The sequence below is a fragment of the Orbicella franksi genome, chromosome 2, assembly GCF_964199315.1.
Source record: "Orbicella franksi chromosome 2, jaOrbFran1.1, whole genome shotgun sequence".
Taxonomy (NCBI): domain Eukaryota; kingdom Metazoa; phylum Cnidaria; class Anthozoa; order Scleractinia; family Merulinidae; genus Orbicella; species Orbicella franksi.
The window spans coordinates 17,049,852-17,170,560 of record NC_138146.1 but is presented as its reverse complement, the minus strand read 5'-3'; the positions used below and the strand labels follow the sequence as shown (position 1 = coordinate 17,170,560).

At 38.8% G+C, this 120,709-nt stretch overlaps 12 protein-coding genes across 17 annotated transcripts in view; 6 read left to right on the top strand and 6 right to left on the bottom strand.

The window, feature by feature from the left end:
- The first annotated feature begins 6,268 nt into the window (after nucleotides 1–6,268).
- On the top strand, nucleotides 6,269–27,061 carry LOC145478329 (G protein-coupled receptor kinase 5-like). Of its 2 annotated transcripts, none has more exons than XM_081456307.1 (16): nucleotides 6,269–6,415; nucleotides 6,580–6,678; nucleotides 6,808–6,923; nucleotides 7,060–7,143; nucleotides 10,765–10,892; nucleotides 14,289–14,381; nucleotides 18,691–18,754; nucleotides 18,852–18,992; nucleotides 19,823–20,013; nucleotides 20,614–20,741; nucleotides 20,886–20,974; nucleotides 21,453–21,572; nucleotides 22,165–22,302; nucleotides 23,359–23,496; nucleotides 24,339–24,470; nucleotides 25,313–27,061. In XM_081456307.1, the coding sequence occupies exons 1-16, from the start codon at nucleotides 6,364–6,366 to the stop codon at nucleotides 25,325–25,327; spliced, it is 1,728 nt and encodes a 575-aa protein (XP_081312433.1). In that variant the 5' UTR covers nucleotides 6,269–6,363; the 3' UTR covers nucleotides 25,328–27,061. The 2 variants fall into 2 exon arrangements, with proteins under 2 accessions (XP_081312433.1, XP_081312434.1); XM_081456308.1 differs by having other exon boundaries at nucleotides 6,271–6,415; nucleotides 6,580–6,663.
- A 91-nt stretch (nucleotides 27,062–27,152) lies between these two features.
- LOC145478331 (protein MAK16 homolog) lies at nucleotides 27,153–35,455 on the bottom strand. The gene is made up of 10 exons (XM_081456310.1): nucleotides 35,339–35,455; nucleotides 35,159–35,205; nucleotides 34,820–34,929; nucleotides 32,524–32,702; nucleotides 32,157–32,194; nucleotides 31,946–32,000; nucleotides 31,756–31,830; nucleotides 30,996–31,103; nucleotides 30,653–30,715; nucleotides 27,153–29,980 (listed from the first exon to the last, which is right to left on the bottom strand). The coding sequence occupies exons 1-10, from the start codon at nucleotides 35,351–35,353 to the stop codon at nucleotides 29,822–29,824; spliced, it is 849 nt and encodes a 282-aa protein (XP_081312436.1). The 5' UTR covers nucleotides 35,354–35,455; the 3' UTR covers nucleotides 27,153–29,821.
- A 100-nt stretch (nucleotides 35,456–35,555) lies between these two features.
- Nucleotides 35,556–39,920, top strand: LOC145478332 (adipose-secreted signaling protein-like). 2 transcript variants are annotated; one of them, XM_081456313.1, is made up of 3 exons: nucleotides 35,556–35,948; nucleotides 38,657–38,869; nucleotides 39,685–39,920. In XM_081456313.1, the coding sequence occupies exons 1-3, from the start codon at nucleotides 35,894–35,896 to the stop codon at nucleotides 39,909–39,911; spliced, it is 495 nt and encodes a 164-aa protein (XP_081312439.1). In that variant the 5' UTR covers nucleotides 35,556–35,893; the 3' UTR covers nucleotides 39,912–39,920. The 2 variants fall into 2 exon arrangements, with proteins under 2 accessions (XP_081312439.1, XP_081312438.1); XM_081456312.1 differs by having other exon boundaries at nucleotides 39,682–39,920.
- Nucleotides 39,921–41,419: 1,499 nt separating this feature from the next.
- On the bottom strand, nucleotides 41,420–46,540 carry LOC145478330 (short-chain dehydrogenase/reductase family 9C member 7-like). Its single transcript, XM_081456309.1, has 4 exons — nucleotides 44,741–46,540; nucleotides 43,954–44,139; nucleotides 43,118–43,357; nucleotides 41,420–42,522 (listed from the first exon to the last, which is right to left on the bottom strand). The coding sequence occupies exons 1-4, from the start codon at nucleotides 45,081–45,083 to the stop codon at nucleotides 42,296–42,298; spliced, it is 996 nt and encodes a 331-aa protein (XP_081312435.1). The 5' UTR covers nucleotides 45,084–46,540; the 3' UTR covers nucleotides 41,420–42,295.
- A 198-nt stretch (nucleotides 46,541–46,738) lies between these two features.
- LOC145478355 (dehydrogenase/reductase SDR family member 9-like) lies at nucleotides 46,739–53,024 on the bottom strand. The gene is made up of 4 exons (XM_081456359.1): nucleotides 52,688–53,024; nucleotides 49,554–49,736; nucleotides 48,926–49,168; nucleotides 46,739–48,346 (listed from the first exon to the last, which is right to left on the bottom strand). Exons 1-4 carry the CDS (start codon nucleotides 53,022–53,024, stop codon nucleotides 48,114–48,116), a joined length of 996 nt encoding a protein of 331 aa, XP_081312485.1. The 3' UTR covers nucleotides 46,739–48,113.
- Nucleotides 53,025–54,082: 1,058 nt separating this feature from the next.
- On the bottom strand, nucleotides 54,083–62,274 carry LOC145478352 (short-chain dehydrogenase/reductase family 9C member 7-like). 2 transcript variants are annotated; one of them, XM_081456355.1, is made up of 4 exons: nucleotides 60,685–62,274; nucleotides 56,799–56,981; nucleotides 55,353–55,592; nucleotides 54,083–54,339 (listed from the first exon to the last, which is right to left on the bottom strand). In XM_081456355.1, exons 1-4 carry the CDS (start codon nucleotides 61,016–61,018, stop codon nucleotides 54,083–54,085), a joined length of 1,014 nt encoding a protein of 337 aa, XP_081312481.1. In that variant the 5' UTR covers nucleotides 61,019–62,274. The 2 variants fall into 2 exon arrangements, with proteins under 2 accessions (XP_081312481.1, XP_081312483.1); XM_081456357.1 differs by lacking the exon at nucleotides 60,685–62,274 and adding an exon at nucleotides 58,265–60,676.
- A 4,251-nt stretch (nucleotides 62,275–66,525) lies between these two features.
- LOC145478356 (retinol dehydrogenase 7-like) lies at nucleotides 66,526–73,096 on the bottom strand. 2 transcript variants are annotated; one of them, XM_081456361.1, is made up of 5 exons: nucleotides 72,609–73,096; nucleotides 71,577–71,842; nucleotides 70,580–70,762; nucleotides 69,494–69,733; nucleotides 66,526–68,286 (listed from the first exon to the last, which is right to left on the bottom strand). In XM_081456361.1, the coding sequence occupies exons 1-5, from the start codon at nucleotides 72,665–72,667 to the stop codon at nucleotides 68,081–68,083; spliced, it is 954 nt and encodes a 317-aa protein (XP_081312487.1). In that variant the 5' UTR covers nucleotides 72,668–73,096; the 3' UTR covers nucleotides 66,526–68,080. The 2 variants fall into 2 exon arrangements, with proteins under 2 accessions (XP_081312487.1, XP_081312486.1); XM_081456360.1 differs by having other exon boundaries at nucleotides 71,577–72,638.
- Nucleotides 73,097–73,099: 3 nt separating this feature from the next.
- LOC145478339 (tRNA (34-2'-O)-methyltransferase regulator WDR6-like) lies at nucleotides 73,100–90,031 on the top strand. Its single transcript, XM_081456327.1, has 20 exons — nucleotides 73,100–73,336; nucleotides 73,510–73,605; nucleotides 76,119–76,212; nucleotides 76,716–76,895; nucleotides 77,261–77,679; nucleotides 79,106–79,361; nucleotides 80,086–80,303; nucleotides 80,786–81,156; nucleotides 82,464–82,619; nucleotides 82,701–82,778; nucleotides 82,878–82,976; nucleotides 83,755–83,856; nucleotides 83,998–84,061; nucleotides 84,140–84,199; nucleotides 84,658–85,105; nucleotides 85,767–86,533; nucleotides 87,215–87,364; nucleotides 88,238–88,323; nucleotides 89,530–89,609; nucleotides 89,697–90,031. The coding sequence occupies exons 1-20, from the start codon at nucleotides 73,243–73,245 to the stop codon at nucleotides 89,764–89,766; spliced, it is 3,888 nt and encodes a 1,295-aa protein (XP_081312453.1). The 5' UTR covers nucleotides 73,100–73,242; the 3' UTR covers nucleotides 89,767–90,031.
- A 1,014-nt stretch (nucleotides 90,032–91,045) lies between these two features.
- On the top strand, nucleotides 91,046–104,401 carry LOC145478340 (ubiquitin thioesterase zranb1-B-like). Its single transcript, XM_081456328.1, has 6 exons — nucleotides 91,046–92,802; nucleotides 95,010–95,081; nucleotides 98,714–98,912; nucleotides 99,207–99,451; nucleotides 99,903–100,132; nucleotides 102,273–104,401. Exons 1-6 carry the CDS (start codon nucleotides 91,617–91,619, stop codon nucleotides 102,432–102,434), a joined length of 2,094 nt encoding a protein of 697 aa, XP_081312454.1. The 5' UTR covers nucleotides 91,046–91,616; the 3' UTR covers nucleotides 102,435–104,401.
- Nucleotides 104,402–106,858: 2,457 nt separating this feature from the next.
- Nucleotides 106,859–109,736, top strand: LOC145478345 (tubulin delta chain-like). The gene is made up of 2 exons (XM_081456335.1): nucleotides 106,859–107,831; nucleotides 109,075–109,736. Exons 1-2 carry the CDS (start codon nucleotides 106,859–106,861, stop codon nucleotides 109,518–109,520), a joined length of 1,419 nt encoding a protein of 472 aa, XP_081312461.1. The 3' UTR covers nucleotides 109,521–109,736.
- Nucleotides 109,737–111,410: 1,674 nt separating this feature from the next.
- LOC145478341 (uncharacterized) lies at nucleotides 111,411–115,797 on the bottom strand. Its single transcript, XM_081456330.1, has 2 exons — nucleotides 115,607–115,797; nucleotides 111,411–115,437 (listed from the first exon to the last, which is right to left on the bottom strand). The coding sequence occupies exons 1-2, from the start codon at nucleotides 115,744–115,746 to the stop codon at nucleotides 113,676–113,678; spliced, it is 1,902 nt and encodes a 633-aa protein (XP_081312456.1). The 5' UTR covers nucleotides 115,747–115,797; the 3' UTR covers nucleotides 111,411–113,675.
- A 267-nt stretch (nucleotides 115,798–116,064) lies between these two features.
- LOC145478328 (O-phosphoseryl-tRNA(Sec) selenium transferase-like) overlaps nucleotides 116,065–120,709 on the top strand; it is an 11,856-nt gene continuing 7,211 nt past the window's right edge. For both annotated transcript variants that reach the window (XR_014048239.1, XM_081456306.1), the window contains exons 1-6: nucleotides 116,065–116,189; nucleotides 117,650–117,737; nucleotides 118,273–118,339; nucleotides 118,900–119,018; nucleotides 119,375–119,533; nucleotides 120,379–120,532. Coding sequence is in view for 1 of the 2 variants with exons in the window: in XM_081456306.1 (XP_081312432.1) it covers nucleotides 116,076–116,189; nucleotides 117,650–117,737; nucleotides 118,273–118,339; nucleotides 118,900–119,018; nucleotides 119,375–119,533; nucleotides 120,379–120,532 (701 nt within the window). In the remaining variant the exon portion in view is untranslated. The remainder of the gene's footprint in view (nucleotides 116,190–117,649; nucleotides 117,738–118,272; nucleotides 118,340–118,899; nucleotides 119,019–119,374; nucleotides 119,534–120,378; nucleotides 120,533–120,709) is intronic.

Here is a 120,709-nt window from a genome sequence, read left to right as displayed (position 1 = left end):
TTAAGATTGTTAGTAAACATTTACCACAGGTGCATTGTTTCGCTGATGCTGATGCCGATGCTGATGCTGATACTGTTTTCATAGTCTATCGGCTGATGATACTCCGCTCTTCCTAGCGTTCAAGCCGAGCTATGACGCTTCCCAGCTGTCTGCTTGAAGTTACTGCGCATCACGCAAGGTATGGTTTATACGCCACGCGCTGAGATCGAAATTACTACGCTACCAAGTGCGCGACTGAAATGAAAGCAAAAGTTTCTCACTTCAAGTTTAATAAACCTGTAAATCTGTACTAAACCAAGGAATACCAGAATAGCATCATATCACTAGCCACCAACGGTTAACGGCTTCCAGCTGAAAAACTAGTTGTTATCCATAGCTGTTATCCACAACAAATTAAACTGAAATCCAGCTTTAAACAAATACGTGCCGATGGCATAGTTGCTGTGCGCACGCAAAACAAGTACGAGAGACGCAAAATGTTTGACTTACTGGGACGGTGACAGAAAAAAATGTGACGGGCACTAAAAAAGGTTCCAAAAAAGATGGCAACAACTCATTAAATTTTAAAAACGCGTGATAACCCCTAATTAAGGCTATTCAAGACGTTATACGTTTTTGGTTGTGAGGAAAAGATACGTAATTTAGACTTTGGGTCGTAGGTCTTTTTAGATCCGATATGTGGTTCATTTTTAACAAGGTTTGGCCATGTATTTTGCGAGGGACGGTTTTTGTCTGTCCGCAATCTCCTTTTCGCGACAACAATATGATATTCTGGATTTTGCCTATTTTTCATGGTCACGCGTTTTGCATGTGATATTGACCAATCCGCAAACATTTGGATCTGAGTTTTCGCCTGAGGTCATTGTCATGTGCATTTAGTAGACAATTGATCCTCAAGCTGGTTGCTCTACTTTTTGCTAACGAGACCCAACCAGGTCGAAACTGCTGTCCACGGTAGTAATTCTTAGCTTTCAGTTTGGACTCTATTATGTCGTTGTCGTGTTAAGTAGCCCTTTTCACGGTTACCTCTGCTCATTTGCATTGCAATAAAATCTAGCATGTATGTGAGGCAATTTCGGGCTATTTTGTAGTTTTAGCCCGAAATTGCCTCGCATCCACGTTGGATTACATTGTAATATAAATGAGAAAAATTAACCGTGAAAAGGGCTATTGTCTACGTAGTAATCAGCCTTGCCTCATTTTTATACTTTAGACTGTGTTTTGGCTAAACTAGAGGAGAGCCGTCAGGGATGCTAAAAGTGCTAAAAGCGCTGTTGCGACGATATTTTTATATCAAAAACATTGCTAAAGTGTTTTTTATGTTAACATTTATCTTGTAGCTTGAATGTGTTATAAGTGTGTTTGCTTTTCTGTTTGTTAAGGCGAATTCTAAGGAAATCTGTAAAGAAATACTTTTTCTTCTTTTTCAAAAGAAAAGCTGACATCAGCATTTTTGTTTGAGATTCAAGGCTAATTATCATGGAAGGTTACCCCTAGTTTCCTCGGTGGATTCCAAAAGCCCTTGCTTAGATCTAGATCTAGTTTTTCCATAGGGGTCTAATCTGGCGAAAAGTGCTTTGTATTTAGTAGGCAGGACTACGGCCCTATTTACAAGCAGGTAGGAAAACCTTTGTGCTAGGGTTACCCTACCAAGAGGGTCAAAGAAAGCCCGCGTTTACAAGCAAAATGTTTCAGGCACGGTTACCGTACTACCCACGGAACAACTCCGGCCGGTCACGCTTAAGTTAACCTGGTGAATAATACACGCAATCGTTAATAATTTTATTGCCAAAATCTGTTTTCATCTGAATTACGTTATTTATCAGTTCCACTGAAATCAAGCTCAATTAAAGCTCAATTAAAATCCCAGAAATTAAGCTATTTTTCTTTAGTTTGGGATAAATTTATTGACGGCAAAAATATAACTAATTCTACAATCCAATATTTTAGCGGAAGTAGCGACGAAAATTACTGCAAAAAATTTCGTTCCAAAAAGCCATTTTTCGATTTTATTCTATCCAGAGCAAAAGAAAATGTGAATTAATACGATGTCTTTTATGTCACAATTCGTTTGTTTTGCCGATATTTTTATCATATTTTGTTCCTTGGAGCCCAAATAATGTTGTCCCGGGTAGGCGAGTTGTCCCCAGCAGAGCTTGACAAGGCATGTAGGGATGCCCTGGCGCCAAGGTAACCCTAGTGCTCAGCTACGCTAACCCTACCCGCCTTGTAAACGCGTCTGTGCCAAAAAAAAAAAGAAATGTGGTAGTGCTAGGGTAACCTTCGGCCATATCAACTATCACCTCATAGAAATCGAGAGCGAATAATCTAATTGTTCCAGTAGAATCCTAACTGAAATTAACGCAAACAGCGGTTTACAATTATTGTAAAATTCGGACCGCTAAGGGAACCAATCAACACCGCAACCCCTAACCCGTTGCCCCCTCGGCCACTTCACTATCAGCCAGTTCCTTTTTGGCCCTTCCAGCCGGTACCTGTACACAGGCTAATCAGAATTCTCCTTTTTCATCGCGGACTTCAGTCATATAACAAATCTATTTACAAAGGCCCGTTTAAATTAATTTGTTCAGTTTTCACTCTAGGGAGTATGAAGTCATACGCCATGTCTCTGAGAGCCCTGTTACGTTCAGGTGGAAGCAATCATCACGTGATTTTGGATACTTTTGTGGTTCAGTTACCAAATTTGGATACGCTGTTGCCCGGTTCCTGTACGGCCTTCTCCCAGGCCTTTACGGTCAATTGATTTCGGTGACGTATCCGAAACGAACGAAACGATTGACCGCGGAAAATATTGAGGTCTAGAAACTAGGCGAGATACGCTGTAACTCAAGTCTTCCTCTTGTGATCTATATGAAAATAACTTTCCATGTGTGGAATTTAATAAAGCTTAAGACAGTCACAAAACTATTTTCGTCACTTTGCTTGTTTTAATTTTTTTGTTGTAAGACGTCGATCCAGAACAGTTTTGTCCAGCGTACACATTCAATAATTTGAACGGAAATGTTCTGGACGTACTGTTTAAAAATGGAAGTTTTTATATTGCTTTCCAGTCGAGATTCTCGTTTATTGGGAATTCTTTTCTTTCTTCGAACTATAGGCCTTCAATTTGCGCGCATACCTAGCTATTAACATGATTTTTATTGCTACGAAAAGTATTAATTTAAACAACAAAATAAACTGCCCGCCAGTAAACTTCATTGGTTTGAAGAAGAAATGATATAAATCTGTAATTAAGTGCAATTCAAGACATTTTCACAGTTCCCCTCGAGCCTCAAATCAAATATCGAGAAAACGTTTGTGGACTGTTTCATCTACAATCAAAGATCAGTAAATTTGCCTTTAATGATTTTAATTTAACTTTCCAACATGCTCAATTTGTTTCTTGTTTAGTTTCCCTCTCTGCGCAATGTAGAAGTCGCGACAACAAGGCAAATCAATGAGGAAAAAAAGTAAAATTTGAATACTCGTAATTGAGCCAAAGAAACCCGTATCCGTCTGTATTAAATGATAACTAGCGGCTTCATTACTGTCTTTTGCTTTGCTTCGTTTTTTTATTTTATTTGTGGGCGTACAAATGACACATTCATTCATGTCAATGTGCTGGAAAAAAAAGATTGAAAATTTCAGGGGCAGAACTGCTTGGTAAACGTATCCAGAAGTAATTTCGTATAGTCTCATGAGGAAGGCTTTGGGGATTCATCAGTCCACCATTGTGAAAAGCAAGATTTTCGATTCCACCACGTTGAGTGCTAAAAATGGGTTTTTAGCCGAGATTTCCGAAATGTGGTAAGTATACATTATTTTTTCTTAACTACCTTACAAACACCATTCGTCAATTTTAGTTTTTCTATGGGTTTAGAATTCGATATAAGCTTGCAAAATTTACCGGCTAGAAATTTTTTCTGAAAAGGTTTCAGGTGCTACGATAAAAAGTAAAGTAATATTTGGATTCTTTTTGTAAGAATGGAATTTCGCCAATATTTGATGACTAGTGAAGTTAGCGAAAAGATAATCAAAGTTAAAATATAAAACGCATATATGAGGAGAGAAATGTATAAAAAGCAGATTCAAATTTGTGTTCTTTCGTAAAAGAAGTTACCCAATATATTTCTGTGACTGAGTTTTTGATTTTCGTTGATCGACCTCATCAAACGTGCAAGAGATGACATGGATAAATATTTCATTTATTAAAACAGAGGAAGAGGGAAACAAGGTAAAACAGTTTGCTTTATTATATCCTGCGAGATAGATGAGTGGGAGACTGGAGCTCGGACTTCGAGCTGCTATACGGGGACTGGGAGTTATTGTACAAAATATCCGGGAAACTCGCGAATGTGCAGCTTGATATATCGGTCTGGCCCATAACCCTCGGTGCTTTGGGGAAGGGGAGGGTCTTATAAAGAGGAATTTGCGGTATACTTGCTTGGGCAACAACAAAATTCTGGGACAAGGCTTGGCAAGGTAACGAGCAAACAATTTGCAAGGTGATCATAGCCACGTTAATGTAATGACTGGCGTATCGAAAAAAAATACAGCTCTTTGTTGTAGCAGCACAAAACCTTTACTCGAGAATGCAAATTATGACCTCGAAAACAACGATTCGAGAACAGTTTTCAATCAGTGTCGTTCATAATTGTGTCATCATTTTTCCATAAATTATATATTGCATTGTTCCAAGAGCCCGAGTTCCAAGTGTTGCCGGTGGTAACCTTTGCTTCCAACTACCGCAAAATGTAACGTGAACTTATGAAATAACGCGCGCGGTTAGGCATAAATGGTGTAAGAATGGCCCATCAAATCTCTTATCTTAAACGACAATGGTGACCCATCCTTCAGTATTGTATTTGTCGAAACAGTGCTTGGAAGTAAACATTCAAGGAAATTTTCAAAAACAAATCGTTCGGCAACATTTATTTCTGAGGATCATATTAACAGGCGTAAAATTACGATAATTTCAGTGTGATGATCTCGATGACGTAATGTTTGATGATATCATGTATTATCGAAACACCTTCGAATCCTTCTCGGAAGTCTTCGGCAATCTTAATTTCTCTTCGAGCGTTCAACTCGATATGTGCGAACCAGTGAAATATCGAGTCTAACACTCGAAGAGAAATTCTGGCTAAATTCTATTTCTACAAGAAACCTCATTTTATTCTCCATATTTTTTTGTGTCGTTACCGCCGGCGAGTTGTAATCCGAGAGAGCTTGGGCTCTAGCAACGTTCTTGCGTGACTAGTCGCGTGACTAGTATTGCGTGAGAACCCTGGGAAATTAGCATGTTTTAACTTTTTATGGCATTCATTTATAAATCTTGAAGAATACTTTGTAATTAAAAGCAATGAATAATTACGTTTTCCAAATTCTCAAAAGCCTTCCGACCTTATCCTAGAAAACGCAAAAAAGGATTTAATCGACTTTAATATTAGTCCTCTTTCCTCAATTTGGGGCAAATGCGTAAAAGAATTGAATTGAATTAATACTCGTCGTGCATATGACGAAGTACTTAAATACCGAAAACAATAATAAAGAAATAAGTCGGTATTAAAGCTGAAGTATTCTAACAAAGTCTACAAAATGCAATGTCAATAAATGTTGCTTTTTAGAGGATGAGATTAATATTTGATCTTTTACTTAAGATTTTAACAAAAAAGTTGGTAATAATATGTCGGGATGATTTAATTACCAGGTTAAGAGAAGTCTTAAGTATTTAACGTAATAAAGTAACTTATGGGCTTTTAAAAACTCCGTTTGCGGCAAAATGACGCCGGCTTGAAGTAATTAGCCGTCTGATATTCCTCTTTTTCTTTTACAAATTGGTATTTTACGAAGCAAAAATTGTATTTCCTGCTTTTTCTCTCTGTAGTGAACGAACAAAATTGATCTTTATCAGTTGTTCTCTCTTGCCATTTGTCTCATTTATGTCGCATTATTTCAGTGGAAAAAAGTCGATCATTTTCCTCCAACCACTGATTTGTTATCCTCTTATTTCAATGACGTCAATATTAACCTTTGTTGTCAAGGGGGGTCCGCTGGAGCGTGCCGTCTCTTTAGTACTGCAAAGCTTTCCACAGTTAAACTCCGTTCTTGTTGTCAAAATACTCTGCACGATACTTCAGACGAGAATGCCAAAACTGGTACAATTGAATTTTACAAATCCAGCGATGTTTTCCTTCCGAGGTGCTCCAACCGCGAGAGAACTGCGGTGAAGGAAGGCTAGACCCTGATTAAAAACGCAAATCAACCAATCACATGCCTCGGTTGTGTGTGGGGCCATGACAGCCATATTACTGTGGGTGGTTTCCTACAATCCATTTTATTTCCTATGATTTGACTCAAGTTATGGAACTAGAGAATATTGTGGCAAACACTGTTTATTTAAAAGCTAGAGAAAGTGAGTATCGTGTCAGGTTTTCTGAGAAAATGGCGCTCTCTGCTGCGACCGAAAGCTTGTGCGTTGTGGTCGTTCCTTCCTCGACAAGCTCGCGAACTCGAACAGTAGCGTCACCAAGGGACTCTGTCTATGGGTTTGTTTGAACTTATTCCTCTCTCTTGCAGGTAAAACTAAAGGCAGGAGTAAGAAATGGAAAGAGCTGCTGAAATTTCCGCATCATACGATATCTGCGCATCTCAAGAACGACAGTAAGCTTGCTCAACGTATGACCTTGTGATGGTAGAATGCAGATTTTCTTTCGTAGCTGTTCGCTTGCCGATAACTTGAACATTCGAACTTAAACCGCGTTCAAATTCACCCCGGTGACTTTTAGTGTGTTTTTTTTCCTGCAGTTCTCCTGACGTATGACAGAATTTGCGAAAAAGAACCCATTGGTAGGGAGCTGTTTCGACTGTTTTGCGTGAGCAATGCTCAACTACAGCAAGCAATCGACTTCCTCGATGAAGTGGTAAGTGTAAAATCTCACCTCTTGATTATATACCTCGCTTGTATAGACAGCCTTGCGTAATTCGCGGACACTCTCAATTATCCTACGGAAGCTTCGATAAACGAATCATTGTTGTACTCTCTTATTCCTAAATTAGGACGCATTCGACAAAGCAGAGGCAGCGAAAAAACCTGAGCTGGCACGCGAGGTGGTTCGCAAGCATCTTCCTCAGCATTCCCCGGTAAGCCAACGTGGGTTACTAAGGACAATTTCTCCTCTCTTATTTATTCGGGCAAATTTGTTCCCCATCCCAGCCTATTCCAATCATTAACGGTGCCAAAAGCGGTCACGAAAGTACATGTAAAATTGTTAACGTTCAGGTCGGATGTCTGGTACACTTACAAGCCTGCATTTTCGAAGGCACTCGATAAAAAATTATTGCATCTTTGATCGCCGAATTGAATTACCCATTGAAGGGCAAAAGCAGATGAGTAGAATTCCAAGATGACTTACAGTACCTCTCGTGTTATAATATAGAAAATTATTTATAATTAAGGTCACACTATAGTCGTTGAAACGTTGTTTTTGATAGCATTTGGAATGGGGTCTTCGTCTGGATTCTTTGGTCTTCTAAATGTACACACAACTTCATGATGATTTCATTTATAAATATTGAAATCTCTGTGGCATGACAGTTCCCTTTCTACTCCTGTCCGTTCTCATTTGATTACATTTCTCTACACCCAACTGCTTCTTTAAAAGTCGTAAAATCTCAGTCGATTTAATGATAATCGTAATGAGCCGAGAGCGATTTGTATCCCGTTAATATGCAGCGCGCTTACCTGCGTGGCATTTCACTTCGCTTTTATGTTTGTTTTTTTGAATAGAAGATTTCCTTTTCTTTATATGTACCTGATTTCGGTCAACACGATATGCAGGTCTTGCAAATGCCTTTGAAACCATACGGTGGTGATCTCGGAGCGGCCCAATACATCTTTGTTATGAAATAAGGTTCGCCTTCATGTGTAAGAGATCAAGTGGTCAACTAAGTTACGAGTGTTTCCTCTATGGCTAGGCGTATCTTGTGATCGTTGGCTTTGCGTCCTTTCTAGATCCAACGTATACTTATTTACAAGAAGATTTAACAAGTAGTTTTTTTCTTGAGAGGATCCAGCTAATTACAAGGTCTTGGGAGAACTAATCTTTTGAATATTTATAATTCGGTCAGCATGCGAAGAATAAAAGTGACGAATTTAACATTGCAGCTGCAGCTACTTTGTTAAAAGATTGCATGTTTATGGGTCAGTCCAGATAAACAGACAAATTGTTACAGGGACAATTAATCGCGAGAACTACAACAGGTTGACCCTTATCAATATAAAAATGTTTTGAATGGGAATTCTGCAACAATCTGTAACATATCTACAGTTGATCTGAGAACATCTTTTCTTCTTTGTCACAAAATGAAAATGCAATGTGAATTGGACTGACACTTGCATAATTATATTTCATAAGATGTAATTACACTCGGAGGGTGAAATTAAGTGGCAAATTGATGGAAGTCATTTTGGGGCAATATTATCAAGTTTTAAATACATTGTACCATTCGTTGTAGAATCCAGTTGTAAGCAATATAAGTTAAAGCAGTTTGTACTAAAAAGTTATCCCTTATTATATGCAAGCAACATTTTCTTAAAATGGTGTTTATATAAGCTGTGAAACTGTGGTTGTCATAAAACAAAGAGATCTTGTTTAAAAAACTGCTGACAATGATTCAGACTGTAAGAAGATGAAGTTAAAAATATACAGGATTTTGATCCATAGAGGATGGCTATCAAACTTATATATTGTTTATGTTAATTATTCTCACTATAAAGGTAAACTTTGTCACATTGCCAGCTGGTTGGCTTATTATTGAGACTCCAGCTTTAGGAACCAGCTGGTTTGTGCTGGCAATGGGATGAGTATACCTGGTTACCATAATGGTTGTTTAATCTTTTGGTTCTCATATTGAAAAGGTTAAAAAATAATGATGTGTAGGTTCTTAAGATTCTTGTTCAGATGAAAAGAGTGACCTGTGAATGCAACATTCCTAGGACTCCTGAAGGCCCTTGTGAATAGTGCATCATTACCCTTGTGAATAGTACACGCTTCTATGAGCAAAAATTGATGTTTAGTTGGAGTGGGTGTACCAGCTGCTTTTGAGATTTTTGAAGAAAAAAAATTAACATTATTTTCAAGAGGTGGTAGCATAAGACCGTGAACAATAATCCTGTCAGTATATGTTGGACTAGATATATTTGATCAATTCAGCTGAAGATATATACAAGAAGTTAAGCATAGCCAACACAGCTTTGAATTTGACTTGACAATGTATTCACTTTCCTCCACCAGTCAACTTCTTCTTCTTTCCTCTATACCTGAAGAAGGCTGGTAGCAGCTTGCAGAAATATTGCATTAAATCGAGTTAAATTCTGCATTGTGTCAACGTTAATTTAACATTTCATTTCATTACCTCTCCAAGTGAGGTAGTCAACCATACTAGCACTCCAAGTTTCCTCATGCTACGAAACTAGGATAAGCTACAAGAGGGGGACGTAAGGGGGGTCCGAAAACTGTAAAACTGCATAAATAAACGTAAAAAACGGCAATACCGCATGGAAATTTTCCAAAATATTGAAACAGCAATTCGACTGAATCAACCTTAAATTTCACTTAAAATCTTTCCAAGAAGAATTTTGAATAGCCTGAAGACAACGTAGTCAGCCTCATGAAGTGTTCAGTAAAGCAAACAATTGTTGACGTGTATAACTCTCCAGATGCGAGTTCTTGCTCCCAGAAGAAACGTCGCTGAGCTCCCAATCTCTCCTTTAAGTAACTTCGTCTCTTCCCGACCATCCTCATAACCACTTCCTCTTGCTCGGCCAACATTGTCCCCCATGAGGCCATGGCAAATACTGTAGGAAATCTGAGCGAAAGATTCCCAGCCCGGAAAGTCAACAAGTTAATATATCATTGGATTAAATGGTTAATCATACCAATTATTAACTGGAAAAAGCGGAAATTACAAACAGCAAAGCTTGCTTGCACAACAATGGTCCCTTGCAATACATAAACAAGGGATCAAAAGTCATCAGAAGTGTCAGGATCCGAGTAATAACTGTTATTATTATACATTGAACTCACTATCTCTTTTCTGATTGGCCGAAAGTGTACAGTGAATTTTCGAAATCAGCGCCTGTGACATCATTTCTGCAGATTATACAATAATCATGTCAAGGACACTCAAGGTCATGGGTAATCATGTCAAGTTTGTGCACTTTGTGTTGCTTGCTGTCAGTAAAGAAGCAAAAACATGACTTCCGTTTCTTTCATTCAATGTATAATAAAACAATAATACCGACACCTTGATTATTCTAGATATCACAAAAACCGAATCTAATAATTATTATTAGATTCAGTTTTTGTGATATCCAGAATAATCAAGGTCTCGGTAAGGGTTACCAGCCTCAGCCTTCGGCTGATAACCCCTACCTCGACCTTGATTATTCTGGATATCACAAAAACCTCATCCAATAATTGTTTATAACTGGAAAGCGCAGACGGCTGCAGTCTCTTTTTTACCGATTACTGCGATCCAAAATTTATGAAAACCGCACACCGCTAAGTCTTATAAAACCGCAATACCGCAGGTTAAAATAAGGATTTCCGTAAAACCGCATTAAAAATAACACAAAACTGCATCACCGCAAACCCTTACACCCCCCTCCTACAACATATGTAGACCACTTGGTCAAAGTAAGACTCTCAATTTAAGATGAAAGATGTAAGTGTATGCTTCTTTTTTTTTTCCTATTTCTAGCACTCTGAGCCCACAACACAGCTTAGAGTGGCTGGTGTTATGGATGACACAGCAGAAAAGACAATAAATGCAGTGTCCAAATCAGCTGATGAAGAGTTTTCTATGGAAATTTTTAAGGATGCTGTCAGGTATTTGGAATAAATTGAAATAAATGTTAGGGCCTTGACTGGGGCTGTGATAAAGTTTTGAGTCACCTTTGCCTTCATTTTCACACCCGTAACAAACTTGTTAAGAGCCACATTGTCTTAAAGTGCCTATGAAGTAAAAAATAATTGCTACTTATTTGAAAGGCTTTGCAAAGTAAAGAAGAATGGCGTTTACCTTTATGGAATATCTTTTTTCGTTCTAGAGATATTTACATGTTTGTACTATGCAAATGAGGAAAGTGATGATGCCATAAATCATTTCACTTGAACAGTAGAACACCGAATCAAGAATATCTCTAGAAATATTAGAGCAGTGTTCTTCAAAGTTGGCACCAGAAACATTCATCACAAAAGAAACAGAATGACACCTTCTGTGTTGTTGCCATAGCAACACTTCTGGCACCAGTCTCTTTCTGTGAAAAACCAAATATACCCATTTGCAACCCTTTGAGAAGGGACAGAGGGTCTTGCTTGGAACACACATGGTTCCGATATTGTCTTAACTCTCCCCCATCAGATTGTTGGGAGTGGATGATCCTTGTTAAGATAAAATCTGGGAATTTTAGTTTTAATTAAAACAGGACCAGCGGTATAACTGTTGTCATGGCGACGGCACGATGGGTGTCATTTTGTTTCTTTTGTGATGTACATTTCTGGTGCCAAGTTTAAAGAACACTGCTCTAATATCTTTAGAGATATTATGGACGTGTTGGTGCTAAGTTATGCTCTTTCAGACCATCTACCAACTTTTGTGGTGCGGAAATATTTTAAACAATCAAAACAAGACAAGCAAGAGCACAAAGCAATTAAGTACCGAAACATAAAAGGCATTGATGACGAAGCATTCATATCTACTCTTGCCAACTCCCCTTGGGACACCGCCTTTGTGTTTGATGATGTAAATGACTCTCTGGCCGCTTGGGAAGATATATTTTCACAGGCAGTTGATCTACATGCACCTATCGTGCACAAATGGGTTCGCAAAGTTAGGCAGCCGCAATGGTTAACGAGGGACATTTTAGATCAGCTGTCAAAAAGAGACACCCTTCTGAGAAAAGCTAGGGCATGTAACACTGCTGACGCATGGGCAAGGTATTGCGGCACGCGAAATCAGGCCACCAATATGATTACAAGAGCAAAGCGTAACTACTTCCGGTGCTGTCTAAAATCATCAAACGTCATGTGCATGACCATTTGTCTGAATATCTAAATGTTCACGACCTCATCTATAAGAACCAGTCTCGAATCAGAAAGCAGTACAGCATGGAGACGGCGCTTGCTTATATAGTTGATACTCTGCTCTTCAATCTAGACAAAAACCATATTAATGGTATGGTTCTAGTAGACTATAAGAAGGCTTTTGACATGGTGGATCATGGGACTTTGCTTTGCAAGCTTGAAGCCTACAAACTAGATAGGAACGCTTTACTTTGGTTCGAGTCATACCTGACCGATCGAACTCAGTTGGTATCATTCAAAGTAGAAATGTCTACCGTGAGGAGTATCACAGCGGGTGTGCCACAGGGTTCCATATTGGGTCCCTTACTTTTTTTGCTGTTTATCAATGACTTACCTTTACATGTCCACACACAGTTGGACATGTTTGCCGATGACACCACCCTCCTCACTTCTTCCGATTGTGCTAATGTTGAAGAACTTAAGAACACACTCTCCAGTGAGGTCTCCAATGTCAATGAGTGGGCAACTAACAACAAACTGCCACTTAATTGTTCCAAGACAAAGACAATGCTAATTGATGGACTGCACTTACGGAAACGTTTGAGTAATGAAGGTCAAAAGCTTGAGATAGAGCTCGAAAGAAGCACATTAGAGCAGGCTGAGAATGTTAAACTGCTAGGCCTTGAACTTGATGAAGAACTCAGTTTCGATATTCATATTGACTCTTTATGTAAGAAGATATTGAAGCGTATCAGTATACTCAACAGAATCAAGGCTTATCTTCCAAGAGCAGACCGTATACTTTATTACAGTTCATTAATTAAGCCATTGATATTATATTGCAGCGTAACATGGACAAGCTGCTGCAAAAACGTGCTCGTATTATCCTTGATGCCCAACAATGCCATAGCACTGTAGATCTATTTAATACCTTAGGATAGGTACCATATTACATCAAGACTGATATAAAAAGATGTACAATAGCTCATAAAAGGATTATGGCTGCTTGCCCGTTATACATAAACAATTTATTAAGACTAAATAACCAGCACAATAGGAATACACGGGGGACTAATTTTACCATTTTACCGATAAGATTTGATAGAGCGAAAGAGGGAGGTCACACGTTTTCTGCAACGACTATTAAATGTTGGAATCACCTCCCCCTTAAGCTGCGCACCTCTTCATCTGTAAATATCCTTAAGAATGCTTTGTACAAACATTTTAAATTAAGTCAGCGCAAGAATAAGATTTTTACTCCTTTTTTAAATAATTTTTAGATTGCGATATTTTAATGATAATCTTTGATTATTGTTTATAGTAGATTTTTAACTTTTAGTACATTTAAGAGGGCCACAAATTTATTAGTTGATAAACTATTACGTGTCACCCTCAATAAATAAAGTTTTGATTTGGTTTGATTTGATTTGATATTCTTGATTGAGTGTTGAACTGTTTTTGTGGAACCACCTATGACGTCATCACTCAAAATACAAAAACATGAATATCTCTAAACCGCAAAAAGATATTCCAAAAAGGAAAACGCCATTTTTCTTTACTCTGAAAAACCTTTCAAATCAGCAGTGATTATTTTTTACTTCATAGGCACTTTAAAATGGAAAATCTGACCAAGTGATGGAAAATTGGCATTTTCTTTTATTATGTCAAAAAGACACTTTTGGTAAACTATTTTCAGAAATATACGGTAAAAGTTCCAGCAAGTTCACTTATTTGTGAAAATCTAGGAAAGTTTGAAATACCGCTTGAAATCAACTAAGGTGGCTGATGGAATTTATGCAAAATTGTGCATTTTCAACAGGCCAGTACAGGAAGAAGGAAATTTCCCTTGATTTCCTTGGTTGTCTCTTGTTATTAGTTCTCTCTATATATATTTAGAGGTAGTGGCTCTTAAGTAGAACTTTGTGGGTAAATTGTATAGGGCAATAACACCCATAACATCAAGGTTCCATGGAGCACCCTCAGCCATAACAGGCGTTACATCTTATAGTTCTTAATGACAGCCCTGCTTGACTAAAAGTGGGTAGCTCTTAGATACATGGAGCCATTAAGAAAAAATAGCTTTAAGTCCATTGGATCGTAATGAAGCAAGAATCTGAGAACACTGGTTTACATGTAATCCATTCCATAAAATTAAACAAAGCAACTATGTCTAATCCAACCTCTCAATTTTTCTTCCAGGGAAGTCAAAGATTTCTTGGGTGAAAAGCCTTTTGAAGATTACCAACAAAGTATGTACTTCTCCAGGTATCTTCAGTGGAAGTGGCTTGAAAGGTACTTACAGTAATTTCCTTTTTTTGCAACATTTTATAGTAATGTGCTAATATAATACATGTATATTATTTTAATTTAGTTGGTGTTCCATGTTAATATATGAAAGACCATATAGTTGACATTGTTATAGTTTAATTATAAATTTTATATTTACCTTGAACTGTATAATTCTATTTTTCTATTTCTTAGGAACTGTGATTAATGTGATAATTTTAATTGTCATTTATTATTATAAAAATTACTAGTACTATGGTAACTTACAAAAAGAATGTGGCGCTCAAAACTTTTTCCACTTGATTGATTGTGCATGCGGAACTGACCCATTAAGTCACATTGCAGCTTAGGTCTACTCTTCATGCAAATAAATTAGTATGAACCCATATTCCTTCATCTATAATTGTTCAAAGTTAATAGAGGGGATTGGTTGTGAAATCCAACAAAGTTCTTTGTCGTATGTTTTTGTTCACTTTTTTGGCCTTGACCATGCACAAAACACAATAGTTGTTTACTTTTGACTGAAGAACTAACCAATAGAAACGTTTTGGTTACATAATTCATGCATAGTAAATGAGTGCAAAACAAAAGATTGTGCACGGTCATGAACCTTCCAACATGAATCTTGGCATCTTTGTTTGCTCCTTTGACATTTGCCAGGATTCATAACCATTCCCCCTATTAATTATGAACTGATATTCATGAGATTTTCATATTTTTGAAACTTTTATGTCCTTCCTTGCACTATTGGTGTCATATCACCCTATTGATAAGGATGATGATTCAGGGCTCAAAAAAACGGCTGTTCAACGGGCAATGTCCAGGCAGAATGGTGACTTGACCGGCCAAAACCTTCACTTGCCGGCCATGTTGACCGGTCACGTCATGTTGAGACGGTCAGATTGTTCATTCTTGAATAAACAATTAAATCCTAATCTGTAAATCTTAGATCTTTAATCTCTTTTTTATTATGACCTCTCACACAAAAACATACACCAATGGGTATCTGTTCGTCTAAAAATCGTTTGCCTGCTGTTTGTCATGCATTCAAGATCGATAGGAATGCCATTCAAACAGCTGGGGTTATCCCTTGAGAAAAATGTTTATCCGTTCGAACAACTGCTGTTATCCATTCAGAAAAAAATTTTCATCTGTTAGGATGGCAGAGGTTTTCAATTCAGAATTCAAAACTATTCAGCCTTTCGAACAGAAGAGGTTTTCCATACTGCAAAGGGAAAGTAGATTCAGCTTTTCGTGATGCTTTAGATTTGCGCAACTGTCACACTCTTGTCACCGAACACTTCTCTTTGTTGGCATATAATCCAAAGGTATTGCTCTACAGATGTCAAGATATTTGACGTTTCTTTCACTTTCACTGAGCAAAAATCATAGAGCAAGATGCCAGAACAAAACTTTTCCCTTGATTGTCAAGTTGTTTCCAACTCAGACACTTTGGGACTCTGGGACATCAAAACATGTATTTTGCAGTCTGCTTCGTTTCTATCAAGCCATAAATGTAACATTGAGCACGAACCCAGTATCTAATTTAGAACCAACCGATAAAAGTTGCTTTTACAAGACGGATGAAAATAACTACCGGTATGTACCAACAAAAAAGACGAAGGCCTTATCAGCTGTATCTGTAAAGTTTATATTTTGTCTGTGAATGAAATACAAGACACTCTCAACTCTTTGCTTAGCATGTGACCAAAATCTACCCACTATTAGTTGTAAAATCTACCAAATTATGGTCATGCTAAAGATTCCGGAAATTTCGGTCGGAATTCAAATGGAAAGGTCCATTCTGGTTTCTTCTGACTGGAATATTCGGGATCACCTCTGGAGGTGGTCCACTTATTTCGGTTGGAATATTCTGACCGATTCGCTGTTCCATTTTTGACAAACCAGTTCTTTGCCCTTATTAGGGAATTCGGAAAAGGAATGAAAAATGATAAGAGCCATTCCCATTGGCTGGTCTGGTTTAATCGGAAAACGTTGTTCCATTTTTGTCGGGTATTCCCATTGATCTCTGACCAGTTGGTTTGGCATAATGGCAAGCACCCTCTCTCTAATATGACTACAATAGAGTTTAGATCTTTTATGGCTTACACTTTAGAACTTAATTTTAGTCACATCATTAAGAAACTTCCCAACACTTGTCATGTAACTGTAGCTGTATTCGTAGTAACACGATGATTTGTTGTGCGTCTGCATGGGTGAGAATCAAGGAAACCGAAACTCCTTCTTTGGCTATATTTGTTTACCCAGTTATTTCTGAAGCCCAAAAATAAGATCTACTGATGCAAGTTTGGTTTCATTTATGTTTTGATGGACATAAATACTTTGTAGAACATCAAGACAACAGCTCATGGAATTCAATTTGCAATATACCGATTAAAAAAATTCAAAGTTTCATCAAATATGCATCCGTTTAATACTTTTTCTTTGGCAGATACCAAGAATTCCACTGGCACCATGCCACTTCATTGAGCTGCCAAGCCCCGCCAAGGCTATCTTCAGTTTGAGTTTTAAGCTTTTCTTTGTATTAAATTTTTAAACAGTCTAGCAATGACTGGAACAAACAAGTTATATTCGTGGGTTTAATTAGGCCAACATTACTCTTTTTTTAAATATCTTAACCGGTCAGAAATGAGACGTGACCGAGCTAAAATTACTTTGGCTGGTCAACATGACCGGCCACGGTACGAAAGTTATTTTGAGCCCTGATGATTAATCTTTGGTACAGTTTGGTAATGGTTGTTAATAGGCTAATAGAATCAATTACTAGCCCACTTTTCAGACACCCACTTAAAACAGAGAAATCTGTTTGTCCTGATGAAAACCTCATACATTTTCTTTCACATTAACATGCTTAATACATAGACCAGTTAATATGGACAATGGGCACTTTTCTGTGACTGAAGTAAAATGCTGTCATTCAAAGTTACCCTCGCTTTACGGACACAGAATATCTGCACACTGTAGATTTTCTTTTTCCTCAATTCTGTGCCAATTGTACCCTGTTAGAAACTGAGAGCTTCAGTACCTGCAATCTTGGACAAAATAAATGGAACATCTGGACCACCCCTCCCCCCTCCATTTCAATGATGCCAAAGTGGTGCGCTTTTGCTCCTTCACGCCTTCATCATTGCTTTGGGGGGGGAAGGGGGATAATTGTTCCATTTTATTCTGTCCAAGATTGTAGATTATTACAAGTTTATTAATTAAATTGACTGACAAAAAATTACTATGTTGTTGCAATTTAACCTGACAAGAGAACTTTAATTTTAGTGACATTTACTCTGGTATATTTTAATAAAGATGAGGTTTCTTCAGTTTGAACTCAAGGCATTACTAGTAAACATTGTTTGATTGCTTTTATATATTGCATGCTATTAGTCTTTAATATCAATGAAACGTGTTGTGATGTTTATCCTGACAACTTGCCTACATGTAATATGGAGATCCGGGTAACACAGACACTTATTGCCTTGCATGTCCCTTTGATGTCTATGTTGTGGTTCAATTTTACCCTTGGTACAATTTGGTATTTTTCTTTGTTCTGGTGTATGGTAGTATCAAAATTATTATTATAGAAATGAAACAAAGGAAAATGCCAATTTGTATCAAGAGTAATATTGACCGCGACATCTGTATTATCTATGCTTCTCAAAATTATATAAAAAAAATTATACACTTCATTACTGGTCCTGAGGAAGACAGGTAGTTTTATTTTCCCAAGAATTGTGATGTTGGGGGAAACATGGAGATTCAACAGAAAACAAATTAAACTGTTTCCGAAGGGACTTAAGTGTTTTGTTAGATATATAGCTGGAGTTTTGTGTAAAGTAGTCGGACACAAAGAAGTCAAAGTAGCCTCAGGTTAGTGGGAGAGCAGGCAGCAATTGTGTGATTGTTGCCCACGTGGCGATATTTAGATCAAGCCATTGCCTCATGACCATAAATCTACCAATAACAGCATGCATTAGATTCAACTGAACTCCAGCTATACATTTACAAAAATTGTTTTCTGGTGCAATTTTTGGTTGATGAGTGCATTTTTTTATATTTCTTAAACTATATATTGTTTTCAAGTTTTTGTAAAGATAAAAGTTTTTAAAATCCCAGAACAATGTTGATCTACTTGACCAGAATATGTATGATTTATGTTAATCATGTAAGATCTTAGATGGCTTGGATCATAAAGGAATACTAGCAAGGTTGTACAAGAATTATTAAAGAATTTGTAGAATAATCATATAAAATCGATCCTGTAGTGTAAATTCTAAACCTGAGCTGTGTTATTTTCTCACAGACAGCCTGTCACAAAGAAGACATTCCGTCACTACAGAGTGTTAGGGAAAGGTGGATTTGGAGAGGTAAATGACATTTTGTTGTAAAGAGCAAACACAGATTAACAAACTTGCTCTCATCTGAAAATCTGATGAGACTCTTTTTGGATTATTTTGATTGCAGGTCTGCGCATGTCAAAGCAAGATCAGTGGGAAAATGTATGCAATGAAAAAGCTAGAGAAGAAGCGGATAAAGAGAAGGAAAGGAGAGGCCATGGCATTAAATGAGAAACAGCTCTTAGAAAAAATTGACAGCAGATTTGTGGTTGGTAGTTCTGACTATTTTTTATTAAGGTTTTGATGAACATTTTGAAATAATTTACATGCAGTCCATAATTTATTGTTTATTTATTTTTTTTTGTTACACATCAACATGAAATCAGTTGTTCTTGCTGCTTGCATTCATCTTGGTAGCTTTTAGCAAATTTCTTCTGGCATCATTGTTCCACTAGTTCCAAGCTGATTGAATATTGCTTGAGCTCATTGCAAACTAAAATGACTTTTTTTATGCATGCTTAAGAAGTAAGTACACTGAATACGTGCAGATTTAATATGTTGAATATTTGTAGAGTTTTAATTGGCTCTTACTTTCCATCTATCAGAGGACAGACTCAGATGGCATCATTAGCATCTTTGTTGTTGTTGTTGTTGTTGTTTTAATTATATAAAACAAGTAGATTCCATGTTGCTATGCATCTGTACAGTGATAAAACGATGTAGCTAGATCACAGATGACATGTGGCAAGAACATCAGTGGCACACTCAGCTGATGGCTCACATGCCACTGTTTTGTTCTTACCTCATTTTGACATTGTCTGTGATCTGTTGCTGAACAGACATACAGCAACATGGAATCTATTTGTTACACTGATAGCTTAAAACTAATGCTAGGTCCTATAATGCTGAGATTAACTGAACACCACCAGAATTTATAAAAAAAACTAACAAAATATATGGTACAGTGTACATGGTTGTACTATTGCATAACCCATTTTTTGTTATCATTTTGTGCAACTATTTAAAGTTGTATATATACATGTGCAACATACTGTGTGACTGGTGTTTCTAATCATTACATTTTCTTGCCTTATGAAGGTCAGTCTAGCATACGCTTATGAAACCAAAGATGCCCTCTGTATGGTTTTAACTCTAATGAATGGTGGAGATCTTAAGTTCCATGTCCACAACATGGGAAATCCTGGTTTTGAAGAAGAAAGAGCTGTATTTTATGCTGCAGAAGTCATGTTAGGATTAATTCATTTACATTCAAAGAGAATAGTCTACAGGTACATGTATTCACAGATTGCAGAAATGGCACCAAACATTAGAAGCTTGAGCCTTATATTGATTCCAGAAATCCTTTGCGGAACATAGCACAAGGCTAAGGTTTTCTATTGATATTCAAATTTGGTACCACTCATGCAGTCATTCTATTGCCTTTGAATTCTTAGTGTGCAAAACAGAACACTGTAAGTACATTATGCAGTTGCAAGGATGGTCAAACCTCTCTCCTCAGACACTTAAGACAATTCACATGGTCTGGAGAAACCAGACTAGCTCATTTTCCAGTCACCACCGTGTCAAAATGAGTTTTAGTGTGATTAATTTGTATAAAAGTTAATGTGTTTCACCTGTACATTCTTTTCCAAAGAACAGTACATTGTACATTTATCTGCAAATTCATTTTCATCTGAAAATCAAAGTTCAGACAACTCCATGCTACAAACACTCTGTCCTGCCCCTGTGTTACCCATATTAATTAAGTCACAAAATCAGGCACTTTTGGTGGGAGTCAAAATGTTATCTCGTCCAGTCAAATTATGACCTGACAAATTGTTGCAATATTATTTTGTGTTCACTTGCTGGCTTTGTGTCTTTCCTTGTAGAGATATGAAACCAGAAAATCTCCTTTTAGATGATTATGGTCATGTCAGAATCTCAGATCTTGGTTTAGCTGTTCAAATAAAGAATGGAGAGACGATACGAGGGAGAGTAGGAACAATAGGTTACATGGGTAGGTGATATTGGTTATGGTAAAGGGTGCTATTTAAAACACTCAAAAAATTCAGTGGTTGTTAATCTAAACCAATTTAGAGTTAATCAGTCTTAACAGCACAACAAAACATTCAACATTTCAATTTATTGACATGTCTTGCAGCTCCAGAGGTTGTTAAAAATGAACGCTACACATTTTCGCCAGACTGGTGGGGATTAGGTTGTCTCATATATGAGATGATTCAAGGAAAGGTTGGTAACAATTCTCTGAAATTACTAATAAATCATTTTAAAAAATCTTCAGTTCAGTATTGGTATCAGTCTAAAGTTCACTATTGTGCATGTCATAAATAAGGGCACACTTTGACAATAATTATTATTCCACGCCAGAGCGTGTGTTGGATATGAGACGACAGATAGCCAACAAGGAGTGTAGTGATGAGTTGGTTATACTCATCTCATATCCAACAAGCATGAGTCAAATAATTGTTTTATTAAAAACACCTGCAAAATGTAGAAAATAAAGTAAAACAAATTAGCCGGCTATTTCAGCCAGCTACTTGTCCTTAATAACATCCCTGCTCAACCATGGTAAAATGAACTACCAAATGGCCAGTCTGCCTTCCATCACTTCGCCTTTTGTCAATGTTCAGTTTGCAACACTGCCTTGTTCATATAATTGTGCCAATTGTCGTACATTGAATTCACTTTTTTGATGTTATCGTTTCAGTCTCCATTCAGAGCAAGAAAAGAGAAGGTGAAGAGAGATGAGGTGGAGCGGAGAGTGAAGGAAGATCAGGAGGTGTACTCAGACAAATTCAGTTCATCTGCGAGACTAATATGTAGTCAGGTGTGTTATGTTGAAACTACAGCAAACCCCTATCAAGCAGCCACCCTTGGAGAAACAGGAGGTGGCATGTGCACATGTTACAGTAACCAACTCTTTACCATGCCCTTTGGAAAAAAATAAGAGGTCATACCTATTGATCAAGAGATGTATGTTGGCAATAGTTACAGAGCTTGAAATAATTGCCATCTGGTTGTACGGGACAAGTAGATTTTCCTGCTGGGCAAGTAACTTTTCATTCGGCCAAGAGCCCAAGCAAGTAGTCTTTCAAATAAATAAAAAAAGTAAACTAAGACTTGGCCAGGACAAGCAAAATTTGAGAGCTGCTTGACCAAAGGGCAAGCTAGAATTCAAGTTTCTTCAAGCCCTGTACTTAATAGGAACTAATGTATTATTCACAAGTTGATGTGTATAATGTTTGTGTTGTGGTTCAAAATTACCCTTGGTACAGTTAATTTTGCTATTTTTCTTTGTTTCATTTATATTAAAATAATTTCTTTACCATACACCAGAACAGAGGAAAATTAAACCACAACATTTGCAATTCACCACAAATCTTGTTTAACTCTATTCATTCTATCCATTTTTTTCCTAGGCTCTTCAAAAGGAAGTAAATAACAGACTAGGTTGCAGCGATGCAGGTGGAGAGGACGTAAAGAAACATATTTTCTTTAGAAATATTAACTGGCCTCAGCTGGAAGCTGGAATGTTCAAACCTCCATTTGTACCTGATGTAAGTTTTTCTTTACTATTCTTATGAAAGGTCTCATGAAACAAAGCACTCTTTCATTAACAAAATAATTTTTTTTTTTCCAGGATGATTAGTGTGATGGGTAATTTTGGGTGAGCTGGCTTTAGAATTTGCTGCGCAAGAAGACTTTTGTGGCGATGGCCTACAAGCCAGATTTATATTAGTCACATAATGGGGTTAAACAGAGAAACAGATACCTGTCATTTCTTCACAATTCATCATTTCAATCTAACTTTGAAGTATTGCCAAACATTTTGATTTGTACAACATTTTATATTCCTTTTGTTTTTCTAACAATCCTTTTAACAAGATTAAACATGTGTTCTCCTGTGTTTGTCTTGAACATTTGAAGGCATGCCTGAAATAAAGCCGTAAGTGACTTTTGGAAAATTTCGAGGTAGTTTCGATTGAAACACCTCCCAGCAATTTTCACAGTTTACTCTGGTATTAATTGTTGTTTTAAAAGAACTAGTAATAAGAACCAGTTATTTTAAGACATAATGGAAACCAAAGTAAAATGAGAAAATTGCTGGGAGGTATTTCAATCCTAGCTAACTCAAAATGTTCCAAAAGTCACTTAGGGCTTAATTCCAGGCACCCCTTCATTTGCTCAAATTGTGAATGACCTTTACTTGTGATGTGACACACAAGACTTTCAGAATATTCCTCCAGCTGATCAAGTCCTGTGCCTTCTTTTGGGCTGCAGCTACTTAATAGAGGTGGCCAGTTAATAGGGGTTTTATTTTCAGTATTCAAACACTGACAACAATTTTGAGACTTTGATAACTGGCCGCTTCACAGTACGGAGGTGGCCACTTAACAAGTGGCAACTTAGCAGACTGAGGTTCTTTGTAGAGTCCAGTTCTGTCTATCAGTGCCTACATATATGAGTCATTTTTCCCCATCAGTCTTTGTATCTCTAGTATCGTAATACTGTAAATCTGACCTCCTACCTTCTTAAGTTTGTTTTAATACCATGTGTGTGACGTTTTGATATTTAATCTGCATCTGATGTTTGTTGTTGTTCTTCATTCACAGCCCAGAGCAGTCTACTGCAAAGATGTGTTAGACATTGAACAGTTCTCTTCTGTGAAGGGGGTTCGCTTGGATGAAAGCGATGAAGAATTTTATAGGAAATTTTCAAGTGGATCGGTTTCAATTCCTTGGCAAAGTGAGGTAATTGTGAAAGTTTTGAGGAAATGAAGGTTTTGAATAAATTTTGGTTCAAATGTAGGATTGTACAGGTTCCAGCAGGAATCAAAGTGTATGTGCTCATGCAAGGTAATGTTAAATATGTGATAAAGAAAGACAAATTTAAATTAGTTCTTTGTTTATCTGACTTTCTTCATAGTTTTTCTCAATCTTCCTTAGGTGGTTTAAATGCATTTCTGAATGCGTAATTTAAAATATGCAAGCTAGAATACCAAGTTGGTTTGCAATCCAGTTACTTGACTTACTCCTCTTTGTCCCTCAAGAGGCATGGAGCCTCAACCATAGCTCTCAACTAAATCTGTTTATGTTTGATGGTGTAGTTCCAATTCACTTGTTACTTTGCTTCTCCATGACTGTTCCAGGGCTGTTCATACATGTACATATTAAAACGGATTTAGACAAGAGCATCTTCATCCATGCTTGGATGCATGTCATACCTTGCCTTCTGCTCCTTTGGGCGGGGATATCTGTTGAATTACATGTAGCTATAGTTTCAGTTTCTGTAGCCATTAAATCCATCACATGGTAATTGGCCTTTGTGCCTTCACCAGATTTCTGTTAGCTTCAGACTGTGGGTATTGCCTGAGATCCACGACAAGGACGTGGGGTTGGCCGTCTGGATTGCTTCTTTTTGCAGTTCAAGCAGGTGCTATTGAGTCTAACAAGAATGGTAGTAAGTCACCTCAAGTCCAACCACTTAACAGGCCACTGAATGTCCTCTCAGTGACATTGACTGAAATAGTTTATGTATGTACTTTTTGTTGAATCATGTCTGACCAAATTTGAACAATCTTATTTATTCACAGATGATTGAGATGGAGTGTTTTGCAGAACTCAATGTATTTGGTGAAAATGGTACACCTTCACTTGATCTCGTAGGAGATGTGCCATGGCCAGAACCTCCTAAGAAGCGAGGAATGGCTTGTTGTTCAGGAGAAGTGAGTTGTACTATTTCCAATGATCACTGTAAAATTTCAAAAAATCAGTACATTGGGCAAATCCTGATTGATCAAAATTCTAACTTGGTATCAGGCTTAGGGGCTAAAACTAAGGAAATCAGGGCAGTTAAGGCTGGGTACCAGGCAGATTGACTGGCTATGAGGCCAATTTTGCCTGCCTGGTTTGACCATCTGGAGGAACGTTTTTCTTGTAACGGAGTTCAGTTTTAAAAAGTTTTGCCTGCCTCTGAAAAGCAATTGCCTAAGTCGTGCTGAAAGCATGAATGAAAACCCTGAGAAACTTTTTATTTCCGTCCCTCTACCTCGGTATGATTTCTTTTGATTTGTTCCCTTAATAAGACTCTGAGCCTATAAATGATGTAGTGTATTAGAAGCAGCTCACTTTGAGAAGGACTGATTGCCTGGGTTGAGAGTATGATCCAGAAAAGTCCATTTAGGGTTTTCAAAAGGGACAGTAGTGATCACTGAAAATGTTCAAACACAAGTCATGTGAGTTACCTCTTGTCAACCCTGAAATAACCATTGCATTTAGCAGCCATTCCTGTCATTGTTTCGTTCCGTAACAATTTATTTTGTGCCCCGTTCAATGTGGCCTCTTAGGTTCCTGACCATCATTCTTTTTCAAATATTGAGTAACATGGCTATTAGACCAGTAGTTTTAATTGTGCAGATAACAAGACTGCAACCACTTGTAACATTTTAGTATTTGCTTTTTCTGTACTGTGTATTGTGGCCTCTGTATGCAATGCTATTGATTTTGATGTCTATTTGACTTTTTTTGACAACTTTGTAATTTTCTCTTCTTTTTTTGTTTTCCACAGGATGATGACCTTTAACAATAAATTTAAAAAAAAACAGACTTTGTACAAAAAAAAGGTTATAAAAATATTATTTCTAAATTTACTCAGACAAAATAGTAAAGTGTATTCACTAGCTAGTCGTTTTGATGTACAGAGAAATAATGTGCACCTCCATGGGGGGCTTATAAAGAAACAAAGTTTGAATATTTTAGTGGTGCACAAAACAGTTGTTTTGGTGATTGCGGAAAATGTACTGCAGTACAAAGTGGATAATTATTGACTTTTTTAAAACCTTTTTTATCCCTTCTGATTATTGCCCAAGGAATGCCACCACTATTATAATTAGGCTGCAGTCTGCAAAATTCAACCATGGCTCATTGTGGTTACTGAATTTGAATCTGGATTGAAACTTGCCCTTCTAATTTTACGGCTTTTTGTAATTATTTATGACATAAATTGGTTTTAATCATCACATTTTGGGGGTTATTCACGACCAAGCAAACACATTCTTCAAAATGGAATAGTTCTCTATCTATCAGGTAAAATTATTGCCTTGTTCAGCTAATGCAGACACCAATAACACTGATTGATGTTAATCGTTGGATAGGGATTTGTCATCAGAGATGTTTGCTAGCCATTGTTCTATTTGGCTTGTTTGTGTGGGCGATTACGTGTAAATGATGAGAATACCCTGCAAATTGTAGAAGACTTCTATACATTTAGTGTTAAAATGGTAAAAACTGAATAGCTGTGTCCTGTTGTTAAGGAGTTCGTGTCCTCAAAAAAACAGCTGTTGCTCAAAATATCCTTCAATTTCATGTTATTCGCTAGACTTTGAACAGTCCTCGTCATTTTCCTCAGCTTTAGTGCAGTCTTATAGAAAATTATTTTGAGCCCTGGATCTGAGAGAAAAACGACTTGCTGCTTGCAGTCTAGTGTTAACAGAGTAGTCAATTTCATAAGGTTGGCCACCTCACAACATTGATTTTAAGGCAAAAAACACAGTGGTGATTACCAATTAATGAGGTGGCTTTACCTTTAGGTGGGGTCCTACTGTACTGCTTTAACCCTATATTGTAAGAAACTCATGCTACATTTTACAACTTGCCAATATCACAGACATTCAGTAATAGTTCATTCAAAGGGGTTTAGCCTCATTCATGTAATTACCATTGGGAAAATACCTTGCAAACAGAGCCACAAACAAACCTGTTTAATGGTCACACACCCAAAAGTGAGAAAATACTCTCATTTCTGTACAGGTGCTTTTCTGAATTGAGGCTCTGCTCGTAAGGCAATAGCATATAAAGCTGCAGGGACTTAGGTGTATAAAATGTAATATGCTAGATAGTGACAACATTATGGGGTAAACATATTGTCCATTGCCATTATTTTCTCTATCAGTAACGGAAGTATTTAAATTAATAGTTATAATTGCACCTAGCTACTTGACTAAAGGGTTAAAGTAGTCATAAGTAAGAGTATGCTAAACAGCCACAATGTTGTATAAACATTGGTTTGTTCACGAACAAGCCAAGTCTATTTTACAATGAAATGTGCTAGATAGTGGCCACATTTGCTGTAGAAATTTTGAGCAGTCATTAACTCATGGTTTACTTTGATTTGCTTTGTGAATAGCAATCTTTTTATCACCAAGATAAATTTTTCCTTTGATGTTTCTCAATGAGTGTGAACTCCATTGTCTAGACTGCTAAGACCACTTTGTGTTTGGAACATGAACTCAGTGTGTGTTTTCTGCAATAAACTATTCATAACATTGAGTGAGTTTCATCAGCATTCTGCAACAAAACTGCAGTCTAAATTTATTAATCAAGAGGTGTCCAATATAAAATGTACAGTTCAATGAAAAATGTTTTATGTACAGTTTTATTTTTGTAAACTCCAGTTACATGTATGTAGTGTTTATAATTTCCCTGTAGTTGTGTATTTTTGTTCTTCTTGATTAAGTAGTGGTAGCACCCTTTTATAGAATCTGATTTGCTGTCAGTAACATGTTATATTGTGCTGAACCCTTGCCACACAATAAAATTATCACAAATGAACTTTGATTTATTTTCTGCCTCTTTCACTCCCAAAAGCACTTCCATTCAAAGTTGAACAAGCTAAATTTATCTTAAAGAGCACAACATGGAAGTACTGCTTCATTTGAATAGTTGCACATTAGGGGTTCATTCAAAACTTATAACTGCATGGCATTGCCTGGGGGTTAAACTCCGGAGTGAAAGGGTTAATGGCAGTAGAAGTAATAAAATAAATAAACTCTATTGGAACTGAACATGATGCCTTTCTTTCTTGATTTACTTGCATGGCTTCTTGATCAGGAAATGTGACATGGAACATGTAGTGACTCTTCCAAGGCAACATGTTCACAAACCAACTTCTCTTTCATTGTCTATTTAATTTTCTATAAAAAGTGGCACATGATTCTATAGCCCAGTGTGTTACCGATGTCCTTAACACATTTCAAAGTCATCTGTGATCAATTACTGAACAGATGCATATTAAGCAGACACCATCTATTAAGTGGACACCAGCTTGAGTCCCAAATTTTCCTCCAACATTTACTGTAAAATAAACCTGCATTCAGCAGACACCCCTGTTAAGTGGATGTGGACATCAATATTATCCTATTTTGTTGCACAAAATATGCAATAAGTGGACAATTCAAGGGCTTCTTACTTCTGAAAACTCAGCTCAGACTCCTTTAACATTGTTCAGAGATGTCGTTTAAATATTCCGGATTGATGCAATGATGCGTTGACTGACTGGACATTGTGCTATGAGCAGTCTTTGATCTTCCACTATGTTACACTGTGTTACAAAACGGTTAATAATTAACTATTATTGCACAATATGTTAGACCCTGCTTAGAGCGGTCACCCTGTATTAAGTGGACATTAATGACGGTACCAAGGGTGTCCACTTAATGCAGGTTTCACTGTAGAGCTGTCCCGTTACATTCATTGCAGGCTTATGGTACAAGGTGATGGTGTTATAGGTTCACAATGCAGGCAGAGGGCTATGAAGCTGTAGTCCTTTGCACATATTACAGGCCTATGGCACAAGATAGTGTTATAGGTATGCAGTGCATACAGAAGGCTATGAAACTGTATTCCTTTGCAAAAATTACCAAACTACGGTAATTGGCAATAGCATTACCTGTGTAATGCTGACAGCAAGCTTTGCTGATGTTGTCCTTTGCATGCATTGCTGACCTAATTGGTAACAGCATTTGCAGGTATGCAATGTGACAGAGCATTAGTTACTGTATGCCTGTAAATTGTGCATGCAAATGGGTAGACACATAGCCTCCTGTACACATTGCATGACCTTGTACCGTAGGCCTGCAATGTGTGCAAAGTACTACAGCAACATAGCTACCTGTACCTGTAAGAAGCGACAAAAATTTTGAGAGACTTGGCAGTTAAATTGGATTTTTGGGTGTCTTGGACACATTTCCCCCCTTCCCCTGGAAACAATGTTGATTTCTCTACTTCTTAGACCGCACAGACCACAGCACCTACACAACATTGAATTGGGGGGCCAGGGGTATCAGAGAACTAATGCTAGATGCAAATAAAATAGCACAAGTGCTTAAATATTGAAAAGCGTCATTTCCCGAAAGTGTCTCGACTACTTTTGTCGCCCATTGTGTAGGCATTACTAGCCTTTGGTTTACCTAATATTATTTCTCTGTGGTAAATAAACTGCCTTAATTATTCTTATGACCTGCATAACTCAGTATATATTGATAACTTAAGGAGAAAATGTATCCTAATCAGCCATTTAGCTAATATAGAGGTCAAATTTTGTGCCTATTTTATCCACCGCAGCCATGACATAAGGCGGCCCCTCCATAATTTGAAAAACTCTAAAATTTTGTTCTTTCCCTCTAATCCATCATGTGACCACCGTATAATATGTTTGTTCTTTTCTTACCATAACACGTTACTTCTTTCAAGGTCGAAATACAAACTTCACTGACATTTTCTTAAATAACATTGACCTTGAAAGATAGTATACAGATCAGAGATGATCAGCTTTTCTTGTATGATCTATATATCTGAATTTGTTTTCAAAAACGGTATAGAGAAGACAGATCATGTGTACTAAAGGCATCCACTGTCAAGTGTCGATCAATACCCTTAATCGACCCTCGATCACCAATCCATCGTCATCTAGATAAACACTCATATCAAAATCTTGATCAATACTCGGTTGACAATAGATTGACACTTCATCAACATCTCAGTTGACTTTCAATCGACAGTTGGTCAACAGTTGGCAGAGTGTTGACCAACTCATATGTATTGACAGTCTAGCATCAACAGTGTTCTGCACGAATTGCATGCCTGTAATGTTCAATGTCAATGACACATCAGCTTGGAAATAAACTCTTTCAGCTTCTCATCAGAGCAAAAGCAGGTGGACCTGCAAGTTCCCAAAAAGGCATAATCTTTCCATGTGTCCTCTTGAAATTCAGATTAACAAAGATTATAACTGCTGGTATTACACTTTTAATTTCGATCTTTTAGGCTCTCTTTCTTGTTCATATTCAATTTCTACTCTTGCTTTTCTTCCTGCACGTCTTTGAGATGTTTTTTCTCGCTCCTCTTCCTCCTCAACTTCACTTTCTGTTTCTTGTTCACCTGCCTCTACTTGTAGATCCTGAAAACAATAATTTTACATTAAATTTGAGGTTACCAGAAGACAAAACAAATCACATCTTAATTACATCAATCATGTATCTGAAAACCTTTAGGACCCCAATATTAGGTCCCATTTAGGACCCCGCAAATGTTTTGTTAGCAGAATGTAGCCTCTCAACTGGATTTGATGGTGTAACCAAATTTTATCTTTAAAAGAAATTAGCAATTAATTAAAGCTAAATAGAGAGTTTATGCACAGAAGTTTTTAAACCAAGAAGATTAGTCAGAAATTTAATATGTTCTTGCTTTTAGTACAAATTTACGCACCACCTGTTAATTGGAGAGATCTCATCTTGGCTGCCTCCTCCATCGCTTTTCTTATTTTTTCCTTAGCGCAAAGAGTGATTGGGAGACTGGGAGTGAGCAAAAGGCACAAGTGGGAGCCAGCAGCAAGTGAGGCCTCTCCTTCCCATGATTCCGTGCCCCTCTTCACTAGTTAATCATTATATTTTTTACTGTTGTGTGGGCGACTGGGAACTAGACATTCATCTTGGCATTTACAACATGACGCTCTTAATAAAAGGTCAGTAATACTCCACAAAGAAGAGAAAATTTGACTTCCAGTTCATGTCTGTCTATCAAAAGCATCTGTTCTTAAACTCTTTAGTGAGTGACATAAATCAAAGCTCACCTCAATATCACTCAAATCGCTAACATCCACTTCATCTTCAGCCACAAATTCAGGCTCTTCCTCCTGTTAGCAAAAAAAAATTATAAACTGTAATCCTTAATAACCATATTTCTTTTCCCACATTCATTTGATGTTGCCTATTTTCATCTCAAGAAATAAACTATTTTTCGCATTGCAAATAATCTTTGGTAACTTGGCACCCCATCACTCTGGAACTCTCCTACAGCAAACAGTGCTCACTGTTTCCACCAGCGCTGGTAACAGTCCTTACCATACAATACACGTGCCAAATAGGAAACAACCAAACACTTCTAAACACTTGTAAACTAATCTATGGTAATACCTCATCTTCCTCCTCTTCTAGTTCCTCTTCTTCTTCCTCGTCCTCTATTTCTTCTTTGTCCAGAGCATTCTCAAATGCAGTGCTAGGAATGTTGTAAATGTCTCCATACTACAAAAAAAATTACAACAGCAATAAAGAAAATTTACTAACTGTATTAGTGATAACAAAAAAAAATTATAACTTCAGGCACAGAACTAGACTGCAATCAATGGTAGTTTGTTTTTTGTAACTGAGCAGCTGCATAAATGCAAACTTAGTGAATGATGAGTGTATCAAGGACATGCTTGGGGAACTTTAAGCTAGCAGCCTGTGGTTTTGCCAAGTGTTTGGCACTCACCCATCATATATTTTGACAATTTTTTTGAGAAATGGACACTATTGATAGTCTAGCATGCATGCACTTGTAGAGGACGTTGTATTGAGTGGTCAAGGTGAAGCCCTGGCCAGAGTCATCAAGTGGCCGGTTTCCCTCTTGGACAGGACATTTTACTCCCATAGTACTGACCCTCCACCCAGCTGTATAAATGGGTAACCTGCATGTACACTGCAAATTTAAAGCTGGGGAATACTCTGTGATAGACTTGCATCCCAACCAGGGGGAGCAGTAGTTCTAAATACTTCTAGTTGCTTCATGCAATGGAAATCACAGGTAAGCACTGTGTCTCAAATGTAGACTTTACATGTACCTAAGGTAATAATCACAGACTAATAATTATTGGAATGATATAAAAATAATAATTTTTATCATAGTAAAACTCACTGTTCCTTTCTTGAGTCTCTCAAGCAATTCTTTCTCAATTGCATTTTCTAGCTGGGCAGCTACTAAAGCTTTTCTCTAAAAGAAAAAATGCAAACCAAAATTAGCTCTGTGGGTACATTAATTCTTAAATATAAAAGGCCAGTGTACATGTAGATGGTGGAATAAATAAATAGAAAACAAGACCACTGACCTCTCTTGTTTTTTCTCTTCTCTCAACCTTCTTGTTTACTGTCACAAGTTTTTTACTGAAAAAAAATATATATTTGTGAAAATATAACTAAGGCTATCAAAAAAGAATAGACTGAAAAATGTGTCAGTGTATCTTGTTTGAAGTAACCAAGTGTGCTTTGCCTTAACACACATTATAGTAACACTCCCGTAGCTACCATGTTTTTCCCTACCTTGTTTTAAGTCTAAGTTTCCGCATCCTTATCAAGTACTGAAAAAGTAAACAGAAAAGAGCATTACAAAAAAGCACACCTTGATTTTCCCTGTTTTTTTATCCTAATATCCATTTCAAATACTATGACTTCAGTTTAAAATTTTACAAGAAAAACTGAATCTTAAAACTCTAATCAGTGCCAGACCTAATTGACCTATAAACATTTTTCTGGACCACAATCAAACAACTTCAATCTACCTAAAACTTGTAATCATGCATGCCTGTCAACCCCATCTGACATCTTAAATCAATCCAGTTTTTACTGTACTGTCTTAATGGAACATTCTTAGAACCATGTGCGTTGTGCATTTCACATAACCTTTTACCTGGACTATTTTGGTATATCTCTGCTTGCATTTATGTATACTAAAGTTCGGCCAGTATATCAGGTTCTTGTCTATTTGTTCCAGTGCTTTCTCATAGTTTTTGGAGAGCTTTATTTTTTCCCACATCTTAGCTGGAGAATGAGCCCTCTCTATTGTTTTCATATAAAGATAACAAACACCTATGTATAACAGAATAAAATGTATATTAGAACACATAAGATGTTTATTGCAGATCTGTAGAAAAATAAATAGCAAGAGGTTTTGTCCCCAGTGCAATTACAACACATACGTTTTGTTATAAGCTATATGTGAAGATAGTAACGTGGCTGAATAAGTCACTTCAGTAGATTAATTAAGTGCTGGACAAGTGAGTCATGATTGGTTTTGGTTTTACTTGGACAAAAAAGTGGCAAGTGTTTATGTGGACAAGTGTAGTTGATGCAGAAGCAATAATTACTTTTTGGCACTGAAATAAAAACCACTCTAGTTGACAGCTCAGCTACACTACTCCCACCAGTTTAGACTGTTGACTACTTTTTGTTCAGTTTCTAGTTTATGGTTGATGGTCATTCAACAGACATGATGTAACAAGGATAGCCTGCAGAGTAGGCGAGATTTTTTCCAGCGAGCACTCACATCGTAAAAAGTTTAGCCGCCATCTTGAATTTTTCATGCAGTGGAAGACTGGGGAGAGAAAGAAAGTTTTACCAAGGGGGTGAATGATAGGCAAGAGGAAGGATAGGGGAGGGGTGGAGCGAAGAAAATCTCGCCCGCCCAAGGTCATTGTTCTTTTAGGAAACTCCATTCGCCTACGAACGGAGTTTCTGATTGGTGCGGCTTGACCCTGCCTGTCAATTGTCTGTCAGTCAGTTTCGTTTCGTTCGTGCGGGTAAGAAACATGGCAAACTCTGTCGAAAGTGATGTTGTTAGTTTCGATTCCGCTCTCGAGGAATCTCTCAAGCGTTTATGTGAACTTGGAATGTCTCGCGAATTACAAACGGAGCAAAAAGACGCAATTTCCACACTGGTATCCGGAAAAGATATGTTGGCAGTGCTACCTACTGGCTTTGGGAAAAGCTTAATATTTACGTAAAATGGGGTTGACTAGCCTACACGACTTCTACGGTTCGTGACATTTGCACATTTGCCGTTCTCTGTTCGGTCACTCGACCTTTCTTGTCGCTTCACTCGTGTTCATGAAGGGCACTTCATGTTGTGTAATAAGGAGGAATTTTAAGCGGAGTTGAGCCGTTAGATCGTGCTATGGCAAATTTTTATAAGTCATAGGTCTGCATGGTTTGCGCTGTTATCTGTATGTCAACTCGTTGAGTTTGACACCTCTGTAATTTGCCATGTGTTTATGCATTGTTTAGGCTCATTTCTATTGCAAGATATGCTTTTAAGTCTCCATGAATTTGCTTTTGAGGGACAAAATATGAAATTTACCGTGAACATGTTGCTTACTTGCATTCTATATTGTGACACCAGGCCCGGCTGTGACTAGAACTGTTTACAAGCACAGTAGGTAGATCCTTGTCACGGATATCATATTTGTTCTCGTACGATTTCCTTCGGAGACGCTGTAGCTTTACTTTGAGAAAGCTATACGTTTGTCTAGAGACATTCTTATGTTTCTTGCAGCTATCTGATCGAGCTTATGTTTCTCTTGCTCGATGTACAGGTTTTCTTCCTCCTTTGGTTGTTCTGGCACCACATGATTCAAATGTAGCTGTTTACACACAAGTCCTGTTAACTGTTTTGCGTGTTTTATATGCCATTGTTCGGCTTAGTTCAGGCAAGATCATGGTTTCGATCCTCCATGTGGATCTCATCAGTTGCCGGTATTTCTAAAATACTCTGTACGTCTGAAGTCGCTAGCGCAACACGTACCTCTGTGAGAATGCAAGACATCCTGCGGCTTGGCACAAACCTCTCGTGGTGTGTACCCTTGTGAGACTTCCGGTGTCGAGAAAACCTCATTTTGATTGGTTACCCGCTCATTTCCGGAAATGCAGTGAAGCGCAACTAATCAGGAGGTGTTTCGCATTTTAATGGGCTTTTCGGGCAGGCGTCTTCTCATTTTTCCCCTCCCCCATCCCCCAGCGTCTAACATGGCGGTCTAAAAAGGCGGTCGCAAGGTTGTAACGCTAACAATTGTAACGCTAACAATAAGACGCCCCAATAAGATGCCTGCACTGCAGGCTATAACAAGGAAGTTACATAAGTACACTGGAAGTTACAAATCATTTCTTAACTTTCATGTAGTTCCCTATTCTTTTATTTTCTATTCACTCACCATCCTTCTCTTTAACTGTAGCATATCTACTGTTTGCCAGTGGGCAAGACTGTCTGTTGCACAAGCCAGTCACATTATATTCATTTCGACAAAATGTCTGAGTCGCAGTTCTGAAACACAAACATGAACTATCTTGTACTTGTTGCTTTATGAGACCTTTTTATGAGATCTAACCCTTGTACATTGGATGTTCTTGGGCAAGTATGACTGATTAATGGCAATATTATGACTTGAGAAAGTTAAGACGAAAATAGAGCAAACATCGGTAACAGATTTTGCACTGAAGCTCAACAACCCAAGACATAAGTGTGGTTATGGTCCCCCCTGCAGAATACTTACTTGACTTTGAAGGAACAGAAGCCTTGATTTATTACTTGCCATATTACCTGAAGACGTAGAAATAATGTTAACCACTTGTTACAATCCTAGTTCGTAAAGTTTACAAAGCTGATCATTACAAAATATTTCGGACAACAGAAGTATGAACCACGTGCGTTTTAAAACAACTCATCAACTGGCCTCATCGTGTTGCATCTTCTCTCAGGTTTGGTAAGAACATAAGTGGACCTTAAAAGAATCAAGTTGTGCGTTACTAGATGTAAAAGGATCCTTTTGGAAGATTAGACAGACTTTTCAATCACAGCAAAACTCAGCAAAACCAGCAAAACTACAAAACTATCACGCTTCGACTGCTTAACTTAGCGACCACCCATCTAGATGGCCAATGATAAATTTGACTAGGGAGGGCAGAGGTAAACAAACTCCCATCTCCTGCGGTGGGACAGCACCGGGGCAGGCAGGTTCAAGTTTGACAAGTTTGGGTCAAGAACTCACGGAGACTCACGCATATGACCCAGACTTGAGCACTCTTGCATCTTCAGCAAGATAAATACTAACAACGAGAAGTGAGAATACTTGTTTTGTGTTTTTAGGTTTGGAAAGGCGCCGTTTTAAGCGAGATAAGAAATCGACTTACCCTATCCCCGAAGAGTTTGTTTGTTGATCATCTCTGGAAACTCTCGGACTGGCTTCTTCTTTCCTCGCCAATAGCCTTTTTCTCCGCATTGACACGAAATGGCAGAGTTGAATAACCACGCCGTGTTGCACGAGGAGGAGGATACTGAAGATGGTGAGTGTGTAGACATGTGTTGTTATGTTATTTTAAGTGTTTAAGGGCTTGAAAATCTTGTTTAAATTTGAAGAGAGTGTAATTTGAAAGCTGTGCCTTTGCCAGCTGGGCACGGAAAGCAATTAATAAACAAATTACCGGTAGTTCATTGTTTTCTCTCGCTGAAAGTCTCATTTTGTAACTCCTTTATTCTTTTTCAATGACTTAGCACTTTCTGAATTAATTCATTGAATGTAGAACGTCTCTTTTGCATGGCAACCATTTTACAGCATGGGGAGTCCAATGGCGCCGGTTCCGATCAGTTCGAGAACACTTGATATTGAACCACCTTTACTGTAGCTTAGCTTATAAACATTGGGCTTACTAATTCGAAAAATTACCATTTTGTCGTTTTATCAGAGTACTATGAATTAACTCTAAATTCTTCGCTCATAACTAAAATAATAAGGAGCTGGACTTTCATGAGTACCTGAGGCATTGAAATTTGAGAATTCCATGCAGCTGGATTTCGTTTTCGTAAATAATTAATTCTGTTTTGATCATGGCGTGAGCGAAAAATGCCCTTTTGGAAATGACCAGCGAATTGCAACAAATTTCATAGTTCAAGAAATGGTCATGATGTGCAACGAATTAAAAATAATTAAAAAGCCTACTTAAGCTCAATTAAGCTAATTAAAGTTACTTTAAATAGTTGCGGCTGTCACAACAGGTATAACTTACGGTAAGCTAATTTATTTCATTATTTAGATGTTGATGACATACTGGGATTTTTTTTCTGGTACCCAAAATTTGAGGATGTACATATACTATAATTTATATTTCATATGTGAGCCCTGGATATTGATGTCATCATTGTAAGGCACATGTCAGCCAATAAAATTTGAGCATCCCTTTCACATGCAAGGTCATGCAAGATGTCTTAGATTTGGATATTTCATCAATATCCATTTAGCACACAGAACATTACATGGCTGCTTAGGGATACAAATGTTATCTTCTTGTGATGATGTTATCTCTCAATCATCTGCTGCACTCACCCATGGGAAGTACCATCAGCACTTGAAGATAAAATTCATATCTTTGCATGGTCATGTAAGATCCTCTAAATATCACAACAGCTCATTGGGTGAATGAATTATAAGTTTTGACAGGCAACTCTGTTTCATGATCTGAATACCATTTGAAGTATTTATGTTTTAGTATCTATTAGCTTAGAAAAAATAAGTCCTCAATGCCCCAAATGCATGTACATGTTTTTACTTCTGGTTTAACTTGAAACAACCATAATTTAGAACTAGCAATTAAGTTAACACTAAGCTACCCCAAAGTAAAGGATATTTAAAGTGGAGTGAACAGTTCTTGAATGATCTGATATTACACAAACAGTTTTTCTCTATGTTTAATGTTCTTATCAATTGTACGATTTGATTGACAAACTACACTAAAAGGTCAATGCAGGATGCAACAAGTAAACAAGTCTGTGTTAAATAATTATTTTAAACTTGGCTCTAACAGTTAGCATTATGCTGAGATCTGGGAGAATAAAAATACAAATAGACAGAGACATGTTGAAACTCCACTAGCAGGTCATACATATATAATCATAGGACAGCAAGATTATATCTGGAAAGTTGTGTACTGATTTATGCTGTACAGGCTGAAAAGATTACTGCCTTCCCTACTCTGGCTGTGGGTAAAGTCAGACTGTATGTTGCTATCCACATCCAGTTCATCCCAAATAGGTTTGAAAGGATTTGGTTGTAGATTTGTTTTGTCGACACTGGTGTTATGGTCAACTCTGTTGATATCTTTGTCTGGGAAGTCAAGTTTTGGTTTGATTATTTCAGTTCTGGTGCTCTCAAATTCTTCCTTTTGCTCAGCTTTCTATGAATATTCCATAGAAGAAACTGGTGAACTACAAAATAGCAATCTCCTCTCGTGGTGTTATCATCATTAACATTGTGAAGACAATGTAGAGCAGAAAAATTAGCTTGATTAAAGTTTAAGGTTATTCCCCTGGAATAAACAATCAGTAGACTTTTGTTCAAACTTTGTCCACTGAATATTTATTAAAGAGAACTTTAATTATAAAATAAAAAGGGGGGCACCCTTGCTCGTTAAGGAGGAGCGAGGCATTGAAAATGTCCCATTTTGGCATTATTTAATGCTTATTACAAGAACGCATTCCAAGTTATGGTAAAATCTTTGTGAGCCCAGACTCATGAAAACACGCCTCAAACTACAGCCAACACTTGCGTGAGACACAAGTAAACTTTTTACGTTTGATTTTGACAGACAGCTGAATCCTTGTTGAAATATTGGAACCAAATTGCTTGCCACAGCTATCAAACTGCAAAATAGAAAAGACTACAGTGCAGCTGCTATTTTCCTTATTTCTTCAATTTTCAGCAATAGAAGTCAGATCAGTCTTTTCTCACATAAAGTTGATGATTATTTGATTAAAACGACTGGAAAAAAAATTGGCGTGCCTGAGCTCATTGGTGAGCTATAGTCATTTTTCAACTGACAGAACTCAGTATCGAGGCAAATGTGCCATGTTTTCAATGTGTGCGTGCGTGAGCACGCGTTAGTGACGCTATAAATTATGCGCAGTAAGGATGCGCAATGCAAATGTGAGGAATCACCTTAAGACTCTTAGAGCTGGGTCCATTGTTTGTCTGATGTATGTAGTTTTGTATTTTTGGCAGGCCATCATGTTCACTTTCCAGAGGATGTTACTGCTAACACAGAAATACAACTGCGTATGAAGGGAGAATCAATACTTAATGCTCACTTGGGCTTTCTCCAGCACAGACACAAGTATGAAATACAACTCACTGTTCCAATAGCTCCACGATCCACATCATTAACACCTGTTATCAATACACCTTTTATAGCTGTAGGAAATGTCAACAGTCTGGGTGAGTTTATTGAAGATATAGAGGATATTTCATGGCCACAGGGAGATACAAAATTTCTCTGAGTGTTTAAAAATATTTCACGTGTGAGCATGGTGAACGAGTGAAGTATTTTTCAACACAAGAAGAGAAATTCCACATCTCCAAGCAACCATGTAATTTTCCTTTTATTATATGAAATTTTCACAATACATAACAATGTTTTAGGCAGTTGTCCGAAGGCCAGACGAACATTTCCAAATGTTTTTCGAAAATTTCCGGCGATTTCCAAAGATTGCTGAAGACTTCAGAACAAATTTAAGTGAAGTAAAGTACATATGATGTGAAAAATAATTTCTGCTTATTTGAAAAGCCTTTCAAAATACAGAAGAATGGAGTTTTTCTTTTTGAATTATCTTTTTTCGTTTTAGAGATATTGACATTTTTCTATTATGCAAATTAGATCAGTGATGACGTCATATTGTTTGCAACTAAAAAGTGGTAAAATACTGAATAAATGATATCTCTGGAAATATTGAAGTAGTGTTCTTGAAACTTGGCACCACAAATGTGCATCACAAAAAAAATGACACTCTTATGCACTTTAAGGTAACAAAACTGATATAAAAAAATGATAACACATATGTGTGGATAAAAATGGTATCCTTGCATGTGGGATATTGGTTTTACCAATTTGCTACCACTAGGTATACCACTATTGAATAAGTTTTATATAATAAAGGTTCATAATATTCACTCCAGTTTTGTTACACATGTTAATGTGATCACCAAGTTTAAAATTCCTTCATCACTTGGTTTTTTAACTAACATTTTAGCAGATGGTAAAGGTCATGAAATCACACTGGAGCTAGATGCACACAAGGAAGGACTCCTTAGGGACAAATTTGTGCTTAAAAATGAAGCTGAAGAAGAATTTGTGATTGTGCTTCATGCAAGAGTTCTTGGAGCACGTAAGGGAACTCCCATGCTGAAGGAAAAAATACGATGCATACACCATGCAAAAGATGAAGAAGAAGAACACAGTGACTGGACAGGCTTTGAATGATGAGAGGAGCAGTCATTAGTAGATACAAAGATAATACTGTTAGTGTATTTTGTGATTTAATCCTCTGCTCAAAAGCTGCTTTTTACATTTTTAATAGCTGTGACTTTTTCAGGGTTGGGGGGCAGGGGGGAACCAGCTCAAGGTCCAAACCCTTACCCTTTCACGTACCATTTTTGACAGGGAAGCTAATCCTTTTAGAAAACATCCTTTGAAAATGGTACCAACTCTCCACCTGGAACATTCTTGCACACTCATTCACTAATTTTAATATATAGATTTAGCCCAGCCTAAAAGCGGAGCTCCTGTTGAGTTTTGTAACTTTGTGGTGAGTTTTTTTATATTGTTTGACCTTCTATTTTGAGTTTAAGTAATCTCAAACTACACAAAACATAAGCAGTGAAAAACATTTTTAAACAAGAAAAATTTATAGTTTGGTTCACTTTTAATCCTGGGTTAGCGTTAACCAGCTTCTGAACAACCCGGCCCTGATTACGACAAGTTAAAACTCTGCTTGAGCCCACAATCCAATCGAAAGCCAGCAATTAGTCAGTGGTCAACTTACAAAAAATAAACATGTGATCTCTATGAGCTCTAAACTTGAGCCAGCAATATGGTCAGGTGATACTGGTCAGTGATTACCTTGTTTTGACAGGTGTCAATTATTGACCATAACATGGATGTCCAATATCAAAGAAGTACTCTATAAACTAAGGCTAAGCCAACCTCTTAGCTGGAGTATGGCTGCCATGTTGCACAACTCCGTCGTCACCATCATCATGCATACATGCCCATGAGCAATACTGCTAGCAACAATAACCATGAGAAAATCAATTTATGGGTTTCCTTTACTTTCCTATATCCACAATGGGCCGTCAGAGCTCCGCTATTATCATATGACTGGACAGGTAGATGAAATAATTTTGTTTACAGTCTGACTGCTCTAACCAAGGCCGCTTAACAAAATTTTCTACAAATTTAACGAATAAAAATCCTGGAGGTTAACAACAGTGTTCCAACAAATTATTAATGTAATTGTGTGGTACATAACAAAGGCAACAGATCTGTGGTCACTTTGATCATTAACACTTACTATTTTAGAACTTTTAAAATGTAAGTGATCAATTTGCAAAGAATTTACTTAAGTGGCCTTAGTTGGAGTACCGTTAGTTGCACTGTAGCTGTCCTTCTGTGTTTTAATAATAAAATTAACCACTGAATGTGCATGAAATACATGTAACACAGTTATTGCCTTTGCATGTCCAGTATCATTCTCCTGTTTATGTAGTAAACAAAATAATGAACACAAGGTTTGTTATTTTCCAGTCACTTTATTTGAAAGAAATTTTATCGTTGCATATAAATATTTCAGCAAAGCTCTTCACGGAAAGCTTATTACTCACTTTAAATTCACGTTATTGAATGTAAACCACTCATCCTTTTAAACTGGTCCTGTGTAGTATGCTGTCATTTAATTTTACTCCAGGGAGACACATATTCTCTTATGCTATCATTTCACCACCTTCCATACAAAGAAGTCATAATTTTATCAAATAGCACATAACTTATTTGGCATTTCTTTCATGGTTCAACCTGTTTCAAAGTGTAAAATGCACACTTCTCCTTGTTACAACAAAAAGTTCTTCCTCTTTTATTTGTTTTAATTAAAAAGGTATGAAAACAGTGTACTGTTCAACAGAAATCCACCTTATCAACATGTGAGACACTTTTAAATATGAAGTCATTATTTGTGGTTCATACTCTAAGTTATCATTTTCTTGTAATTAAATGTAAAGTACAGTAGCACTGATGCTTAAAAAGTAGGCAATATATAGCATATGTAAAACAATCATTTTGTGGATAAATATTCTTACATGGATAATGCACATTCCATTTTAAAGTCATTATCTTTTGTAACAGTAACTTTCATAAATCTGCCAATTAAAATTTGCCAACACTTACAATTCAATTGAACTTTAAAGTTTTTCTATCTAAAATAACAATGTTTTGAACTTAGTACAACAGTAGCTATATTTTATGTAATTCATAGATTTGATCTTATTATACCATGATGTTATAATGATGATTAATGGTACACTTCAACAAAGACATCTAAAGTAAGTAATAGCAAGCACACCAAAGTATAAAAATAAAATGGATATATTAGTATATGTATGTGCAGCGTGCAATATTGGGTAAACTGTTAAAATGTTTTGTCTTCTTTGGAGTCAAAGGCTAGATTTCATCATCATCCCAGGAGCTGAGGGGAATTCATGGGTCGTACTTGTATCATTTGCTACCACTATCAAATAAAATTTAACCAAATGTACAGTTATTTTTTGTTCTGAGATGTGTTGCTGAATCTTGAATGTTTGTTTTTAGTACAGTCACATAAGACAAGCTCCCTGTGGTTGAGGTGCGTTAAAAGCTGTATTAATGAGAAAGTCTGCAACAAAAGCTGGTAAACTTGCTAGCCATATAAGAGCATACTTGGCATCTTTGCCAACTAAGTAGCGGTCACACGGAGAACTTGATATAAGGGCATCCACTATTGTGTTGACAACTTCGTTGATATCCAAATTACGGTATATTTTATTTCTCAGCACTTCAACACCTGAAAAATTTGTTGATAATCAAACAAGCCTACATTAGAGTTACAAAATTATCAGCACACTCTTTAAACTTGAGTCAAACATTTTGTTTTTCTAAGCAAAACTTTAGCAAGTTCCTTGTCATACTTTAATAATATTACTAAAACATGATATGCTAGTCAGTACACTGCCCCTTTGAGCATAAATTATCAAGGTGAGAAGCTTGGAGTATGAGCAGAGTACTGGGACATTGTTAATACAGTTAAAACAAGAAATAATGGAGCAATAGACTTGGAAGAACAATGATGGGTCAACCAACATTGTGAGCTTATTTTGACACATTGCAGGAGGAAGAATTTTGAGTGTGTATCTGAAACATCTGGGAAATACACCCCAGAAGTGAGGCAGGCCTGTACCCAGTCACTGTCTATCCAGTCAGAAAAAAGCAATTTAGCTGAGGGCATCTAAAGCAAGACTACCATGCTGAACACTGGGCGTTCTGGGAATGGCTCCAGATGGCCTTAGTTTTATTGTGTATCTTTCCAACTTGACAACTAGTGAGTGGGTTCAAGTCAACAGCTAATAGTTTTTTCTTTGTACCCCAGAACAGATCGATACCTGCATTTAAGTACTCCTCTCCATATTCATTCTTTAGCTCATCACTCAGCATGTTCCATGCCTGTCTTAGTTGCTGCTCAAACACATTAGGGGCACAGATGTTGGTTAAAAATGATCCTGGTTCAAGCATACTGACTTTGATTCCCCAAGGCTGCATCTCACGCCTTAAGGCATCAGAAAATGCCTCCACACCATACTTGGTCACACTATATGATCCATAAAAGTTGAATGAAACTCGCCCTATTGAAATGAGATGGTAAATGAGTTAAAATTAATTGGTATGATTTTAAGAGTGGTTTTCAGTTGAGTGTCGTAAAACCAAAACCAAACCAATTACTTACCAATTAGACTACTCAGCCAATCTCGAACCGTTAAAACCAAAACCAAATTATGGTCACATGAACAATAATTTCTTAAGTTTTAGCTATAGCTATATGAATTTCAGAATTGGAAAGAGCATGTTTTAAATTTTTTGGTCCTAAAATTATGTCATTGAAAGGAAAATATCAACTGCTTCACCTTCACCGTCACATTCAGTCTTTCTTTTCTATGAATGGGAAGGATTTTTCCAAGTCATCATGTTACTTTCCAGAAGGTTTGTCTTCCTTTGAGATAATTATTCTGTTTAATCAACAATATAATATTTTTGTAGCCTTGTGTCATTCACCAACCTGTCAAACTGCAGAGAAAAACCCTTACGTGTAGCCTCTGCTGTGGATGCTCTGTGGGCTTGTCACACAGTCATTACTCCTCAAGCCCAGTAGCAGGCTCCTTGAGATTCTGTGACAAACCCAAAGCGCATTTGTGTAGGGAGACTAGCCTTAATGTACAAGTACCTGCAATGCTTGATAAGTTAACTACTCGCCCACGGGTCTTCTTGATTAATGGGAGAAAGGTTTTAGTGACATCAATCATTCCCCATAGATTGACGTCGGCACTGCGTCTGAAGATGTCTAGTGGCGTCCATTCGATGGGGCTGAAGTAAAGAATTCCAGCATTGTTTACCAGGCCCCACAATCCAGCTGAAAGACAAATTAAATACTGTCTGGCAATTTTACAGTATCCTAAGTCCTAGATCCTAAGCATCTGTCCCTTTGAACACTTGCTTCAAATGATTATAAGAGAGTTCAGGCAAGGTATAACTTCTTTCACAAATTATAGCATTATCACACAAATGTCATCATTTGACGATAACTAACAACTGCACCAATTAGCAGGAGGAAAAGAAACAGTGGTAAACAATCTGGTTGTTGTTGTCAAATCATGCCACATTAATTTCAAAAACTATTGAATTTCATTTTACTTAATGCCATACCAAACAGTGTTGATATACATGTTATTGCGGTTGTTCATGGTACCTTCACGCAATGCTTCTTCCTCCCTGTGCGGCGATCGTCACGCAATGCTGATCGATCCGGGAAAATTGCAAAGCGTGCCCAAAGAGCTTGCACAGATCTGAAAAGTAGCTAGGCTACTGCAGAAACCACCCACCCCTTCCTTTCCCAGTGTAGAATGTCGAATTTCTGATGAATTCTGCCAAAATTATTGGGTACTTCACAATGACGATCAATGACTGACTTTTGGAAACATGCGCGCAACTGATAAATACAGTTTGCAACGTACCAGAAGAAATTTCCTTCTTCACCTCGCTGTATACATCTTTGATCTGTTGAGAGTTGGTCACATCCATCTGGAAAGTTTTCAGTTTGTCGCTCGTCACTGATTTCAAACTCTGCTCTCCTTCTTTCGTTAAGCAAGTCGCCAACACAAAAGCTCCCATCTTGTCCAGTGTGATGGCTGTTTTCCTTCCGAAGCCCGAGTCGCAGCCCGTGATAAGAACATATTTTCCCTTCAAGTCAATTTTTGACCTTGGCAACAAACACGCGACAAAATAGATAGTGATCAGGGAAATAATGACCAGGAGGATCCACGATGGCAATAAGGATAGAAAACTCGCAGGATTCATTGTCCCGTCGGTGAGTGCAGCACCTCAGCCCACAAACCGAGAGAGGGCTGGGAAGAACTTGACGTCGTCACGCGATCTTCACCCGGCTTCGTCGTGCAATCTTTCTTCTAAACGGAAGGCCTTCAAAACCCTTGTGATGTCCCTGAAAATTCGTGTTTATCCAAAATTTAATCGCCTTTGTATTTTGATATAAACTTATAAAAACAATACTTGGGACATGGAAGAATTTCAAAGCAGGAGTTGGGTGGGAGGACCTACGAGCTCGAGCATTTCATTTTTTCCCGAGGAATGGGAATTTTGCGGGGAGGGGGAGAGGAGGTTGCCCGGGTGATGTTGAAGTTTCTAATTTAATGGTACGGTATCCCTATCTATCAGTTTTATCTATATTTCTTTATCAGTATATTTCCGTCCTTTCTTGTTTCTTTCCTTTTTTTACTGAAAATGCGATTCGTAGCGTAGAACAGCATGTCAGCATCCGGTTGCTTCTTCCTGTTTTCCCCATGTCACAGCAATGGAAGCGTTATTGGCAGCCAATGCGGAAAACGCTAGTTATCTTACTCTTTCAGCCTCTTGTCGTTTGATATGTAATGGTAATAGGACTCGGGGCATAGTCTAACATCTGGACTGGACCCTGGACTCTGGACTCTGGACTCTGGACTCCAGATTAAAAAAATTTTAAAAAATTTAAAAAATAAAACAAAATAAAAAATAAAAAGACAGGGTTTTTTGCCTCATGTCACGTGACGCTACCCCTAATCTTTTCATCTGAAAACATCTTCAGCCATCTTTAGTAGTAATCTATAATCGGAAATGATCTTCAGGTGATAGAAAAAAATATGTGTGTGTGTTGAGGGAGTTAAGGAGGGGAGGGAAAGAAGGCATTAAGATGCCAGTTGGTACTTTTACAGCCAATGCCATCAAAATTGTTCTTAATTTGAAAATATGAATCTTGCAAAGCTCTTTATGTCTTTTCCTGGTCATCATGCTATAAATAATGGAATGAACATTTTTGAAAATAATTCTAGAATGATTTAATATTTTATCAGGAGTTGTTGGGGGTGTCGCTTCCCTTACTCATAGCTTTCTGGGTTATAGGAAACACTCCCTAATTCCATTTACCTTGAAAGATAAACACTTTTTGTTGTACAGGTAATAGAAACGTCACAAATGTTCTGTTTAAACTGGTGCATGCAGAGAAGAGGTGGTTACTACAATAAAGAAAATCATTTAGTTGACACCCAGAGCATGTGTACTGGTAAATATTGTAATCGTAAGCTAACGTATAGTGACGTTTTAATATTAAAACTGTCGCAATATATCCTACAACAATCATTTCTATGTGTTTTAGGGGTTTGCTTACAATCAGCAATTGTTTTCTGTCATCCACCCCTTTGCACCATAGATCAAAAAACAAAATACTTTGCCAAAAATGTGCATGCACCCTCCTTCCTCCACCCCACCCCCACCCCCACCCCCTCTGTTTTCATCTTATAATGAGGCAAAAACCCTGTATTATAAACAAAAACCCCTATTTACAACCCAGACTTTGTCAGTATCTTTATTCAATATATATTTTTTATTTTTTCAATTTTATTTTTTAATTTTTATTTATTTATTTTAATTTTCTTACTTTGACAAAACTGCATGTGTACCCTCTTTCCTTGCCCCACCAGGAGGTGGTAGTGTTGTGTTACATTCCAGAAAACGGCTGTCATGTGACATGTGTCAAAAACCCGGCGGTGCCAACCTTGTACAATTTTAATTTTTGTTTCAGTTTAATTGATTAATTTATTTATTTATTTATTTTTTGATACTTTTTAATCTGGAGTCCAGAGTCCAGAGTCCAGAGTCCAGGGTCCAGGGTCCAGTCCTGGTTTTAGACTATGCCTAGGACTGGGTGGAGTCCAATTCGGTCGGTTATCATAAGAGTGATAACAAAATCGGATGACCGCGCAGCGGGAGTCCGATTTGTTTATCACGAGTATGATTATAGACCGAATTGGACGATACGAAGTCTTATTACCAATTAATCATAAAAATTACAATTTCTGAGAAAAGAAGAATAGCCAAGTTATGAAAGAAAGGGAAAATTTTCATTAAAATACCTACAAAGGAGATGTAAACATCACGGTTAATTTTTCTCCATTGCATTACAATGTAATCCAACGTGCATTCGAGGTAATTTCGGGCTAAAACTACAAAATAGTCCGAGATTGTCTCACATACATGCTAGATTTTATTGTAATGCAAATGAGCAAAGGTAACCGTGAAAAGGGCTATTTAGGTGCCAAAAACACAAAACCGCACGCACGCACGTACGAAACTACAATTTTGAATGTGATTGGTTGATTTAAACTACAACTTTGAATGTGATTGGCTTATTGTGCTGTCCGATAATAAACTGTCCAATAACAAATTGTCCGATAACAACTTGGCAAGTGAATTAGTGGAAAATAGGAGTTTTTTAAGCCAATCACGATCGCGGAAATTGTAATTTTTATGATTAGGTTAGAAAAGCGTATCTGCCTATGTACAGGAAAAAGAAATTTAATTACTTGTAATTAATATAACAGAGTTTTCCCTCCTCGTCTGCAGTCCTTATAAAACGACAAAAGATAAACAAGAAATTTGTTTACTGAACAATATCCTTTTAGTAATTAACTCAATTACTTTTAATTGTTTTTTAAATTGTCTTGCGATTTTTTCTTTAACTGCGTGGCACGCCTGGATATATAGGTTGTAAGACTAATGGGCTGCATAAATGATTCTGGCGTTTCTCCGCTCAGAATCCTCGGTATGACTTTGATTCTTATTGGTTACTAGAGAAGGTTCCAATGGTATTAGATAAAAGAAAACATGTCCGGCAAGATTATCATTTTTTTAATTCTTTAAATTCTTTGAATATTCAATTTTAAAACACCTAACTACATGATCATCGAGTTAACTCGAACTCGTTTCTCCTCGGCACCAACTTCGTCGCCAGAGCTTTAACCTTGAAATTTAATTTGGTAGGGGCAGAACGGAATAGCCTTAGGAACGAGGTTGCTTTGGCCCAGGACCTGGCCATATAACTGACAAAAGTCTAAAGAGAAAGTCAGTGATACAGGCGGGCATCATTGACAACCATGCCAAAGCTTTAGCATCGTGTCCAATGACGTAGTGTGTCTGCGGATCACGTGACGTAAGAGCGTGAAGGACACTACTGACCACTCTGTCCGTGCGCGGGGAGGTTACAATGTCGAACCGCTTCATGCTTTCCACACCTGTCCAGGAATAGAGATAAATTGCACATCAGATTAGCAAATAGATTCCACGTTGTCGTACGTCTGTGCAGTAATAGAAGACAGATGACGTCAAATGTGGTGAGAACAAAAAAGTGGCAGACGAGGAGATAACCGAATGTGTCACTGATATGTTCTAACCACAATTTGACGTCTTCTGTGATCAGTTAGTGAACAGACGCACGGCAACATGGCATCTATTTGCTTTATATAACAAAGAAACAAAAAAATGTTGATGACGTCATCTACGTGTTTGTCTTCCAATTGATCATTAGAAAGAACCAATAAAAATGCGAGAATTATCCAACTTATCATATAACAATATATCGCTCACTTCCTTTAACCCTTTTTATGTCGCTTACAAATTAAAGCCAAACCCTTTACGAAGTACAAAAAACTTTCGAACGCGAAAAACCATGCAACGAAGAATATTTAAAACTGCTTGATGTGACTGTTACTGGTTCTTTTTCTTAAGGAATGCACGTACTAGAACTCACTCTAAGTTCAGGGCCGCTACAGGCAAGGTCCAGCTAGTTTTGTTGGCGTGATCTGTTAGATTACCTCTTTGAAGTCCTTCGTTGCCTCCGTATTCCTGCTTCATTTCTTCGCTGAGTCCACTCCACAAGGACTGCCACTGTTCCGCTAAAATATCGCCACTCACCAGTTTAGTTTTGTGAGCTCCAGCCTCAATAATACTCACATGTACCCCCCAGGGGGACATTTCTCGCCTCAGGGCATCAGAAAAGGCTGAACAACCATATTTGGAGATGGTGTAGGCAGACAAATAGGGAAGAACTATTCGACCTGATAAAACCGAAACACTTCGTTATGAGCTTCCTACAAATATTTCCACGTAACTATACTCTGTGGCACTTGAAAATACCTCAATTTTGGGTCATTTTTTATTCCAGCTGACAAGTCGTTCAGATTTTTTTCGTATTTAGAAATCTTCTTTGTTGAGGGAATTAAAGTAAGCTTGATTTTTCTGTCTTTTCTGATAGCTGGACAACGTTAAAGAATACTCCCTCGAACCAATTATGTTCAGAAAGACGCAGTGTACAGGTGTCATTCATGAGCAAACGACTAGTCACGTGAATGGGATCACGTGATTAGCCGATGCCAAGATCTTTTCCAGTCCCTTACAAACCTCATTCTTGAGTTTCTAGTTTTCATTCAGTGACGACCTTACCCAAGATGCTTCCGATATTGACAATGCGTCCACGCGCTTTTTTCACCAATGGGAGAAAGGTTTGCGTGACAAATATCGCTCCCCAAAGATTAACATCTGCGATGCTTTTAAAACTGTCCAGCGGTTGCAACTCAATCATGCCCACCGATAGTTTTCCGGCATTGTTTACCAGTCCCCACAGTCCTGTGGAGTGAATGAAGTCGTCTAAGTTACTACACATTGCCTGTGCACTTCTGGAATTGCTTGTCGAGCAATGAAGTTGTTGCTTTCTCGATCGACCAATTACATCTATCTATCTATCTATCTATCTACAGCAAATCGGCCATTGTTGTCTATACAGGGGACCTCTTCACTGGCATGGACTTTGACACTATATCTGTCTGTGTACAACCCCCGGGGGAGGGGGCACTGCCATATATGGGCTATATAGGTATGTGCCGCTGTGAAGGGTATGGTTTTCAAGCAGTTTACTCTAGGATAGGGTCTAAAATAGAATATCATTTTTCACAAAACTGACTGGTTGGTTGAAGATTTTATTTAGAGCAAGGAAACCAGGAATTGCCACTCCAAAATATAAAAAAATCAAATCGGCAAGTTTAAATTTACGCAAATCAGCCTCAACAGTGTCGGTAGATGGGGGGATTTGGGGAGTTTACTCTAGTATAGGTTAGCAAAATTCCGGAGCTGAACTAGCTCTGGTATAGGCTAAGGGTTCCAGGGTCCCAGCGGGACATCCCTACCCAGAAATTCCCAAAGTACCCCCCCCCCCGGGGTACAACCTCGGTTGTTCATGAAAAATGTTGATTTTAGCAATAGACAGAGGTTGAAAGTCAGCTAGTTAAGTCATTTAAGGTATATATGTGAAGGCGACGGTGTCGAACGCACTCATGATCTTTGATTACTACTAGTTTATTACATTTTCAGACAGCTTTGAGGATATCTTGTTGTAACCGCGGAAACGAGTGAGTCTAATGGTGACAGTGGTTATCACGCAAATTAAAAAAAAAAAAGCCATCTAGGTGGATGAAAAAGGTAGCCGGGGAGGATTTACGGTCGTTTCGCCAACGAGTCGTTTCACCAACGACTCATTCCCCAACGTCTTACGTCGATTCGCCAACGTCCTAAGTCGCTTCGCCAACGTCCTACTGGTCAATTCGCCAAGGTCAGATATCCAGTACGGTCATTGATCAAAGAGACCATATCTTCCTCTATTCTGGTACTCTCGAAGCATGGTGTCTCCTTGCACACCTGGCAACTCCAGTCGATTCCCTCACCAGACTGTACAGCGGCGCGGTACTGGGCTCGGGATATTCCAGTATCGCAGGTACGATGTTGCCATCGGTAGCAGCCTTCACATTGGAGGCCTTCCTGGCGCGGGCAAACGGAGAAGTTACACACGTTGCAGATGTTCATGACGTTAAGTTGATCGAATTCAGTTGCTCTAAAGCGCGCATGAAGATCCAGTATTTTTTTTTGGGGGGGGGGAGGGGCTTTTATACTTATGGCATCGGATCAGAAAGGTAAGTGTGATAAAATTCACAGTTCTGATTGGTTAACGGGAAACATTCATATTCTAATAAGCCTAAAAACAAAAATCCCATAGACGACGCTAATTAAAATGCCACGCTAATTAGTGTCAATTGTAGTTTGACTTGTGACTTTTTCACATATTCTAAACAATAGCGAAGCTTTTGATTTTTTTTTTCAAACAGGAAAAGAAAGGTTAATTGCACACACGCGCGGGATAAATGAATGCTGAATACTGTTTAGATTTTTACTGAAGACTTTTTAACTCGTAGTTTTAGTAACATTCAAGCTGTATTGATTGTTATAAATCAGTTACGCTTCCTCCCCCCGTTAGTGTTCATACAAAAAAAAAATCTTAGAGGGAGGGGTAGCGTAGCAGAAAACTGTCGTCGCAATAATGAGGTGCTCTTGCATGGTAAATAATTCTGGGTGAGGGAATGAAATAAATGACAGCACACACAGGTGAAGGTAAACTTTTATTTAGACGTTGGCGAATTGACCAGTAGGACGTTGGCGAATCGACCTAAGACGTTGGCGAACGACCGGATACCGCCGGGGAGTGATTGAACATCCCTTGGCGTACGAACACGACAGTTAAAATTAATGTCAGCAGAAACGAAATGGGTGAATATTATACGGGCATCTCTTAACCAGTAAAAGTAAAAGAGGAAGTCGAGTTCTTATTTCATCTCCTTGGCGGTCGTCATTTTATCCGTCACGCGATCCTTCAGTACGCTTACGTGATGACACAAACTATAGGCAATGAAAATTTCGACTCGTTGGCTTCCTGATTACGCTGGCATATGTCCATATCTCGCTACCTGAATGCAATTTTCGTGACCTTCAAGAGCTTAGTATGTATTGGAGAAAGATACTCAACCTCTACTGATCTTCGTGTCAGTTATGACTACATGTGATAAAAAAAATATAGCCACTTAACAGCTTGTCAGTATAGATCTACATCCTGACTTACTATAACGACACATAAATGAGACAGACTTGTATGAGAAACTGCCTTAATAAGTGACTTCCTCGCTGAAACTAGAGTAAACAATTATCACAATTTTGACATGCTGGCATGATTGAAGATTATATGTCAGTTAACGAGAAGGTAAGCGTACTGCAGGAGATGAATTGCGTGCGAAACTATCTCAGTTCTTTCAGCGCCGTCACGTAACGCGTAATGATGTAATATATATTGCCTGTAAGTTGCTTCTCTTTTACCGTCTGAACAGCTCACTGAGGTTCCGAATCAATTTTAAGCTTTTATTCCTTGACAGTCTTGCTATGTCCCGTCGATATGATTAGCATTTTATTGGTGTCGAATTAAAATATCGCGTCAGTAAGATTTTCGAGAATCCACTGCGCCAACTTTAAACGATCATTTCACTTCTATTACTCACATTAAATCAAATGATCAGAAGTCGAGTTTCACTGCGTAATCGTTCGCTTATCTAAGACTCGGCTATATATATCCAGAGGAGAGTATCAATACGGTTAAATTAATGCTTTTAAAACAGCTCCTTGATCGAGGACAAGCAACATGTTGCTCTTAAAATTATTGATCAAGAACAAGAAACTACATAGTGTCTCTTGTCAAAAATTACCTTCGTCCGCTGGAATCTCTTTCTTGACACTTTCAAAAACCTCTCTAACCTGATCAGCGTCTGTAACGTCCATACAGTAGGTCTTGACTCTGTTACTACAAACAGCTCTAACAGACTCCTCGCCAGCCTTTGTTCTGCAAGTCGCGATCACTCGAGCACCCAGCTGATCCAATTCCACGGCAATCTGCTTACCAAAGCCCGATCCGCTTCCGGTTATGAGAACATATCTGTTTCTTATGCCTTCTATTTTTCCCTGTCCTCCACGAAAGTACAGAAACAACCATCTTAAAATGTAGCATGTTGCTGCTGCGAAACACAGAATGACTACAGACGCCATGGTTTCGACCTCATGCAACAGGGGAAAACAAAGACAGTGGAATCAATTTGTTCCTGATTGGTCTGGATCCCAGACGAACTCACCCAAAAACCACGGAGAGCAAGAATGATTTTAACAGCTGCGAAGAATTTTAAAGTTTCTAATTTATTCGTAAGTAACCGTATCAAGTGTCTCTCATCACCAAAAGCTGTAGATTAGCATAAAATTTACAATTGAATATGTTGACCTCAGTTTGTTCGAGCGTAAAAAAATTTAAAAGTAGATAGGTATTACGAAAACAAAACACTACAAATTAGCCATTGCTTTAGTTCTTTGTTGTCATTAATCAAATAACTCAGTTTTACAATTTAAACTCTTGGTCTTCGGCCATCGTGGCTTGATTAAAAATATAACACAAACTGATAAACATTTTAAAAACGTCAAGTTCATAAAATGCATGTTTTTAAAATGTTTATCACCGCTGTTTGTGTTACATTTTTACAATTTAAACTTTATAAAATGAACAGAGTTGTATGCATATACGTATATTAGCTCTCCTGTACATAAATATTCCACGGCTGAAAAAAACATTCTTCAAATCGACTTACTGCTTTAGTAAAGTAATTCGTAACTTAAGTGATAATTACAGTCTTTTCTTGTGAGAACCTTTTCATAAGTACGGTGTCGGTTGGTGCTGAGATTAACCCAAATGAACTACAAAGAAAACAGTCAGATTCGAATTCCTTACAAAGGTTGAACTTTGGTTTCTATCAGTTGTATTTTTTCATTTACAGCTATTGGAAGTTATGAGAAAAAACTTCCAAAGAATAAACGATTAAAAATGGTAACGGTAACTTCACTGAAAGGCTCAAAGAGCGAAGGAAAAAACTGTGAACGTTTGGCCTTAAAATTAGATGTGCTTTAATACAAAAAATTAAGAGTGTATCCTCAGCGGCGACCTTTGTAACATATTTGACCAAGAAAAGTCCATGCTGAGCTAGTCAGTGTTAAAGTAATTTTTGACTAAAAGAAAGTATTGATTTTCTCAATCCACGCAGCTCCTCTAGTGTTATCAGTAGTCAGTGGGTTGTACCGTTAACGTGACATTCAGGGACATCTTGGGCAGGCGGTGTCACGATTTTGAACGGGAAATCTTTGACGAGGAGATCTTGCAGTACTTCAGGCAGATGGGAACTAAGTTTCAATTGCCACGCGTCCCAGCCAATCACATATCGCTCCTTCGGAAACTGTGAGGTCAACGGCGACACAATCGCGTCGATCACGTGACTCACTTTATTGGAACCAGATTTGCACCAATCACGAAATCCCTGGATGGCTGGAATAAAACACATTTGTTAACAAGCAATTCTTCAGTCTGAAAGGCCAGTCACCCCTCCTATCTCACTGGCAAGGGGCACTGGTTAATACAACCTTGATCCCAGACTCTCTCTCCTTTACCCCACCGGAGACAACGGAGGCACGTTGGAGAGAGTCTGAGGTCGAGGTTGCGAACAATACTTTCACACAACTCAAGTTATAGTTCACAGCCTTCAGAAACCCATTTTGTCCTAGAAGCCCATTCTCAATTTCAGACCAAAGGCGAAACTGAGTCTAAAATGACAAAATGTATGGCTCATATTTACACAGAAACAACCCAAAACCCATACCCTGTGGGGCGAAAATCCCTTCATAGCTTATAAAATTATAGGCAACTAAGCGCCCGCGGAAGTAAAGGGGACGCCCTCAAAATCAGCTAACTAGCCGATTTTAAAAGAGAGCTGTATGTCTTGGAGAGGTACGAAGCTAAAGTCTGCAACGCGACAAAGACTTACTATACTTTACCCTGCATTATTGTTCGACGTTAAGACAGAATTGAATGTACTCCCGTTATGATGTTGGTCTTAATAGAACGTTCAGTCCAAAGCCCTGATATCAAGTAACTAGGGCGCATAGGCAGCAGTGCGACACGAGGGTGTCTGCGCCTGCGCTTCGCCTGCCGCTTGATCTCACTCCCAATTACTGGGGCACCTGCTGGGCAGGCTAGTAATGATTAGACAGCTCAACAATATTGAGAATCTTTCATGTACTGGTGGTTTTCTACATGTTCTGTGTTTTTCTAACAAAGAACACAAGCATGAAATTGTGACAACCGCTCTGAACAAAACAGCATGAAACCGGTGCCAAGGAAGGGAAAACTCTGCCTCGTCCGAAGGTACCACCCTTCACTGAGGAAATGTAATGGGAAACAGGGAACGGGAACATAAAACGTGAGTAAACCAAGTCAAACGTGGTTTTAGCATTGCTTGTGATTGGTTAAAAGAAACAACAGTATATTTCGTCATCGCTTACCGTTCTTAAGATATTCTTCGCCGTATTCCAGTCGTTTGTCTGATGGTAGGTTATCCCATAGTTCTTTTAAGCGAGATGCCAATAGTTCATCATTCAACATCGGAGTCTGCGTAGCACCAGGCTGAATAACGCTGACCTGCACTTCAAACGGGCGCATCTCGCGTCTCAAAGAATCCGCAAATGCCTCAACGCCATATTTGGTAATACAGTATGGAGAGAACGCTTGGGGCGAAACTACACCTAGAAGATATTAAAAAAATGTCTGCATAGGAGCCAAGTGACCAATTATGCGGCGCTTATCTCCGGTTTCTGTAGCATGAGGCGACCAGGAGTATTTCTACTCCCCCTGGATGGGATGCTAGTCCATCGCAGGGTTACCCCCCCAGCATCAAATTCTCTGGTGCTCATTTATACACCTGGGTGGAAAGAGGCACTATGAAACTAAAGTGCCTTGCCGAAGAACACAACACAATGTCCCCAGCTAGGGATCGAACCCAGATCGCTAAATCCGGAGACGAGCGCTGTAACCATGAAGTCACCGCGCCCCCATATTAAAACAGAGCGATAATCAGTACCTAGAACTGGCATTAGGCTTACTTTTACTGAGTTTTTCGTTATTTTTGGAACTACAAAATACGCTGAAACTAGTAAGAAAAATTCACATGTTAACTTTGATCACCGTAAATTTAAATCTGGATATATTTCTGCTCTTTACTAACCATATTCATCAACGAGTGCTAAGTAGCGCATCATACCAGAAATTGGCTAATATTTAGTTCATTAAGCTGAAATTTTGACACCAAAGAGGTCTGCTCATTGGAAGCATCTTGTGGAGTTCGGCTGTTCCAAAATAAGCTATCGCTATTCGCCCCTGCAATTACCACGCTTGTAAAATTACTAAACAACTTCTTGCTACTATTCATAGTAAGAAACGTGTTAGAATTAAAAAAGTTTCATTTGTTTCCACTTTTAGACGTTTATTCGTCTAATAGATGTGGTTTGTGGAAAACCCACCGATCAAATGGGCTTATCAAAATAAACTGATTCGCTGTAGGAGTGAGTTCCTTGAAGAGCGTGTGCAACCTCGTTCCCAGGGTCTCGGAGCGGGAAGATTAGAGACCCCTGGGAACGAGGTTGGAGCGGGTGAAGGGTAAGAATGTTCATGTTCCATATAGGCCTCATTACTTAGGTCATCCTTCTCAAGCTATTTTCAGAGATGGTATCCAGTTCTGGATGGTTTCGTTGAGGACGCTGTGTAAAACGACCTGGACTGTCCACGAGAGAAAAATTCGCCTCACAGGATTGGCTAGTTCTAGACTCTCCTAAGAGTTCCGAAATCATATGAAGAATGGTCTGAAAATAACTTGACGGGGATAGCCTTAAAAACAAAGGACTATATGGAGGATTATCTTTTTTACATTTCATCCTCGCTTGGTTTGTGTTTACCTGCTACGCTGCCGACAAACACGACGCGTCCCTTGGCCTTTTTTACCAGTGGTAGGAATGTCTTTGTCACGTCCATCACTCCCCACAAGTTAACATCTGCTACTTTCTTGAAATCAGCAAGTGGTACCCACTCTGTGGGTCCAATACTTAACATCCCAGCATTGTTAACCAGTCCCCATAGGCCTGAAGTAGAACGAAGGTTAATGTTATTCTATTCACTCAAAGGAAAAAATAAGTCCAGCTCTTTCGATTTCACTACAGATCTATTCCTTTTTTCCCACTATCATGATAACAAGAATTAAGGAAATAATGTAAGCGCGCGTTGCATTCTCCGTGTGAGTGTATAGCGAAAAACGTGAATCGTTTCACAGTGGAGCTGTCCGTTTCACAAACCCTGAAACATAACGAAATTCGTGATTAAGAGAACCCCTATTTTTACCATCCTAAATTTGTGACTTTGTCTGCCTCCTACACACAATCTACATCAAGACTGGGGGTAACGATTCACCTAGTTGTACTACATGGATGCCCTGCGGAGCTTTGTGACACAACACAAGTTCACTCTTAAAACTTGTTCTCCTAATCTACTTTCTGGTACACGACACAAACACAGAGCTAGCATCCTTTCCTTGGTTATAACGCAATAAAAAGATGCTGCTCGTAGAAAATTGTGCAGAGACAACGATCAGGAACTAATTGGTGACAGTTTCCTGAAGTCAAATAATATCATTGTCTTTAATCTTCTCATGACCTTCGATCAAACGTTCTGTTTCTTTCTCAAAAGAACGCCTGATCGTCGGGTTAATTTCGTTGTCGTAACCAGACCACCCTGGAGAGTTGGTTGTATTCACAGGCTGAGGTTTCTCGTTTACAAAAGAATCCCCGCTCGTTCAAAATCATTTCCCCGGGCGGCAACGCTGATAGCCTGGCTAAAATATCAGTGTTCTCGCGCCCTCAGCCTAATCCCCCGGGCGGGGATAGTGTCTCTCCCAGGGATTAAGCTGAAGGCGGGAGACGACTGACATTTCAGACTTCAACGTTGCTGGAGTGGGTCACGAACAAGATCGTTGAAAGGTCTGAGTCATTTCGTAACAAAATGAGCATGAAATTAACTTTTCATAGTTGATCTCGAACGATGACAGGTTGTCGTGGCATAGGCAGTCAAAAAGAAGTTCGAAGAAGAAGATCTGGTCATGATGCTTGAGAACTGATTGAGGTTCCGGAGACCGATTGCTTTCCAAACAAAAACATATAAGTTACTCATATACAACAACAGCGTTTGTTTTTTTTTATATTCGATAATATCTAAACAAATCTAAATTAAACATCACGACTGAATTTCTTCCCTGGATCTTTAACCTGTGAGCAAGCTCTTTCTTTACTCTGCTCGCAGACTACCGGAACTCGCTATTGAATAGTCGCTCTAAGTAAGCACATCATTTATCGGATAAAAGAGTTCTGTTTACCTGATTTGCGATCGAGAAGTTTCTTTACTTTTTGAAAGACTTCCTCTATATGTTGTGAGTTTGTCACATCCATCTGGAATGTTATCAGTTTGTCGCTCATCACCGATTTCAAACTCTGCTCTCCTTCTTTCGTTAAACAAGTCGCCAACACATGTACTCCCATTTTGTCAAGTTTCATGGCTGTTTCCCGGCCGAAGCCCGAGTCGCAACCCGTAACTAGAACGAACTTTCCGTTTATATTCAAATTAACTTTGCGCGTCCACCAAGGTATCATCAAAACGACGATTAATGCAGCAATTGCTATCGTCATAATCACAAGCCACATGGCGGCGGACGAGAAATCTTTCGTTCCGGCGATGTTTTCTCAGATTGAGTAGTTTTCGTCAGTCACAACTCACGAATTGAGATTACACAGAAACCGGCCTGTGAATACACAGGTTATCTGTAATTTGTGTGAAATATGACCACCCACAGCTGCAATATGGGTGCAGACAAGGTCACAAATTAAACCCTAGCTCACTGATGCCAGAAAATATGCTAATACTATAAAATTTCACAAGTTTAGAATTTTTCAGTCTAGTCTTTGGAGAAAAGTGCGCGGCTAAAACCGAATTCGTTCGTGCGTTCTTGTTCATTTTATACCAAAGCATGATGACTTTTTTGCACTCGCCGAAGCGGCTAGTGCAATTTTTGAAAAACTCACTCGTGCAAATTAATTCCAAATTGAACTCGAAACCGTATGATTACCTATACTAATAGACCATTTTACAGTTGTCTGCTCAGTGACCTGGCCTTTGTATGGCAGCAAGGCTAGAGTTGACCTTGTTTTGATACAGACCTCACTGCTTTGGTCATGTAAATGCACCTAGTTAGCATCAGAACAACTTGTTTTACACAACAAAAGCAGTGAGGTCTGTATCAAAACAAGGTCAACTCTAGCCTCGCTGCCATACAAAGGCCAGGTCACTGAACAGACAACTGTAAAATGGTCTGTTGCATATACCGAACAATAACAGTTTTGTTTCTGGTCCTACGATATGCGTCAAGAAATTACCAGTAAATTTCTTGAAGGACCTTGTTATGGTGTTTCGAGGTTTTTATTCATACTGCATATTTTGTGGTTAAATTACTATACACCGAATCAAGTGATAAGTAAACTGACTTTCCAATTTTGTTTTGAGACTGAGTGTAAAAGTGTTTTTGATACTGTATGCGATGATATATTTTTTGATTGAAATATTTTGTAAAATATATAACAGTTCTGTTTATAGCCGTATCTATTAATTTGGTTCATGGTATCTCAATAATTTTTTTCCACATTACATCATCATATTTTCCTTGCACTGCTAAACTTCCAGACTTCCAACTGACTGCTACACTTCCAAATGCACACTAACAGACTTCCATACTGCCACAGTAACTCGGACTCTCACAAGTGAGGGAGTAAAATTATGAAGCCGGACTTATGTGCTCTTATTATGCGGTCAAAATTATCCAAATACATGCAATAATTATGGTATAATTTCTTGATTTTACAGTCCTCTCTGATGACGCGTTCTACGCTCTTCTACCCGAAGAAAAAGCCGAAACCAGTGCAGTGTCTCTTTTCGCTCGTCTTCTGCGACGCCCGCGCTACTCGCGGCTCGAGGCTTCGCCGCTTGCCTCTGTTCGTTTGCGCTCTTTCCCGCGGGGTTTTTGAGCAAAAGAGAGACTGCTCGCAGTCTATAACAGGCTGTAGCTTGCCTGTAAGGCGTGTGGAACGTGGAGATGAGGAAAGTGAACGGCGGGGATTTGGAAAGAAAATTAAATTAGACTGATCAATGTGACGTACGTTGAGTTGCATATGGGTGCGATCTACATGGCAGGACTAATAGACTGAAAACTGAAAAAAGAGCACGAAATAGTTTAGCCCTTTTGCGTCGCTACCTATCTTATGGTTCCGGCGGATAGAAGTGAGGGGGACGGGGAGGACGGGGAGTAAAATACAAGCTGCCGTGAAGGTCCGAATATTTTTGTCCCCTTCCCCTTTCAGTAGTGTCCAAATTGACCGCGGTGCTCCCCCCCCCCCCCCCCCTCCTTTTGAGTACCTCTAAAGTTTACAAACCATGCTTGATAAATCAACAAATACGGTACGTAGGGGAAATTTTTGATTTCCAAATAAACACTGCTCCTTGTGCCATGATGTAATTTTAGCGAAACCACAACTCACATGGTTTATGGTAATTGTAATTACTGGTTTATGCATGCTAAGAGACTATCATTGTCTCTCGTTTATATACACAGACGCCTATTTCTTGTGGTGCATTAACATGCAAAGCATGAAAACTTTGACAAGCAAAACATTTTGCTGCGTTGTCCAATTATTGCGATGCAACAACGGATAAAAGATTTACCATACGAAAAAAAGTTTTCAATCTTACCTGATTTGCCACCAAGAAGTTTATTCACTCTGCAGAAGACTTCCTCTATCTGTTGTGAGTCTGTCACATTCATCTGGAATGTTTTCAATTTATCGCTCGTCGCCGATTTTAAACTTTGCTCTCCTTCTTTCGTTAAACAAGTCGCCAACACACAGACACCCATCTTGTCCAGTTTAATGGCTGTTTCACGACCGAAGCCCGAGTCGCAGCCCGTTATCAGAACATACTTTCCTTTTACATTCAAATTGGCTTTGTTTGTCGTCAACGAAAATCGCAAAATGATTAAAAGCGTGGAAAATGCAACCACCGCTATCGCGATAGCAACTAGCAACATAACTTGAGAAATTCTCCTCCACTCTGTGATAAGCGTCTAAAATGACTATAACGGATAGATCTAAGTGATCAGCAGAAATGAGCAAAAACTCACAAAATGCGTGACACTATGACGATAAACTAAATATAGGGCTCTTGAAACTGTCAAATAGTAGCTGGTTGACCATAAGCGTTTGGCCTGCGGGCTTTGCCGCCCTTCTTCAGTATATGAAATGAGCGATATCGGTATTGATATTGATGATGATGATGATATTGGTAGACGTTACCCGCCGGCAAAATTGTAGGCCGCCCTTGTCCTCCGTGGAATTTCAAGAAAAAACCGATTGAACACGATCAGACGTTTCGAATGAGGGCAAATAACAGTCACAGTCAAATGCCTTTCAGTGTATTTAAAATACAAACAGTGTATGTAACTCCTGACATACAAAGACGCAAAACGAAAGTTCTGCTCGCCTTCTGTAAACATCGGTGGTTATCCTGATATGTTGCGGACGTGCTTCTGCCACCAAGTAAATAGCACGCTTTAAAGCCTACCGACGTGCTTTTTGCTGACAAAAGACTGAATTTCTTTCTTGGCCGTACCCAAATTCGCAATAAACCAATGCGAGGGCGTCTCTTCTGTGCTAACAGGCTGTCTTATCGCAGGAACACCAGGAAAATTTTCCGCGATTGTCCACTCGCTGACTAATATTGTCGAATTCTTGGCCGAATCAGTTCAACTGCGTTTTGGCACACGGAACACAAACCATGACCCGATCAAATTGGCTCTATATACTGCATTAAACTTTAAAAGTACATTCGCGTGTATTCTGTAAAAGTTCAGTTTGCTGTTGTCCTACAATAGGCTGCCCTTCTTCCCTTTTTCCCCCTCGCGCTGTTCTTTTGGCAAAGTTACTCTCTGCTCTCTTGTATCGATTTTGCGTTCGTTTTTTCGTTGGTGCGCTTGTCACCCCTGCTTGTCTCAGAAACCCAAACAAGAGAGGCATACTCGGAGTCTTCTCCAGCTATGAAAGCTAGGCTTCAAGAAAGGCGGCTGAAGAGAAATGGTTTACAACATAGGGCGAAGCGTAAACGTGAGTGCCAAGTTCAAGACGGTGAAGACATCTCGCGTGTCATACATCATGTTCGTGTAAAAAGTACCCATGCCAAGAGAGTTATGAAATATTCATTAGAGTTATATTGCTCAATTAAAAACCTTTTTTAGTCTGAAGTGCTTTCAAGTTATATTTTGAGATTTAATAGCCAAAGTCAAAAACAGTATTGATAACTTATTTTATTATATCTCTCAGTTAGTACGCGAGCTGTGATTGGTCAGTTTAGCAACAACAACAGTTTATTTCTACTACTGTAAACAACTAAAAGAATTTACAAGATCATAATTACAAATAAATAAATTTTAGCGGGCCGTACCCTCCTGTACGGCCCGCTAAAATTTAAAGTTGGTTTTGTTGCCAAACTGTTTCGTGATTTATCGACGAGTGTTCTTAACTTTTATAGTAAGTGAAAGTTTAAAACTTTTTTATACTCTAAATTATGTAATAAAGCGTGCTGACGACTTAAAAACAGTTTCAAACTGACTCGTGTTGCTTTCGAGGTGCGTCAGAAATTTGAAGCCTTTCCGAGTCCGCGTGATTCCGAACCCGTCAGGCACACAGTACAGATATAATAAATGATATCTTCCTAACCTCGTTTTCTCGGTTCGTACTGTAAGTTACTGATCCTCGTTTTTTCCCCCTTCGATTTATGACCCGCGCTTGGGCCATAAATCGAAGGGGAAAAACCTCGGTCCGTAACTTACTGTACGGACCGAGAAAACGAGGTTAGTAAGAGATATTACATTTCGAAACTGAATTCAACGTTACGTTGATATGCTCATGATGGATTAGCTTCATCCTGTTTAATTCTGATTAGCTTTGGGCTAAATATCCTCATTAATTAAGGCCCAAACACGTTATTTTCTCATATCAATATCCACAGCACTATATATGTTATGCACACAAGGCTTATAAAGTATTTTGCAATTTTGAGAGGCCCTCCTCTAAACAGTGGGCGTGTTTCTGTAAGTAATTTATGTCTGTACAGAATAGTTTCAGTAATGTTACAAACTATAATTAACTATCCCTGAAGTCTACTTAACAAATGGAAAACGCCATAGCGTGTACTATTGAGTTATGGATGCACGCGGGAGGTTGCTAAGCACGAAAGAAGCGTAAGAGTCGCACGAGGCGATAGCCGAGTGCGACTCTAGCTTCTTGAGTGCTTAGCAAACCTCCCAAGTGCATCTATAACTCAATAGTGCACGCTATGGCGTTTACCATTTGTTTTATAACATAACATTGAGACATTGGAACAACAGAAGTCCTTTTATTGAGCTACATCACAAAAAAATGTTCGTGTAGTCTTACATGACAAGAGAAAACAAGCGCGCGAAAATTCATTCATGACAACCGACTGCACACCAGTAGCTCGATAAAGTTTCATCTTCAGACAACTGTGAAGACAGTTTCGCATTTCTGGCAGAAGAACGTCGGCCATTACTTTGGAAACAATGTCTGTCAAAAGATTTGCTTTGTAAACATTAGCACACACGTCAGCAGCGTACACCCATGGGCAAATAGTAGATGCTAAATTAACCAATCAGAGCTAGCGCTTTGCTTTAGTTATGTTATAAAAGTGCTTAGCACGCACTTAAAATTCTCTCGAGTCACCCGCATAAAGCACGCGTAACGTTTCAATTTTAAAAAGTTTTTAAATCGCGCGTAACATCAAGCGGTTTCTGAACTGATGAAGCAGGGCGCTTATATGTTTCCGCCCTGGATAAAGGCTTAAGAGTTAGCCGAAACGTCTTGCTAAAATATACAAGTCAGTGACAAAAAACGGCACTTTTATCGATTATGTCATCTCCTGACTACACTTACTCAATTTTTAAGGGTTAAATTCTCGTGATATAAATAGAGAATGCACGCGCATAATAATTCTTGGTACATTTCTGACTTGGAAAACACCACATTTTTGCCGCGAATCGGGAGACTGGAAAAACATTACTGAAAAACTAGAAATAATATATCATTATACACCGCAGAGAATATCTGTACAATATACTTAAGACCAATTGTCCGTCTGGACGAACTCGGGCAAACATTTGTAGTTCGTCTGGTTATGCGTCTTTTAATAGTATAAAGACGGGCACAAGGCGTATTCATGCGTCCAGACGAACTATCTCTCCTAGTTCGTCGTTCAAGACGAATTTCGAAGTATAGTTCGTCTAGACGCATAATACGTCTTGTGCCCGTCTTTATACTAAAGAGGCATAACCAGACGAACTACAAATGTCCGCCCAAGTTCGTCCAGACGGATAATGCGTCTTTAGTATAAAAACGGCCATTGTTTCGTTGCTAGTATAAAGTGCGTGAAAATTAAGTTTTGTCGCGTCTGAAATCTGGCGATTTACTCCAAGGCTATTGATGTATAATACAAAGCTAACTCAATGAGAAATAAACAATAAAAAAAAAAAACAATTGCTTGAAGAAATAAGCTCATAACTCCATTTAATGCACGTTAGCATATTTCTCGTTCAGACATTTCGGAAAAAGAAATCAGCGATGAAAGTGGGCAAAAATGAAATGAAGATAAACAGTTTTCCATCAAGGCCAACAGAATAGCGCGTTTGAGGTCGTTGCGAAGTCAGGGCATCGATTCTAGCGTTTACAACTTTAGAAGTTTCTGAAGAAGCCATCCTGCAGGATTTACTGACACCCTGTTTTACTGTTGAAAAAAGTGAAAAGAAATGCCATTAAGAAACTCAGTGATCTGTTAGCTCAGGTAATCAACCTGATATGACAGCTTATAGCCTTACGATGTGCTCACACCGGGCTGATAAACACGTAGTCTAATCACAAATTAAGGCAGACTCTGAGAACAAGATTGAACAATACAACCAGGTAATTGACTATATATGCCAAATGTCATTCCTCTGGCCCTACTCAGACAGTTCCTAGACATTTCTGGAATAGTAATAATTTTGTTTACTTAAACTCTGCACATTTGCTGCACGGTTCCATTTCAAAATGTAGGGGAAAAACGCGTAAGGCTAAAATATGTACCCTGCAATCCTACATATTTTGGAAAGTATGTTTGGCGCACATCACCGTACCTTGACCCGAGGGCAATCGTTCCTTTACTTGCTCGTAGAGGATTTTTATCTGCTGTGAATTAGTAACATCTAACTGGAAAGTTTTCAATTTGTCGCTTAGGTATTGGAACGTACAGCCCCCAGGAAGGTATTCACAAAGTGTCAAGATTGTTTTACAGGAAATTACAACTCATCACAGGACATCACAGGGCATCACAAGGCATCACAAGGCATCGCAAGGCATCACAAGGCATCACAAGGCATCACAAGGCATCACAAGGCATCACAAGGCATCACAAAGATTTTGACAAGAAAATTTTAGAGAACAGTGTGCTTAGTCAGGCGTTTGAACAGACGTCCGATGACAAGATGATAGAGATGAGATGATACGTGAATCACGTGACCTACTTGTGTGATGTGTGATGCGTCACAAAATAGTTTGCGCACTGCACGCGTCCTAAATCGGGCATCAGATGGCTATTCGGGAGCTTTCAGCGATAGGCGTCGACAAAACCAGGATCGGACCGGACCGGATCACGGATCGGATCACGGATCGGATCACAGTTCAGATCACAGAAAAAAAAAAACAAAGTTTTAAAGAAAAGAAAATCCCCCCAAAAATCAAATCGTTTATAAGATAATAATAAACAAAAAATAAAAGTGGAAGACTAAAATATGTTAAATGAAAATAAGAATCCCGAATTTGACACAATGACATGCTAATTACAGAGAATGACAAGAGCTGAGGTCATTTAAAAAGCCACATAACCGCTTAATTTACGACGAGTTTAAATTGTAATGAACAGGCAGATGTAGTTATATTTGAACGTTAGTTGGCTCGAAGCTTGCGTGAACCTCCCATTCTCGTTTTTGAAATTGTTGCTCGCATCGGTAGCTGATTCTTGGCTACATTTTCGTATCAGATGTGAGCGTTACAGTTGGCGTTACAGTTGATGAGAAATCTTACGTACGAAAACTTATGGACATGGCTTGCTTTAAAGGAGCTACGTCACGATTTGCGCGTCTTGAAAAAACTAGCCTAGTTTTTCAAGTTCGTCATTTGCAGTCCTCGTTAATCTTTGCCATCCTTAACGATCCTCAATCCGTTTTGATTTGTTCTTGCCTCTTAAGTGTTTTCTATCCTAGAACACGATCATTTTAAGGTTTTATTCTATTTAAAGGCAACTCTTTACAACCCTAAAATGACTCTAAAAATCGTGACGTAACTCCTGAAATGTTGTTTATTCTCGGGTTGCGTTATCGTTCACACTATCCATGTTATTCCTACAATTTTTTGTAACACAGCTATATTTCCTTGAAATACAAATGGTTTGTTTCGTTTTATTCCAGTGAAAAATATCGTATTCCAAACTCACATCTTGTAAAAGTATAGACTTGTCTCAAAAACGGAAATTGTTTGAAATCATCAGGTGTTTAATTTTTTTTAGTGTTTTTAGTTTTTGTGTTTCGATTCATACGTTCGTCCTATTATTACCATGCTGACTCGTTTTATGACAGTTTACCTTTGATTCAAGTGAATAAACGAAATATCACTTATCTGAACTGCAGAGAAAGATATGAAGACATGATTGATCATCGCAATTATACACACAACTTAAGCAGTTGTGAAATTAAAGCCTGAAAAAAAATTCAGGCCTGAACGGGTCTTGAACCCATGACCTCTGCGATACCGGTGCAGCGCTCTACCAACTGAGCTATCAAGCCAACTGGGAGTTGGTCACATTGTGAGTTCGTAATATACCCGTAGATGGTGAAGAGTGTAAGTGAATATACGAAATATCATATAGTTGAACTGCGGAGAAAGATATGAAGACATGATTGATCATCGTAATCAAAACCCAACAGCCTGAAAAAAATTCATCTGTGACCAGCTCCCAGTTAGCTTGATATTATAAAAGAATAAAGGAATATCACACCTGAATTAAATAAAACGTTCTGCTCACAGTAGTCACTCTAGTGTAATTTGCTTAACAAAATTTTGAATTTTGAATTTCTATCCTTGATCCGATCCGTGATCCGGTCCGATCCTGGTTTTGTCAACGCCGTTCAGCGGTGATTATTAACCTCGATCTCATGGTTCAATTTGTATCATTCTACACGTTCACCCATTGGCCCCCTACTGACCACCTATAAAATCAATGGGGACATGAAAATTTTAAAGCCCAAAATTTCATATATATTCATTCATTCAAGTTCATTAATAAATAGACCAATTTCAATATATTAACATTCAGCCTAAAACAATAGACCTCAGGACGAGGCTCTGGGGAGAAACTACAGAGTTTGAAGGGTTCACTCTCCAGAGCCTCGTGCTTAGGTCTATTGTGTTAAGCTGAATTTTAATATATCGAAATTGGTCTATTGAGCTTAGACGAAATTTCCAAGATGGCAGACGCGTTGCAGGTCTCCGACTCTCTTCTCCTTTGATTTCAAGTGCAGATTAAACAATGAAAATAACGAAGAAACGCTGGCAAAGGAGCACGCTCGCGATTGACCGCTGGCGACACGAACGGCAGGGGCACTACAAATCACGTAGTAAGCATAATTTGTGGTAGCATTTTTGAATGAATTTAATATGTGTTCCTATAAAGATAGAGTGCATTACATTCTGGGTTATCGACCAAGCGCGAGGTCAAGATGGCTGGATATTGGCCACGTTCTTTTTTGCATGTTTACGGACCGAGACGGAGTCGAGGTCCATTAACACGCCAAAAAAGAACGAGGCCAATATCCAGCCATATTGACCGAACAAGCTTAGTCAATAAAGGATTTATTGTATGGCTTCCGAGGAAATTTTTCTTGCGGGACACGGGACACTTAATGATCAGTGAATCGTGGGAGTTAGAAAAGTCTCAAAACAACAACAACAATTACTTAAAGAAATAGGCTCATAACTCCATTTAATACACGTTATCTTTTAACGTTAATACTTTTCCGGAAAAGGTAATCAGCGATGAAAGTGGGCAAAAATGAAATGAAGATGGACACTTTTGCATCCAGGCCAACGAGATAGCGAGTTTGAGGTCGCTGGGAAATCAAGGCATCGATTACAGCGTCCACCACTTTGGAAGTGTCTGAAGAGGCTGTCCTGGAAGATTTGCTAATTCCCTTTTTAACTGTAGAGGGAGAAAAGGAAGAACAATTACCAAACTTGAGCAGTGCCGTGTTAGCTCAGGAAAGCCACCAGATACTGTGTTAAGCTGATACGTGGTTGGTCTGATCGCAAATGAACCATGTTTGAGGATGAAAATTGTTCCAATCAGATGGCTAATTACCTGAACCATAATGAAAACATTTCATTCATTCAGCGCGTTTGATATTAAATTACTAGCCTTTTGTAGACGTTCGGTTAGAGGAAAAAATCGACCAGAGAAAAAATTGGAGATGGGTGCTGTAACATGCGTAGCATGTGTCCCTGCCCCCTCTCCTGCCTCCCGAGGGTGGACTCCCATGTGAAAAGGTCAGGGGTGCTCTTCGGAAAATTTGAATTTAACTCCTAAAATTGAAGAGACCAATCTAGGCGTGGCTCGAGCTTTGTTTGAGCCCTAAAAGATGCTAATAAAAAGAGAAATGACGGCGTTTTTTTATTATCATTTGTCTGAGTGCACATTTAAAGATATTTTGTCGGCCAAGAATTAATAGTGGCGTTTCGTCTTTAAAACCCTAAGTGAGGCCAAAATCGTTGATTTACGCCCCTAAGCGAGACGAAGGGCATCCCCGATCTTTTTATATGGCAGTCTTCCAGGGAGTTCCCGTACGAATGAAACAGCTTTTTCCGTCGATTTTGTGTTTTTGCCCCAATGTTTGCGCGACCAGCAGGCAAGAAACCCTTCGCTCGTTGCTAAGAGTACGGAAGACCAAACCACTCCCCTACTTTGTTTCTCTCGCCGTTTTCCCCGCAGCTCCCGATTAGTCGAACGCGTGGAGCAGGCCACTGCACTAGGAAAAGCTCATCTCTTTCTTAGTCCATTGATCGTAGACCACGAGCTGCCCACCACCCCCTCTTTTTTTCTTAGTACGTCGCGTTTTCTCGCCCTCACCTTAAAGAGAATATACTATATAGAGGAAAGCGTGTTTCGTCAAACAAAGTGCGTTTAAACGAGTTGAAAGCGGTATAGTGTGGACGCATTATCAATGGTACAGACTCAATGTTCTCAGGTGGACACCTCTTAAAATAAACAGCTGGAGCAGCTGCAGGGGATACTCGCCTTATAGAAAGTTCGCCATATAAGAGGAACCGTGTTTCGTCAAAGACACTGCGTTTACACGAATTGACAATGAAGTCATTCTTGTAGATTTAATGTTCTCAATATAAAATCTTACTTCGATTTAGTTTTCTCTCTCCATACTCCTCTTTTAACTCTGGACTGAGGCCATCCCACAATTCCTGCATTACTTGGATATTCCGATCTTCATTTGCTATGGTAGTTTTGAACAAACCCGGTTCGATAATACTGACTTGTACTCGCCACGGGGCCATTTCCCGTCTCAAAGCATCGGAAAATGCTTGTACTCCATATTTGGTGACGCAGTAGCAAGAGAGGTTAGGCAGTGAAACACGACCTGTAAAAATGCGAAAGTATTTTATGTTTGGTATATGATGTCTCGTAAACTTACTTTCGAAACTGAATTGTTAGCTAACTTGCAGGAATTGTGGTTGTTTGCTTGTTCAGAAGTTAGGATTGCGTTGGCCACTTGCATCACAACAAAAGTGCTAGACACGTGGCCCGTGAGTAGACTCCGGCTAGAAGGGCTTGACCGCGCCTGGAAGGGCTGCAAAAGAACTGGCTGAGAGTGAAGTGGCCGAGTGGGGGGTTAAGGGACCGGGGGGGAGAGAGGCGATTGGAGCGGTGGCACCTATTCTTTCTTCCCTCCTCTCTCTTCTCTCCTCTTTCTTCCCGGTCTCTCTTCGCCCCATCCTCAACTAGAGAACCTGTTCACAAGCTGCTAAACACGTTGCACGAAACATTGTCTAGGAAAAGATTCAAGAAACAAAATTTGAAACGACTTTTGTAATTTCATTTTGTCACCGAACGCGCTGGAGCGTTTTGTCGACTTCAACTTTAGTAGAAGACAGAAATGAGAAAAAATGCCATCAGTCATCAACACGTGCTCAATCTGTGGGCATCGTTGAAACATGAAAGCTGGTTTAACAAACAGAAAAGGTGAGTGTCCGTTATATTGGGGCCACTCGAACAGCGAATACTTTACATTTTTTGTATATTTTATTGACTACAGAATGAGAGATCTTATAATGTAAACGATTATCGCTTTAACAGTGAAAAAAATGCTAAAATAATTTTGTCGATATGGATAGCCTCCATTCCAAAGCCATTAGAAAAATGCACTAAAAGTGTCCAGTATTCATGGTTCTAGTGCCAAAAATGAAAGAAATTATTTTACACTTACCTAACATACTCGATAAGTTTACTACTCGTCCCCGGGCCTTCTTGACGAGCGGCAGGAAGGTTTTTGTGACGTCAATCATCCCCCACAGATTAACGTCAGCAATGCGTTTGGACTTTTCCAGCGGGATCCACTCTATTGGTCCAATTAGAGTAATTCCGGCATTGTTTACTAGTCCCCACAGACCTGAATAAATGACCGGAGTAATTGTGCTGAGTTAAAAAGCAACTGTTGATTCTTCCACTTACAGTTATTCTTCGTGCGCGCAGTTGTTGCTGTCAATGGTGGAACGATAAAGGATAAAGCATTGAAACGCACTGAAAACGTGCGCTGGGGAACTAGTCTCATATAAAGCCGTTTCTCCGGTCGTCACGCAACCCTCCTCCCCAAAACGAGAAGCATTGCGTGACGACTGCATAAAGGGCTAATGGGAGAAGAAAAAGGATGGAAACAACTTCCAGTCGAGCCAACTGAGATCCTTGCTCTTCCTTATGGTTTATCTTTTCCCTTGATTTTCTTGGTCGTACCAAAGAAAAATCCCATAAGGACTGTAAAGAAATTGCAAATGACATGGACGACTAAAGGGAAGGCAGAGATTGTTGGGAAGAAACGATACACTGATCTTAGCTTTCAAAGTTCTCTGTGGGTATACTTGTTGGCAAGGCCTCCGCAGTCGATCTATGGAAGAATTTGTTGCAAGTATCAATTCCGTTGCAAGGATGCAAGCTCGTGCCCAGGGTCTCTCTTCTTCCCGTTCCCCAGATGAGAGGGGGATAAACAAGATTATTCAATACAACGAACTAATTAACAAATGACATTCCTCTGACCCTGCTAACAGTTCCTACAAATTTCCGGATTCGTAATAATTTGGTGTTCTTTACTTCTGTTTATTTGCTGCGCGGTTCCTTTTCAAAATCTAGGGAAAAACAACGCGCAAGGCGAATATATGTACGCGTTGCGGTCCTACAGTTTTTTGCAAAGAATGTTTAGCATACGTTACCTTGATCCGAGGGCAGTTGTTCCTTTACTAGCTCGTAGAGGGTTTTAATCTGCTCTGAATTAGTAACATCTAACTGGAAAGTTTTCAATCTGTCGCTTGTCGCAGCTTTCAAACTCTGCTCTCCTTCTTTCGTTAAACAAGTCGCCAACACACCAATCCCCATCTTGTCCAATGTAATGGCGGTTTCTTGACCGAAACCCGAGTCGCAGCCCGTGATAAGAACGTATTTCTTGTCCAACTCACCCACCTTTCTTCTCGAAAAGAACCTAAAAATAGTCAGCGTAAAGATCACAACTATGGCTGCTATCAAACAGGTAAATAGCAGGGAAGAGCTATCCAAAAATGACAGAAACATATCGATGTTTGTTTTCGGTTCAGCGATGTTTGTACACGGTATGTGTGACACAAACCAATTAGTAGATCGTGAAATATTTAAAGCTGATTTCTTATGTCAAAATAGTCAAGAGGTCAATTAACACATCAGATAATGCTCGACCCGCCCACACGCATAACATTCTGGAACATTGTTTGGGTAATCAGCGGTGATTATTTATCCCGATCTCGCGGTCTAATATTTGCATCATTCTACACGTTCACCCTTTGAGCACATTATTTAAATCGTGAGAGACGGCAGAGGAACTACAAATCACAATTTGACGAGGGAAGGATGTACAAGGATAGATTCCATTATCGACTTTCCATGCCTTTGAAATTGCTAATTTTACTAGCGTCACGCAATAATCAGGTAACGAAAGCAACAGCAACCAGCCCTCTGCGCGTTCCCCAGAATGAGTGCAAGAATAGCTACCACCTACAGATGTCGTTTCGTGACCATGTATGTTACCAGAAACTGACTAGTGTATTTAGTCAGAGGATCAAATTTATGACATTATTTCGGAACAGATCAATTTTGGTATGTGGCACATCGGTTCACCAGCCGGAACGAGTTAGGTCTCGACATGTCCAATGAAATTTATCCTTTTAGCTAATATCCTTTCTCCTTTTGTTATTTTTCAGTTGAACTTAACTCACCTTGTAAAGACATAAGCGCTGGCCGAGTTAGCTGACTTCAGTAACCTTTTAGCTCTCATACCGTCGTGTTTGATGACATGCAAATTATCTAATATTCTTCAGTGTTATATTGTTTACATTGTTTACATTGTATGCTTCGTGCAGTACCAGGTCAATCGCGGCCGTAAACTTAACAGGTAACACACGGACATACGATCCTAGAGCAAATAAAAGGGTCAAAAAAAGAATATTGAAATTTTTCTTTCTCTGCTGAAATATATGAACTGATCTTTGACAATACATGTAATGCTAATAAATGTCTTATAATCTGATAATTGACGCCAGGCTTGGACTCAGCCGAGGAAGCGATAACTTTCAAAAGTTGAGGTTGTAATCAAAAAGATGTACATGAAATAAAATTCCTGAAAAAAATACGAATATATTGTGTATGGATCGCGAGATGGAGACATGACCGGGGACGACCTCCCACCACCCCACCCCCCGCCACCGTCTCCGCCCCCGACCGACCCGACCCGAACAAATAGGGTATTAGCGTTTGCGTGAGACTGGGTCGAAGAAATTCAACATGGCGGAAGCACTTTCTATTCCTTGATGAAAATCACACAAGTTTTTCTCCTGTCGAGTGCCTGGAAAAATGACAATTGTTAGAGATTGGGAATGGGAGAAGAAAAACCTGATTTCCCCAGTCACGAGTGTCGAGTTTTTGGGTTCAGACGTGCTTCTTTCAGGTGAGAAATAAGCTTAACCTGGTGTAACCCGGTGCACACATGGTTGTTGTAATTACCACTTTTCACTTCAACCAAAAATCACTGGTTGTTTCCAGTTACTATCTCTTCTCCAACAAGCAATTTTTATGTTGAGATGGTGTGTTAAATCTGTCGTTTTTAATTTATATCATCAGGAAACGGACCATTTCTTGGTATATATTCAGTATCAAAGGGTGCTTTGCTAAATGAGAGATACCTTTTGCAAAGATCAAGGATACATGGAATAAGAGGTGGGTCATATGCAGAGATATGAATGAGTGCAGAGTGCAAGATGTTCCAGAAAAAGCCATCTGATGGCGGTGTGTATTACTGGAAACATTGACTACTTCTGCAGGGTAGTCTGACATGAGATGCTGGGGAGGGGGAAGGGGTAACATGTAGTTAAGTACAGAGCTTTCATTAAGGGTTGGGCACCAGGCAATTTGACCAGCTGTGAGGATGATTTTGATCACTTGGTTTGACCGTCTAGGGGAAAGATTTTCTTAAAGTGCTACTGAAACGAAATTTTTGTATGTGAGATTTTTGGTTAGTAATAAAGTTTCAACCTTACTTGGAAACACTGAGGACTTTTTTTTTGCATATGGTAAGTGAAAACTGCTTTTTCAGCCATTCGAAGTTGGCTGGTTAAGCCCAAAATTGGCGGCCATCTTGGCACAGCCAAAACAGCCTAGTGACGTCATTGGTTGTATTACTCTCATGCCACGCTGAAATTTTAGAGTGATTATGGGAGAAGAGAATACATTCGAAGCCTCCCGAAAAACATCTCAGAGCTGTAAAGCAGATAATAACAGTAGCCTTAGACATGAAGAGGTGGAGAGTTGATCCTGGGGCTTTTCAGTCTATTTAATTGGATATTTGCAGGATATTTCATGTAAGCAAGCAAACGAGTGCAAGTTCTTAAATCGCAAAATGATCGGGACGCTTGGTGAAATGACCAGCACTTGATTAAACAATATCTACACTTATAGAATAAAAAAAGACATGAAAACAAGAGGAAGCAGCTTTTGAAAATATTATCCGGAGTGCTGCTGCGTGAACCGCAGCAACAATGCTTCGAGTTTTCGAGTCGCCTCACTTCGAGGAAACCGAACACTTTGTGAGTTTCACCGCGGACGAGATTGTGCTACAGTGACCTTTAGTGCAGTTGTATCTGTTACCTCCTACAAGTTATCACAACAGCAGCAATTTAAGAAACCCTCTTCTTTTGTATGGAGGGAGCGAATTTAAAACTATAAAGATAAACTAAGCTACCATGACCCTACAGGTACATGTATGTCTTCAGGAAACAAGAGAAAGCGTGACAATGTCGGCAGCGAAAGGTCATATAAGCAAATTAGTTCAAATTCTGCTCAATAAACCTTTGAAAGGAGTGTAACCTAGTGACATTTTAACGAATTGCTTTGAACTTGGATACTATTAAATGAAGATCATAGACATAAGTATGTGCTAAAGAACTCAAAGTACTCTATTAGCTGTGAAATATTGCAATTGGGAGATACGTGTAAAGGAGAAGCGAAATTCCTGCTTTGTTTACATTGATATGTATGCGGCGATAAAGCAAACCCTGCTGTTGATCACAATTTTCAAAGATACATTTTGTCTACCACAACAACTCTCATTTATTAGTATCATAAAAAGATGTCCTCTGTGTGCAAAGAAGTATTCGACTCAAAGCTTGTGGACCGTTAATAACTTTGTGATTGTGCGGATGGCTGGTGTGCTTATCGCTTTTAATGCAGTAAACTTGCTGAGGATACATTCAAACCTTGTTAATAGGCCTTAGATAAACATGAGAATCCAAATTTCAGAACCAGGCTGAAAACAGACGACGAAATATGGTGTTTAGGCTTCAGGACGTGATATAAAAGTTGCCACACTCATCTTTGAAATCTTCAATCGAGTACTCAAGATGTTCGAAAAGTATACTGAGCTGTTCTAATCTGTAGCATTCATTTTGGTGAATCTACACTCTTTGACACCCTCTATTTCCTGTCAAGGCTGGACAGAAATTACAAGGTAGAAAACTGGTAGGTATTGACAATATGAAGAATGAACTTGAATAAATGAAGTGAAAACGAGAGAGAATCTGTGGTGCTTCTTGCGTGAATACAGCCAGTGACGTCACAAGGTCCTTAAACTCGGTTCCAGAGCCTGGGTACAGTTTTGCTCCAAAGAGTAGATTTCAGCAGCTAAAAAAAGCACTTTCCATTAGAATTTGACAGAAATAAAGTTCACCATTATTTTAAGCATGTTTGAAACTATAGATTGGGCTAATAAAAGAGAGTATGAAAATGTCATAATTTTCAGTAGCACTTTAATAAGAAGTTCATTTAAAAACATTTTGCTACCTGTGAAAACATCAGTGAAACCCCTGGGAGTAGCTGACACCCAATCTAGGGCAAGAGTATTAAGAAATAATGCAAGTGCAGTCGGACAGTCACAGATCATCAATCCTAGCACTGTAGATCAATAGGTGCGCCACTTCCCCACAGACCTCACATTTATGCATATTTTGAGTGTGACATTTACCATCTGCAAAATATGAAATGGATAATTACTATGCACTGACTTATACCTGATTTATATTGATTTTGTAATCTTTGGATGTGTCCAGACTACACATGCAGATGCGATATTTTAATGGTTATTCTTTAAATAGACTTTCTACTCAGTGGAAAAAGTAAGAAAATGGATGTTATTATATTTTACTTGCTCTAAAAAATTTGTCTTTATCTTTGTAAAGTTGAACACAAGCACAAAAACTTGGTGATAATATTTGGGCAAAAGGTCATAAGAGTTGTCAAGCTACCAAAGGATTCTTTGAACTCTAGTATCAGGTAAGTAGGAGAGAGTTAATTCGGTCATACTTTCTTTTTTTGACTGTTGTAGCAATAGAAGCAAGCTTAGCTATCAAATGAAATAGAACCACAGAAGTTACTGGTGCTCATGAGCTTCTGGTTGCATGAACTTCTGGTTTACAAAAAAAAAGTGATGTTGTGCTGCACCTTCTTTGGAAATTGTTTTGAAACTTTGCAACAGGTTATCTGTTGATCGTTATTTGTTGATGAAAATTGGGATCATCAAGGTCATTGCTGAATTTTAAGTGAATACAGAGCAAAAATATAACCTCATGTTTTACTGGTTTAAACTATTGCTATGGTAGCCTGTTATGGCATACTGTGTTTGTTTACAAACAATAATTAATGGGGTATTTGTTTGATTCCAATATTCTAGCAGCAACACTTTAGCACTATATCAGTTACTGATATACATGTAGGCATCAGCCACCTTAACCCATCTGTAGTCCTTGTAGCCTAGTAAGCTACTCCTCTCTCCACAGTGTCGAGGCAGCATCAGACATTGAAGCTTTTGCTGATCTGATCTGGGATGCTCATTGGCTATATGATGATGAAGTCCCAAGATGCATTGCTATAGCAACAGCTCACAATGCTATTTGGTGCTGGGACTGGGAGAGTAGTGTGAAACAGTTAGTTGCACAATGTGAAGAACTCTGCATATTGTATCTTTTTACAAGCCTTCTAATTAACCACATGACCATAAAAGGTGTACATGATTGTATTATTTTATCAAAATCTCTTGAAAAAGGTCCTAATGGAGAAGAGGGGATTAATGGAGCACAGGAGGTGGATGACAGAATATAGAACAGGGCATTTTACTATTAACAGAAATTAAAAACAAGTTAAATCAAACCCTTTGTAGGATTTCCATGACTAAATTGGTATTCCATGCCAGATGCTAGTGAAGTCCTTGGTTAAATTTCAAGTCTTGTTTTTTGGGGGTAGATTTATTCTTCAGCCCGTCATAAATTCCATGTCTTCATGTGATACATGTTTTTTTCTTAAACAAACGGTTGTTACTCTTAAGATATTCTGCTCGATTCTTTGGATCTCATTTAGACCATTTAATCGTTGCTTCTGGGACTGTGTTTAATCAAGTTCTCCTTTGGAAAGTGCAAGGGAAAAAGGATGAAAATAACAGAACTCCTGTTCTTCAGAGGCTTACAGGCCATGAAGGTGTTATTTTTTCATTAAACTTCAACAGGTCAGGAACACTTTTAAGTTCAGTATCAGATGACAGGAGCATACGATTATGGAAAGTTACTAATGTATCAAAATTTGAATCAAATGGCTTTGTGGAGCCTTTGCTTGTTGTTTATGGGCATGCAGCACGAGTTTGGGATGCAAAATTATTGGAGACATGTTTTGTAAGCATAGGAGAGGACTTGGTTTGCAATGTATGGAACTATGATGGAAATGTTGTTAAGACTCACAAAGGACATACAGGTATTGAACTATGTAGTATAATATTATTATTTAGTCAAGATAATTTTTGTATTACAGCGGTTATCAATCACAAGTGACCTTCAGTGCAAAAACGCCTTGACAAAACCTAAGTTTTAGTAGACGTCAATCATCTCTGGCCCCTTGCTGACTGTATGCAATATTTAATTGAAAAAGTGAAACCTTGCAGTGGTCCACTCATAAAAATTATCATTTTACTTTCAGTATGTATGGCTAGCTCACTAAATACATTGGCATTAAATAGTCCTTGAAATCTATAAATGAGGATGTTTGTCGGGTTTTTCAACGGCCATTCGCGGAAGGTCACGTGTGATTGATAACTGCTGTAATCTATTTTTTTGTGAATTTTATTTTCAACTTCGTATGGTATCTACAATCCTGAAGAAATATTTGCCTAATATATAAGTTTTCTAAACCTAATAGCTAAGCAATGATTGTTCTAGTCTCAAGATTGTGCGCCAGTGGTATTATCCTGCAACAATTTTTGTCACAGTATTGGTGCATTCTTCATAACTTGGGGAATCTTAAGTGTACACTTCAATTAATTTTCATTTTATGTTGCTTCAAATGTGTTCAGAATCCCAACTGGTGGGTGGATGACCAACTCTAACTAGTGATAACATTGTACATCTCAGAGCTTGACATTACGACTGCTGGGGTTGCCAATGCAGCCAATTTTTTTCAGTGGCAACTAACTTTTCATGCTTTTCACTGAAATAATTTTGCTGGTGACTAAATCTGATAACTTAGGGGCCAGCTAACACCAAGTTTTTTCCCTGGAAGTCGAGCCCTGTATGTGGTACATCTTGGCCAGACTGTGTCTATACCCCTAATACCTTCGTTAAAGCATCATGCTGATCCAGAAAATATCCACACTCCCCCCACAGAAGGGACTGGAATTTCTGGGGGATGGGGGGGGGGGGGGGTTTCTGTAAAACCAGAAAAATAAAGATATGTTTGAAGCTTAATTGGAATTTCCAGTGGGGTGGGGGAGGGTGGGAGCTTAGAAAAAATCCCTTTCGTGGGGGAGTTATGGATAATTTCTGGAACTACACATTGTGAACGTCCTCATCATGACAAGCACAGACGTTTCTGAACCACGCATGTCAACTGAAAGTCTAGCATGTTCTTGCTTCTGGTACCTTTTCACCTCCCACTAATGAGTTGGAAAGCTCACATCGTAGCTTTTACAGCTCAACCTTTTAGAGGAAAATTTGTTAAATTATACATGTATGTCCCAAAGAAGAGAAAATTTGACCAGTTTATGACCATCTGTTCAAAACGTCTATGCTTAAGTTTCTTAATCTTATTAGAACTGTCACGTAGCTGTAAGGTAAGATTGTACTTTGAAAACAATGTCTAATTACTTTTCAATGATTTTTTACACATGATTATTTGATTTTTTCAGGTCGCAATATCTGGAGTCTCGCAGTGAACCAAAGTGAAAATCTGATAGCTACGGGTGGTGGAGATGGAAGTATCAGACTCTGGCCATTATCAAGTCCTGATCACTGCAGCACAAGCACCAAGAGAGAAGCATGCCTTCCATCCTCAAACACCAGAGCTTGGAACCAAATAGACACAAAGAAAACTAAAACAGAGGATTATCCAAGATTTGTTAGTCTTCTCGACCAAGCAAACTTGTTGGTCATGACAAATGAAGGGTGAGTTTTGGCTGCAGTTTAGAAATTCTTGGGATTCATAACTCAAGTTAAAAAAATCAAGACTTTATTTATCCTCCGTAAAGATTAAAGCTTTAAGCTTATGGGACCATGCACTTTGTGTGTTGAGAATAATTTGCATTTGTTTAGATTTTGCATTTCTACAGTCTAGATTGGTTTAAAAAACTTGTGTCACATCCTTTTTCAATCAGAAATAATACCCAAACCAGTTGTGAGCTGGTCAAAAACATTCTCCACTCTTTGCAGTGGCTCAGTGTATTAACTTTATGATTGATTGGTTCACTCTATTGTCTGACATGCCTCTTGTAATTGGCCACAGACAGTGATTCCTTTGGTTTCAATTTTACAACAATTGATTGAAAATTAATCTATGTTATGTATTTGAAATTAGTGTAGAGGATCTTTGGAGTAATGAGTAGAATGATTTTTGGGGGGTCCCTTCCTTCCCTGCTACTTCTCTTTAAGGCTTATCTCACCCCCACCCCCCAATATTTACATTTTGGCACTCGATACTCTTCACTGCCCTTAACAGACAGATATGTAAACAAACAAATGATCTAGCAAATGAAAGAACAAATGAACAATCAAAACCCACCAGCCAACCAACCTATGTATGGATCGGTGGGTGGAATATTCATTACTGCTACTGTAAGCTTGTTTGTATCTGGATTCCCCCTTGACAACACATCTTCTCTTTTATACAAAGTTGTCTATACAAGTATACTTGGCTTACAAGTAAGATTGTGGGAAACCAAGATGTCTCATCTTCAAGTCATAACAGAAGCTCTTCAAATCCTGAGGATCAGTGGACACTGTTGTGCAAAGATGCAGAGTACTCTTCATACAGTGTGTTGGCTTTGTCTCCTTGTCATAAGATAATTGCATTTGGAAATTTAAAAGGAAAAATCAAACTGCAAGGCGTAGGTGAGTGGTAACCTCCAGCAATTTTTATGTATTGATTGTGGAAAATCCAGGGGATTAGCTTCCTTTTATCCTTTAGGGTAGGCATGTGTTCAGGTAACAACAAGATTTACCAACATCGGTGTGTTCCCAAAATCATAAGGAGATGTGGTAATTTCCGTCATGTTGACCATATCCCTGTGAGTGTTGCTGTGGCCTGACCCTACTATCACTCTTGTGGTAGTCTTGTCACTCTATACCACTTTACCTTTTGGTATACCAGTAAGTAAAAGAGGTTTCAGAGAGCCCACATAGTCGCTATGAATGTGTGGTATCATGATCAGATATTGTGAAAATGGTGTAAAGAAAACTTAGTTGTACTTCTGATGGGAAAATGACATTGAAAATCTTATATGTACCTGGAAACTGGGCATGCACCACAAACGAAATTGGTTAGTTTACACTAGTAGTGCCCAATAGTCACTCACATTTTCTTCTCCCAATAGATTTCAGTCATCCCAGTGTAGAACGTCAGGCCTACTCAGGCAAAGTTCACAATCTTCTCTGGAGCCAGCTGCATTCTCCTCAGCATCTTTTTTCCTGTGGGCCAGACGGACAAATCACTTGGTGGAATATCAGCCACAATGAAGGACAGCCAGCACAACCAACATTTGATGTTACTCCACTGTGCTCCTTCATCTTGCCTCCATCCAAACAGCGTTGGGCATCAGCCATAGAAATTTTCTTAGACCCTTCAGTGAAAGAGACTTCTGGCAGAGAAAGTTGGACTAAAGACTCCGTTGTAGTAGTATGTGGGGATAGGAAAGGATCGTTGCATCTGTTTGATCCTAAAAACGCGACTGGCTCTTCTCAAGAGGCAAGTTGTTTTCTGTGCTTCAAGGATAGTTTAAATTTTTACATAATGTATTTATTCTCAAAGTTGTCGCAGAAAAGACAAACAGGGGTAGTTTTCAATGACGTGGAAAAGCACTTGAAAACATTTTATTTCCGAAATCGATGGTGAGTGTTAAAAGCAGGTGTACTAAGTTAACAAGCCATCGCTTAAAACAAAAAATCTAATCGTTGGATGTTGTCCTTCAGTAGCATTTTGAATGAAAGTGGTAAAAGTTCAATTGAGGCCTTACAGTACAGTAAAATGACGTTAAAATCGTTTAAAAAATTCCAAGCTTTCGCCGATCTACGGCATCATCAGGGATAAGAATACGCGGAATATTTTTTCTTATCCCTGATGATGCCGTAGATCGGCGAAAGCTTGGAATTTTTTAAACGATTTTAACGTCATTTTACAGTAGTGTAAGGCCTCGATTGAACTTTTACCACTTTCAAAAAATCTAATAGTTCCATTTCCACGTACATTGCTCCAAACACTGCCAACTAAGACATGAAATTCGTGACTGAGGAGAAAAGAAGCTTATCAGGTGGAATAACATCTCGAATGCTGTTTTCATTTGTGGGATCGCTAAGCAACATGTCCTGTTGGCCATAATTTTAGGTGGCAACTTGTGGAGTGCTGTAATGCTGTCAAGGGAAAGAGAATTGGAAACGCAACTTGTCAAAGAGGATTCGCCAAGGGCACCTTCTCTACCAAGTTCAGAAATTCTAGAATCTTCAATTCTGGTGTAATCTGTCAGTTAATAGGGCATACTGATCGTATTCTCGGTATTGGACTGGAACTAGCTTGCAATGGAGGCTCATGCGGGGGAATGTTTAAAGGGACAGAGTCAGCTGGAGCACATGCGCATTAGATGTTATTTCATAGCTAATTTGCATATCACAGAGACGCGATCCATACTGTTTTTAGCCAAATATGATAAAAATAGCATCATAGAATGAGCAAAAGCACACTCAAAAACAGGCTATTCAGTAAACGATTGAAAATCAAGCAAAACACTGTGAAGATTGAAGCGGATGTACTTTGATTTCAGGTTGAGGTGAACTTTTTTCAAAGTGAGAAAACTAGTGTCCAGGTTAGCGCGGTCCCAAAGCTGACTGTGTCCCTTTAAAGAAGAGATAAAAGTTATTTTCATTTGAAAAGACTCCCCGCATTAGCCTCCGTTGCAAGCTAGTTCCAGGCCAAAACCCAAGAATACGAATATGGTCTGTTGACTTAAAAGAAGTGGGTTTTTTTTCTGTATTTTTATTATTCTTATCATTCTCTCTCAGTCGAGCGGTCCAGTACATTCCCTTCCTCTGATTCACGGCAAAGCAGGAGTGAGTAACCTGTCTCTTCATAATAACACCATGTATTCAGCCGGTAGAGATGGAGTCTACAGACAGCTCAGAATACAGAACACTTTGGAAGTTATTGACACCAAAAAGGTACTTCTTGATCACAGGATTTGTTCTCAAACAGGCGTCTGGATACAGACATCAGGGCTTACTCTCATCACATTTCTATAGGTCTTCAAAGGTTTGGACTGGGTTGAGCGACTGCTGTTCTCCAATAGTGGCGACTTACTCATTGCTGGCTTCCATTCCGTAAGATGTTTTATATACTGTTTGTGGTGTATTATATTTGATAGTGCAACAAATAAGTTAACTTTTCGAAGTGATGATCTGTTCTCTTACATTCTGCAGGCGTATTTCGTCTTATGGAGCGTGCAGCGCAATGAACTCTTGTGGAGAGTGAAGTGTGGTGGAGCTCACAGAGTCTGGGACTTAGCCCTTGAACAGTCGGTAGGTGTTAAACTTTTATCTTTTGTGTGGTGTTCGTATCGATGGGTTAAGTTCCTGTGTTAATATCGTTTGATTGATTGACAAAGCCAACGCGGTGTTTCCAAGTGAAGGATTCATATTAGTGCAGCTCTTGGAGTGATTGTGATTGCACTAGTATCAGTGTTTGTAAATGGAGGAAAATCGTAGGTATCTCAAACTACTTCATTAGCACCTTCAGTCCTCCTCCTCCCCCTCGTCGTCGTCATCATCCTCGTCGTTGTCATCATCATCAGCATCATCACCACCACCATCGTCATCAATCCGCTACAATCATTTCTAACGACAATTTTTTCATCTTCTTCATCGCTGTCGTTGCTGCACTCCATTCTTTTCTTTTCTTTTCTTTTCTTTTCTTTTCAAATTAGCAGCTATAACTAATAAGAAATAAAGCACCCTAGCATGGAGTGATAGTCTAAGGCTGTGTTCACACTTGGTACTCCAAAGACCCAAGTGCGATTTAGTGCCTTAGTACAAGGTCGAGACCTTGTACCCGGGCATGGACACTGTGCCCGAATTCTGGTGTGAGTAATTGAAAAAAAGGTGTGTACACATTAGTGCCCAGCGAGAATCGGTCACTGTGCTCGGGCACCAAGTGTGAACATAGCCTTAAGGTGTGTTCGCATTAGTGTTCAGTGAGAATCGTACTTAAGCACCATGTTTAGGCACCAAGTGTGAACATAACCTAAGTAATATGCTCTTTGAGTATACCAGTATTTGCTAACTAGTCGTGTATTTTCAGGAAGTTTCCATATCTGGAGCAGTGTTGTCCTTTATCAAAGACTCGATTATTTACACGCACAAAATGGTTTTTCCCAGTGAGTTGAAAAAGTCTGTACTGAAGGTAATCTGGCTATACTTATTTATCTGCTATCGACTTTTGTTTTGCGTAACTGTTTTGAACATCAAGTAAAATACAATTGAAATGTTTTAATTACACAATAGTTTGTTTTCTTGACGTTCTGGTTCGTTTGTTTATTTTTAGCCAGGTTTTCACGGACGAGAGGCGACGTGTCTGTGCTTCATAGACTCCCTTGCAGGGCATCAAGGTATGCTGACGGGCATCTTTGACGTTTAAACTACCTCAATCTCCTATTAAGCTGTGTATTTTCTGGCTTGTTTTGTAGCTGATGTCACTGACGTTTTAGCTACAGGAAGTGAAGACACCAATATCAAACTGATGATCTGTATCCATTTATTTAATAGTTAAAGGTGTTTTTTATGATATTGGATAACGCAATCACCTAAAGACAAACCAAAATAACCTAGCTGCGCTCGTATAGTTCCAAGCTCTTTGTCCTAGACAATTCAAACGATTGACTTCATTTTTTTTTCCATTTTTCCATTAATGCTTTGGAATAACGTTTCACCAAAGATATAGTTTCACCCCTCGCCATGTATCAAAGTTGAGAGAAACCTAGTGTACAGTGTGACGCTCACGGTCCGAGAGACGAGTGTGCTAATCGTTTGAAGCCGGGAAGTAGTGTTATTTTTTCTTTGCGTCAGGCGCACTTTGGAGCCAGCCTTAGAACTTTAGAAGTCCAGATAGAACACTGGGGTCCAGTTTTGAGCATGGGACAGAAAGAGTTGAGGTGAAGTGTTCCTATTATTTAGGCAATGGTTTCCTTAACGCAGATTTTTTCAGCTAACCGTTCCACCGGTACATGTGTTTGTCTTTTCACTGCGCATGGTCATATATCGAGTGTCCGAGCCTTGAGCGCTACTGCATGTCCTCTGCCAAAACACCAGCCGAGCGAACAAATCAATATCAATACTTCCAGTGACAGGAATTGCCATCTTCTCTTTTCTGGCGGCGGCCGCGCGTCACTCAAATGCTGGCGCGTCGATCTGTCACTCATTGATGTCGATAATGACAGTTGTCATGGTGATAAGATGACATCATCTCCTATGGTTTTCCTGGGCGAATATTTGTTCCGCTTCAGTAATCACCGAAGGAGACGAAAAAAACAGGACTTGCAGTCCTTGTCGGAGATCAGGTTTATGTCTCTGACCTCACTATGTGCCAACGAACTGATCGACAGCTGTCAATCATTGTATTTTGTCATGGCAGCATGCTCGGATGGCTTTGTTCGGTGAGTGTTTGGTGCTGTTCACATTGCTTCGGATCTAAATAGACTAACCTGGTGAATTAGTTCTTTCAAGGTTGTGATATGGGTGTATTCCGTTTGGCGTGATTGTTGGTACTTCAAGTAGTTTAATCCTCGTGGTTTTGTTTTGTGTAAAATGTAATCGGATGACGATTGTACGTTTTGATGAGGCTGTGGTCAGTATAAACCTAAGTGGGGAAAATGGCCAAAAGACACAAGCCGCCAGAGAATTGAACCGAAGAAGTAGGGCTCACATTTGGTTAGCTCTCTGGCCTTTCGTTTGGCTATTCTTCTTATTAGAGATTCCGTTTACAGGCTGTTTCGGTAACTTGTGGTGGCAAGCAATCCCGAAGTTTGCTGTGCGTGTGAACTCTCATTGTTAATATACGAATTCTCTGTAATTAAAAAGAACTTTCAACATCGACTGAGATATTTTCCTATTATTTTTAGATTCTTTATTTCTCGTAGTCTCTAACCTAGATTATTTATTGACATTGATTGAAAAATTTGTTGTTGATCAGTCTTAGAACTGCTAGAGTTAATTATGCTGCAGTCTAGTTATGACGGATTCATGTTTGTTTTGTTTCTTGTCTATCTCTGTTCTCCAAGGATCCTTATAAGTTGTTTTTTCTCCTTTTCTACGTAGAATTTTCAGCTTTGATGAGCTGCAAAACAAGTTCTTAGTTCTGGCCCAGTCCCAGTACCTCAAACGCTGTGTTCTCGCGGTTAGTCACGTGATTGATTTTCGTACGAGTGGTAGACCGCTGGTTATGTTGTTTGCGGGAGACACTGCTGGTAGAATTTCTTGTTGGGACGTGACTACATTGTTGTTGAACCATGTAAAAGAATATTGTTACTTCATCTGCGGAGAGTACAGATTAATGAAAAATGTATCAGACAGAGAGAGTTGTAATCAGGTTGCTGTGGAAAAACGAACAGTCTGTGAGGTAGACGCTGTGAATAAATCAAGTGAAAAGTCTGTTTTGGAAGGTAATGTTTCTTGGGAAAAGTGTGACACAGCTCTGAAGAGTGTGACTCCCCGTCATGTGAAGGAAAGCGTAACAACTGATAGCGTGACAGTTATAAAACACCAGGACAACAGTGAAAATGAAAGCGTCACATTTCCTGAGGGTTGTTTGACTGATACAGCGGAATCGGAAAAATTTGCGTCCATTGATCATTTGACAGTGGAACAAGATGTAGCAAACAGGAATGAACAGACTGCCATCACTAGCGAAACGCCAGGTCCATCCAGCTTAAATGATCGAGATGATCAACAATTTAATGCAGAGTTTGTGGAGCAGAGTGATTTCTCCTGTCTTCCTCTGGTGCCAGGCTTCCTTGATTTCCCCACGCACGTGTTTCAAGCTCACCAGTCCGGTGTCAATGCAATCTCGCTCGTGAGATGCCAAGGTAAGACATTTTAAAGAAAAACAGAGTTCAATTTTTTTAAACGTACATAATTCATGAACAGACACGACATATCATACATTTACATAAGCGCACACTTCTACTTCTCAATATAATACTAGTACAGCGCAGCAACACGAGATTCTATATCAACCTAATTGTTTTTGTACTTTCCCCATTTCATATCGTGAATTTTTAATTGACTATTTGATTTTGTGTGGAATCCATTAATGCACTTGAGAATTCTTTCAAATTTTGAGAGAATTTTTCAAATATCACTGGTAGCGTAAATCCCTTATTGCACTGGTATTGATATGATCACCTATACTTATTAGCCAATCAAAAGCCAGTGCAAGTTCCGCGAGTGTTGTCTTGTAAACTTGTCCTTGCAAGGGTAAAAGTCGTATTAACGTGGTTTATTATTATTATTATTATTATTATTATTATAATTTCTGATTTTTTACCAGATACATGTTAGATTCAAGTTTTTATGAAAAAGTACTCAATAAAGTTTGTTGTTGTTATTATTATTTATTTATTTATTTATTTATGTATTTATTTATTTTCGAATGGACTCACTCGGTTGAAGGGAAAAGGTATGCCTTCTTGTCGGACAATAGAAGTTTTACTTGCTGTACAACATTTAACGTTTTAAGAATTGTTACTTGAGTGTTTTTGTTTTAGTTTCAGGGCAGTATTTGATGGTCAGCGGTGGCGACGACAGCGCACTTTACGCCGCGGAATTTGACTTGGTCTCCAACGATCACGACACCACTAAGGTTCACGTGACTCGTGACGTAACAGAGCCCTCAGCTCATACGTCATCAGTAACAGGTAACGATGCAAAAACTACCCTTAACTTGTTTTCTGGGACTGTCTCTTTCTGAAAACGAGTTTGACCGGTTTCACCTGGCTCTTCAGACCTCCTGAGGTCACATCACTACCTTGCAAGGGTTGTCCCGTTGAGTTAACTTGTTCGATCTGTAGTTGAATTAAATAGTTGGTTGGCTTGGCATTACAGAGACGTACAAGACTAGTAAGCCCATGTTTTTGATCTTATAATAGGTCCACAAGCTGAGATGGGTTGATTGGGTATGTGATTATCGGGCAGTGTGGGTGATAAGGGAGCGACCAAAGCGACCCGAGGGAAACCCGTTGGTAGTGGGTCTCCATCAGGTTTTTCTTTACTTTTCTTTCACTCTCACCCTCTCCTTTCATGCCGTCTTTTCTCTTCAATCTCTCCTCGAGTAGAGATCCTGTTTACGTGCCATGCTACGGCAGTGCGGATAAACTAAACTCTTTGATACTAGTGTAGAGTGTTTTGCAATTGAGTGTCGAAAGTAGTCAAGCATTTACATTGGTTTTGGGTTTGGTTTTACTTCGGTTTGAGATTGGCAGAGTGTTGGTTTTACTACACTCAATTGAAACCGCTCTAGTGTCGAAAAGTATTGGTTTTGCACTACTACGCTTCACGATTAGCTTAAGAAACTCGCACCACTTTTTTATCCGATCGAAAGTAAAACCAAAACCAATCGTGACTCGTTCGCACAGTGACACGTTTTCCCGCGCTTCGCGTCAGCTACACGTATTTACTACGAGTTTTGATTGGTTCACTGGATTATCTGTGTCCTTTGTGATTGGCTACGCTCTATGAACTATGGTTTACTTTTCGGTAGTTTTAACCTAAAGTCACATTTATTTTCTAAGGTGTAAAGGTTCTAAACAGTGGCTTAGTGATCTCGTCATCCGTTGATCAAAAGCTTATTGTGTGGGAGATGGTCAGCAGAGAACAGGTGAGAAGTAGCATAGCCTGCGTAGCAGCTGTAACCTTCCTTTTCCAGGCGGAGAGATCGAACAAGCGAGCGAGCAAACGGGCGAGCGAAGGAACACGCCTGGGGTGAGGAAAAAATGGAGAGAAGTAGGGAGGGGGTGCCGCACCTCACCCTCTCCCCCTGCTCCTTATTTTTTTTGCACTCGCTAGCAGTTTTGTTTCCTTCGTGTGCTTTTTTGGAAACATAGAAGTAATAGGGTGTTAAGCTACAATCTTGGACAGAATAATGGAACAATTATCCCCCACCCACCCCCCCCAAAGTAATGATGAAGGCGCGAAGGAGCAAAAGCGCGCCATTTTGGCATCATTGAAATGGGGGGAGGGGTGGTCCAGATGTTCCATTTATTTTGTCCAAGATTGTAGCTAAGAGAAGGACCACTGCACCTTACTCATGGACTTCTTCAGTACTTTTGGGAGAAAAAGAAGAAAATACGAGAACTATTTGGTGTTTCTCTTTGCATAGAACACTTCTTATCTCCCAGAGGCAGAATCCTACCAACCTATTTTACAGTTCCGCGCTTAGTGATCTGAACTTTGGATCAAAGTGAGGACAGAGTCGACTTTGTATAGATAATCATACGGTTTCGAGTTCAATTTGGAATTAATTGGCACGAGTGAGTTTTTCAAAAACCTGAAATTGCACGAGCCGCTTCGGCGAGTGCAATTTCAGCTTTCTGAAAAACTCACAAGTGCAAATTAATTCCAAATTGAACAGGAAAAACCGTATGGTTACTTATTAATAATATAAACATGAAAAAATTCGCGTGCAGGAAGTGCCTGAAGATCTTTCTTGAAGCCATTTTCTCTCATTCGAGAAAAGTTTTTTCAAAGTTTCCGCACAAAATTTTTATCATTTTATGTGATATCATTGGCTTAGAAAATTTCCTATTGTCTTTCAGCCAATCATAATTCAGAATTACGATGTGTAATTTGCACTGGTGTTACACTTGAACTGCACTGCTCTCAGCCAATCAGAATCGAATAATTTCTTCATGTATATTATTAGTTATAATACAAATCTTGCTACTTCCTATCAGACTACCTTAACCTCGCTTTCATGCAGAGGCTCTGTTAAATTTCAGTGATCTTACTGAATTGTAAAATGATCGTTTCACATGATGAAATTATGGCTAGCAATAACCAATTTTATTATTTCATATCCCACAAGGTTCCATTTGCTTTCCGTCAACGCGCTGTGGAAATCGTAGATATTGCCGACGTCCAGGACTTGGAGGTCTGGGGAGAGAGGTACTGTCAGATAACAAATAAATTTGCGCACGTCAATAAACGCGTTATTTGCTATCTCTGACTGAATTTAACATCTTTCTTTTTCAGGGACGATGGTTTGGTGGCAGCAGTTTGCGGAGTTGGTCTACAGACCTTCAGTCTTCTAGGACATACTTGATACGTGAAAGTTCTTTATGCATTTTCTTTCCAATCAAAGAGCGAGCCATGAGCTGCCTGGACTGTGCTATGTTTACTGGGCAATAAACAAGACAACAAATATTGGACTACTGAAAGTGGCTCTGAGCACAGACTATTCGCTAGCATATATATCATTTACGTCCACTCCCCTTCGTGTTTTTCTTTTAGTTATTTTATCAATGGAAAATCAATTGTCGTAGTGAAATAACGAAATAAAATTGTGAAGACCAAACTTAGTAAAAGAGGACCTTGTTCTTCTCTTTCTTTTGTCCGCGAGAGTTTATAGCCAGGCAACGAACGAGATCAGTGTCACGCGGGCTAATCGAGACGTCAGGCAGTTATTAGCACCTTGGGACTATCACACGACCAAACGTTAGAACGAACGACTCTTAAATTGAGTTTACGACTACTACCACGCGACAAGAGCTAAGAGTTTTCCCGAGTGCGAACCGTGCTTGCCCCGCCCAAAAAAATTGAGAGAAGAGGAAGTGGAAAGCGTGCGGCTGATCGCGTTTAAGTTTCCATGCATTTATTTTGTCTGCTTGACCAAGTCAAAGTCCCCTGAAGAAATGAAACCGAAAGACAAGTAAGGGAAACTGAAAACGCTTACTCTACGCTTCCCTGACTTCGCTTCATATACATAGACTCGTTCCCCAAGTTTTATCCAGCTACATCTTGTGTTTACCAGCCACTGTTCGGAAAAATGAGCCCGCGTTTCTCCCCCCGAACAGTGAAACTCTTTCCCTCGGGGAAGACCTTCGATCAACCCCAGTGTTCCGGTGGATTTGTTAGAAATCAAACTTCAGTTGCAAAAATATCGGTTTTATATAGCCAGACAAGGACTTACGACTATACTGCGTCTTGTGGTTTAGCATCTCCATGGCCATAGTGGAATAACTGTGGAGGTCTTTTGCGTGCAAACTTTTATTAGACAGTCGTGATATCAACTCGAGAACCCTTGCCTTCGTTTATCATATTTCCTCGAAGTAATATGCGTTAATATATATTCAGTTCCGGCCTTATGTGACTTTTCTAAGGGGTGGTCAATCTTGTACAACAATCACCCGCCCACATACCTAGAACGTTAATTAGCGACAGGGAATTCACAAGCACAGATAGGTCGTGAAATATTATAGCCCGACGTAAGTAGTCTAGCTTAAAGTGAGTTGTCAAACATCACATCCGCTCGTTAAGGAAATTACATATGACAACTTCCGAGTGTTTATCAAGGCAACGTCAAATGTAGGATTTTCCATCGTGAAGAACCTAAGCATAATTTTCAATTCATAGCGCTTGAGGGCGTTGGTTAATTTCGAATTTTTGTCAAGAATTCCATCTCGGATTTATGGATTAACGCTAATCGGCGTCGAATGTCTGGTGCTAAAATGACCAAGAAAAAAAATTGTACTTCCAGTGGATCTGTTTGGTTCGCTCGATCCGAGTGAGATCTGGGTACGAGGATGCCAGATGTTTGTTGACGTCACGGCACGAGGCTTTTCACTTTCAAAACATCATGGCGACAGCTGTGATATTGATGAACCCGGGAAAGTATTCGCCGATTTTTTCCCGTGAACGTCATAAAGGAACCCCGGCCGAGCATGAAAATCAGCTTCATGACACCTAAAGTACTTGGTAAAAGACGTTTGGCCGGAGCTTTCGGTGTTGAAGGCCCGAGAGCTCGACGAAATAGTGAACCGAGATTGGTACAGCTTCTGGGATCTTTCGCGGAAGGTGTTGTTAGGAGAAGACGGTATTTGTTGAATTGTGAACACTTGAGACATTCACTTCGTTCTGTAAGAACTTTTACGTCATTGTTAGATTATTTTCATCATGCCAAAGAAAGAAGAAAATTTAAAATGGGCGTGCAAGTATTGCACATATTCTAATTGGCCTTGTTCTATAAAATGTACTTTGTGCTACGCTCCAAGGCCGCCGCAGGTTATCACGCAAGAAGCGAGTAGACCGACAGGCGTAACAGAAGATATTTACGAGGCAGCTAGCAGCGACAGGATTATCTCTACTGATCCGATTATTTGCTCATCAAGCGACAAGAAAGCGCTGTCTCCACGACACGCCGAGCAGACTGAAGAAAATTCAAAATGGACGTGTTCATGTTGTACATACGAAAACTGGCCTCGATCGCTTCATTGCGCCATGTGCCGGACGTCGAAGCACAAATCAGGCAAGAATGGAAGACACATAGACCTAGGAAATGGCAACAAGGATACCTCTTCTCGAAGCGTTTCTCCAAAATCACCGGGTTCTGTTGGTAACTACGGAAGGCTTGATTCCAAAACAATAAACAATGATAAGAATCGCGCGCTGTTAAAAAATCATAAGTGGACCTGTCCACAATGTACTTATGAAAATTGGCCAAAAACTGCCAAATGTGCACTTTGTAAGTGTTTGAAACCAGCCAAAACAAAACAAGAAGAGATGGTGAAGAATGCAGGACTAGATAATAATGCAAAAAGACCATCCACTTCAAAAAGGAGGTCCCCCCCTTCATCAGTCAGTGAGGCCACTTTAGAAATCCAACCAAGCAGTCAGACTGGGGAAAAGATCATTTATGACATCCCAGCCTCAGATGATGTTAATGATAATGAGGAGGTACTGCAAATTCGCAATTGTCTACAGGATTCGGATTGGTTGTGGTTGAGTGCTTGTATAGGTGTTGTAGAAGGTGATGTTTCATCAGTGGAGAGCTATTTAAACTCTGTCAGTGACCTTTCCAGACAGTTGACGAGAGAAGACTGTTTGGTGTTGAACCGACCAGGAGTCTTTGAAGTGGGACATACACTAGTTCACTTGGCATTTAAATTTAAAAGAGATGAACTCATGACTATATTGCTTACTCCAGAAGTGACAAGCCATCATTTAAGACGTGTTCCTTGCATTGCTTGCCCAGAACTAGCAGCAGACATAAGGAAACAAATGGGTCACACCATTAGACAGCGTAAAGGTGACTGGCGCTGTTACTTTTTCACTGACCAGGTCACATTTGTTTTACCAGCAGGTGAGAACATTATTCTACTATAGTTAAAGTTCTTTGCATTCACTATAACTTGCATAATCTTAGTCTTAATCTTAGTATTTAACTTCTAATCAGTTAGAGCTGGACATTTCTGTGGAAGAAAGGGTAGTATTCTCTTAATCTTATTTCATTATGGCCAGTTTCTAGGGTTACATGGCAAAAACACTGGGGCATTCCATCAATAGGGAGTAGGAAAACTACTTGTTTCTTTACAGTGCAGTAGCTGAGTGAAATGCCAGCCTGGTAATTTTACCAGCTGATCTAGTCTTGTGGATGGACATTATCTTTGAAATACTTACAGTGCACAAATGTTTCATAGAAAACCCATAACATAACCAGCAAGTATCCAGTGTGTCTACCCTGATTACCATCACTGTTTCGAGATTAAACTGGGAACAAACTGTAATCAAAGCTAGGCGTAAGTCTTGTGTGCAGGTCTTTTGAAGTTGTTGGTGTCCTGGTGCATCACTTGTCAGGGAGCAAATTGTAAGAGAGATCCATGGAAACTGCCAACTTGATAGATCTCAATTTGTAATAGAACACCCACTATGTTGGGTCTTACTGAAAGTACTCTGGAGCTGTAGATGAAACTGATATAACAAAACATTCAAAGGAATTCCGGAGTAAAGTACTTCTAGTTAAACACAATACCAAGGGATTACTGAAAACAGTGAGAGTTTGAGTTTGCTGTAACAGATAGTGGTGCTTTCCATTCATAATCTCACATCTAAATAACTTCAAATCTGAATTTTTTACTAGTATTTTGTAAATTAGTTGCATTTACAGTACTGATATGTTGAGATGTTACATGAAAAGTTCTCAAGGTCTGCGAAATTTAACTGATTGATGATCCATTGCTTTTAATTAAATCATCTGAATTTGGTTGTTTTCCTTTATTAGGATTATGTGTGACATATTTTTTAAATGCCACTCGTGGGTGTTACATCAGTAAATTGATACAATGCAAATAAAATAACTCTAATAAAATAAATGATGAAAAATATGCATATAATATTCATGTAAACTGAATCTTGCACAAGATACTTATTGAGGATGTTAAAGTTTTCACAAAAACATTATTAGTCTTCTCATAAGATAATCACTATTGCTTCGCTGGGATTTATTGGTTTTATTAGCCTGCTAATAATAATATTTGGACGCTTCTAGAAGAAAAGGGTATTCAAGGGTTAGGGAGAATTTCTGATGTGTAGATATTTAAATAAATCATCCTCTGTTAGAAAACCTGCGTGTCAGAATTTTTTTAAAAAAATGATTGTCACACCCACTGGTTAGAATACTCATACAGAGCTCTACTTACACTACTTACCAGGCTAATACAGTTACTTACACTACTTATTCAATATGATTACTTCCGCCACTTACAATACTAAGACTTACACTACATTACTTACAATACAGTTCAATTACTTACACTACTTACACTGCAATATGATCACTTACGCTACTTATAGTACTAATACTTACAATACAATAGGATAACTCATGTTGCTTACAATACTAACACTTAAACTGCTTCCAATGCAATACCATTACTTGCGCCACTCGCAATACTAAAACTTACATAACTTGCAAATATTACAAATTTGATTACTAATATGCTACTTACAATTCTCACACCAGAAACGGTTTGTGTTGTAATGGTAATTCCATTCTTTTAACTTATAATATTTTAGTACAAGTATCCTGACAGTATCATATCATTATGGAATCACTGTGATGATCATACCACAATTTTGCAAGAGACAATATTGCGCATTCCAAACAGCTCCAAATTAGAAACAAATCAACGCAACTATCCAAAATTGTATATTCAAAATATTAGAAAACATTTCAGCTGATGCTTACTGATAATCTTTGTAAGTAAGTTATTTTGTTGCTATGGAAGATTACAAATTGAGGTTTGGAAATCAAGTTAGACATAAACATTTAGATCTTAGTACAAGCACTTTGTTTTTTTTTTTTTTGTCTTAAACTCCAATGAGGGGTACATATACATTTAAGTGTAGTGAAAATATACTTTGTTTATAACTTTGTAAATTTTCAGTAATTGTACTATAAGCTTTGTAAGGTATGTTTTGTGATTATACAGTGTAATTATAATAATCTAAAAAAGAAAGTACTGAAATGTTGTAATCAGAATCTGACAAAAATATTGTAACTATGTGTAGATGTCCAGGACTTTCCAACAAGAGTACAGAGGCAAGTGTTTGATGACATTCTTGACAGGGATGTTCAAAGAGGTAAGAAGAATAAGAAAGTAAAGGTGTTTTTATATATGAAAACACTCCACCTTGCAGGATGTTGAGTTGTAACAAACTCTGAACAGCTATATCTTGTTAGATGCTCACTGCACTTGTATTTATGTTTTTGTGGAAATGAGTTATAAATTAGAACTACCCAATTAACAGTCTACAACATCCATTTTATGTAATTTAGTTGTTTAATGATCTGAAATGAAGCCTCTTTTCTCCAGTAACCCCACTCTCTCTCTCTATAATTTCCCTCTCTCATGGTAGTAAAATAGTCACTTGGGGCTTAAGAGTCCCTGTCCATAAAAATGGAAAATAACTCGGCAAGGGTCAAAAATTCGAGTTCCCTCATATTTTCATGGTAGATAGGCTAGGGCATGACAAAAACTACTGGATAGTTTTTTTGGCAAAATATCCTTTTATTTCAAAGAAATATGCAAATAACCAAATTCCGTTAAAATCGTCATTTAACACACCATTTTATTAAGCAAGTTTGAGAGCCTCGCATGCAAAGCCACATCATTCTTCCGTCTTTAAAACACTCTAATATTTTTGTGCAATGTTTAAATGTGTACTGGGTTGATTTTAGGGAATGTTGCGTTGTCTTTTTGGGTGCAAAATAATTAAATTTCGAAGACATGTATCTCATTCACTTAAAAGTACTTCGTGAATATAATTAATTTTCACTATGTGCGAAACCTTCAAATGGATCAAGCTTCTGGTGGTTGAATCGCAGAAGGATGGTCTACAGATTCCTGTAAAAATTTCTTTGGGCAAATGATTGTGAGCGACGCGAGAGCTTTTCAAAGTACGTCAAAAATGCAAATATTTGACCATCCATCGTCAAATTTCAATTTACGGGTTAGACGTATATTTTAGCATGCATCACATGATTTGACCTATGTTAAATTGAAATAGACACAGAGCTGATAATTTCAAAATGTTCTAACCTCATTTGCTGTAAAAGGCAGGTGCAAAACCGATTTGACGTGTTTCTCTCACCATTCATCGCACATAAAGCAGAAGTTTGCTTTTGTTTACATAACGTCCGATGTACATCGCCAACTGTCAACTTATTTAACGGTCGAATACCATGAATCTGTGACCCTCTTTCCACACATATGATCACCACTGCATCTAAGTCTAAAACGGCTGAGTCATTTGTAGATAGTTGCTTGCTTTGCACTACACCAAAATATTACGTTTGATCATCATGGTTTGATGGCTTGAATCCTTGCTTGCAACGGTTCCTTGTTCGTCACGCAATGCTGTCATCCCATTTTAGGGGGTAGGGGTAGGACAATTTCTATCCTAATACGTAAGGCTCCGTAAGGCTTGGAATCACTGGGAGCACACAATCGTGTTGAGTAGGAAGAGATTGAATTAAGAAATGAAAAGAATGAATAGTTTACCATTGCCCCTGTTGTTATCTTTTACTCGACCACCGTTACCTACATGCCCTGCGTAATACTGTAACGCTAAACTCATACCTAGGTCTTTTCGCACTACGCAATCATTTGTAATACAGTGGGCTACCCTCGGGGAAATGGGTGGTGACCGCTTAATGGGGCTAGCCGCTTAAATAGAGATTGGTGTACCTTGAATATTTAATTTTTCACTGTCCGGCTATAAATTTCTTGGTGAACATTCAAGACAATCATGATAGACGTGTGTTTGAATTATCACTCATAATGCACCTTCAATTTCAGACTCTTATCTGCCATTGCCCTTTCCAAAACAAAGTTCTTAAATTTTGGGTGGCCGCTTAATAGCAGTAAAGACAATAATGAAACCCTTATCGGAATGACCAAATGGTGGCCGCGGAGGTAACCGATCAATAGGTGTTTTATTTATAATATTTTACTGATGATAATTTTGGACTGTATTGCAACAACATACCAATGCCGCGCCACTAGGCAATCAAAATACGCCAAATAAAATGGCATGGCCAGGGCTATTTACTCACGTAATTACTAATTAAATTTAGTCTGTTTTTCTCACGAATTAGACACATTGTGATTTCCTATTTTTATTTCAGCTAGTTCTTGCTTCATTGATCTATAATTTGCTTATGGCGATTTTCTTAAAATTCTAGTGAGTACAGGCACTAGCTTTATCAGCTGTTGTCTGAAACGTCAGAACGTACAAAAAACGTGACGTGGACCGACACCACGTACACTACAGAACGCGATTATATAAATATACACATATTATTATATATATGAACAAACAGATGAACAATGATTAAATTGTTTCAGTTATCCCGAGAGTACTCTATACAAAATAGATCAAAATGTGCAGCATATGCCATGACAGCATTGCGTGACGAACAAATAACGGCTGTAAGATCGTGCTGCGCCGACATGCTTATCAGCAATGGTCAGCAATTGATCAAACGCAATATTTTGGCGAAGCGTAAAGCAAGCAACTATCTACAAATGACTCAGCCGTTTTAGACTTCGATGCAGTGATGTTCATAAGCGCAGAAAGATGGTCACAGATTCATAGTATTTGACCAAAAATAGGTTGACAGTAGGCGATGTACATCGGACGTTAACCTTGTGTAAACAAAAGCGAACTTCTGCTTTATGTGTGACGAATGGTGAGAGATCGACTAGAAACACGTCAAATCGGCTTTGGACCTGCCTTTTACAACAAATAAGGTTAGAACATTTCGAAATTATCAGCTCTGTGTCTATTTCAACTTATTATAGGTCAAGTCGTGTGGCACATGCTAAAATATACGTCTAACCCGTAAATTGAAATTTGACGACGGATGGTCAAATATTTGCATTTTTGACGTACTTTGAAAAGCTCTCGCGTCGCTCACAATCATTTGCCCAAAGAAATTTTTACAGGAATCTGTAGACCATCCTTCTGCAATTCAACCACCAGAAGCTTGATCCATTTGAAGGTTTCGCACATAGTGAAAATTAATTATATTCACAAAGTACTTTTAAGTGAATGAAATACATGTCTTCGAAATTTAATTATTTTGCACCCAAAAAGACAACGCAACATTCCCTAAAATCAACCCAGTACACATTTAAACATTGCACAAAAATATTAGAGTGTTTTAAAGACGGAAGAATGATGTAGCTTTGCATGCGAGGCTCTCAAACTTGCTTAATAAAATGGTGCGTTAAATGACGATTTTAACGGAATTTGGTTATTTGCATATCTCTTTGAAATAAAAGGATATTTTGCCAAAAAAACTATCAAGTAGTTTTTGTCATGCCCTAGCCTATCTACCATAAGAATATTAGCGAAATCGAATTTTCGACCCTCGCCGTGAAATTAAGAATTTGTCTGATTTTTACAGGCAGGCACTCTTAACAGGGCTTTTACTGTAACATCCTAGGGTGACAAACATCTAATTTCTTGGTACAATATGAGATGCAACTAAAGGAAAATCATCAAATTCATTTGAGATTTTCAATCACTCAGAACATTGTGCAGTTCCAGAAAATATCCATACTCCCCACAGAAGGGGCTGGAATTTTCTGGGGGTGCCTAGATTCTGTAAGACCAAACATGTAAAGAATGGTTTGATAGTTAATTGGAATTTCCATGGAGGAAGTATGGATATTTTTCTGGAACTACACATTCTTTTGTTGTTTTAGTTTTAGAAATGGAGTCTCCTGTTATCAACTGGAGTGAAGAGATCACTGAACAGCTAGGCAGTAGGATCTATCCCCTGTGGAATCGTTCTGCTGGAGATTGTCTTCTTGACTCAGTTCTTCAGGCTTCATATGGGGTGTTTGATAGGGATAACACATTAAGAAGAGCATTGTATGACAGTTTAACTGAAGGAGGCTCCAGGTAAGACACAAGTGGAATTTTACATTTTTCAAAAGGAAATATCTTATTCCATATTGAGGAAATGCAAAGTTGCCACAGTTACTAAATGGCACAGTAGCTATCAACTTATTACCCTTTCAAATTTACTAGGCAAAATTTATTTTTGAAAACATTCTTGTTAGTGAGAAGATCAAAGGGTGTTGACATAAACAGAGACTCTCCTGTTAATTGATCCAAGCTATAAGAATTCTACGATTTTTTTTTATCAATATTAATGTTCATACCACCAACCCAGGTTGTGTTTTATGTCAACAGGTTTTTCAACAGGTACAAGGAGTGGGAATCAATGCAGGCAGAAACACTGCAGTACTCACTGGATGAAGACCAGTGGGAACAAGACTGGGCTTCCATTCTCAGTCTTGCAGGTCAGCCTGGTACGTCCTTGGAACAGACACATGTGTTTGCTTTGGCACACATTCTCCGCAGACCTGTCATCATCTACGGTGTGAAATATGTCAAGAGCTTTAGAGGGGAGGTGCTTGGGCTAGCTAGGTTTCAAGGTACTGTTGACTTGTTTATTCTCCTACTTGTTGTGTAAACTGTTATTACTCTACACATACTAGTGACATTTCTTCACAGCTGTTATTTGGGCTGTCAGTCAATGATTCTATCCACTAATGGCTGCAATGGACAACATTTCTTTGTGTGTCCTTTTGTTTTGACACATAAAGTAGCAGAAATGCACAGTTAAGACTCACATACCGGTAAATACTACTGCTTTGGTAACTCTTCTGTGGGCTTGTTACAAACTATGTTTTGCATAAATTTTTGTCCACTGTGTTTCGAATTCAAAGGTGGTATATTGTCACATCATTTGGTTCCTCTTTGGATAGAATTTACTGTATGCACTCTAGAGACAATCACAGGAATGAATAGCATGTAACATTCTGGAAGTGTTGTATTTCTTGTAAAGTACATTTTCTTACTCCGCTGTCTTTCCTGTCTGTTTAGGTGTTTATCTTCCTGTTTTATGGGAACAGAGTTTCTGCTGGAAAAATCCATTAGTGCTGGGCTACACTAGAGGACATTTCTCTGCCTTAGTTGCTATGGAAACAGACAATTCCAACGAACTTGGTGCGGGAGCTAATGTGGATAGTATAGATAGTGTTCATGTGACGTATCTGCCCCTGGTTGACTATGAAGGCAAACTGCTACCTGTTCACTTTCTGTCAGCAGAAGAGGTGAGGACCAGACATAATTCATTATGATTAGATATTAGATGGTTTTAAAACATTGTTGAAAAATCTGTGTAGAGAATAAAGTTGTTTTGCTGATTTACTTGAGATTCCTCTTCTGTAGGCAACAGATGATTTCTACCACCTTTTGATGACTCTGTGGCCAGTAACTTTGATCCAGTTCCCTTGATCTGGGCAAAATGCCAGTTATAAAAACTCCCTTTATAATACAGCCCCCTCTAATGCGGACAACAGACCTTAACTTGTATGAATAGACAAATTCGGCTAACACACACGTGACATTGAATCGGGTGTTTACATTGCGTGAAAACGCGGCTCCCTTAACATTTTCTTTATTATTACAGCCACTTGTATTTGTTGTGTTAATCATGTGCGTTGCTGTAGTTGTTTATTCAATAAAGAATAGAAATGGTCAAAATCTCGAGAAATTTTCCAAAATTTGGGTCAACAAACATGGCCTTCGTGGCTTGAGCAAGGCGGAAAAAAGAATGCTGGAGAGAAAAGCTATAAGTTCTTTCGGGAAGGGTATGTTGACGATGTTTACACGTGTCAGTAGTTGGAGAATTTCCATGTCAAGGCATGTTGCTAAAGATCTCTAAGAAAAATTGAAGAGCCTCATTTTAGCCGTAATCTTCAGGGAGAGCGATGGCAGGGCAGAAGTTTTTAATTAATTAAGCACGTTCTTCTTGTAAGAGAGGAAGCGGTGGACATTACAATCATGTATTTGCATTATTGTTCCAGTCGAATGATTATTTGTGTCTTAATATCAAAGATATCCCGAGTGATGCAATCTTTACATGACTACCCCAGTCTTGGTATATTTCGAGAGCAGTTTCTCTGTGTTAATAACACTTGATTTTCTCGTTGTAGTATCCCACTAAATCTGCATTTTTCTATCTAGATTAGGCAACAGAAATTGTTATGATATTTAGGAATTCACCATGTCTGTTAAATACTGTGAAAAGTGTAATGAATTTTCCCCCTTTCTTTGGGTTGTACATTCGGAAAGAAGGTAGGATACAGAAAAATTATGTAACCTGGGAATTCTAAGATGTTCATCTAATTAACTACAGGTTTCATCCTCAAGATGTTTGTGCCTTTTGAGAAATAATTTCGCCAGCCCTAGTCAAGACTAACATCACACATTCTCCTTCAGATGCTGCCGAATCCGTTGCTTCATTTTCTTTTCTGCTTTGATTCATCTTTTCTGAAGCGTACCTCTTCACTGCTTGGACCTTCTCCTGCTCATCTTTATCTCATGAAAAAAAAAAGGAACTGCATTGGCCTTCAATCTAATTTTACTAGAGTAAGGATTAATAAAATCTTCTGATGTAAAGTGTTCGCTGCAGTACTGACATTGAAATATCATGGATCTCTTTTCATTTTCATGATCCAAACAGAGAGGAGACTTTTAAAATTTAACAGAAACCTGTGAAACGGCAGATCTTTTCAGATCTTAGCGGAGCTGTTCTGACAGTCTCCGGTGCAACAAAACCGTTGAAGCGTGGCTTATTTTTCTCTAAATGTCAATACATACGCACTTGTTTTGGTTGTTGTTGTACCAAGAAAAAATGAGGGGGTTGTACCCAATTCAAGTCACGTGACACCCGTGCGTGAGTTAGCCAAATTTGTCTATTTGACTTGTATATTATGGACAAACCAGTGATGATTTCTTATTCAATACAATGTACTGTTTATGATCTCTAATCAATGACTATTATTATGTACACATGTACAATAAATTTAACATTTGATATCACCTTTTTCCATCAGTATTTCTAGTTCTTTGTAGCACCCCTAATTGATTTCTCTGCTGAAACAATACTTAACCAATTAATTTTATTCTGTTATCATGAAAAAACTGCAATGGCATCCAATAAATGTTTATTGAAAAAGTTAGCTGCACCTTGAAGACCTGCTTGGGTCAGTTTGACTTGAAGAGCACTATACTATGACTGGAGCCTTTACACTGACCTCACATCTGTGACTTGTATAATGCTGAAGACTCTCTAATCCAGATTAGAGAGGTTAAACTGTACTAAAAAAGAATTGCATTTCTGAAGTTCTGTAGCTGCCTAGTATGGTTTTCAAGTGAACTGAGCCTGTTATGCTGTTAACTTTTCAGAGGGGCAGCGAAGAGCGTTTGTTGCGTGAGTGGCTAGACTGTTGTGTGACAGAGGGTGGGGTCCTTGTGGCACAGCAGAAGGTTACACCAAGACCTGCACTACTCAATCAACTGATTGATGACTGGTTAGACCGTTACAGGAAGCTCAGCAAAACAAAGTGATGTCTATGTTAGATCATCAGATACAACATGTGCAAACAATATCATATATTATGTACACGTAGTGTTGGATTACCAATGCTAAATTTATACCTGCACAATGCTAGTAGTCATTTTCAATGGCCTATAGCAAGGAAAAAGAATCCAGTCTCCTCTTGCAGGGATTCAAAGTACACTGTTATTTTGCCTGTAACCAAAGGTCAGCGTGACCTCAAATTTTGCTTTTGTTTGCTGGTTGAAATTTTAATCCAAATTACTGTAACTACCAGGTCATTTTGACTAGCCCTTTCCTGACTACAAGTCTTCCTCTCCTATGGAGCTCCTTCCTTCACTCGCTTATGTGAATCGATTTACAGCCGTCATGTTTTTCTACATGTAAACTACATTCAGACCGAACTGTTTGACTTTCTGCATTTAGTGTAATTAGTTCAAGAGGATTTTGCCTGAAATTGTATGTTGGTTCTGTAGTTACATGGGAGACCCATTATGATACAATATAGATTGTTATAGAACTTAAACAAATCAGTTCAGATATGCACCTTTGAAACGTTTAAATTAAAACACCGAACTCTGCTTTTGGTTCATTAACTGGACTTTATTTGTGAGTCAGAGGTTAAATAAACTGGACACTAGCACTTAGTGAGTTTGTGGTAACACTTCTTTTTTCTCGGCCTGCTTCACCCTTTTTTGCACCCATCTTCTTCAGACTCCATTAGAAATGATCCTAAACATGTTTGTTACAGAGTAGTTCTTTGATTAGGCACAGAATATCTTACATGAGTAGGGTTTAATTAATAATCAAATCATTATAATAGTTTATGTTATAAAATCGCAATATAATTATTATTATTATTATTAACATTGCAATTTCATTAATAAAATATGTTTGAAGTTTAGACCATATTTGTATTTGGTAACCCTACTTTTGTTATTTGTCCAGCTAATATGATGTTAAGAGTGATTGAAAATATCCTATCACTAATTTGTGTAATTTTTGTTGTTGTTGTGTGAATCACTCAGATTTTAGATATCTACATGAGAAAAGAAGACTTGTCATCCACGATTCAAAGTTAGCTAAGTATATTCTCTAACTTGAGAAGTGTCCATTTTATTAGTCAAATCAAAACATGAATGATAAAAAAATACGAAATGTTTAAACTGAATTTTAAGTTGAATCAATTTTGTTAGTCCCTACCTGCTTATACTTATGAAGATTGAGTTTCCACACTAAAATATTCTTGAAGTGTTGAAAACAAATGGTTGTCATTTGTAAATATGGTCTTTTCATCAAAACTTGTGCTTATTGCATTTGAAATGTGTATCATTTAATTTTCTAGGATATTAAGGAAATGATTGTATTAAAAGTATTTTCAGCTAGGTTGTATTATCAATTGCACATTGTATATAGTTATTTTTTCACAGGGTTAACTTACTGCTTGTGCTGTGCTGTCTTTTAGTCTTCTCTATTTTTACTCTTGTATTACTTAGAGTGATAAATGTACAATTTCTCCTTATAATATCAACATAATATTTTGTTAAGAGGTAGTGAGAAAGAAGACGCAAATCAACATACAGGGACCGCGGAGACCAATACAAACAAACGTTAGGTCAGTGTTATCTTGCATTTGCGCGCCATCTGGAGCCCTAGAAAATAAATCCCAGCCCCTCCGCCTCCGCGGTCCCTGACTAAGGGGATAGTGCTGATGCAACACCAGAAGTACCATTGAAAGAATGTATAATGGAGTCGCTCGGCAGAATTTAACTTGTTACCCCTAAGGTTCACTGTAACTGCTGGATAACTTGACTGTGTTGATGTTTTGTATTTTTCCTGGTTTGTTCTGTTTGGATTTTTTGGTTATAGTGCTTGTGAATTTCCAAACACAGCAAACTGTTGTTAATAAAACACTCAACTCTTTGTGTTGAAGAACTATGTGATGATAGAAAGTGGATGGGCCCTTTGCAGAACGCTGTTGTGACCTTGTCAGTCAAACAAGGTTTGAGGTACAAAGTTGATGTCACATTTACAAACTGAAGGCTCGAGGAAATTTTTTATCTCTTACCCAGATAATCCCCTTAGAGGAAACACATCTCGTGAAGAGTGAGAAGCTCTGGGAACCAGATTATATATGTCTTATTAATCAAGCGCGAGGGCCGTTGTGGTAGAATATCGGCCCGAGGTCTTGACATTGCCTTAAAGAGATTTATTGCACGACGGAAATTGTTAAGAAGAAATGCTACGATCACGGAGTGGAAAAACATCTCGAACTTCAAACGCGTAATTCTGACTGGGAGCCGACTTTGCGTATACTCACGTCTGATGTTAAACAAAACTGACGGTAAATAGAGTTGGAAAACAGGTTCTTTCAGAAACCTAAGCCATGAAACCACAGAAAATCTCCACGAGTGATCGTGCTTAATCATCCGGGATAGTGCCCGGTGTAGTTACCGTGACACGTTGGGTGACATGTTAAATATTGAGTGTCATTCGAGACATACTTTGAGCCGTCGTCTCGTTGGTCGTATCGAGATCCAGATCCAGATCCAGATCCTGTCCCGTAAACATCGAAGAGTATTAAGGATTGAAGAGCGTTCCGTTATTATCGCTTCTCGTGTTATTTTCGACCGTTCCCGACAAATCCGTAGAACCGGTTACAACACCCGGTTTGATACTTGGACAATATTGGATCGGCAATGGAGCAATCTGATCGTGTTGATTTTAGTTACTAGCCCACTGAACTAACTTAGTCGTGCAATAAGATGGGTAGTACTTTCCACCCATACTGGCTATAGAACCTGTAGTGTGACATATTGGCTATAGTAGATCTGTAGTAAGCGAGGTGACCTCGGGCGACATGACATGACTGATTACCAGACAAACAGCCCTACAAGATACAGTTTCTGAGCACTCGCGCAAGACGGCAGTCTTTATCGCAGGCGGAAAAGACGGAAAAGAACAACGATCAGAAGGAACTTGCCTTTTGATTACTCTTCTATTGTGACAATGATCTTTAATGCAATTCAAGTTCTCTTTTAGACGCAGTAACATTTGAAAAGGGTGGTTTAACAGTGATGTTTCTCGTGGGCGTGGTTGCTCTCCGGTCGTATTCAGCCCAACTGAACTAATCACACAAAATCAAAAATTTATTATCAACAATCTTGAAGGGGTGATGGATCAAATGGATTCGTCACAAACGTGCACTATTTATTTTACTCTTTCTTCCCAAAATTATTTACTTCCAATTTGTTTAGTTTGAGATTAAAAAGCCCATCCTTGTTTTTCTGCCACCCAAATCGTTCACGAGACTTCACCGTGTCCTCTTTTCCTGTATCCGCCAATCCTGATGTAGCTTGGACCACTCGATCACAGTGATTACCCCTAATGCTCGATTCCTCAGGATTTTCACCCGAGGAAATCGAGATGGACTTGTCGTAGGACGCCGCAGCAGATGATCTTGTACTGGCAGGACTTACACTAACGCTGCTTTCATTTCCATCTTCTCTATCACACTCCAAATCATATATTTTGATTCCGTTTTCGTTCACTGGCAGCACCTCGGTAATACAGTTTGATTGCCGGAAGTAACTTGCCCGATTTGTTCTTGCTGACTTCTGAATTTTCTTTAACGGGTGTGTTCTCTTTAATTGCCCGACATACTTCTTTTTCAGACGTCTTCGTGATGTTCTTATCAAGTCCTTCTCGAATGATTCCTCTTTTGGTTTGAGTATCTTCAAATACAGCTCTTTCCACAGGGAAGGGCGTGGCGGTGGCAAGGTGAGTAAACTTGGAAAACCTGATGATTTAGACAGCCTTTCAGACCAGCTACTGGACTCCTCATTACTGCTATTTCCTTGATCTAACAGGCTTTCCTTATGGGTACATATATTAAGAGATTTGTAGTTATTTTCAGCGAGTTGTTCCTGGATATTATAGCGCTGCTCTAACCCAGCTTCGCACTCATTTACGCACAGAATCGACGATGTATTGACAAACTCGATGTCTTTTACTTCAATGCTAGAGGACACCTTGGTAGTATTTTTAGTAGATTGTCTTAATTCTAGCTGCGATTGCCTTGATTTTGTCTCTGAAGGACATCGGATGTAGATCTCGACCACAGGTGTTTCCTCTATTTCTTCCACTTCGTTTTTGTCGATTTTACCACCTGAACTTATCACCGAATTGCAACTCCCCATGTCAACGCTATTGCTGTTTCGAAGTGAAATCTTTTTTCTGTACAAGATTGTGACGCAAAATGAGCCACATAAACGCGCTCCCACGTTTGCACGTGCACTCGAACACCCGCGAGGGTCCGCGCCAGGTGATATGGGTAAATTTTTTGGCGCGAAAGTCTGAACTGAGTTTCCCCAGGCTTCTCCGGTCCTCGATCCAATATGGCGGACAAGAGATGCAACTTTGATTAACGTTCAATATGTCCGTTGTTTCGCTACAATTAGGCCAATGTGGCAATCAGATAGGCGGAGAACTGTTCAATCTGCTAATAGAGGACGCAACAAAGCTGAATCCTCAGTTTATTTCTAAGACTGTTGATCGTAAAGTTAACCAGGAATATGAAGAAGAGGTCGTGGAGAGATTTTTCACTCGAGACAAAACGGGAACTATCAATGCACGTGCAGTCATGATTGATATGGAGTCTAAAGCAATCTCTCAAACGTTACTGGAGGCCAAGAAGTCAGGCAAGTGGACATATCCTACGGGCCAACAATTTTGCCAGAAACGCGGTTCTGGAAACAACTGGGCACATGGTTTTCTGGAACACGGACCAAAATCAACGGACGCCGTGCTTGAAATGGTACAGCGAGAGGTGGAAAAATGCGACAGATTAGGCGGATTTTTGATCTTGCTCAGCTTGGCTGGTGGAACTGGCTCAGGTGTGGGAGCTCATGTTACAGCTTGCCTTCGCGATGAATTTCCTCATTCGTTTATATTGAATCAAGTCGTTTGGCCTTATGGGACAGGGGAAGTCATAGTACAAAATTACAACGCCATTCTAACTTTGTCTCACTTGTACAAGTGCTCAGACGGCATAATTATCCTGGAGAATGACAAGTTGCAGAGTATATGTTCAAGGTTAATGAACTTAAAACACATTTCTTTCAAGGATATAAACAGGGTAATCTCACATAAACTTGCCAGCGTGCTGCAGCCAGTGAAGTTGTTCTCTCCCGGACAGGATGCGGCGTCTTACAAAAATGCAGTCTCAGTGAGAAATCTGCTTGGAGATCTGATTGAACAAGTTTGTCCACATCCTGAATACAAGCTGATGACTTTAAAGAACATTCCACAAATGGCAGAAAATTCCTTAGCTTATAGTACTTTCACTTGGCCAGGACTGCTAAAGCACCTAAGGCAAATGCTCATAGCTGATGCCAGCATGGAGGAAGGTACATACTACAGATGGGTGTGATATTTTGGGGTGGCAGTGGCAGACTTAGGGGAGAGACCCTGTTTGATTAAAAAAAATCCAGGGCCCAGGGGCCAAACAGCCTTACCCTCATCCCCCTCCACCCTGCTTCACTGGAGCAAAAAAGGTGCCCATTTTCATACACTAAAGGATTCATCTTCACTTTCCCTTTCCCCAACTCTCTTCTCCCCTCCCCCCCCCCCCCCTTTTTAGCACCTTTGGACTGTCCACTGGTTGGGGTGAAAATCAAAAAGATATTGCAGATCGGGAGAGAAAAACTAAGGTTAAGCAATTTGTTCAAAATCAACCCAGTTGCTAGGCCTGGAATGTCAATTTTCCACAATTATATTGTTTCAAATGTTGCTTCTAAGATATTGGATATATAGTACAAAACAATATTCCCTATGTGAAAGTTTTCTTTCTCTCCTTACCTGTCAAAATAATAAGTACTGCATTACAATCGTGAAACAGAATGGGCCCTTCATTGCAACTAACTGTCACATGGTACAATATTTCCAATGCTGGAGAAAACTGAGTCCTGGGAAATCCAAAGCAATTAAACGACTTAAACTAGTAAAGCTTGACCTTTGTTTTGCTCTGGGTGTCCCAGATCATAGCTTGTTCTCCAGCATAATGGATTTTGTAATGATTGACCATTAGGTTCAAACAGCTCCTCAGATGGTGGTATCCTACAGTGTAGGGGTTAAATAGAGAGAGATTGTAAAGTTAAAGTTTGCCTGTGGGTTTAGCTGAGTTTCCTTTATTCAAGTACAGTTGAACCCTGCTATTTCAAACTCTCAGAGGAAATAGAAAATAGTTTGAATTAGCTATTAGTATAGTAAATGACTGTAGGGTAGTTCGAAGGGAAATGGTTTTGAGTTCAAAATAACAAGGAATTTTGAGAAACAACACGACGTTTTTTAAACATGTTTCAACAGAATCTTCTGTCATCTTCAGTTTAAGTTACAAAGTACAGATTTGAATATATAGTGTATGCAAAATGCTAATTCACTATGAGAACAAAAGGAAACATGACAATGTAAAAAAGGTTGTGTTGTTTCTCAAAATTTTAACATGTCTACTACTGTCCAGACCTTTTAACAAGGAATTTGAAATAACGGAGTTCAATTTAGCGGGGTCTGGCTGTACTTACATCCCCTAAATCCTTTCCTGCAATGTTAGTGCTCTCTAGCCAATGAGAGACTTCTTTCACTGCTTGGCAGGTATTGACTGGGAAGTGAAGTTGCCTGTACCATCAAACCCAGATGGTGCAGATTTTCATCAAAGACCAGGAGAACTGCCTAGATTGAGAAGCCGATTTAACAAGTCTGTTGCCAATCTTTTGGTGTTAAGAGGAGTAGATGTTCATAGGTCAGATTTGTCTTCTTTTAATGACCCAAGACTACATGCAAACTGGGTGCCATCCACTTGTGCTAATGCGGTATGGTGCCACCCACGACCATTCAACCATTATGAGAAGTCTGCCACATTGCTAAGCAACAGTCAAACTCCTGTAGCACCTTTAGACTCTGTAGTCCAGAAAGCTTGGAACATGTTCACCTCACGAGCCTATGTGCATCAGTATTTGAAATATGGAATGACTGAAGATCACTTTGTGGACAGTTTTGCTGCTACTGAACAAGTCATTAGAAACTATTCTTCCTTGTGATTTGGTTAAAAGCTATCTGTACCCTGTTATAAAATGAAAGCTTTCTACTGGTTAATGTAGTTTTATTAAAAGTGAAGTGTCTAATTTAAGGATGTTTGCGCAAAAAAATTTTTCTGAGACTTTTACCACTGTAAGATGATGAGTTAGCTATGTCAGAAATGTAAAAAAAAATGGGGGGTTACCGACTTCGTTTTGGAGAGAACATGCCCAGAAGAACACCCTAAATCTGAAAACATCGGGCTTCATTAGTGAATAAGGCCACAGTGTCGGTAAGCCAAAAAATATTGCAATTAGATCTTTGAAGTGAAATGTTCTCTGCCAAATGTTGTTTAAGTGGACCTATTAAGTGAATTTAGTCAACTGGCGAGGTTCCTTAAAGAACAAGTTCACATTTAACGACCATAGTTTCATGTGCCTTGCAGCCACAAGATGGCAGGATTCAATGTCCCGTGCACAGAAATCTTAAAAAAAATTTCAAATTCCCACGTGATTTTTTGTTCATTTTTGGACAAGATTGTTACATCCAGACAAAGCTATGGCAATGGCCATCTGCCCTATCATTGCTCATTTTATTACTTAGCGTGTGCTCTCATGCATGACGTGGCATGTGAATTTGCGTGCATAGTAAGGATGCACAGAAACAATTAGCTCGAACGTCTTTAAGGAAGCTGACAACAGTTTCCAGCACTTTTCTAAAAGCTATACTTTGAAGGATGAATACTACCACTGTTTAACAAGTGATGCTACAATAATGGTATCACGCAAATGCCCAATCATTAGTAAACAGGTTGCGATCATCCTTTTTGTATAACAGGTTACCATAGCAACAATAAAACGTGTTAAAACACCCTTAGTTTTAGCTAAGCTTAGTACTGGGTGTGTGACCAAATAATAAAATCCTTGTATTGCAGGTTCTCATTTCTTTCCTATTCTTTTATTTTTCCATCCACTTGCATTTACTTTCTGACAACTTCTTCGTCTTGGGTTAGCCCATCCATTGGCCCGTATGACAGCATTAAGGTGATTCTTCAGAAATAAAAGTTGCCAAACAATTTTTTTGAAACTTTCCCTGAATGTTCCCTACAATACAATAAAAAAGATAGGTCACCATTCTCACTAAAGAGACATGATGAGCCAATCTTACCCCATTTATACCTAATCACACCTTATTTCATCAGTTCAAGCTGCATTTTGTGGTAGCTGGAAGCAAAGGTTATTAACGCAATACTTGAAAAAATCTTGATAGTAGAAAATATCGGGCGCATGGAACAAAGTAATATATAATTTTTCGCAAAATCACTCAATTCTAAATGAGACTGACTCAAAACATTCCTGGAAATGTTTTCAAGGTCATAATTCACATCCTTGCGTTTCAGTTTTGTGCACTCTTTTAGCTATATCTGTTTTTCCTTCTAAACAACTTTTTTCTTAATTTTTTAACTTAAAGAAGATAATTTGTACACCAAAATTATGCAATAAAAAATATGTCACTATGCTCGTTTAAGAGAAATCAAGCATTTATTTTGCTGTCAAGCTAAGCTTCAGGGAAATCTTTGCATGTGCTCATGGTGTGAAAATCGAGCGTAGAAGGGATGCGCAATGCAATACTGAGGAATCACCTTAAGGAGATCAGTTCAACTGCTCCATTGAGATCTAAAACTGGTCTTCAGTTAGGCATTTATTATCACAGGTTCTGGGGTCAATTCCAGGGGTGAACATTGAAATTTGAGTTGTCTTTTTTTGTTTTCTTTTGAGAGGTCTTAGAAATAAAACAATGTGCTCAGCCTGGAATCACCATACCACAAGGAAACCATGTCTCATCAGATTACCAAAGTTAAGCCCTGTTCAGGATGAGTGTGGAGTGTAACTTCACTTACTAAGTATAACCTCTGAGTAACTTTAATTTATTTGTCCAGCAATGGTTCCTCATTTTGTTACAAAATTTACATGCTGAGGAAAGTTAACAATCTGATCTTTATCTAAATATTTAAAATAACTTAATTTAAGCCTATGGCTCATTTGCTTATAAATTCAACAAGGCCATCTAACAAGAATTCACTAATTTGGCCTGAACATACTTAATCTGCAATTCTTTAGGGAAAAACTTTCCTTTTCAAATAATGAATATAAATTAACTTACTTTCAGTCAGTGGTAAGATTCCTACAAGTATTTTTAATTTGTCATCCTTTCTAAAAAACCTCATGGTGCTACAAGGATAATAATGATGTTGATCGTTATTTAACAGTGATACTGTGTTCACACCAGACTGAAACATGTTTAGTCTTATTATGAAACTTCTTTCTCTTTGAGAAGTATTTGTATTGGATGGTGAATTGTGCAAATCATGGTTATTTTGAGCATGATTGAACAACCTCATGGACAAAAACAGTTAACATTGCAGCCAACAGCAAAAGAAAGAAAGTGCTCAAAGGGTTTGTCACTAAAATTAGAATAATGTAACAGCAATTCCAAGCTACACTCTGCAGTGACAAACAAGTTTAGGAGAAACATGTTGCTCATGTAACAGGTTAACTCTAAACATTTTTCAATGATAGTGTAAATGAACACAGTATTAGACAAAAACTTTTACATATTTACATGACATCAGATCTTGTTCACTCACAGTATTCCTCTCGCCCTTGCACATCAAGTCAGTATATAAATTCTCTTTAATCTATCCACAAATGTCTTATAGTTACTCTACTTCAATCCTGGACAGAACTGTTGAGACAAATTTTCTAAAAAAATTACCCAACATATTTGAGGGTAACATTGGCAAGTGATGCAATACTGGTGTTTGTTTCAAATAGTTCTGACCAGGATGTCAGTTAGAATAAATATTTTGAAACTAAAATCGAAACAATGGTAAACAAACACCCTCAGGACAAGAAAAAGTGTCCGCTTAAGAGAGGTGTCTGCTTACGGAAGGATAAAAGTGCCATGTTTGTTTGTGGCTGGGTCTATTACTAAGTGTCCGCCTACAGGAGGTGTCTGTTAGCGGATGTTTGACTGCTGTACTTGATATCAAGGCACTTTCACTCCCTTATATGACCTGTTCTGACTGTTAATTAAGTATCAATACTGTGCACAGAAATTTCAGTTGATAGTTGAAATGACTTGGGTACCGTTGCCTGATCATGACTGACTTGCACAGTAACAGATGACAAGATCAACGAGATCAACTTTTACAGATGACAGTTGCAAATAACAGCCAGTTGAAATAATTACAATATTACATCATAAACTTTGAACTTAAATGACCTTTTAACTAGTAATCTAAATCACTGCACGGTGACTGAGTTGCACATGAAAAATGCAGCAAAATACTGCATCACAGTAGACACAAATTTAGGGGGGGTGGTTGTTGTAATCAAAGGCCTGGAATTGTGGTGGAGGGGGGTAATGACATTTTGTTGATGTTAAGGTCAGTTTTGGTTTGTTTTCTACAAAGTGAAGACCAAAACCAGAAAAAAATATAGCCCTGATAATGATGTTTTTTAGAATCAAAGACCACATGTAAACAAAAGTTAAAATATCTGAGTAATCTAAATGAATTAAAAACAAATACAAAAGTCAATGTAAGTTGGTTATGCCCTGTAAAGCCTCTCATTTACTGTCAGAGTTCCCACTAGTTTTGATAGTTAAGGGTCTTTGGGACCCCCAGTTCAAAAGAGTTGGGGGTTCTTTTTGCTTTTCAGGGGTCCTTTGCCTATTTACTAAAAAGTTTGCAACTTTTTTCCTGCATCCCAAGAATGCATTTTTGCCAAAACAGTGTGCATCCTTTTCATTTTTTGTGCATATAAGATGTACACCTGTGCATTAATGGGAACTCTGACTGTTCAAGCACAAAGTGGGGTAAACACCCCGTGTTAGCTATCTGAGCAACACTAGGAAGCATTTATCAAAATAATGCAATAGTAATTAGTACATAAAGAAAACAAAACAGATCTTACTTGGCAAGTATAAATTTAAAGAGTAAGTAATTAACAAAATATAATTAGATATAAAAAGTTGGGATTCAAAGTGCTATCAGCGGTTTGCAGATCATTTGCCCAGTGATGCACCCTAGAGCTCTTACTAAATTTCACCCAGTGAACAGCAGACCAAGGAAACATTTACCAGTATGTTGCAGTTTTGCAAATGGAAGTTAATTGTCATTCAGTGCCAGACATGGCCTGCAAGGCTTCTTGTGCCTGTCGAACAGCAACTCTGTAAAATCCTTTCTTATTCCTCTTGTGCCGCTTAGCAAAGTTGGGTAGAAATAACTGAAGAGCGTGTAAATGCATAATGGAGCTGGTGTTGGAACCATACCAGGAAACATGTGCATCCCTGTCCCACGGATTGTTGGTCTCCTCATTCCTGATCCCGCTGATGGCCAACACCCTCCCTGGCCACCAAGGATGCCCATGAACTTTGCCCCACACAATATCACCAACACCTATTGAGTTGATATTGTTGACAGGTGCAACTTGAGGCTGAATTCTCCAGGACATTCTTTGTGTGTATTTGGTTGATGTCCTGGTACTTTGGGACTTTACAGGGTTTGGCTGGGTCAAAATTGAGGCTGACAATTCCCTTTTTTCTGGTTGGCTTGAAGTATCATGAGTCAAAGGTTTAGAAACAGAATTCACTCCAGTGTAATCTGAGCCAACAACTTTTGCCACATTAGATTCTGGAGGAAATTTTTCACATCTCACATTTTCAGTCTTAAGTTGAGGTTGCCCACTGTTTGCCCTTCTCTCACTTATTCTTGCCGACCTTTTGATCGTGACGTTTTCAGACTTTGATTCCTGTGTAGCTTCTAGTGTTTCCTCATGATCACTTGAGACACTGTTCTCATTTTTCCTTTTTGTCTCCAAACCCTCCACAAGAAATTCACATGGAGGATTGATATCAAATGTATTCGCACCTGACATGATGTCCTGTTTAGTTATGTCCAGTTTAGCTAAGCCACTTTCAAAGTCATCAGCTACCATATTAGCAACACTTACTTCTTTGACTGAAACAGTTCTGTCAGATGTGGCTTTGTCCTTGTTTTTGCTCACTCCAGTCTTCTGATTTAACCCTAAATCAGGCTGTTTCTCTTGATTCTGGTCATCTTTGTCATCATTACCCCTGTTGACATTTTTATAGGTCAAACTAGGCACTAATGACTCCAAGCTTTCGCTGGAAGATAACATGTTCATTCCAACACTAGCGGACACACCAACCTTTTTAAGTACCAAGACAGTACCATGTTTTTGCAGTCCAGTATTTGATGCCGTACTAACTGGTACAACTGGAACAGAACATGGTCTTGTCATGAGAACTTTATAATGTGTTGAAGAAATACTTTTTGTGGGTGAATACTTTGGTCCATGGGATCGTGCACTACCGTTGCTTACTTCAGTTTTCAGTGGGCTTTTGCAATCCTCCTTAGAGAGCTTCTTATCAGTGTTTTTAGGGACACCCTTGCTTACAACCCTCACAGTGTCTGGTTGTCTTTTAGAAGGTCTGCTACAGCTGTCTGGATTTAAGGACTTCCTCTTCAGGTTAGCTTCAGATTTAGAACGCTTGACATTCCCCTGGCTTGACAAACTAGTCTTTCGTCTAGGATTTTCCTTGGCTTTCATAAGCAGCCCTTGCTTCCTTGTCTGATCACATGAGGAAGATGGTTTTTTGGTTGTAGTGTTCAATTTCTCCACCATGTTTGGAAACCTCTCCTGACTTTCCTTGGCTAAATCCGCATCAGTAAGAACTTTTGGGCCACCAAATGAGCTTGGGATCCTTCTACAAGGATACGATTTATTGTTCTGTCGTCTGTAGAATAGGCTGGCTTGTCTTGTTGACCACCTCGAAGCGCCATCACCAACACTACCTCCTCCAGAAAGTTTCTCTTTCATGGACTCATGACTTGTTTTCCCATCAAGCGATGTTCTTTATTGATTTCAATGGGTATCAGATGAAACAGAGCAAAAAACACGAGTGAGAGACTAGCTTATGAATTTTCCCTTTAAACTGGCCGTGTCATCAAATAAATAATCTTATGGATATAATTTTTAACAATTTATTATTTTACACTCACTGTAAAAACAAGGTGACTTACCTCCAGACGACTGCGTTCTTTTCGTCGAAAAGCACTCCTCTAAATATTCTTGACCTGTATTTTACACAAACAAGAAGGCAATTTTCTAAGACTTGTTCTACGGTCGCGGAAAGAACGGTTCCCGCTTGTAAACATGCCATTTTTACAGAATTTTCTGTTGATATATCTGTCTCTCCATTGCCTTCGCACTCATTTCCATTTCTTCTCCTTCGTTGGTAAAGAGAAAATGATAATCAATCGCTTTGTATTTTCATACGAAAAAATTATTTCGCCTTTTCTACCCAAAAATATTGGTTAACAGATATAATAATTTTAATTTAAACATTAGTGTACCAAATAATTGTAGCTTTTTGCTCAGAAAAAAATTACAAGGTAAAGTGATACCAATGTATTGGAGTGCGCGGAATGATTGAGCGAGCAATTCTTAATACCTACTGCTCACTTAAAGAAGGCTCTATGCGACAGTAACATGTTTTCGGGTAGCTACGAAGCGTGTGGCAATATTATCCCAGCTTCTTACGTCCAGCAAGCTCAAAATGCAAGAAAAAGTCGTGAAAATCAAATCAGGACTTTCTTGGAACACGTAAGTTTTAGCAATTAGGAGAGAATCTCTTGAGGAAGACTAGATTTCGGGATATTAGTTCATGATGTTGGCGAGTGTGCCATTCGTCATTGATTTGGTTGCAGAAGTCGCGATTTCGCTCCGTTAGAACGTCTAAAATTCATTAAAATTTTTGAATTGCTCAAGATATCAACAGCAGAATACTGGAAGATAAGTTTTAAATTAGGTGGTTCATTTCAAAGGAACAATTAACCTGAGGTTATGAGCGGGGAATTATTGGTGGGGGTGGGGGAAAGGTTCGAGTGACAATTAAGGTATGGGCTTCTGGTCTCTGGGAAAAGTGGGAGAGCACTGGCACAAAATCTGTATCACCCTAATGGATACCGGCTGGACATAAATTATTTATAATGAAGATGCCTAACAAAGGAGCATTTGCTTGATGTCTCAGCGGCCCTTTGAACACACCCATCCCCACCTCCCCCCCCCCCCCCCCCACCCCCACAACCACCATTCCCGCAACATTATTGGCCCCTCGGGTGCTAGAATTTTGTAGTGCAAATATGTTAAATTTTATTAGGGATTTGCTAAGTTTCTTAGCCTGCTGGTCTGTCTAATGTATAATTGTTTCAGAAAATATCCATACTCTGCCCTGTAGAAGGGTTTTGGGTTTCATCCTCCCTACCCTTTCAGATATTCCACTTCGGTTTCACAAGGGCTGGTGAATGGAAAATGTGAGACTTTGGGAGAAGGGGAGACTAGTGGTTTTTTATCAGCGCAAGACTTCAAAGTGTCTTAAATTCGAGCAAGAGACATGTTAACGCTCTAAGACATTCAGTTGCCATTGATTTTTTTAAAAAACCAAACAAATCAGGACTTTGAGACTATCTTATAAGCGTTGCAAAAAGTTTAGACCCCCAGACAGCATTATGAAAAAATTGAAACTGCGAGATGCACATAGCCACTAAAACAATGAAACTACGTGAGCGGCCATGGCTTTTGAAGGGCCATTCAATATCCCTTTCATACTTTCCTTTAAAATTTTTGTCCTTTGAGATACACCCTTCGAAATTTCCGATGACCTTCAATGGAGGTGTATGGCAGAATAACAGTTAATGTGGGAATCTGGTCCACCATGAAAAGGAGAATTCTGATTGGTTCCCTGAGCGCTCCAAGGTCTCCAATACCAGTCACTAAGATGGAACACTCACATTAGTAGTCTTGGAAAATTGTTTTTTCAAAACACTGCACAAACATATTCAAATACTTTGTCATTATCTAAAGTAGAAATCTTTTTTCCTTCATATTTGTCAGAACAGTCTATATTAACAACAACAACTCTATGCCCTTTAACTAATTCAACGGGGTAAGTGCATGGCAACAGAGTCACATGACTGCCACTGTGGTAGTGTATTTATATCACGTTTTTTTTTTTTTCAAGTTATCAATTTGTATCTTGACATCTACAATTTGTTTTCTGTTAGAGGAAATGGCCGTCCGAGGGTTGGGATGACATCAGTATTGAACTTCTGCTGCAAGAATTTTCTATTATGGACAGTAACAACTTTCCAGGTACTCTAAAAGCGCGAACATCATATGTTACACACGTTAATCAGGTTTAAAGACTAGAATAGTTTGAGGATGTTGTTGAAGGGAGGTGGCAATTGTAAGGAGTTTCCAATAAAAGTACTGGTCTGTGTACATAAATAGATGCTGATCAGTACACCATTGGGACCAAGAATCAAGATTGTGGGAATTATAGAAGTGGTTGCTATTAGTGGAAGTTTGACTGTATATTTGGAGGAGCAACATCATGGTGGATCTTGAAAAAAAAATTTTGTTCAAATTTGTTGCCTGTTTTCTTTCTTAGTCTTTCTTTTGGTGTTATTCTACTGTAGTCTGAATTAGAAGCTCTTGTTTTCATGTTACTTTCCTTCAATTTCAAAATGTTCAGAAAAAAAAATTACCTTAAATATTGTGATGCACCTCCTTTAAATTAAAGTAAAAAGTGATCATAGACTGAACAGGGTTTGAGTTGGCCATATTGATGAGGTTATAGATTGGTGTAGCAGTTCCATTTTAAAACAGGATAATTTGCTGGTTACAGGAAATGTTGGTGCAGGAGAAAGAGAAGGAAGGGTGATTTCATCCCTGGTGTCAAGAAGGCATTTCAGGTAATTCATAAAAGGAGTTTTTAATTGATGGGTGATGGATGGTATCTAGAAAAACCTGGATCTCCCTCCTCCCCCTTCTGTCTCACCTCATAAAATAGCCATTTAACCTTTGCCACACAAAAAAGGTAAAGTCTGCATAAGAGCCAAGTAGCCCATCAGACAGGCACTTATCTCCTGTTTCTGTAACATGAAATAATGACTTGGAATATTTCTACCCCCCTCCCCTGGATGGGGTGTTAGTCCATTGCAGGGTTACCCCCAGCATTAAATTTGGCAGCACTCATTTATACACCTGGGTGGAGAGAGGCACTCTGAGATAGAGTTAAGTGTCTTGCCCAAGAGCACAACACAATGTCCTTGGCTAGGGCTCAAACCTGGACTGCTCAATCTGGAGACGGGTGTACTAACCATGAGGTCACCATGCCTTTGCCACACAAACACATCAACAACAATCTAGCTAGGCAAATCTGGTCCTCTAGGTCCAGAGTGTAAATTATGCACTCTTTAAAGATTGGAACAACTTTTTACCCTTATATTCTGACTGACTGTTGTTTTGTAAGGTTAAGCCATGGTATTGGCAGGTCTGGCGATATAGCAGCTGTTCAACCCAAGGCTGCTGGTTCATCTTTGTTGATGAAACTCACCAACTGTATGGCACTGGATGCTATCAAAATGGCAGGTTAGTTCTTATCTCATTGAGGGTTCAAATAAAAAATTCGGATTAAAACAATACAGAAATCTTGTTAACATGGCAAACATTGACAGTGAAAGTGGCACACTGTTCACTTTTTGTAAACCTTGTTGTTCAGAGTTTAACTCTACTTTTTACAGCATGCAGCTACTAGCAAATACTGTTCCTCCTACATGATGGGATGTATCCATTGGGATAGCTTATCTCCAGCATTTTCACCAGGTTGACCCAACATTGTTCTGATACCCATTGTTCACACCCAGATGTAGAGAGGCACAGAAAGAGATAAGAGTGTAAAGTATACTTACATGTACAAATGATTAATATCAGCATTTTATTGACAGGTGTAAGGTCTGCTAAAGCTTGCCTAGTGTTGCCTGTAGCAACAGGGATGACTTTGGTCATGACACTTCTGACATTGAAGCTACAGAGACCTGGTGCCAAATATGTGATTTGGCCTCGAATCGATCAGAAGTCTTGTTTTAAGTGCATTCTCACTGCTGGTGAGTTAATTATTGCTGTTATATAATCTAGTTTAAATATGTTATATGATTGTGATCATGTGTGTACAACAGTCCCTCTGATTGGTTGTCTATTGTTTCCATTTTGCACAAGAGGTTTAATGTTTCACTGCATTCATTGGTTTTAATTATCTCATAAGAGAAATGGAAAACAGCTGCTTCTCATCTAGAGTTAGCTTGATGCAAACAAAGTCTTGGCAAAAAAGTCTTGAAGAATTATGAAAGTACTAGAAAGATTTTACCTAACCCATGAAGTAGTTCGTACACAGTTAGATACTATCAGATACTAATTCCATTGTTTTCTTTTGTAAGTTTTGGTTACTTTTGACTAATTGTTAGAAGTTGTTTCACAGGTGTTGATAAAATACTGAAAACTGTGTTGAAAATGTGCAAGATGTTAAAGGTTACAAAGTTGAAATGGATTATGCTCTTGACTCAAGCCTTCTCAAATTCTCCCAAACGTTTTATTTTGTTTGTGTTAAGATAGGTTATCACACATGCTATTTGATTTGTTTTTGTTAAAAATAATACAACTTCAGCTGTCTTTGTCAGGGGTTTCATTAAGGACCGGGCATAGCCAGGCAAATTGACCAGCTGGAAGGATGATTTTGTCTACCTGGTTTGACCCTCTGGAGGAAATTTTTTTCTTGCCCACCTGTGAAAACCAGTTGCCCTCCTGCTGAAAACGTTAACGAGGCCCCTGCTTTCTTTGAAATATCATTTGGGAAATTCTGAGGGATACCAGATTAGATAAGACTGAAACTGTCTGAGTCAAAATTGTCACTTAGATGAAAAAAATGAACATTTATTTTTGTCTCTTGCACCAGGATTTGAACCAGTTATTGTGGAGAATGTTGAGGAGGGTGATGAGCTGCAAACAGATCTTGCAGCTGTAGAGAAGCAAATCAAAGACTTGGGGCCAGAAAATGTGGTCTGCATTATGACTACAACTAGCTGCTTTGCTCCAAGGATCCCAGACAGGTATGAAGTTAGAAAATTAAAGATCTGTTCAACCTCATAGTCAGAGTCTTTGTTCCCATTGCCCACTGTGGTTAGGAAACAAATGACTCCTGGAAGTTCTGATTCAGAAGTATGGGTGAACTGCACATCCCTAGCTGACAAACACCTGGCCTAATTGGTTCACTGGTGTTTTACTCT

Coding starts and splice junctions, on each gene's coding strand:
- LOC145478356 (XM_081456360.1), bottom strand. CDS start 71,931: ATGTTTCTGTCATTTTTGGATAGCTCTTCCCTGCTATTTACCTGTTTG. Junction 70,763..71,576: donor ACAACTGCCCTCGGATCAAG/GTAACGTATGCT, acceptor TCATTTATTCAG/GTCTGTGGGGACTAGTAAAC. Junction 69,734..70,579: donor AAACTTATCGAGTATGTTAG/GTAAGTGTAAAA, acceptor GCATTTTTACAG/GTCGTGTTTCACTGCCTAAC.
- LOC145478331 (XM_081456310.1), bottom strand. Junction 32,001..32,156: donor AAACTTAGACTTAAAACAAG/GTAGGGAAAAAC, acceptor ATTTTTTTTCAG/TAAAAAACTTGTGACAGTAA. Junction 30,716..30,995: donor TAGAAGAGGAGGAAGATGAG/GTATTACCATAG, acceptor TTTTGCTAACAG/GAGGAAGAGCCTGAATTTGT.
- LOC145478345 (XM_081456335.1), top strand. CDS start 106,859: ATGTCCGTTGTTTCGCTACAATTAGGCCAATGTGGCAATCAGATAGGC. Junction 107,832..109,074: donor TGATGCCAGCATGGAGGAAG/GTACATACTACA, acceptor ACTGCTTGGCAG/GTATTGACTGGGAAGTGAAG.
- LOC145478332 (XM_081456312.1), top strand. CDS start 35,894: ATGGCAGAGTTGAATAACCACGCCGTGTTGCACGAGGAGGAGGATACT. Junction 35,949..38,656: donor GGAGGAGGATACTGAAGATG/GTGAGTGTGTAG, acceptor TATTTTTGGCAG/GCCATCATGTTCACTTTCCA. Junction 38,870..39,681: donor AGGAAATGTCAACAGTCTGG/GTGAGTTTATTG, acceptor CTAACATTTTAG/CAGATGGTAAAGGTCATGAA.
- LOC145478330 (XM_081456309.1), bottom strand. CDS start 45,083: ATGAATCCTGCGAGTTTTCTATCCTTATTGCCATCGTGGATCCTCCTG. Junction 43,358..43,953: donor TAACTTATCAAGCATTGCAG/GTACTTGTACAT, acceptor TCATTTCAATAG/GGCGAGTTTCATTCAACTTT. Junction 42,523..43,117: donor AGAGGAGTACTTAAATGCAG/GTATCGATCTGT, acceptor CAAATTTTTCAG/GTGTTGAAGTGCTGAGAAAT.
- LOC145478329 (XM_081456307.1), top strand. CDS start 6,364: ATGGAACTAGAGAATATTGTGGCAAACACTGTTTATTTAAAAGCTAGA. Junction 6,924..7,059: donor TCGACTTCCTCGATGAAGTG/GTAAGTGTAAAA, acceptor TTCCTAAATTAG/GACGCATTCGACAAAGCAGA. Junction 18,993..19,822: donor AAATTGACAGCAGATTTGTG/GTTGGTAGTTCT, acceptor TGCCTTATGAAG/GTCAGTCTAGCATACGCTTA.
- LOC145478340 (XM_081456328.1), top strand. CDS start 91,617: ATGCCAAAGAAAGAAGAAAATTTAAAATGGGCGTGCAAGTATTGCACA. Junction 92,803..95,009: donor CACATTTGTTTTACCAGCAG/GTGAGAACATTA, acceptor AACTATGTGTAG/ATGTCCAGGACTTTCCAACA. Junction 98,913..99,206: donor TTAACTGAAGGAGGCTCCAG/GTAAGACACAAG, acceptor TTATGTCAACAG/GTTTTTCAACAGGTACAAGG.
- LOC145478355 (XM_081456359.1), bottom strand. CDS start 53,024: ATGGCGTCTGTAGTCATTCTGTGTTTCGCAGCAGCAACATGCTACATT. Junction 49,737..52,687: donor AGAGATTCCAGCGGACGAAG/GTAATTTTTGAC, acceptor TTCACTCCACAG/GACTGTGGGGACTGGTAAAC. Junction 49,169..49,553: donor CAATATCGGAAGCATCTTGG/GTAAGGTCGTCA, acceptor CGGTTTTATCAG/GTCGAATAGTTCTTCCCTAT.
- LOC145478341 (XM_081456330.1), bottom strand. CDS start 115,746: ATGGCATGTTTACAAGCGGGAACCGTTCTTTCCGCGACCGTAGAACAA. Junction 115,438..115,606: donor AAGAACGCAGTCGTCTGGAG/GTAAGTCACCTT, acceptor AAATCAATAAAG/AACATCGCTTGATGGGAAAA.
- LOC145478339 (XM_081456327.1), top strand. CDS start 73,243: ATGACAATTGTTAGAGATTGGGAATGGGAGAAGAAAAACCTGATTTCC. Junction 73,337..73,509: donor TTCAGACGTGCTTCTTTCAG/GTGAGAAATAAG, acceptor TTATATCATCAG/GAAACGGACCATTTCTTGGT. Junction 85,106..85,766: donor TGCTCGGATGGCTTTGTTCG/GTGAGTGTTTGG, acceptor TTTTCTACGTAG/AATTTTCAGCTTTGATGAGC.
- LOC145478352 (XM_081456355.1), bottom strand. CDS start 61,018: ATGTTGCTAGTTGCTATCGCGATAGCGGTGGTTGCATTTTCCACGCTT. Junction 55,593..56,798: donor GTTTGTCGGCAGCGTAGCAG/GTAAACACAAAC, acceptor AATATCTTCTAG/GTGTAGTTTCGCCCCAAGCG. Junction 54,340..55,352: donor CGAAGAATATCTTAAGAACG/GTAAGCGATGAC, acceptor GTTTTATTCCAG/CCATCCAGGGATTTCGTGAT.